Genomic DNA, 121,880 nt, shown 5'->3' with positions numbered 1-121,880 from the left:
ACCTTAACAATCACTAATCAATCTAAAATGTAATTGTTAGGAATAGACATAGAACAGAAACAGGGAGTACTGCACAGGGAGTCTGGAAGTTTGGAATCTTGGTGGCTTATGAGTTCTTTAAACGAATTGTTTTTACCTCAGTACGTTTGGTACCCTGCTAGGAATACAGTCCCTTTCTTATCTCATGGTTGCTTAACTTTGTGAGAGACAGACCTGCAACTCCCTGGGACTTTCCACTTATGAATTACCCATAAACCTCTGTTAGGCTGTTAGCTTGACTTTGTTCAGATTGACACAACTGGCTTTGGGTTACATTTTATTTAGGCCTAACATTACTATGCCCTAAACATAATTGCATGCTGCCACCACACAGTGGTGTTATGGCCCTAAATGTGCATTCCTATATAAAAAGACAAAGGCCTGGTCTACACTAGGACTTTAATTCGAATTTAGCAGCGTTAATTCGAACTAACCGCTCAACCGTCCACACCAGGAAGCCATTTAATTCGAACTAGAGGGCTCTTTAGTTCGAATTTGGTACTCCACCCCGACAGGTGGAGTAACGCTAAATTTGACATGGCTAGCTCGAATTAGGCTAGGTGTGGATGCAAATCGAACTTAGTAGCTCCGGGAGCTATCCCACAGTGCACCACTCTGTTGACGCTCTGGACAGCAGTCCGAGCTTCGATGCTCTGAGCAGCCACACAGGAAACGACCCGGGAAAATTTGAATTCCTTTTCCTTTCTGGACAGTTAGAATCTCATTTTGTGGTTGGACATCAGGGCGAGCTCAGCAGCACCGGCAGCAATGCAGAGCTCTCCAGCAGAGGAGTTCATGTAATCTCTGAATAGAAAGAGGGACCCGGCTTAGACTGACCGGGAACTCTTGGATCTGATCGGTGTGTGGGGCGAGGAGTCTGTGCTTTCGGAGCTGCGCTCCAACAAACGGAATGCAAAGACCTACGAGAAGGTCTCCAAAGCCATGATCCAGACAGAGGATACAGCCGTCATGCAACGCATCGCCGCGTGAAAACCAAGGACCCTAGACAAGGCTACCAAAAAATCAAAGCGGCAAACGGACGCTACGGAGCCTGCCACCAGTGCCCCACCAGTGACCATGGACTCTGATGATGGGACAGTGTCGACGGACAGTTCCTCGACGATGTTCACGGACGGGGAAGATGAGGAAGTGTTTGTGGAGGACGAGGCAGGCGAGAGCGCTTACAACGCTGGTTTCCCCGACAGCCGGGATCTATTCATCACCGTCACGGAGATCCCCTACCAACCCTCCCCGGCCATGAACCCGGATCCTGAATCAGGGGAAGGAGCAGTCGGTAAGTGCTTTAACCATGTTAACTTTTATTCTTAATATAACAGGAATCTGAAGTGTGTGAGAAGGAGGTCTCTCTATATATGGTGATAGATCAGAAATCCTCCTGGGAGATCTCCATGAAGCTCTACTTCCGTTAATCGATAAGCATCAGCAGGAGGTTCCTGGGGAGAGCTGCCTTATTGGGTGCTCCGTGATAGCACCCTTTTCCGCGCGAGGCTTTCATGCGGTATTCAGGGAGCATTGCCTCCCCGACCACGGCTGCATCGGTCCGTGGTTCGTGATCGATTTCACGCAGCATGCGCTCTCTATCTCCTTCAGTGCCCGTCCTCACGGTGATCTCGCTAGGAGACTCATGCATCTAGACGGCATAGCAGAGACTCAGCACGCTGCTGCGACACGAGCGTAACGGAAAGCCAAAGAATCAAATGGACGCTCATGGGCATAGCTCGGCAATTTACGCACCCCCCCCCACCGACCCCCAGAAGTGAAAGGGAAAACAATCCTCTCTTGACTCTTTTACATGTCACCGTATCTTTTCTGAATGCTGCAGATAGACGCGATGGTGCAGCACTCAACACCAACATCCTTGCTTCCCCCACGCTATGGATGGCTGATGGTACAAAATGACTGGTACCCGTCCTCATCATCAGCCTATTGCCACATGGGGCAGTGCAAAAGGACTGGTAACCATTCCGACTACTATCTGTCAGGTTCCCCAGTGTCAGGTGAATCTAATTTTTCCTGGTAGATGGTACAATATGGCTGGTAACCATCGTCATCATAGCAACAGGGGGCTGAGCTTCATCAGCCCCCACCCTTCATGTGTAAAGAAAAGATTCAATTGCCCCTGGACTAGCAGCAGGATGCTGGGCTCCTCTCCTCCACACTCCTTAATGTCCTATGTGGACTATCATAGCAACTGGAGGCTGCCTTCCACTCATTTCTCACTAACAAGTCACTGTGTCTTATTCCTGCATTCTTTATTACTTCATCACACAAGTTGGGGGACAATGCTATGGTAGCCCAGGAAGGCTGGGGAAGAATGGAATGAACAGGTGGGGTTGTTGCAGGAGCACCCCCTGTGAATAGCATACAGCTCATAATCTATGCAGGATCTGACACAGAGCAGCTGTGCTCTCTGGTTCTCTGATACAGTGGTTCTCTAGTACACTTGCCCATATTCTAGGTAGGACTGATTCTATTTTTAGATACCAAAAAGGAGGGATTGACTCAGGGAGTCATTCCCAATTTTTGCTTTTGCGCCCCTGGCTGCTCGGCCAGGGGCACTTATGACAGCACCAAATGGTGCAGTGCAAAAGGACAGGTAACCATGCCCATCTTATTACCATCTTATTACCAATTTATGGTATGGTAGATGGTACAATATGGCTGGTAACCATCTCTGCTGTCATGCAAAAGCAAAAGCATGCTGCTGTGTAGCGCTGCTGGACCGCCTCTGTCAGCGGCATCTAGTACACATACGGTGACATGCACAAAAGGCAAAACAGTGTCCATGGTTGCCACGCTATGGCGTATGCCAGGGCAATTCTGGGAAAACGGGCTTGAAATGATTGTCTGCCGTTGCTTTCCCGGAGGAAGGAATGACTGGCGACATTTACCCAGAATCCACCGCGAAAATTATTTGTGCCCCAGCAGGCACAGGGGTCTCAACCCAGAATTCACAGAGACAGCCTAGACTCAGTTAATTGTTCGCAAAAATGTATCTTTGCAAGGAATTCACTCCCTGTTTCCCATCTCACAGCTTCCACTGTCTCCAGACCTGCCACAGCATCCCCCTCGCAGAGGCTGGCAAAGATTAGGCGGAGAAAGAAAAAGACAAGGGACAAGATATTCGATGAACCTATGGGCTGCTACCTAGCCGAGGCGGACCAGCAGAGCCAGTGGAGGGAGACCGTCTCTCTGTACCAGTGCTCACACAGCGAACGGGAGGAGAGGTGGCGTGAGGAAGACAAGCAGGCGACTCAAACAATGTTTGGACTAGTGAGGGAGCAAACGGACACGCTCAGGCGCCTTGTGGATGTTCTGCAGGACCACAGGAGCACAGAGCCCCCCTGCAGTGTATCTGCAACCGCCCTCCCCCGCCACAAAGTCCCATACCCCCCTCACCCAAAATAACCAGAAGGAGGGGCGCCAGAGGCCGTGTAAACTGTCACTGCACCCCAGCAGAGTGCTCAAGTACCAAAAAGCTCTCATACCCTACATTTGCAGAAGTCGTTCCCTTCCGGACTCACACAAGTCCCAATCCCAGTTCCATCCCCTGAGTGTCTACTTAAGTAATAAAAATACTTTGCTGTTAATTACTGTTTCCGTCATGTTTTTTCAAAGAAGACTGTGTTTGAATGGGGGGCGTGGGGAAGGGGGTTGTTAATTGCATAGGACAGTCACCTTTCCCAGGGTACAGACACGAGGGCAGGATCAGCAGCGGGTCACACACACAGTGCAGTCAGTAGGCACCATGGTCGGTATGGGAGGTGGTTTCCAGGTTCTGTGTGGGCGGGGGGGATGTGACTTTGTAGTGGGGGAGGGCGGTTACAGATCTTATACAGCGGTCCTTGTCCTGGACCGCTGAGTCACGCAGCAAAGGAATCTGTATCCGTACTCCTCCGCCACAAGGTCACATATCCGCCCGCACACAGAATTACATAAAGAGGGATGGCAGGCTCCGTTGAAAGAAGCATTCCGGCACTGCGGACCGCTCTAGGAGCAGGAGCCTGTCATTCGTTGAGTTTAGAGGCGGTCTTTACATCACCGCACACCCTACCCAGCACAGTCTGCCTCCCAGTTTCAACCCTTGAACGCAAAGTCATGAATAAAGAAACCTTTCTTCAGTAACAATGGGACATGTATTTTATGTTTACACGTGTGTTGGAAGTGGGGGAAATGGGGTGAACGGGGTATGTAACCGAAGAGGAGAGTCAACAGTCAGTGGGTAAAGAAACAGGGGCAGGTTCAGCTTCTCTGTAAAGAAACTGAACAGTCACAGGTCACGCTGCTCGCTGGTATTTTAAGAGTTCCTTGTCGCTGTCCCAGGCGCCTGTATAGGGCTTTCATGAGCAAGTGCATTAGCGGGCAGGCTGGGTCCCCGAGGATGACTTTAGGAATCTGCTCATCCACAACAGTTATTTCGTGGTCCGGGAAGAAACTACCTTCCTGCAGGCGTCTGAGCAGCCCACAGTTCCTGAAAACACACGCATCATGAACCTTGCCCGGCCACCCGACGTTGATGTTTGCAAAACGTCCCCTATGGTCCCCCAGTGCTTGCAGCACCATTGAAAAGTAGCCCGATTTCTCATCAGCTGACTGTGGAAGAGGTGGACGATAAAGTGCGAGGAGGAGAAAACGGCGATGATCGCAGCGGGCTCCATGCTTGCAGTGCTGTGGCGTCCGCACTGTCACTGACCAGAAAAGTGCACGAACAGATTGCCCGCAGGCGCTTTCAAGGAGGGAGGGAGGGAGGTTGTGATTGACGGTTCAATGACGACACTTACCCAAAACCACCCTCGACACATTTCTCCCCCCAGCAGGCATTGGGGGCTCTACCCAGCATTCCAATGGGCAGCGGGGACTGCAGGAACTGTGGGATAGCTTCCCACAGTGCACCGCTTCCAAAGTCGACGCTGGCCCCGTGAATGTGGACTCAGAAATTCGAATTAGTGTATTTAGTATGGATACACAAATTCGACTTCATAAGGTCGAATCCACAAATTCGAACTAAGTTGATTCGAAATAGTCTTGTAGTGTAGACAAGGCCAAAGTCTGTTCTTAGAAGCTGACCAAAACAAAAAGACAGACCTGTGACCTGTGAAGTCATAAGAATGGTCATATTGGGTCAGACCAATAGTCCATCAAGCCCAGTATCCTGTCTTCTGACAGTGGCCAATGCCAGATGCTTCAGGGGGAATGAACAAAACAGGGCATTCATCAAGTGATCCATCCCCGTCATCCTCTTCCAGCTTTTGGAAGTCAGAGGCTAGGAACACCAAAAGCATGGGTTGCATCCCTGATCATCTTGGACCTATCCTCCATGAATTTATCTAATTTTTTTTATCCCCCACCTTCCCATTATAGTTTTGGTCTTCACAGCATCCCCTGACAATGAGTTCCTAATATTTACTGTGTGTTGTATGAAGAAGTACTTCCTTGTGTTTGTTTTAAACCTGTTGCTTATTAATTTCATTAGGTGACCCCTGGTTCATGTGTTATGTGAAGAAGTAAATAACACTTCTTCATTCACTTGCTCCACACCATTCATGATTTTATACACCTCTATCATATATGCCCCTTTAGTTGTCTCTTTTCCAAGCTGAAAAGTCCCAGTCTTATAAATTGTTCCACAAAGAGAAGCTGTTCCATACCCTTAATCATTTTTGTTGCCCTTCTCTATACCTTTTCCAATTCTAATATATCTTTTTTGAGATAGGGTGACCAGAACTGCACACTGTATTCAAGGTATGGGTGTACCAGGGAAGTCCAGGAGAGGGGACCTGGAACCCAGAAGGGACATTGACTGAATCCTGAAGAACACTGAAGAGTAGTGAGGAAACTGGGGCAGGGAATTGCGTACAGGTGTTGTGATGCGTTCCCCAGGGTGCAACCTGGAACTGGGGTAACACTGAGCCCTGTTTCCCACCAGTCTGGGCTCCCTCTCACAGTGTGATGCTGTGACAAGCTACAAACTTCTGGCAGGTACTGCCGTTTCCCATACACTCACAGGCAGGGACACACCCAGCTGAGTTAAATGAATGCTTCTGCCTGCCACTCATGAACCAACAACAGAGAGGCTCCAGACAATTCCCTCTGGCTCCCGAGCCTTGCACCTCAGAGCTGTACCGTTTTGCCCTGGTCAGAAGCCTGACCAGTATAAGTTTATTACCCAGTCCACCACTTCTATAAAGGAAAGTGGACGTGTACCAGCCCTGGCAACCTGAGCAGATTTCCCAAGCACTCCAACCAAAACACACTGTTTTAGGTAAAATAGAAAACAGACTTATTAACTACAGAAAGATAGATTTTAAGTGGTTATAAGTAATAAGCATACAGATCAAAGTTGGTTACCTAGACAGGATTTGAATCAAGCAGCGTCTCACCCTCATGGTATTCTTCCTTAATACAGAGGCTGGGGTTCTTCTTTTCAGTCTGGGACCACCTCCCCAGTTCAAAGTCTTTGTCCTCCAGATGTGTTTCCAGGTGTTGAGTTGTGGAGTGAGGCCAAGTGATGACATCACTTCTCCTCTTTTATAGTTGCTTCCAGCTTGCTGGAAAGATCCCTTGCTATGACATGGGTCAAGCAGTCTCCATTGTCTACGGGCTATCTCTGAGAAGTCTCCATTGTATACAGTTCCTGGGACAGTCCTTGTGAGTGTGTATTCCTTTTAATGGGCCATTAGCCTGTCTGGCTCCTCCACAGTTGCATCTGAAAAGTTGGGTGTTCCCAACTTCATAACATATTTCAGTAACACATACATAGCAAAACTTCATAACTCAACATACAATGAGAGCACATACCATCCAACAGGATATTAATGTTCAACAGAGCAAGACTTTTAAAATGATACCTCACAAGGCATACTTTGTACAAAACATATCATAATTATATGAGAGTGGTGAATATCGGGATTCCAGGGTGCTGCTTTCAGGGACAGAGTGCCACAGATATTTATTGTTTTGCTTGGATCTATATTTTTCTTGTGCTGTCTAAAGTGAAGAGTGATTGCTTTAGAAATCCCTCTGGAAAGTCTATGTCTATTTGCTTCAAGTGTCACGTGTCCTGGAAGGGATAAATTCTAAACCAGAGTGCCTATGATGTGGAGGTTTGGGGAGGGTGTGCTTAAGCAATTAAGTTGTCTTGTGAGAGTTCAGCACTGATCTTGGGGCCTATGGCAGCTGGACTATGGAGGTCCTACTTCTGAGAAGGGATGCTAGACAGTGAGTCTATGCCCAGTAAATGTGCCTAGAGACCAAAGAGACAGTGCCTTTGAGCCTACCCAGACCCAAAGGAGCTGAAAAACACAGAGACCAGTGTTTAGATTCAAGCACAGCCACCTCATGAGCATCCAGGAGAGGGAGCATGACCAAGCAGGTGACAATTTACAAAGACACAATTCACCTCCAGTTCTCCTGTTTTAGGAAGTGGAGTCATTTCTGTGTTGTTTCTATGCCACAGATAGCCAGAGAATGTTTCCAATTTCATTCATTGTCATATGGGATGTTGTTTCCCTGAGGAAGGAGATTCATGTTCACCTCAGCTGCCCCAGAACTTGCATGGGGCATAATAATAAGCAACAATTTCCCCTGCCAAACCCGCAACCGGTGTCCGGTGGCAGCGGCTGAGTCTCCTAGCTTAGTATACCCACTGCCCATAGTTCACCTCCTATCCACTTGTCTGCAGAATGGCTTTCTACCCTGCTATTTGCTTCTCTCCTTTCCTCCTGCCTATGCCTGTTTACAAATACAGTTCATTTGTTAACTTTTCTAGTCTGCCTAAAATAGGCAAGAGAAAGACATGGGAGAAAGGATGCTATCTGAAATCCTTGTGAATGCTAATTAGGCTTCAGCACAGACCTCGCTTCAGCATATTACCTAAAGGAATTTATCATTATGTCTCTCTGGACACAAGTTAAAGGGACTATAGGATCATAGAAATGTAGGACTGGAAGGGACCTCAGCAGGCCATCTATCCCAGTCCCCTGCCCTGAGGGAGGCCTAAGTATTAGCCTTGAATATGTCCATCTAATCCATACTTTCTAATCTATATCAAATATAAATTCCTGGCAGATGGTGCCCAATCTGTCACACTCATAATGTTCTTCAAAGGCATAATTATGGAATAAAAAAGGAACAATTATACTTGAGACATTTGTATCAATCTTTATAATTACAGGTAGCAGATGGCCTGTATGTTTGATTTTATAACCTGGGCAAAAAGTAATCAACTGGGCTTTTTTATTTACCAAAACAAAATCAGTAAAGATATATTGTCTCACTGTAATCTTCTGCCTGCAGTTTAGTAAATTTGTCAAATTACTGACAAGTATGTTGAAATTAGCGTTCAACCATGCAATATATTTTAGTTGAACACTATTGAATATGGAATAAACAGTAGTCTAAGAAATAGAATTAATATCATAATTAAAGAGACTAGCATGGCCTAAATGTTTTGGGATGATTTGCCACAGGATATAACATTTTTTCTACAGTGATATCTCAATTAAACACTGTGGAAGGCTAGTTATTTCTTTTACATTGGCACATTTTTCATTTTCCACCAGAGGGAGCTGTTGGATCAAGCAGATACTGAAAACCAAGAACTCCAGCACAAGAAATAAAATAGGTGGAGCTAAGTGGTGAGTATGAATAGAAATATGGGCAGTTTCCCATGCCACAGGGCTCCTACATGTCTAAAAAGCACAGATGGTTTGGAGGGTTTGGGTGCTGTAGTTAAGTTTAAGAAATGACAGCATTCAGCTACTGCTGTACTAAGTTTTGGAAACCTCTTTAAAACTTTCTGATAAAATGGGGCTTGCAAGAGAAGAGCCGTGCAAAAATACTATTATAGGGTCACTCATAGCTGCACTGTCCTAGGAGGAGACTGGGAAGAAATTGTGTGATGGAGAGACATATTCCTCCCTTGCTTCCCCACTTGCTCCTGTTGTTACTTTGCTACAGCTCTTTACGGGGTACAGCATACTATGCCTGCCCTCCTACTAGGGCCCAGTTAACTCTCCTGATTGAAGGACTCCACATCTATCCTGCCCATTTGCTTACAGTGGGGCGTAATGACCCCACAGACCCTATTCTCGCTCCCATGTAGCCTGCCGATGGTGTGGGGTTTTTATTAATCTAATTCCCCTGATTGGTTGCCAGGTGGCTTGTACATACTGAACCTAAGACTGGTCTGCACTTGTAACTTTGGCTGAGTTAGCTATGTCACTCAAGGGTGTGAAAAAATTCACACTCCTGAGTGACATAGTAACGCTGATCTAAGTGCCGGTGTAGACACTGCTAGGTCAATGGAAAAATTCTTCAGTTTACCTAGTTACTGCCTCTCAGGGGCAATGGAAAAACCTCTTCCATCACTGTAGGAATTGTCTGCAATAAAGTGCTACAATACCATAGCTGCAGAGCCATAGCTGTGCCACTGTAGCATCTATAGCAGGGTGGGCAATCTACGGCCCGGGGGGGGGCTACATCCATCCCTTCAGATGTTTTAATCCAGTCCTTGAGCTCCTGCCGGGGAGCTGGGTTGGGGGCTTGCCCTGCTCCTGGAAGCAGCAGCACGTTCCCCGTCCAGCTCCTATGCATAGGGGCAGCCAAGGGGCTCCGAACGCTGCCCCCGCCCCAAGCGCCACTCCTGCAGCTCCCATTGGCTGGGAACCGCGGCCAATGGGAGCTGCAGGGTCAGTGCCTGTGGACAAGGCAGCGTGCAGAGCTGCCTGGCCACCCCTCCACGTAGGAGCCGGAAGGGGGACATGCCGCTGCTTCCGGGAGCTGCTTGAGGTAAGTGCTGCCTAGAGCCTGCACCCCGATCCTCCTCCTGCACCCAAACCTCCTTCCCCAGCCCTAATCCCCTTCCCACCCTCTGAACCCCTCAGTCCCAGTCCAGAGCACCCTCCTGCACCCCCAACCCCTCATCCCAGAGCCCGTATCCCTAGCTTGAGCCCTCACCACCACCCCACATCCCTGCCCCAGCCTGCAGCCCACTCCCACCCTGAACTGCTCATTTCTGGCCCTATCCCAGAGCCCACACCCCCAGCCGGAGCCCTCACCTCCTTCCATACCCCAACCCCCAATATCATGAGCATTCATGGCCCACCATACAATTTGCATACCCAGATGCAGCCCTCGGGCCAAAAAGTTTTCCCACCCCGATCTATAGTCTTGACAAGCCTTCAGAGGCTTAGTTAATCACTATCAATATTTTTACCACTGGCTAAAGAGGGTCACTTTTTTTTAACCCCTTCTTTGGTAAGAAATTTCCAAAAATGTTTGGTTTTTCATCAAAAACTAAAAACTTTTGGTCTAAATTTTGCCACTAAAGGAAGGTACAAAAAGAGAGAGAAAGGGAACAAAACTAATATTTTTGAATGAAACATACATTTTGCCATGAAAATTATCATTTTGTTTGAAAAGGCATTTTCCATTGAACAATAAAAGTGTCAACAGAAAATTTTTGACCAGCTTTTGTATTTTCCAGTATCACTTCATTCTTTAGGCCTTGATCCTGCAACATTAAAGTCAATGAGAGCTTTGCCATTGGCTTCAGTGAGCATAGATTCAAGCCTTTAAAACATTAATTTGTGTCCGCCATGCTGTTGTCCATTAACTGTATGTTGTTGGGGGAATATATTTTCTAAACCTGTAACATGCATCACATTCCATGCTTCTGTCATTGTCACATTTTTGCTATTTTGTTTTTAACTACAGCAAAATATTGATTAATTGGCAGAAACCCAAAGCTTAAATTTGAAACTTCCTTAATTTTATGAGAGTTTTATGGGGATAAATTTAAAAGTCTTCCCTGCCACTACTGTACAAGCATACTAGGAAGCCCAAGATAAATAGGGTAATACACTCTTTTCACAAAGTTGTACTGCCAGATGTTGACGTTCCTGAAGCACACAAAAAAAAGAAAAGAAAAAAAAAAGGAGTACATCAGTGATAATGGGATACAAGGGTTTTTGACTCACATCATTATATTTCCCTCTGTGAGGAGAGGTGACTCTTTCAGTCAGATAGTTTCAATTTAAGCAAATGGGACTGGCAGGGAAGATGTCCATCCAGATAGGAAAGAGGAGAAAGGCGCTTTTGCTTCACTCAAATGACATAGTACGCACAGTATTTCCAATAGTCAGTATAGCATTTCTATACTGACTGCTGTGAGTACAACCTCAGATGACCAAGTTCCTCTACACTGTAAAGGTGGAATTTTCAGGAGTGTCTTTTCAGTAGGAGCACACATCCAAACTCAAAGGGACTTGTGCCCCTGAATCACTAATAGATTTTGAAAATTCTTCCCTAAACTCTGTACGGCAGGGACCACAACTTTCTCCATGTTCTGCACCTGTCCAAGCATTGTTGGCGTTCCAGTAATAATCACAGAATAAATTTCCAGGAGATTTGTAATACAGCAATTGCCTCAAACTGAAGGCTATAGCTTTTTCTAGCATTTAATGGACTTCTCAAGTGAAAGGCAATAAAAAATATGTGAACAGATGTTTTCACTCTTTTTTCCCCACTCCTGCATATATTACATAATTATATACTAAAGTGTTTTAATGGCTTATTGCAGGGTGTATTATACGAAGTAAAAGACAGAGAGAGCACGTTAGCACAAAGAATGAGCAAAGCCCTCACTTTTTAAAGGTCTTTGGAATTTAGCAGTTATTTGTTCCCTTTTCACCCATATTAAGCTTGAGAAATGAATAAGAAGTTATATATAGCAAATTTTGCCTCTTCCAGAAAACATCTTGCACTAAAAGGAGTTAGCCCCTCACCCATGAGCAAGCACCCAGCCTTATCAGCCTGGATTAGCACCTTACAATCGGGCTACAAAAAAAGGACCAAACTGTGATTCTAAGGGTCACTGCTTCCCCATTGCTCCAAGAGAGAAATAAACTACCAGCCCTTTCCCTGGTGCAGCGTACTCAACCTTCTGTGCCAGCTCAGCTGCACTGGCTGGCATCTTGCAGGGAGGGAAGCAAAGATGCTACTCACTTCCTACCCCACCCAGCTATACAGGAAAGGTAGCAGCAGACTGCTTCAATGTGGGTAGCCTGTACAGGAAAATAAGAGGCTCTTTTCTCCCCCTTCCTCCCCTACATGGGTATACAGCTGGGTTCATGGTTGCGCCCCTGATTACTTTGCTTCCCAAGAGATTGCCAAAGGATTTCTCCATTAGACAATTTTATTTATAACTCAGATCTTTCTTTGCCATCTTTCCACAGCAGGGACACAACATATTTCTGATTAGACTTGAAGAAATCTAGAACAATAATCACTCACTAAAGCAGCAGCTTGCACAGTAGGAAGGAATTTTAGAAGCAATAACAAATATTAGCTCATATGGTTCTTATTTATATACTTTAACTACAGTATTATCAATATCTGCAAAGCACCATTTTTCCCCCATCACAGCCTGATCTTCATCAAGTGTAATTCAATCAGAAAAGCATGCTTACTAGAACATTTAAAAAGCATGAATTTGGCTGATTTCTGTTTGTGGGATCCATGACTGATGGTGAGTAGAAGCCAGGCTGTGGGGAAACTGGGCTTTCTATGGAAGGTAATGCAAAGGATTGTCACCTGCAGTAGGGATTTAAGCATTTGTAAGCAGGGTCTGAATGAGGTTACCTCAGACTTCTAGTGACAAACTGGGGGAAAAGACTTCAGAAGCAGACCATATTTACATAGAAACACCTATTCTGCCTAGGTGTTCAGCAAACAATTGCTTTGTCAAAGTGATCAATTTTGGCTGGTTTTGGGTTACAATTCACTTTAATATTGAATGCAGGGATAATGAAACGTTGGTATCTTTCTTGTATGAGTACAGGCCAGCAGAACTGTACTTAGCCTGCCCTGATTTGGGGTGGGGGTGGAGTGTCACTCTAAACTGTACCTCACTTGGTAAGCAGGCAGTAGAGATGCCAAATCCTAGTGAAAGTCAGGAGATGTTTGTTTGGTCTAGCTAGTGGTGTGAAGTCTACTTTAAGAGTCTTGAAGGGAATTTGACTTTTTCCCCCCCAATCCAGGATTTAAAGCCACAGCTGTGTGAAATCAATTATTAAGAGTAGCATTAAGTGGTGGAACCTCAGAATGCACCATTGTAGAAGTGGTAGTTAGCAGTAATTATAGCAGCAGAGGTATCAGTGCTAGCTGAGTGATTGTAGTGAATGGCAGGTAGCAGCTAATGGTGGTAGTGGTAACAGTGGTAGTTATATAGGGCAGAGGCAGCAACAGACAAGAACAGAGATAACAGCAGCAGTAGCAGCAAGCCAGTTGTGGAGATGGCATAAGCAACACCAGAAGCATTGTTTGACTGTCTCTCTTTTTTAGGAATGGGAGGTGAACCCCACATAAACTCACCTCTGAACTCTAGGTCTTCACTAACCAAAGACAACCAACTGTGAGTGGGGTGCTGTGGAGGGAAAGGAGAGGGGCATGTTAAAGGAACTTTTGTTCATTGGACTTTCATACCACAAAGTGGGAAACTGAGGCAAGGGATATTGTGGGGTGGGTGTTTGCTTATGGTTACTTGCTTTTGACTAGTGATTGTGGTGTTTTCCCAAATTAATGATGGGTTCTCTTTCCCTTTTAATAAAAGTTTCCTTTGTTAAACACAAACTCAGTATTTGAGGGTAGGAAAATATTGCTTCTGAGAGGCGCCCCAGGTGGTGGTTAATTTTCCCAGATTAGTGAGTGGGGGCTTGAAATGGTTCGGTTTTGTATTGTTTAGAGGCAACTCTTATTGTACCTGAACTGGACTGAGCCTCACGCCAGCAGGCAGAAGGGTTATGCGTTGCAATGCTGAGAATTACACCAACTTTTAGGCACCTAGAAAATCATGACTGCAATCCACAAAGCAAGGCCACTAGTCTTAGGTCCCTGCCATATGGTTAGGGTTCCTATGGGAAGGGGTCCCCACCCTGGGGTTAGGGTTCCTAAGGGTAGGGCACTTGGAGCAAGGGTTAGGGTTCCTATGGGTAGGACTCCGCACCCTAGGGTTAGGGTTCCTGTGGGTAGGGGACTTGGGGCTAGAGTTAGGGTTTGTATGTGTTGAAGCCCCTGCTCTAGGGTTAGGGACCATGTGGGTAGGGGTTCCTGCTCTAGATTTAAAGCTCTTAGTGGTAGAGGACTTCAGGCTGTTGTTAGGGTTCCTATGCTTATGAGACTTGGAATTAGGGTTAGGGGTTCTGTGGGTAGGGGTCCCCCCTTAGGGTAAGTTTTCCTATGGTAGGGAACTTGGGGGCTAGGGTTTGGGTTCCTATGGGTTGGATTAGGGTTCTTATGGGTATGGGGATAGAGATAGAGTTCCTATGAGTAGGGGTCCCCCCTAGAGATAGGGTTCCTATGGGTAGGAGTCCCTGTCGAATGGTTAGAACTCCTATGGGTAGTGGTCCCAGCTCTAGGGTTAGAGTTCCTATGGGTAAGGGTCCCTGCACTAGGTATAGGATTCTTATGGGTAGGGGTTCCCACCCTAGGGCTAGGGTTCCTATGCGTAGGGGACTTTGGGCTAGGGTTGCTATGGGTAGGGGTTTCCGCTCTAGGGTTAGGGTTGCTATGAGTAGGGCATTTGGGGCTAGCGTAAGGGTTCCTATGTGTAGGGATTCCAGCCCTAAGTTTAGGGTTCCTATGGATAGGGGCCCCTGCACTAGGACTCCTACAGATAGGGGACTTGGGGCTAGGTTTAGGGTACCTGTAGATAGAGGTCTTTGGGCTTGGGTTAGGAGTCCTATGGATAGGGGTCCCTGCTCTAGATTTAGGATCTGTAGGGGTTTTGACTCTGGGCTGTTAGGGTTCCTATGCTTAGGGGACTTCAGTTTTGGGTTAGGAGTCCTATGGGTAGGGGTCCCAGAACTAGGGTGGGTATTCCTATGGGTAGTGGATTTGGGTCTAGGGTTACAGTTCTAATGGATAGGGGTCCTCCCTAGGATAAGGTTGTCTATAGGTAGGAGACTTGGGTATAGGGTTTGGGTTCCTATGGAGGGGGTCCCCACCGAATGGTTAGGGATCCTATGGGTAGCGGTCCCAGCGCTAGGGTTAGAATTACTATAGGTAGAGGTCCCTGCCCTAAGTATAGGGTTCCTATGGGTAGGGGTTCCTGCCCTCGAGTTAGGGTTCCTATGGCTACAGGACTTCGGGCTAGGGATAGCGTTCCTATGGGTAGGAGTCCCTGCCCTAGGAATAGGGATCCTGTGGATAGGGGTCCCTGATCTAGGTTTAGGATTCTAGGGGTCCTATAAGTAAGGGTCCCAGGAATAGGCTTAGTATTCCTAAGGTTAGGGGACTTGGTATAGGGTAGGGTTCCTGTGGAGAGGGGGCTTGGGGTTCCTGTTAGGGTTGCTATGGATAGGGGTCCCTGCCAAATGGTTAGGACTCCTATGTGTAGTGTTCCCAGCCCTAGGGTTAGAGTTACTATGGGTAGGGATCCATGATCTAGGGTAAGGGTTCCTAATGGTAGGGGAGTTGGGGTTATGTTTAGGATTCCTATGGTTATGGGGGGGGGGGTCTATTGAGTGGGAGGGATAGCTCAGTGGTTTGAGCTTTGGCCTGCTAAACCCAGGGTTGTGGGTTCAATTCTTGAGGGGGCCATTTAGGGACCTGGGGAAAAATCTGTCTGGGGATTGGTCCTGGGTTGGACTAGATGACCTCCTGAGGTCCCTTCCAACCCTGATAGTCTATGATTCTATGACGCAGGATTAGCTGGGCTAGGGTTAGGGTTCCCATGGGTAGCGGTCCAGCTTTACGGTTAGAGTTCCTGTGGCTAGGGGTCTCACCAGTAGGAACCCTAACGGTAGCTCCAAGTGCCCTACCCATAGGAACCCTAACCCTAGAGCAGGGAGCTCTACTGTCAGGAAACGTGACTCTATGGCTCGGAATTATACTTCCAGAGCTAAATGGGTCCCGGCCACAGTCATCACTCAAACAGGACCTGTTTCCTATACAGTCCGGACTGCAGAGAATCTTACCTGGCGGCGACATGTAGATCAGCTGTTGCCAGGTCATGCCAGTCTTCAGGACCCAGCTGCAGTTGAGGGGTCTGACTTCACCCCTCCTGGTGAGACACCGAATCATGAGTCACCTGTTCCTGACTGTTTTCCTCCATTACTGCCGGCAGCTGAGATACCCCTTTGCCCAGCACGAGCTGATACCACCTCCTCACCTATTCGTGCTGCGGACCCTGAGCCCCTAGTACTTTCGGGTGCAACAACACCAGAAGTTCGCCGTAATCCACCTAGAGACAGAAGGCCTCCTCATCGGCTGGATCTTTAGTTAGGGCGAACCCACGGTTATGGGGCAAAATAATCCCCAGGGTTTAGCCGGGAATGGAGGCAGTCTACCCTCCTTCTCTAGTTTAGTGTGTTTTATTTAGGGGATGTTCTTATTAGGGCGGGAGGAATATGTTGTGTATTTGGTTGTCATGGGTTTCGTTACTATGGCAACTGAGTTAGACTATTAAGGGATAGCTCAGCCGGTTTCAACCGGCTGAGTGAGCTCTCTGTTCCTGTAAATAAAATGGATGTTTTGGTTAGCTGTCTGCTCTCTGGCCTCAAGTGATTGCTTCCTACACCGGCTGCCCCTAGGACATAACAAGAGGGAAGTCTGGGTAGCTGAATCTGCAGAGTAGGACAGCTGTGTGGTTGATCTCTCAAGAATACAGGGGATGAAGTGCCATGTTTACAATGGCACCATGGCCCACACTTGGAAGGGGCCCATAATGACTACATGTGGCCTCACAAAAAGTTAATCCATCCCTGGCCACAGCCTGGCAATGAGTTGCGAGGTGTGCTGGGAGTTGTAGTTCTCATGCCAGGGCATTCTGCCTGGCCCCTTGGACGTGTGCCACCATCTGCACTACAAGTCCCCAAATGCCCTGCGCCTGCTGCAAGCTGCCCCAGTTGAAGTGGGTGGTGGTGGAGCGGACACGCCCCCCCCCCCCAAAAAAAGGAAATGGTGCAGGGAGAGGGTTTCTGCCACACGGTATCAGGCAAATACAAGAAAAATGTATTGAACAAAACATGAATCTGTTCAGTGTTTTCATTGTATCAAATGCTGTTGTCAGATCAGTCAACAGAGGATTACAGATGATCCTCAGCATGAGGGGATGCAAGGTCAGGTACTTTTTAATGGAGATCTCACTGACTCCTTTCACATTTCAAATGGAGTCAAACAAGGCTGTGTCCTTGCCCTTGTATTGTTCAACCTCTTCTTCACCCAAGTTCTCAACTATGCTACAAATGGGCTCAACAGAGGCATATACATCAGATACAGACACGACGGCTCAGTCTTCAATCTTACAAGGCTTAAAGAAAAAACAAAAGTAACAGAACTACTAATAAGAGAAGCACTCTTTCAGATGATTGTGCCCTCCTAGCACACACACAGGGAGATCTCCAGTGCATTGTAGATCGCTTCGCTGAAGCATCAAAATTGTTTGGCCTCACAATCAGCCTGGAGAAAACTGTGGTGTTGCACCAATCATCTTCACCGCTCCATGCCATATCCCCTAGCATATCCATTAGTGGAATCCAACTAAAGCAAGTTGACAGTTTTACCTCTCTCGGCAGCAACATCTCCAGTGATGGATCTCTCTTGACAAAGAGATCATGAACAGGATACAGAAAGCTTCTCAGTCATTAGGAAAAGCTATGTAGTAAAGTCCTGAAATCCCACAAGATAACCCTCTCAACAAAAATAAAACTTTATAATGCTTTTGTGCTCACATCTATCCTCTATGACTGTGTGACCTGGACACCTACAAATGGCATATCAAACAGCTAGAGGCCTTCCATATGCGGTCTCTGTGCACCATTATGGGGATCCGCTGGCAGGACAATTACCAACCTGGAGGTTCTCCAAAAGTAAAATGCCATAAGCATCAAGGCTATGCTGATAAAAGCCCAATTATGCTGGGTTGGACTCATCATTGGGATGCCTGAATATTGACTCAACAGAAAAATTTTCTATGGAGAATTGGCACAAGGACACCGGAATCAAGGCCGCCCCAGAAAGGCTTTCCAAGCCTTTGAAGAGGACAGAAATAACTGATTGTTAGTTGCAAGGGAAAAGCATCATACTATTGCTATAGCTACCAAGATGCTCACCAATGACTGTCTGCCCAATCTGCTCACGAGCATGCGTGTCACGCTTTGGACTTCAGTCACTCCAGAATCCACAAAAAGAGAGCATGAAAACGTGATTATTGAACTGACAGACTACACACACACACACACACACACACACACACTACTTTGGTGACTATTCAACTGTCTAATACAGCTCACAGTCAGGAAGTCTCTTTTTTCCTGATATTCAGCCTACTTTTTTTCCTGAATTTTCTCTCAGACTTTCATGTTTACATCCTTTAAATATGTAGACTGTTATCATACTCTACAAAGCCTTTCCTTATGGCTTAGCAAAGTTTTATATATACACTTGTTTTCCCGTCTTGGAACTCCCTCTAAAGTGTTGCTCTCAAGAAGAGAGGTCCATAGGTGCTGGAACTAGGGGCCCTGGGAGTGCTGCTCTATCCCCCCTGGCTTGAAGTGGTTTCTATAATATACAGAGTTTACAGTTTGGTTCAATGACTCTCAGCAACCCCAGAATCACCTCTGGCTTATTAGGAGAATTTTTATACAACCCCCTTTCAGGCAACCTAGATGAACCACTCCACACATCCTTCAAAGAAATAACAGCTGGGGAAGAAAGTGACACTGCTGGAATCCATGGAACCTCTGGGAGCACAGCTGATATCAGCAGTAAGAGTCAGAAGCCTCCCTCCAGCTCTAATAACACCAGGTGGTTATATTAAAAGCCACAAAGAGGCTAGATGAGATCCAGTTATCTCCTCTCTTGGGTATATGACTGTAAGAGCCCCATAGCCCTGTAGACTTCATGGCGATATTGGCAGGGAGCTCATTCGTAGAGACATTCCTTTGCCCTATTTTTCCCTTAGTAATCTCCAGAAATTCCCAGGACAATAGCTTGCTTGTTTTTTAAGTATTGGTTTTCCACACAGTTCCAACCTTTCTCCTGAGCAGGTCTGCTAACTTCAGAGCAGTGTCTATTCTGCTTCAGCCTGCCTGGCTTGGGAAGCCATGAATACTTTAGACAGACTGGCTAGAGCTCTCTGCCTCTTTGTTTTGTTTGGCATTAGCCAGAAGATAACCAATTTATTGGTATCAATGTTACTGTTGTCAGCATGGTTTATGATTGCATCAGATTGGCTCTCCCAGACTGCTCCTTGGATTAGGATGTGGTTTGTTAAAGTTTGGCATGTTTATAATGGAAAAGCTCACTAGTTTGAGGAGAGATTCTGTTACACAACACAATATAGCATGGTATCCAATTTATATGTTATACAAAACATCTTGAAGTGATGAACACCCTCACAATTTTAACTTTATTAATTATTAGTGGTTGGATTAAGAACTTGACTGATCATAACCACAGAGTTTACAAATATTTGCGGGTATGGATGGGGTTTACTTTTTAAAAATCTTCTGGAAGACTTGTATAGTTGCTGAAGTTATTCCTCCTACATGGGCTCATTGGTGCCAGTGGAGGTCTCTCACACACATTCAAAGGTAGCATTTAGCTCAGTTAGCATGATGGGCCAGATTCTCTGCTCCATACAGCTTTTTCTAAGCGCAGCAGAAAGGGGAGGCCTTATTCTCTGCCAGTCATGAGCGAAGGTTAGAGCAGTCTGGAAGCTCCTCCAGCCTGCACCTTCTGGCAATGGTCTCCACAAGACCATCAACCAGCTAGGGATAGCCAGAGTGCATCATGCGCTGGTTATTCCTCCTCCCTGCTTTGACATAGTGCCTTAGACATTCTAGATCGGGGTAGGCAAACTTTTTGGCCTGAGTGCCACATCGGGTTTCCAAAATTGTATGGAGGCCCGGTTAGGGGAGGCTGTGCCTCGCCAAACAGCCAGGCATGGCCTGGTCCCCGCCCCCTATCTGACCCCTCCCCCCCTGCTTCTCACCCACTGATGGCCTCCTTGGGACTCCTGCCCCATCCAACCCCCACTGTTCCCTGATGGGCCCCCCTGGTACTCCTGCTCCATCCACCCCTCTGTGTCTCCTGACTACCCCCCACCACCTCATCCAACCCCCCCTGCTCACTCCCTCTGGCTGTCCTGACCCCTATCCACACCCCCACTCCCTGAACACCACCCTGAATTCCCCTGCCCTGTATCCAACCCCCCCTGCTCCCTGCCCCCTTACCGCACTGCCTGGAGCACCAGTGGCTGGCAGTGCTACAGCCGCGCTGCCCAGAGCACCAGGACAGGCAGCCACGCTGCCCGGCTGGAGCCAGCGACGCCACCACGCAGCACAGAGCCCCAGGTCAGGCTCTGCAGCTGTGCTGCCCAGCAAGAGCTTGTAGCCTTGCCGTCCGGAGCATTGCGCTGGCAGTGCACTAAGCTGAGGCTGCAGAGGAGGGTGAAGAGTGGGGGAGGGGCCGGGGGCTAGTCTCCCGGATGAGAAGCTCAGGGGCCGGGCAGGACAGTCCCACAGGCCGGATGTGGCCCGCGGCCCATAGTGTGCCCATCTCTGCTCTAGATTCTACATAGTTTCTTTTTAACCCTCATTTCTCACAGAGGCTTCCTTGCAGAGGGATCCTTGATGAGGCAATTACTATATAATTTCCTTACAGTGCTTAATTTGTAATGGAAAAAGGTACCAGGTTTCAAGCTGGTTGGCTGGAGAGCAGTGACTGTTGGCCAGGTGCCCAGCTCTGAAGGCAGCACCACCGCCAGCAGCAGCACAGACGTAAGGGTGGAATGGTATGGTGTATTGCCACCCTCACGTCTGCACTGCTACTGGTAACAGCGCTGCCTTCAGAGCTGGGTGGCCAGAGAGTGGCAGCTGCTGGCCGGGAGCCCAGAGATGCTGGGGCTATGAACTACCAAGCCTGGAGGTGCTGGGGCTCATCCCTAGCAAGCCCCGACATAAATTAAGCACCATTTTCTTGTTAAAGTGGAGAGAGGGCTAACAAGGAAGAGAAGGGAGAGTGCGGAGAGTGTTTAAAGGTTGGGTATGAATTCTCATTGTATTCCACCTTGGTCTAGGCAGGTTTTCTCCCTATCCTTGTTTAATATTTCTACCTTTATTCTGAGTCTCTCTCTCTCTCTCTCTCTCTCTCTCTCTGTGAGGGAGGAAGATTTATATCCAAAGAAAATGGGAGATGTGAGTTTTGGTGTATGAGAAATAAAATTATTTTATTAGAAAGAATAATAGTTGAGCATTAGTTTTTTACTTTTTTCCTTTCTGGCTAACACTTAACCTACTTTAAATTGAAGCTAACTGAAGTCCCACTGAAGATGACATGACTGGTGGTGGTGGTGGTGTTCTACAATAACAATAGGAGCAATCCTATTCAACTTATTCATAAATGATCTGGAGAAAGGGGTAAACAGTGAGGTGGCAAAGTTTTGCATATGATACTAAACTACTCAAGATAGTTAAGACCAAAGCAGACTGTGAAGAACTTCAAAAAGCTCTCACAAAACTAAGTGATTAGGCAACAAAATGGCAAATGAAATTTAATGTGGATAAATCTAAAGTAATGCACATTAGAAATAATAACCCCAACTATACATACAATATGATGGGGGGGCTAATTTAGCTACAACTAATCAGGAAAGAGATCTTGGAGTCATTGTGGATAGTTCTCTGAAGATGTCCACGCAGTGTGCAGAGGTGGTCAAAAAAGCAAACAGGATGTTAGGAATAATTAAAAAAGGGATAGAGAATAAGATGGAGAATATTTTATTGTCCTTATATAAATCCATGGTACGCCCACATCTTGAATACTGCTTACAGATATGGTCTCATCTCAAAAGAGAGATACTGGCATTAGAAAAGGTTCAGAGAAGGGCAACTAAAATGATTATGGGTTTGGAACGGGTCCCATATGAGGAGAGATTAAAGAGGCTAGGATTTTTCAGCTTGGAAAAGAGGAGACTAAGGCGGGATATATAGAAGTATATATAAAATCATGAGTGGTGTGGAGAAAGTGAATAAGGAAAAGTTATTTACTTGTTTCCATAATATAAGAACTAGGTGTCACCAAATTAAATTAATGGGCAGCAGATTTAAAACAAATAAAAGGAAGTTCTTCACACAGCGCCCAGTCAACCTGTGGAACTCCTTGCCTGAGGAGGTTGTGAAGGCTAGGACTATAACAGGGTTTAAAAGAGAACTAGATAAATTCATGAAGGTTAAGTCCATTAATGGCTATTAGCCAGGATGGGTAAGGAATGGTGTCCCTAGCCTCTGTTTGTCAGAGGGTGGAGATGGATGGCAGGAGAGAGATCACTTGATCATTACCTGTTAGGTTCACTCCCTCTGGGGCACCTGGCATTGGCCACTGTCGGCAGACAGGATACTGGGCTGGATGGCCATACTGGGTCAGACCAAAGGTCCATTCTTATATACAAGGTCAATGTTTATATTTATGGCTGAGTGATGAGAGAAAGAATGGCTGGATTTGAGAACTTGAGCTTCCTATTTTACTTGTGTACTGATAAAGAAATAAATAAATCTGAACTGATAAAGTCAACAGCTTTATCAGTGGGTGGGATGGAATAGCTCAGTGGTTTGAGCATTAGCCTGCTAAACCCAGGGTTGTGAGTTCAATCCTTGAGGGGGCCACTTAGGGATCTGGGGCAAAAATTGGTCCTGCTAGTGAAGGCAGGGGGCTGGACTCGATGACCTTTCGAGGTCCCTTCCAGTTCTAGGAGATTGGTATATCTCCAATTATTACCTTTAGCTCTATTGTTTTTAACAACATCCACTCATCAAACCTCCCTAACTTATTTCAGAATTCAATTTTGGGTATTTTAGGGAACCTTCTATTTCTAATGGCTTAAGCATCACAACATTATAAAAATAATAAATTTGTGGGTTTTATTTGCCTTCAGGTTCTTGCACTTTAGGGCTAATTTTTTAAAGATTTTTCTCCACCATCATGAGGGCCACAAACATTTTATTTCACTGAAAGAAGAGATTCTCACATTCATGAGTTTAGGAACTGGGACTTGGAAGAAAAATACCAACATTGCAAGACTTGTGATAAAATCATGAGAATCAGCAACACTGCAGTACCAGTGAACCATTCCTATTTCATACTGTATTCATCTAGTTTTTTTTAAACCTTGTTTCTCCATGCAGATGCCTTATTTATATACTGAAAATGAGAGGGGAATGTCTAGCAAAAAGCAGTGCTCCTTGAAGCAAGTGTCTCTGTCCTGGTGAATGTGATCAGTATTTTCAAAATCTGGGCCTTTCTGACAAGAATCTTATCAAATGCAGGCAGCCAGTGATTTAAAACTAGCATCTAACTTTAAAAAAAAAAAAAGTTGGCAATTGTAAATTGGCAGAGCAAACCCACAGGACCATTAAATGTTACTCCCTGAGGTTTTATTCTCTAGACATAGAGGCCCATAGTTACTAACATATGGACATTTTCACAACAAATCGTTTTCCAAATAAGTCAGGCTGCTCCATCTCTTCTTCCCCCTTATCTTCTTTCATCCAGCTGCTTCCACTCCCGTCCCGCTCCTGACAGCGGCTGAACTCTTTGCCTTGTACATGCTCTTCTTCTGGCAGCAGCACCCTCCCAATCATCTCCCTCAGCAGAGGTCAGCTCCAGTTCTGTTCTCTGCTGTGAACAGAAGAGACGCAGCTGAAGAGGTCAAAGCTTGAGGCAGTTCCTGCCACAGGCACTGACTTTCCAAAGTGCCAGGTGGTGCTCGACCCTCCGGCTATGCCCGCCCCCCACTCCACCTCATCTCTTTCCACCTAGTTCTGCCCCCTCCCCCAAGCGTGCTGCATCCTCACTCCTCCTCCTTCCCCTCAGAGCCTCCTGCTTGCATGCCGTGAAACAGCTGATCACGGTGGGCGGGAGGTGCTGGAGGGGTGGGGAAAACTGATAGTGGGTTGCCAGTGGGTGACAGTACCCACCATTTTTTCTCCATGGGTGCTCCAGCCCTGGAGGTAGGTTAGCTGCAGAGGGCCGGCTGTCCACGTTGGAGGGCGGCTTTGGTCCAGCACCTTCGTTCTGCCTAGTTGCCCTGTTGTGGCCCATCTCAGGAGGGGTGCCTACCAATTCCCCCACAGGGAGCAAAAGGTTTCTATACACTGTCTTTGGCTGCCCTGGACCCTCTTCAAGTTTGATCTTGTAGACCGGCAGGTCTCCTAGCTTTTCCATCACCAAGTAAGGTATTGCCTTCCATCTGTCAGCTATCTTGTGTTTGCCAGCAATACCCAAATTTCACAGCATGACTCTGGTCCCCTGGCTGGAGCTCTTGCAGACGTACCCTAGCATCATATCGATGTTTGTTGTGGTCTGCGTTCTTCCGAGCTGCAGATGTAGCTAAGTGATAAGCATCCCGCAGCTTTTCTCTTAGTTGGGATACATATTGCTGATGAGTTTCATAACTATCTCCATCCTCTGATACACTAAAGCACAGGTCTGTGGGTAATCTTGGTTCTCACCCAAACATCAAGAGATATGGGGTGACTCCCATAGCGTCGTTCTTTGGCGTTGTAAGCGTGCACCAGAAATGCGACATGTTGGCTCCAGGTTGCCTTCTGCTCTGGCCGCAAAGTCCCTAACATATCTAATAGGGTTCGGTTGAACCTCTCTGGCTGAGGATCACCTTGCGGGTGATAAGGCGTTGTTCTAGACTTTTTAATCCCCGCTATTCTTAGCATCTCCTTCAGAAAGTGACTTTCAAAGTCCCGCCCCTGATCCGAGTGTATCCGGGCTGGGAATCCATAAACTGAGAAATATTTTTCCCACAGTAATCGAGTGCCAGTGGTGGCCTTCTGATCACATGTGGGATATGCCTGCGCATATTGCGTATAATGGTCGGTCACGACTAGAATGTTCCCAATATTCCGCCCTGGGCCACAGCCCACCCACTGGCCCAAGCTACCCTGCTCAAGCCCCTGCTGGCTTCAGGGAAGAGATGGAATGAGGATGGAAAAAGGAGCAGTGTGGGCAGGGCCACAGGGGAAGAGCAGAATGTGGGAGTGGGGTTTTGGGGAGGAGTTGGGTGGGGCTATGGCCTGGCTGTTTGGGGAAACTTAGCCTCCCCTGGCCTATTATACCTGCCACCCATGGCTGTCATGTTTAAAAGCGGTGCTGTTAAACATCAAAAGCACAAGAGGCAGGACTACTGTTTTCAACAGTGTAAATGAGCCTATGACCATATAGTAAAATATGTAATTTTTTTAAAAAAAGGAACATACTCTCGGTTTTTTATTGGTGGAAACTGACAATAGCACAAATTAAGGAAAGAAGGAGAACAACTCAACCATCAATTCACAGTACAATGTATTGGAGATCGCACTGAGAGAGAGAATGAAAGGGTAAAAATAATTTTAAAAATTAGAAGTAAATAAAAAGATGTCACGGTCTGTTCAAAAGCATCTGACAGTCCAGATTTAGCCTGTGATCTGCCTATTGACTATCTCTGCTCTAGCCTTTTGAAGACAATGGTTTAAAAAACAAAACAAAGAAACTTGCAAGGGGAGTGGATCTCAAAGGTTGGGCACCGGCTCAAGCCCAAACATCTACACTACTGTTGTTAGCTCTGCAGTCCAAGCCCCAGGAGCCCAACTGAATTGATCTGGGCTCCAAGATGCAATGCTGTGGGTTTTTTATTGCCATGTAGATATAGTTTCCTGTGTTCCCTTTAAGATTCTGATGGGCTGTCAGTCCCCAGCCTTGCTACATAAGCCCTGTTCACCTGCACATAGTGTAAGCCAGTGGTTTTCAAACTGCGGGTCGTAGCGGCTCCGGTCAGCACTGCCAGCTGAGCCATTAAAAGTCCCGTTGGCGGTGCTGCTCGGCCAATGCAGGTTAGTTCCTACCTGTTCTGACACTGTGCTGTGCCCCAGAAGCAGCCAGCAGCAGGTCTGGCTCCTAGGCAAGGGGGTCATGGGGCTCTGCACACTGCCCCCAGCCTGAGCACCAACTCTGCACTCACATTGGCTGGTTCCCAGCCAATGGGAGCGGGGGGGCGGGGCCTGGGGGCAAGAGCTGCTTTTGTGCCTCCGCCTAGGAGCCGGATCTCCTGCTGGCCGCTTCTGGGGTGCAGCACAGTTTGCAGTGCCACTGACTGGGAGTTGCCTGAGATAAGCCTGCACCCCAATCCCCTGCCCCAGCCCTGAGCCCCCTCCAAACCTGGAGCTCCTTCCTGCACCCAAACCCCTCAACCCTGGTCCCAGCCCAGAGCCTTGACCCCCTCCTGCACCCCAATCCCCTGCCCCAGCCCAGAGCCCCCTCCCATGCCCTGAACCCCTCATTCCCAGCCCCACCATGCAGCCCTCACCCCTGTACCCCAGCCCTGAGCGCCTCATCCCCAGCTCTGTTGGGTCACAGCCTTTAACAATTTTCTTCAACTGGGTCGCCAGAAAATGTTTTGAAAACCACTGGTGTAAGCAAGCAGTTAACTCCTAGCTTGTTTGAAAACAAGGAAGGCCTCTTCTAGAGCAATTCTCTTTTGGTAACATCTGAAGTTTAAAACAGATTGTCATGAATTAAAACTGGCATATTAATAATGAGTAAAAAGAACAAAGACTCTTTAGATTTAAAATTTCTGTGCTACTCTGACATTACACTGTAGGATAGTAATTAACTTTTTCCATACCAGGAACCCCCCAGGACTCTCTCCCCAACTAGCCAGAACCCCTCTCCCATTAAGCAATATGGTTAGCAAATAACTTGAACCTCCTGCCAGCTGTTTAGATCATAGAATATCAGGGTTGGAAGGGACCTCAGGAGGTCATCTAGTCTAACCCCCTGCTCAAAGCAGGACCAATCCCCAAACAGATTTTTGCCCCAGATTCCTAAATGGCCCCCTCAAGGATTGAACTCACAACCCTGGGTTTAAGCAAGCCAAAGCTCAAACCACTGAGCTTATCCCTCTCCCCCAATTTGAAACCCTTGGCTATATTTCAGCCACAGGTGTATACAACCGAGCTATTCTCAAATGTATGTAAAATGGAATAGAAATGAGGCAATTAAAATTTTTCCTCAGAATTTTACTTTCTGAGACAGATGTAGTACAAGATGTACATATTTTTCATTTGTTCTTTACCCTTCGTTTACACAACACCATTCTTTTCTATCTAGATTGGCTTTGCCCTTTCCCCAAGACAAAAGGGATTTTGTTGAATTTCATTAGCAATTGTTTTGCTCAGCTAGCTTTGGTGGTAATAAGTGTAAGTTAATATCTCTAGTAAGCGCTCCTTCATTTCAGCAGTTAACACCGTTGGCTGCTTGCCAGCCATCTCTGATATGACTGAGGCTGGATCATGCATCTTTGAATCTTGCATTTTAAAAAATCAATGACAACACAAACAGTCTTGTAAATGTTCTTCCCAGCTTAATACCGTCCTGGTTTAGTACAATTCCCCACCAAAACCCTCATTCTTCCACATGCCCCTGACAAAACATAGTCTACTTTCACTTTAAACACATGACAAAACTATTACGGCTAATTGCTGTTTGTCGACAAGATAACCACAGCGATGGTCTAATGACAAAATAATGGGGGGGGGGGGGAGAGAAACTAGTCACACCGCTCCTCTGCCCGGGGATACGCCTCTCGGCGAGCTCAGAGGGAGGCTCAGGCTGGCTCCTGTCACAAGGGAGCACCGAACTATTTGGGTGTTGACTGAAGCACGTTTCCGGGGCTCCCCAGGGAGAAGCGCACGCCGAGCAGAGCAGACCCGACCCGGCGGGCCACCGCTGCACGCGGCTGGTCTCTCTGAGCTCCCCCTCAGCCAGCTCACACCCCCAGCCCGGGGGAGCAAACCCCACCCAGGCGAGCGTCAGGCTGGGTGTGGTTGGTGTCCGCGCACATATGCACAGCTCGCCCGTGCTGGCTGGCTGCAGCGGGGCTCCGGCTCGGCCCCGGGGGAGCGCCCCCCCTTGGCAATGAGCGGCTTGGCCGCCTGCCTTCCCCAGCGCCCCGACTCTCGCATGGGCCCCTCCGCCAGCCGGGCGCCCAGCCCACGGGCTGTGCCGGCGGCAGCAGGCTCCGGCTGCCAGGGACCCGCCCGCCCAGTGAGCGGGGGATGATGCCCAAGGAGAAGCCGCTGTGGAAGGGCTCCGCGTTCCGCCTCTGCCTGCTCTCGGCCGCGGTCTTCCTGTGCCTGCAGCTGGGGCTGAGGCGCTCCTGCGCCCCGGCGGAAAAGGCGGGAGCAGATGCGGCCAGGGCTCTGCCCGCCCGGGGCACCGAGCAGCGCCTAGGGCCGGCCCGCAGCAGCCGCAAGGACAAAGCGGAGGCGCACCTGGCGCCGGGGGCGGGGCGGCCGGAGGCGGCGACCGCCAGCAGGAGGCGGGTGACCTACCTGAGAAGCAGCCGAAGAAGGAGCTCGGAGCCCGCCTGCTGCCCCCTGCAGTCCCTGGGCAGCAGCCGCAGGAAGGTAGGGCCCTGTGCGGCGGGGGCACTGGCGTGACACGGGCATCGCCATATCACAACAGGACACCCCCTCCCCATGCTGAAGGGCCATAAAATCCAACTAGTCTAAGGCTGGCGCCTGCAAATGGCTCTGCCCGCATGGGTGGTCGGTACCTGGGGGGCTTGGCTCTGATGCGGGGACCCTCTCCACCTCCCCAGTCTCTCTGCTGGTGCTGAGCCCAGTGGTGGCGCTCAGTAGGGTGACCATATTTCCCAAAGGGAAAATGAGACACCACATGGGGCTGGCCAGAGCCGGTTGTCTGAGTCTCCCCCACCCTGGCTGGGGTTGCTGGAACCCTGCCTGTCCTCTGTGCAAGGCTGGGGTCACTGGTTTCTGGAACCCTGCTTGCCCCCCACACGAGCCCTGCCTCCCCTTCCCCACAAGGGGCTGTCATCGCAGCTGGACCCCCCCCCGGCACGTTCCTTCGTACCACACCCCAAAAGCAGGCATTTGTCCCATATGCTCTTGCCAACTGATCAAGTTGCCAAGAGAAAATGGGACAAATGCCCACATTTGTCAAAAAAGTTGAGATGGCCGGGACAGGGCTTAAAAAAGGGACTATTCTGGCCAAAACAGGATGTATGGTCACCCTATCCCTAAGAGTACAGGCCACCCCAGGCAGCACCATGCACAGGATTGGGCACCGAGCTGGCGGGTGATGTGTGATAGTCCCACCAAAACGGTCCCCACGTGCTGATCTGCTTGCAGCCAAGGTGTGGGAGGGACCTTCCCGAGCTGGGCCTGATGGCCAGGGCCAACCAGGACACCAGGTCTGGATCTTCAAGCCCTCAGTGTTCAGGGCTTTGGAGATACAACCTCCAAGCCTTGGGCCAAATCCAAACTCTCTTGGGCTTTGGAGGGGAAGTTTGGCTCCATATCTGACCTCTGTAGCCATGATGCTGAAATAGCCATGCAGACATTCTGGCCCAGGCTCTGAAGTCTGGAGAGTGGAATGGGTTTCAGAGCCTGAGCGCGTCTATACAGCGACTTTTAACACCGTAGTAAGCTTGAATCTTTACACCTTGGCTCTGACACTTGCTTTGGGTTTTTTTGTTTGTTTGCTGTATAGACAGAGGTACCTTTTGAGGGAAGTGTAGAACTATCAGGATCTTTTCTTCATACTCTAGGGAAGAGGATGGAGAAATTGGATAATTCCCTCTTCCCTTCTGCCCACCACATCCAGGAAGGAAGGAAGTGGAAGCAGCACATTTTGCCACAACATAGTGACTATGAGATTTTCTGATGTGTTGTAATGTCGGCATCATGTTACATCAGTATGCGTGGTTGTCAGCTCTTACAATTTTATTGTCAAGTGTTGTGATATTTGGTGTGTCGTCTTAAATCCCCAGCTCCTGATTAGGGGAGATTCATAGCTCTTTTTCTCTCCCCACTCCCCTCCCAAAAAAAGAAAGTATATTTCTAGCCTTAGTGGTTGCAGGTAAAAACTTTAAAACCTAAGTGTACCTTTAAGAGCTCACAAGTTAGTAGACAAAAAGAGCTCCAATTTATAATTTTTAAGTCAGTCTCATTATTCTTGGGAGGCCTGACTCATGACTTTTGAATACTTGGGGTTGGCACTGTATGTGTTGGTGTTGAGTTGCGATGACACTTCACACCACAAGCACTTTGGGATACAGTGCTGTTATTTTGTGTTGCTGTAAATTCATTTGAAAGTGAAGTGACTGAAGTTCAAGGTCTATGTCTGCATTAAGGAACTGAACTGTTTCCAGTTGAATTGGTGCAATAGAATTGGTTTAAGCATAAATAGTTTGATATGTCCACTCTAGGAATATGGATGCATACTTTAAAATTTTGCAGTTTCCCCATGTATCAACACTAGTGCTGTTCTAAACCATTACAATTGCACTGCTCTCAGGGCTAACAATTTCTGGCATGTCTCCCAGATGTAGGGTCTTCTGGAAGATTTTTAAAGGCCCTTGCTGCATTGTGGCACAGTTGTGGGAGGACTATTTGAACTGATGGTGCTGTTACGTTCATTGTATTTGTCCACACTGTCACTGATCCACTGAAATGACCTCATGATTATCTACCTAAAGTACAACATGCTTCATTTATTGGGATGCTCTTCATCATGCTACTCCCTCTGCTGAGACTACTCTCAGGAAATCAAGTTAACCTAATGAGAGAGAATGGTAAAGACTGAGGCTCTGTCAGGGAAAATAGTAACAAAAAAATTACATAGGGCTTGTCCACATATGCACAAGTTGTACTGCTTTATCTATGCTGGCAAAATTGGGATGGTACAATCCCCGTAGTGTGGATACAGATATTCCATTATAAACATTTTTGCAGTGGCGTTGTAGCTGTGTTGGCGACCTAAGAAAGAGCTCTGAATCTCAAAAGCTTGTCCCTTCCACCAAGTGAAGCTGATCCAATAAAAGATATTACCTCACTCACTTTGTTTCTCATATACCGGCATAGTTTATTCCTATATGGGAAGGAGAATAAGCACTATTGGGATAAGGCATCTTTGTATTGGTATAACACACAAGCTATGTCTTCACTAGGAATGTAAAATCCTAGTGAAGGCAAGGCAGTTTGCAGTCTTTACATGAGTTAATAGGTTGAGTTAAAGACTATAGGGGAGCTTAGTCTTTAACTTGATCTGCTAACACATGTTGAAATTACAGATTACATTGTATTCACTTGGATTTTACATTGAGTTAGTTAACTTCAGATAGCTAGTTCAAACAAAGAACACATCTTTAGTCCCTAATTAAGACAAGGCCTAGGGATTTGTATCAGTATAACTATTTTGGTTAAAAAATCACAACCCTAACTGAAATAATTATACATATTATAGTTACATGTACAAAATTTATATGTAAACTAGGCCTTAATGGGTCACATGTAGCCATTGCCTATTAATTAAGTAGTACTTAGACAGATGTTAAATAGTTCTGAAACGTTTGTCATTTTAATAAGAAAAAATAAAGTAGGAACTAGCCTGCGTTAGCTGAGCAGCACCGCCAACAGGACTTTTAATGGCCCGGTCGGCGTTGCTGACCAGAGCCGCCACGACCCAGTGCCTTACCCAGTACTGGGTCACGACCCGCAGTTTGAAAACCACTGGCTTACACTATACGCAGGTGAATAGGGTGAACAAGCCCTGTTCACCTGCGTATAGTGTAGCAAGGCTGGGGACTGACGGCCCATCAGAATCTTAAAGGGAACACAGGAAACCATATATCTACACAGCAATAAAAAACCCACAGCATTTTATCTTGGAGCCCAGGTCAATTCACTTGGGCTCCCGGGGCTTGGACTGCAGAGCTAACTACAGGTGAATCATTTTTATTTTTCACCATGTTACATTTTATTTCATTTAAAGATTTTTCAGACTGTTTTAAAAAAGGAAAAGGTCTCTTAATTCATACTTCATGACTTCTACCTGATCCTTTGGAGAAAGAAAGTAGCCAAACTAGCACTGGCAGCCAGGCTTATGAGCATCCATAGTGCTCTGGGGAGGGAAGGGGAGGGGAGGGGAGGGCAAGGGAATAGTGCAGAGGAACTGGATCTCTATACAGATCTCCTAGGATCCACCAGGATGGATGGATTTCACTGTGGATCTTACCAGCCCATATGCCATGTGTCCTCTGCATGTCTACAACCCCCTTCTTATCCTTGGCAAGGTTAAGACCTTTAACTGTATAGTGTACTGTATAAATATTTATTTTGGAGTAGATTACAATATATGATCTACAAACAGTGCAGCAAACGATTACTGAATAGAATTTTTCCATAGGTGTTGGGGGATAGCCTACTCTGCTGCCAGCTATTAAACAATTTACATAGACTCATAGAAGATTAGTGCTGGAAGAGACCTCAGGAGGTCATCTAGTCCAATCTCCTGCTCAAAGCAGGACCAATCCCAACTAAATCATCCCAGCCAGGGCTTTGTCATGCCGGGCCTTAAAAACCTCTAAGGATGGAGATTTCACCACCTCCCTAGGTAACCCATTCCAGTGCTTCACCACTCTCTTAGTGAAATAGTGTTTCCTAATATCCAACCTAGACCTCCCTCACTGCAACTTGAGACCATTGCTCCTTGTTCTGTCACCTGCCACTACTGAGAACAGCCTAGCTCCATCCTTTTTGGAACCCCCCTTCAGGTAATTGAAGGCTGCTACCAAATTCCCTGTCACTCTTCTCTTCTGCAGACTAAATAAGTCCAGTTCCCTCAGCGTCTCCTTATAAGTCATGTGCCCCAGCCCCCTCATCATTTTTGTTGCCCTAGGCAGAAACACTGCAGAATAATTTACATGATCAGTACTTTTAAGGGTCATGTTCACAAACAGTTGTCTTCATATTTTTGAGCTTGATGATAATGTGAGTTTGTTCATAAACAGAACTACAGGGCATTTGTCTGGGATTTTACTTAGAAACAAATGAACAAAAAATGAGAAGGTTTAAGAAAATGAGAAGGTCTAAGATCCATCCATCCATCATGACTCCTATCTTTTCAATTCCAGGAAATAGATTGCGCAATTGCACACTTTTTGTGATCAGTGGCACAACAGTAAGATTGGGGAGAATGACACTAAAGACAGTGTGAAAGTTTATACCCTAAATAAATTTGGAAGGATTAATTTTTATCGGTAAATATTGATTTTACTGTACATACACAAACCATTGAAAAAATATTTCCATCTATGATAATTGAAATGTACAGATAGGCTAAAGAAGAAAAATGCTGCTTGAAAACTTATTAGAGTTTGAGTAAAGAATATTTACTTTGTGCATTTTGATAGTTTATGTTTTAACAGTTATAAAGCTTTAACTTTTTGAATCTCAATGTCTACTGTCATTAACTAATTATTGTCTGCCCTCCCATACTATCCCGCAAATGTGGAAATTTAAATAGATAAAAATAAAAAAGCTTAACTTTGATGATATACATCAAAATGATACAAAAATTAAAACTAAATTCTGCCAAGCCTAACCATAAAAGAGTACAAGTGTAAGTGCATTCCTCAGAGTGTAAGATGCATGTATGGATAATACCAACTGAAAGGAAGGCTGCCCTTTAGAAACGTAACCATGTGACAGATGTACCAAACTCCAGAGTTACCAGTGCAATTGCTCATGGAGTCTGCCAAGGGGCCAGATGTTGCTGTAATATCTTCCCAAACTTGGCATTTAGAGACTATAATTGTCATCCAAAGAATAGGAGGAGTGGTGTGATGTGTTGTGGTATGACAAAGAGTCTGGAACCCCATCACTGCATTTTTCCGCACAAAACTATTTGTGTTGATTAAAATAATATAAATAAAGTTCCTATGTTTAAAAACCTTGCCAAACAATGACAAATTAACATATGGTACAGATTAAAAAACAAAAAACACAGACTTTATTTTTATATGTACTGTATACACCTTTACTCTTCAGTGACTTTTGGCAAGACATACACACCCATACATTACTCACCGTCTTAGCTCCAGTTTTGCCTCCAAAAGTAGAGAGACTTAAAATTTTTAATTTTGTTTTGCATAATCACTCAATTTTTAGTTTCTTTTTTGTGTTTAATAAATAATCTTTCAAGTTTAAAATCAACACTTACGAGTGTTTGCCAAAAAATCAAGTAAACAGGGTTCTGTTTTTTTTTTTTTAAAAACAGACCTCTTTGTATCACTGTTTTTATGCTAGAAAGGGAGAGTCTAACATCTAACTCTTTTGACCCTTGTAATTAATACAACAGACCCTCAAGTGCTGAAGGAAATTGTCAGTGATGTTCTTCCCACTGAAGTGTTAAACTGAAGTCATGACCATTTGTGTTTGTGATGTTTCACTTCATATTCTTTATGAAAATATGATTATGATATGAATGACATAACTATGATGTACTTTATGCAAGATGGGTCTTGTAAGATATCATTGGAAAGGTTATAATTTACTGAATGTGATTATCCAATTTGTATGCCTGTATCATTTCTATATCTGAAGTTAGGAATATTGACTATGTATCTGTATTTCAACTATGCTACTTTGGGTGACACCCACTGCTAAATATCAGTCTCTCATTTACAGAACAACCTCTCTTTGATTAAAAGGAAAGGATTAATTTTACTTTCAGTCTTGATGTTAAAGGGTATTCATGTCTCCTGTTTGTAACAAATGGACACAAGGCGGAGGAAAGAGAGGATAGACAAGGCAGGAAAAATACTGCTTTTGTTGATGTCTTTGGAACATTGGATGTCTGGTTAGTCACAAATGGATTATTTGGCTGGTCGGTCAACTGTTGCTTGGACCCTGGTTCACTTTCTAGTCAGAGATATCATCTGGTTGGGTCTTTTATGCCTTAGACAGGGCAGTGTTGTGGCCATCTGTAGTGGGGTGGTTGCCCCGCTCCCGCCTTAAAGGGCTTAGAACAGCCCAGGAGAGGGCTGTGATTGGGGAAGCAGCCTCAGCTGGGGCCACGCCCCAAACAGAACACAGGTGGCCCTTATAAAAGGGCTGTGAGTCAGGCCTTTAGAGGGAGTGTACCTGGGTACCTAGGGTGGAGCAGGGCTGGGAAACTCTGGCCTGGAACACATCCCCCACCCCCCCCGGGCTTAATGTAAGGCCAAAAGGTACTGGGGTTGCAGAGGGCAGCCTATGGGTAGGCAGAAGCAGCAGGCCCAAACCCTCCTTGCCAGTGATGAATTGCAATCATGCTGCAGTCTGCCCCAGTGAGCAGGGCTAGATGGGGACTGACAGTAGCTAAAACTGAGGCAAGGTGGGGATAGGGGGAGTGGGAGTGGAAAGGGGCACCGGGGTCCAGGAGGGACACAGGGGCCTGGCAAGGTGAGATAGCGGCCTGCAGAGGGTGCTCCAAGGCTGTGAAAGAGCTAATTCCCAGGATGACAGCAGGAGGTGCTGCAGTGGTGAGTCCGCCCCCATTAGACCATCTCATCTCACTGTGCTAATGCAGTGCATTTGATTTCAGGGTTTGATGAAAAGCTCTGAGAGAGAATATAGGAGGAAACTTTCTGCCTCACTATTTGTAACATAACAGGGAAGGGGTGGCAAAACTGGATTTTTATGTGTCTCTGTGGTACAGACAATTAGTTTTCTGATGGGCTGAGGACAAGATGTAATGATGACTTTTCACAACTTACAATTGAAAAACTAAGCTCTTTGAACAAGAGCAAAGCCAGTTGGCCTTCTTCCTGGAAGAAAGTCTTTCGGTCTGGTGGTCTCCTTTTATCTTGCTGTCAGGAAGGAATCTTCCCCCAGGTTAGATTGGCAGAGACTATGGGGTTTTTTTGCCTTCTTCTGCAGCATGGGGCAATGATCACTTGCAGATTTAAACTAGTGTAATTAGTGGATTCTCTGTAACTTGAAGTCTTTAAACCATGGTTTGAGGACTTCAGTAATTCTGGCCTTGTCTACACTGCCACTTACAGTGCTGCAACTTTCTCGCTCAGGGGTGTGAAAAAAACCACACCTCTGAGCTATGCAAGTTTCAGCTCTGTAAAGTGACAGTGTGGCTAGTGCTACAGCGGAGGTGGTTTTTATTACAGCACTGGGAGAGCTCTTTAACGTCGGCTGTGTAAACATATCCACTGAGGATATGGGCCAATTGCAGGAGTGGGTGGGTGAGATTCTGTGGCCTGCAATGCAGGAGGTTAGACTAAATGATCATGATAGTCCCTTCTGACCTTAAAGTCTGTCAGGGTATACCCCTCCAGATCTGAACTCTGGGGTACAGATGTGGGGCCCTGCATGAAAGACCCCCAAGCTTATCTTCTACCAGCTTAGGTTAAAACTCTTACAAGGCACAGTCTTCTGCCTTGGACAGATATTGCTGCCATCACCAAGTGATTTGCACAAATATTCAGGGAAAGGTCACTTGGAATCCCTATCCCTGCAAAATATCCCCCAAAGCCTCTTTACCCCCTTTCCATGGGCGCCAACTTATATGGGCTCCTGGAGCTAAAGCCCCAGGAATATTCAAAATCAGGGGCTCTGCTCCACCAATATTTGGAGCTAGGTTTCGCCCCTTTAAATCCCAGCCGCGGCCGGGAATCAGAGGGCTCTGGGCTGCCCGCTGCTGCGGGGAGCCCAGAGCCTTTTAAATCCCAGCCGCGGCCGGGAATCAGAGGGCTCTGGGCTGCCCGCTGCGGCGGGGAGCCCAGAGCCCTTTAAATCTCAGCCGCGGCTGGGAATCGGAGGGCTCTGGGCTGCCCGCAGGGGCAGAGAGCCCAGAGCCCTTTAAATCCCAGCCGCGGCTGGGAATCGGAGGGCTCTGGGCTGCCCGCAGGGGCAGAGAGCCCAGAGCCCTTTGAATCCCAGCCGCGGCGGCTGGGATTTAAAGGGCTCAGGGCTCCCCGCGGCTGCCAGCAGCTCAGAGCCCTTTGAATCCCAGCCCCTGGCCGCTGATTGCCCCCTCCCCAGACCTCTGCCCCAACTGCCCCCCAGGACCTCCACCCCCTATCTAAGCACCACTGGTCCTTGTCCCCCGTTACCCACTCCCGAGACCCCTGCCCCTAACTGCCCCTTGGGACTCCAGCCCCTATCTAAGCCTCCCTTCTCCTTGTCCCCAACTGCCCCCTCCTGAGACCCCACCCAACTTCCCCCCAGGACCCCACCCCCTACCTGTCCCCTGATAAACCTCCTAGACTCCCATGCCTATCCAATTGCTGCCTGTCCCCTGACTGCCCCTCCGAACCTCTGCCCCATCCAATCCCCCCTGCTCCTTGTCCCTTGACTGGCCCCTGGAACCCCCTACCCCTTCTCCAACCTTGTAATCTTGTGGCACTGACGCGTTGTAGCTTCATTTTATATCGGCTTACAGGGCGGGAGTGGGGGGGGGCACCACCATTTTGGGCCCCACCAAAAATTATACAAACCTGCCGCCTATGCCCCTTTCCTACGGAGGCTTGAGAATAAAATATCAACCAGTTGCCTTAACAATGTGAGCACAGACCAACTCCTTGTCTAATGACTTTGGAATTAAAGGAATCTCTTTTTAATAATAATAATAAAAAAAGTAAATGTTATTAAAAAAGAAACATCTGAAAACTCAGGCTTTAGGGATTAAACACCAAAAATAACTTTCCTGGGGTTCAGCTTAAAGGTTACAAGCAAAACAAAAGCACCTGGGGTTAGCACAGAAGAATCCACAAAGCAAAATAACTAAAAAGGTTCCTAATCACAACTGTATTAACTTTTCCTATGCTACTTGCATATCTGGGGTTCCAAATAAGGGGTTTAGGTATGATGCTTATGATTTCCCATACCTGGCTTAAAGCTTACAGCTTGTTGCTGCCTTTCCCTCTCTCCAGCCCGAGAGTGGAAGAAAACCCCCTTACACCCAGCAGTTTTTCCAATTTGAAAGTGAATAACCTCCCTATTGGTTCCCTGGTCAGGTGCTAACTCAGGTAAAGCTTCTTCTAACCCTTTACAGTTAAGGCAATTAGGGTACAGCTGCTTAGGAGGATTCTATAGCTACTGACTGGCTGGGTGTCCATGAAAGGGAGCTTCCCCTGCCCCCCCCACCCCCTTTTATCACAAAGTCTATGAGACAAGATGAGATGAGCTGGGATGCAAAGTGGGATAGGAGTAAGAGCCAAATTAATTTATTTTTAGTCTTTTTAAGAAACCACAAAGAGGGAAAAATAGGTGACAGTTTTTTCTCCTCATTATTTTGTCTACCAATTAGGCCTGATATTTGTCACGCCAATTTTGGTTAATTAATTGTTTGGACTAATCCAGCTTCTTTGTATGGTTCTTTTGCACTTGTTTATAATATTGATTTATTGAAAAAAACCTCTTTTTATGGTTAATTTTTAAGTACTCAAAGTACAGGTTATTGTAACATTTTATGAACTTTCACTTGCTTTTTACTTTTGAGCTTACAGTTAGGGTAATTTTATAAGCTTAATAGTCACAATGGGTCTCCCATCCAAGTACTGATCTAACCCAGACTTGCTTTAATATGTAAGATGTGCACAGGGATTACATAGCAAAGTAGAATAGGTTTCAGGCCATTGGTATGTGGGAGGTAACTATGAGTGCCTTGGTTTTTGTTCAAATACTGTATTGTCAAACTAAAAGAGCAGGCTGAGGGAGATCATTGTGTTTGGAATAAAATAAGGTACTTTTATTAATGTTTCAACAGCAAACAATCAGATCCCAAGAGCACCAGCCAGATCTGATACCAAATTGATGCATCTATGTCTCTAAAAAATACAGAAGCACACTAATTCTTTTCAGAGTAACTATGCAAGAAAAATACTGGCCTTTCTCTATTTTAATGGGAAATAACATTTGTTTAATAGACCATAAAGAGTGAATGTAATATTGTTTGTTTGTGATAGTGATGTCACTTAAGTTACGAGGTAAATGATCTCCCAGTAACCCTGATTCTTGAATGTTTTCTATTAGCTGAAAAAGATTCTTCCTTCATACAGTTTTGGGAAGCAGCTGGGGAATATTATCTTTCAGAAAGTCATTAAGGCTTTGTGATTTTAATTATATCCAACAATATAGTATAAAGATTTATTCCAAATACATACTCCAGATTTCTTTTCAACATGCACAGGTTGTGAATAAATTGTCCTACATAGCCATGATGATGAAAATATTTTTATAAGAGATGTAAGCCATCATGCTTAAGGGCATAATCAAACATTGAATGTTGGGGTTAGATAGAAACTTTCCCCTATGGGTAAATTTAGTTATTCCATAATTTTTCATTATGGTGATTGTTTCAACTTCCTATTGAAGTGTCTGGTTCTGGACACTGTCAGAGACAGAGTGGGCTAAATGGACCACTAGTCTGATCCAAAATGCAGTTGTGTCTAGGTTAGGAGAGAAATACATAATGACCCATTTTTCGTTGCAGCACATAACCCAAGAAGCTGAGCTGGGCAGATGCATGGGGGTGGGGAGAGAACAATGCTCCCTTTCTCCCATCTGCAGAATGGTTCCACAGCCGGTGGCTGAACTAGCCGTGTGTGCCCTCTAGGCATTCCCCTCTGTAGGGGAGGACCAGAGGATTCCGGCTGCAGTGGATTTTTTTTGCTCTCACCTCTTTTGTTGTTGTTCCAAAGGCCACCGCAGAGTAGGTCTCTATGCAAGGGCTCTACGGAGAACAGTGCTCTACCATGTGGATTCCCTGCACAGCAGACCTGCACCACCTCTGCCACAGAGGCAAGATTTTCCTCATATGAATAGTGACCTGTATTAGTTTTCAATTGCCACTGGCCTGCTCTGTTATGAAAGTGACAGACGAATGTGGTAAGACTGTCTTTATTTTTTGGGCCCAGTTACATGGCCATATTTACAAGTTATATTTCTGAGAACACCTGGCACAAGTCAGCATCCACTGTGTGCAATGACCACACACCACCAGCAGGTTGCATTAGTAGCTTGCAAACAGCTTCACTGAGATCAGAATCCCACCTCTCCTGAATTTTACAGTCCTACTCAAAAACTCCCTTTGTATAACTTGCTAGAGGGGAGTAGGAGGAAAGAGTGGATTTTGGCCATGTTGAAACATCAGGCTTGTGCCAGCATAGCTCTGTTGGTCAGAGGTGTCATCCCTGGCTGACAGAGAGCTGTGCCAATAAAAGCTTATTTCATCGAATATCAGGGTTGGAAGGGACCTCAGGAGGTCATCTAGTCCAACCCCCTGCTCAAAGCAGGACCAATTCCCAACTAAATCATCCCAGCCAGGGCTTTGTCAAGCCTGACCTTAAAAACCTCTAAGAAAGGAGATTCCACCACCTCCCTAGGTAACCCATTCCAGTGCTTCACCACCCTCCTAGTGAAAAAGTTTTTCCTAATATCCAACCTAAACCTCCCCCACTGCAACTTGAGACCATTACTCCTTGTTCTGTCATCAGGTACCACTGAGAACAGCCGAGCTCCATCCTCTTTGGAATCCCCTTTCAGGTAATTGAAAGCAGCTATCAAATCCCCCCTCATTCTTCTCTTCTGCAGACTAAACAATCCCAGTTCCCTCAGCCTCTCCTCATAGGTCATGTGCTCCAGTCCCCTAATCATTTTTGTTGCCCTCCACTGGACTTTCCAATTTTTCCACATCCTTCTTGTAGTGTGGGGCCCAAAATTGGACACAGTACTCCAGACGAGGCCTCACCAATGTTGAATAGAGGGGAATGATCACGTCCCTCAATCTGATTTCACTCAGAGGGGCTGGAATAACCTTCACCAGCAAAAGGCCACTTTTGCCAATATAAGCTGCATCCATACTAGAAGTGCTTTGCTGGTGTAGTATACTGGTATAGCTGTACTGGCAAAGCATCTTATGAGGCTGTGTCTACACTGCAACTTCCAGCACTAAAACTTTAGTCATTCAGGGGGTATGAAAAAACACACTCCTGAGAGAGACAAGTTTTTGCACTGAAAAGCACCAGTATGCTCCCGGCGATAAAGCTACCACCCTCAGTAGGGGTGGGTTATTTTTATTGCTGGGAGAGCTCTTCCCCTGGCGATAAAGTGTGTTTACACTGCTCACGTCACAGCGCTGCCTCGGCCGTGCGTGCTGTAATGTGGGCAGTGTAGGCATAGTCTGCATGACACCCCAGGGGCTTAAAGCTCTCTGAGTTTTTGGTCCAGGGCCAGCTCCAGACCCCAGCACGCCAAGTGTGCGCTTGGGGCGGCGTGCCACCGGGAGGGCGGCAGGCGGCTCCGGCGGACCTCCCGCAGGCATGCCTGCGGAAGGTCCGCTGGTCCCACGGCGCCAGTGGACCTCCCGCAGACGTGCCTGCAGAGGGGCCACTGGTCCCGCGGCTCCGGTGGAGCATCCACAGGCATGCCTGTGGGAGGTCCACCGGAGCCGCTGGACCAGCGGACCCTCCGCAGGCATGTCTGCGAGAGGTCCACCGGCGCCGCGGGACCGGCGACCGCCAGAGCGCCCCTCGCGGTGTGCCGCCCTGCTTGGGGCGGCGGAAATCCTAGAGCCGCCCCTGTTTTGGTCTCATCCTTTATCTCTGCAGAGCTCCAGAGTGCTTGCTCTTTCTTAGCATCTTGTCACATGCAGAGGAGGATTTAACTTTCCAGCTTCTAAGGCTTTCGTGGAAGCTTGATCCATTTTTCACCATCAACATTTACTCACCCAACCATTTACATGTCAGCATTTATGTATATATTTAAAATAACATGAAACCCATGGCAGTCGATGAAGTCTGACAAATGTCATTGTCCAGAGGTTATGTTCAAATCTTGACATTTGGAGAGCCAGATTAAGTGACCTGTGCACAGGAGTGCTCTACTGGGATCTGGTGGTGGACAGAATCTTCCCACAGGCACCTCCACAGCAGTTACAGCAGCTTCAAAGTTACTTAGCCTCAGCATGAGATACCTCCCCTGAATACAGCAGGGTCTGGTTAATGGATCTGTGTAGTTATTAATCCACCAACTGTATCCTAGCTCCAAAATGCCCTTTTGTGCTACATGGAGCTGTGCCCTGTGGTATGTGGGACGTGTGGTCTCCTTGCATTCTAACCTCCCTGCACAGTGGAACCAAGCTGGCTCTGTTCCATGGACATTGTATGTTTACAGGTGGTGGAGGGGCAGAATTTGTTCTAAAGAAATAATGAACATTTTACATAAAATGAATGCAGAGTTTGAGAAGTGAGAGATTTCCACAAAATGGGTAAAGCTTTGTCAATGGTAGGCCAAGCTTCCCTACGCCACTTCGCCTCAACCTTGCTTACAGAGTGATCACTTTTATGAGTCAGGATAGTTCAGGCCTTATGCTTATTCAGGGCAAGTTCCAACTCCCACTGAAATCCAATATCCTCACTGGAAGTTGAATCAGTCCCCAAATCCTCTGACTGTTGAGTCTGCCACAAAAAGTTGAAGTTGTGACGGCATGGACAACAATTTCTTTTCACAAACACTGTCCAACAACCATCATATGGTAATGACTACCTGTCTCTAATGGCTTTGTTTGGATTCCAAGTGTTAACATATGGGTGAGAGAGTCTCAATGTCCCATTACTAATTTTTCAGACTATGTACCGTAGTCTCTTTCTTATACATTAGTCTTCATGCTGCTTGGAATTCCATCCATACTGCATAGTCATTACATTTTCCACACCAGTGTATGGTGACAGTGAATCATATAATCAGCTAGCAGTAAAACACTTGAATAGATATGCATCATGTTGCAGCCACTTATTATACATCTAGAATCCTCCCAATGAGTTAAAATCTGAAGTAAAACAGATAATGAAGTTTAGTAGAACAATTGAAAAAGAACAAGGTTTGATTTATAATTTTGAGACAGTGTTGTAGATTGTCTTAGAATCTATTAAATCATTCATTCTGACATTATTTATGGTAGTTTTTTTTATCTAGAATGTGATTGGATGACTTGCTGGCCTTTTTCTGAGTAAGATAACTTATTAGAATAATATAAGCCAGGTATATAAATGAGCTGAAGGCCCCGGGTTACAGATGAATACAATCTGTAATTTTGAATCCACCCTTATGGCAGTAATTCAGTCATATTTATATTGGAAACAGTTGAAATGTTTCCCGCTGCATTCACAGTACCTTACAGCATAATCAGTTGTAGGCTGCACTATCGTGGGGGACCTAGTTGCAAGGTTCCACTGGAAGTGCACTGCCATGGACTGTAGAGAGGAATAGGGAGCCTCAGTAGAAGTCTGTAGATGGATGACTCTGTTAGGTGGATCCCCTTAACTGTTCATTACTTTTGATTACTACTTACCGAAACAAAGGTAAAGGTGGGGGAGTAGCATTGTATGTCAATAATGAGGTGAAATGTAACGAAATAACTAGCAATGCAATGGATAATACGGAGTCTGTTTGGGCAATGGTGACATTGGGGAAGAAAACTACTAGAGCGTCCCCTGGGATAGTGATTGGGGTGTGCTATAGACTGCCGGGATCTAGCCTGGATATGGATAGAGAGCTCTTTAATGTTTTTAAGGAGGTAAATACTAGTAGGAACTGTATGATCATGGGAGACTTTAACTTCCTGGATATAGATTGGGAAACAAATGCTAGTAATAATAATAGGGCTCAGCTTTTCCTAGACGTGATAGCTGATGAATTCCTTCATCGAGTAGTTGCTGAACCGACGAGGGGGGATGCCATTTTAGATCTGATTTTGGTGAGTAACGAGGACCTTGTTGAGGAAATAGTTGTAGGGGACAACCTTGGCTCGAGTGATCATGAGCTAATTCGTTTCAAAATAAATGGAAGGATAAACAAAATTGCATCTGAGACTAAGGTTTACGATTTCAAAAGGGCTAACTTTACTAAATTAAGACGACTAGTTAGGGAAGTGGATTGGACTAACATATTTAGGGATCTAAAGGCGGAAGACGCCTGGGGTTACTTCAGGTTGAAGTTGCAGGAGCTGTCAGAGGCCTGTATCCCGAGAAAGGGAAAACAGTTCATAGGTAGCAGTTTTAGACCGAGCTGGATGAGCAAGCGTCTCAGAGGGGTGATTAAGAAAAAACAGAAAGCGTACAAGGACTGGAAAATGGGAGGGATCAGCAAAGAAACCTACCTTATTGAGGTCAGAGGGTGTAGGGAAGCAGTGAGAAAGGCAAAGAGCCGGGTGGAGATGGACCTAGCGAAGGAGATTAAAACCAATAGCAAAAGGTTTTTTAGCCATATAAATAGGAAGAAAACCAAGAAGGAAGAAGTGGGACCACTTAAAACTTTAAACAGAGTGGAGATTAGGGATAATCTTGGCATGGCACAATATCTAAATGAATATTTTGCCTCGGTCTTTAATGAGGCTAATGAAGGGCTAAGGAATAGTGGTAGAGGGACTGACGGGAATGAAGATATGGGGGTAGACATTACGGTATCTGAGGTAGAAGCCAAACTTGAACAGCTTAACGGAAGTAAATCAGGTGGCCCGGATAATCTTCATCCTAGAATATTAAGGGAATTGGCGAGTGAAATTGCAAGCCCGTTAGCGATGATTTTTAATACATCTCTAAACTCGGGGGTTGTACCGTTTGACTGGAGATTAGCTAATATAGTTCCTATATTCAAGAAGGGGGAAAAAAGTGACCCAGGTAACTACAGGCCTGTTAGTTTAACATCTGTAGTATGCAAAGTCATGGAAAAATTTTAAAGGAGAGAGTGGTTACGGACCTTGAGGCCGATGGCAACTGGGACAAATTATAGCATGGTTTTACGAAAGGTAGATCGTGCCAAACCTACCTGATCTCCTTCTTTGAGAAAGTAACAGATTTTTTAGACAAGGGAAATGCGGTGGATCTAATATATCTTGATTTCAGTAAGGCGTTTGATACGGTACCGCATGAGGAATTACTGGTTAAATTGGAAAAGATGGGGATCGAAATGAAAATCCAGAGGTGGATAAGGAGCTGGTTAAAGGGGAGACTGCAGAGGGTCGTATTGAAGGGTGATCTGTCGGGTTGGAGGGGGGTTACCAGTGGAGTTCCTCAAGGTTCGGTTTTGGGTCCGATTTTATTTAATCTATTTATCGCTGACCTCGGAACCAAAAGTAGGAGTGGGCTGATAAAGTTTGCGGATGACATCAAGTTGGGAGGTATTGCCAATTCGGAAAAGGATCGGGATATCCTCCAGGGAGATTTGGATGACCTTGTAAACTGGAGTATTAGTAACAGGATGAAATTCAATAATGAGAAGTGTAAGGTTATGCATTTAGGGATGACTAACAAGAATTTTAGTTATAAGCTGGGGACGCACCAGTTGGAAGTAACGGACGAGGAGAAGGACCTAGGAGTCCTGGTTGATCGTAGGATGACTATGAGTAGGCAATGTGATGTGGCCGTTAAAAAAGCTAATGCGGTCTTGGGATGCATTAGGCGAGGTATTTCTAGTAGAGATAAGGAGGTGCTAGTCCCGTTATATAAGGCGTTGGTGAGACCTCATTTGGAGTATTGTGTGCAGTTTTGGTCTCCCATGTTTAAGAAGGATGAATTCAAACTGGAATGGGTACAAAGAAGGGCCACTAGAATGATCTGAGGAATGGAAAGCCTGTCGTATGAAAGGAGACTTGAGGAGCTCGGTTTGTTTTCCTTAACCAAAAGAAGGATAAGAGGAGATATGATTACACTCTTTAAATATATCAGAGGGATAAATACCAGGGAAGGAGAGGAATTATTTCAGCTCAGTGCTAATGTGGACACAAGGACAAACGGATATAAATTGTCAGTCAGGAAATTTAGGCTTGAAATTAGACGAAGGTTTCTAACCGTCAGAGGAGTGCAATTCTGGAACAGCCTACCGAGGGAAACAGTGGGGGCGAAGGACCTCCATGACTTTAAGATTAAGCTGGATAAGTTTATGGAGGGGATGGTATGATAGGATAACGGGTTTAGTCAATAGGTCAATAACGTGCCACACTGGTAATTAGTACAAAGGGTCAATGTTGGGATATTGTTAGCCTTTTCCAGAGGGTCTGGCTGGAGAGTCTTGCCCACATGCTCGGGGTTCAGCTGATCGCCATATTTGGGGTCGGGAAGGAATTTTCCTCCAGGGTAGATTGGCAGTGGCCCTGGAGGTTTTTCGCCTTCCTCCAAAGCATGGGGCAGGGGTCGCTTGCTGGTGGATTATCTGCTACTTGAAGTCTTTAAATCATGATTTGGAGCATTCAACAGCAGAGTCAAGGGAGAGAATTAGTTCAGGAGTGGGTGGATCGGCTTATGTGGCCTGCATCTTGCAGGAGGTCAGACTAGATGATCATAATGGTCCCTTCTGATCTTGAATTCTATGATTCTATGATTTCTAGACTCAGAATACAGAGTAGGCACTCCTTTTTTACAGCCTATGTGCTCATTCATACATTTTATAAAATGGACTATTCCTATAATCTCCCACGTCAAATAATTAACACATAACCCAGCATCTGATAACCTATATACAAACGTACTGTGTCCCACCAGAGTCCCCGCAGTTCCTCACGGCCAGGGCTAGTTCTAGGGTGACGTGAGCAGGGCTCTTGCCCTGGGTGCTGATTGATAGCCAGGTGGTGCCTGACTACTGTGCCACTTGTCTTTTTCTTCTTCTTTGCTCTGATTGATTGGCTGACGATTTATGCTCCACTGATGATTGGTTGGCTGCCTTTCCCCCTTCCCCCTTTGCATGGCAGCTGGGAAGTGGGGTGTGTGGGCAGCAGCGCCAAAAACACTTTCTGCACAGGCCGGCAAAATGGCTAGTGCTGCTCCTTCTTGCAGCATGCTTTGAAGATTGATAGAATAGAACTGTTTTGGACTGGGGTGCAGTGAGTTCCAAATCTGAGTTCCAAATTGATACTGCCTTGCCAGGTGGACACTCTTTCTTATGAGTGGTGCTGATCTTAACTATAACATTAGGGCATGGAGAGAGAGGTGATCTTCCAGATAACTAGGTCTCGGGCCATTTAGGGTTTTTAGGTCAAATTCAACATCTTAAATTCTAGCTTGTACTTCAGATCCAAAAGCACTGGTGTCATGTACTCCTGGAAAGATTTGTCCCATAACACATGATATGCATTTACTGATAGATTTAAGATGTAGCCTCATGAAGAGGAAATTGCTGTAGTTCTGCTGGAGATAACAAAGGCATGGATGGCCCTTAGACTATGTCCTTACCTTTTTATTTTCTTGGGTAACTAACTCTGACCTTATATGCCTACTACTTATAATCACTTAAAATCTATCTTTCCGTAGTTAATAACAGAAGACAGTGTTTTACCTAAGACAGTGTGTTTTGGTTGAAATGTTTGGGAAATCTCAGCTCAGTGTACAAAGTTTTACTCCCGAGGGTATTCTGTGCCAAAAAATTAAATTATGCAACAAAAAAATAAAAATTCTGTGCACAATATTTTAAAATTCTGAAAAAATCTGCAAATTTTATTTGTCAAATAAATATGGAGGCTCCAGCATGGCACTGGAGAGCACTGGCCACGGGCTGCACAGAGGTGGGAGATCACTGTGCAGGGCTTTCTCCCCCCCCCTCCCCTGGGGACATGCACTCAGCGGTGAGGCTGCACCCAACCCTGACACAGTACAAGGACTGTACATGCACAAGTCTTGTGGCGATCTGGGGAGGTCCCGGACGATTGGAAAAAGGCATGTTGTTAGGGAAAGGCATGTTATTTAGAAAAGTCTCTGGTATTAGAACCAATGGTGATTGAAACTATTAAAGATATGCAGCAGTGCCATAACCTGCCTTTTCCTTATAACTTGGCAAAGTTGATAAGCTAAATAAGAATTTAAATTCAGTGCTCTCCCTCCTGGTTACCTGTTATGTGGCATCCTCTCTACTATACCATGAGAGATAGTGTTTGAAATGTTGAGGGAAGAAGAGGGAATTGCCTGTTAAGGTGGCATGTAATTTTAAAAATTACTTGTCACTTACAAGCTGTGATATTATCTAATTAAAATATGACCATATAGATCATTGTTGCAAGTATATAACAATGATTGCAACAAATCTCATAATAATAAAATATAAGGAGCTATACCTATCTCATAGAGCTGGAAGGGACCTTGAAAGGTCATTGAGTCCAATCCCCTGCCTTCACTAGCAGGACCAAGTACTGTCTCTAAGTTTTGTGTGTGTGTGTGTGCGCGCGCGCCCCAGATCCCTAAATGGGCCCCCTCAAGGACTGAACTCACAACCTGGGGTTTAGTAGGCCACTGTCAAACCACTGAGCTATCCCTCCCTCCAATCTTGTACCAAGGATGTCAAGTAAGGTGTCTGTGGAAAGGTTATGATTTTCTGAATATAATTATGCTGTTTGTATGCATCCTTTTTGTATTTAAAGTTATGAGTATTGGCTCTATACCTGGATATCAAATGTTTGCTCCTAGGGGTAATGCCCACACAGTATTTAGCCTGCACATCTTGAAGGGACTATTCAAGTTAAGTGGCCCATCAAAAGAACACTTGGCACATAATGGATGACCCTCATCTACACTGAATGGACTGTCCTGTGAATGTTCTGTCTGGGGTGTCAATAATGATTTCCTGCTATGTCTAAGTGGAGTCATGCATGGACATGTGACTCCAAGCACTATCTTGACACCTGTGATTTTTCCACTAGCTGTGTTGAGGGCTTTGTTTGAAACAATGGGTTTCCCTCCACATGGCAAAAGCTATAAAAGGCCCTGGAAATGCCTCCATTTTGCCTCTTTCCTCTGGACTATGGACTTATACTAAGGAGAACATTCTAACCAAGAGACTGAGGTCGTTCTAATGATTTGGAAGCAACCAGAGACTTAACTTAAACCAGCAATTTATTCCATCACTGCTAAAGCCTGAACCAAAAACTTTGTAATTACTGTATGTATTTGATTCCTTTAACCAATTTTAACTCTCACCTTTCTTTTTATGAATAAACCTTTAGATTTTTTTATACTAAAGGATTGGCAACAGTGTGGTTTTTTTTTGGGGGGGGCCAAGATCTGAGCTGTATATTGACTTGGGTGTATGGCTGGCCCCTTGGGATCAGAAGAACCCTTTGTTTGATGAAACTGGCTTAAAGAACCGCTCATCTTTAAGTCTAGTGTTTTTGGTGGTGGTACAAGGACTGGAATGCCTAAGAGAACTGCTTCTATTACTTGTTGTTAGCCAGTGTGGTGAAACAGAAGTTTATTTTGGTTGCTGGGTGCATCTGCCCTATTTCTCAGCAGCTTGTCCTGAATTTGGTATTCTCAGTTGTGACCCACAAAGGCACAGTTACATAAGCCTAAGAAAAGTAAGTGTATGCCTACACTGGAGCAAGATAGATGTAACCACATTAGGTCTGATCATGTTAACATGCTAAAAATAGCAGTGTAGCTGTGGCTGCATGGGTGGCGATACAGGTTAGTCATCCCAAATAAAATCCCATCCAAGATCCTAAATACATACTTGTGGTGGTTAGCTTGTCATGCTGCCTGTACAGCCATGGGCATGCTATTTTTAGCATGCTAGCCTTGTCACAGCTAGTGCAGATATGTCTACCTGAGCTGGAAATTACATTTCCAGCTCTAGCAAAGATATATTCTAAGGGTATGTCTACACTACGGGATTATTCCTATTTTACATAAACTGGTTTTGTAAAACAGATTGTATAAAGTCGAGTGCACGCGGCCACACTAAGCACATTAATTCGGCGGTGTGCGTCCATTTACCGAGGCTAGCATCGATTTCCGGAGTGTTGCACTGTGGGTAGCTATCCCATAGTTCCCGCAGTCTCCCCTGCCCATTGGAATTCTGGGTTGAGATCCCAATGCAAAAACAGTGTCGCGGGTGATTCTGGGTAAATGTCATCACTCAATCCTTCCTCCGGGAAAGCAACGGCAGACAATCATTTTGCGCCCTTTTTCCCTGGATTGCCCTGGCAGATGCCATAGCATGGCAGTCATGGAGCCCGTTTTGCCTTTTATCACTGTCACCGTATGTGTACTGGATGCTGCTGACAGACGCGGTACTGCAGTGCTACACAGCAGCATTCATTTGCCTTTGCAAGATAGCAGAGACGGTTACCAGTCATATTGCATCATCTGCCATTGTAAATTGGTGATGAGATGATGGTTATCAGTCGTTCTGTACCATCTGCTGCTATCATGGGTGCTCCTGGCTGGCCTCGCTGAGGTCGGCCGGGGGCGCATAGGCAAAAATGGGAATGACTCCCCGGGTCATTCCCTTCCTGTGTTTTGTCTAAAAATAGAGTCAGTCCTGCCTAGAATATGGGGCAAGTGTACTAGAGAACCGGAGAGCACAGCCGCTCCGTGTCAAAGCCCCAGAGAACCCACAGAAATGATGAGCTGCATGCCATTCTAGGGGGTGCCCCTGCAACAACCCCACCCGTTGCTTCCCTCCTCCCCCAACCCTCCTGGGCTACCATGGCAGTGTCCCCCCATTTGTATAATGAAGTAATAAAGAATGCAGGAATAAGAAATAGTGAGTTGAAATGAGGGGGAGGAAGCCTCCAGCTGCTATGATAGTCCAGGCAGTACAGAATCTTTTCTTTAGACATGACGGGGGGGTGGGGGGGGACTGATGGAGCTCAGCCCCCAGTTGCTATGATGAGGATGGTTACCAGCCGTTCTGCACCATCTGCTGGGAATGACCAGGAGTTGTTCCTATTTTTACCTAGGCGCCCCCGGCCGACCTCACCGAGGCCAGCTAGGAGCACTCACAGGATGATGACGAGGACGGATACCAGTCCTTTTGTACCGTACCGTCTGCCACTGGGGAGGGGAGAGGATGCTGCTGTTTAGCGCTGCAGCACCCCATCTACCATCAGCATGCAGTAGACATAGGGTGACATTGAAAAAAGGCGAGAAACGATTTTTTTCCCTTTTCTTTCGGGGGGTGGGGGAGGGTGTAAATTGACGACATACACCCTGAAACACCCGGGAAAATGTTTTTGACCCTTCAGGCATTTGGAGCCCAGCCAAGAATGCAAATGCTTTTTGGAGACTGCGGAGACTGTGGGATAGCTGGAGTCCTCATTCTCCCCCTCCCTCCCTCCATGAGCGTCCATTTGATTCTTTGGCTTTCCGTTACACTTCTCATGCAGCACTGTGCTGAGTCCCTGCTGTGGCCTCTGTCTATCATAGCCTGGAGATTTTTTTCAAAGGCTTTGTCATTTCGTCTTCTGTAACGGAGCTCTGATACAACAGATTTGTCTCCTCATACAGCGATCAGATACAGTATCTCCCGTACAGTCCATGCTGGAGCTCTTTTTGGATTTGGGACTGCATCGCCACCCGTGCTGATCAGAGCTCCACGCTGGGCAAACAGGAAATGAAATTCAAAAGTTCGCGGGGCTTTTCCTGTCTACCTGGCCAGTGCATCCAAGTTCAGATTGCTTTCCAGAGCGGTCACAATGGTGCACTGTGGGATACCGCCCGGAGGCCAATACCGTCGATTTGCGGCCACACTAACCCTAATCCGACATGGCAATATCGATTTCAGTGCTACTCCTCTCGTTGGGGAGGAGTACAGAAACTGGTTTAAAGAGCCCTTTATAGCGATATAAAGGGCCTCATTGTGTGGACGGGTGCAGAGTTAAATCGGTTTAACGCTGCTAAATTCGGTTTAAACGCGTAGTGTAGACCAGGCCTAAGAATCAGTTTGACATCCTGGCTGCCCCCTAAGGAGTTGATGGAGCTATGAGATGTACCCCTGAGACATACAATACAGCATAGAAAGTAATGGGTAATGAATGAATAAATTGATAGTGAACACAATAAAATGTGTTAATCTAAGTCAGGGGTTGGCAATCTTTCAGAAGTGGTGTGCCGAGTCTTCATTTATTCACTCTAATTTATGGTTTAACGTGCCGGTATTACATTTTAACGTTTTTAGAAGGTCTCTTTCTATAAGTCTATAATATAAAACTAAACTGTTGTTGTATGTAAAATAAATAAGGTTTTTAAAATGTTTAAGAAGCTTCATTTAAAATTAAATTAAAATGCAGAGCCCCCAGACTGGTGGCCAGGACCCAGGCAGTGTGAGTGCCACTGAAAAATCAGGTCGCATGCCGCCTTTGGCACGTGTGCCATAGGTTGCCTACACCTGATCTAAGTGATAGTGTGTTGTAACTTTTTACCTATCCCTCATCATTTCCTTGTGTCTCTTACATTTTCAAAGCAAGTAAACTTTGTTTCATCTTTAATAGCAATGTCATCCTCCTCCTTTCTCCTACATATTTGTGGAAAATTAAACAAGAAACAATTAAGTTTTGATTGGATGCTGCCAGAGTTTATGCTCTTCATTTTAATTAGATGTTATGACCTGATTGTGCAGTTTTTATTCATTCTGAAGTCCTTGGGGAATTTTGGGTGCTATGTCTTGTATAATTAACAATAAAACATTGGTAATTGCCTTTAGTCAAAGAAGATGTTACTGAAATGCAGTTGTATTATTTATATCTATACCAAATTGCATGCTTTGGAGCAAGTTTGAGTTCCTTCTTTACTAATTTGTAAAAAATAAATAAATAAAAATCTCATAATTGAAAAAAACCCCAAAACTAATAACTTTTAACCTGCCTGTAATTATTTGTCAGCACACTGAAGAAATGGGAGGGAAAAAAACCCATTGTTTTTCTACAAGATATGTTCTAGTTCAAACAGGAATTTATATGAGGAAGTCCTGTGGCCTGTGTTACATAGGAGGTCAGAGAAGTTGATCACAATGGTCCCTCCTGGTCCTATAATCTCTGAAGAGTTTATCATTGCCTGGCACGGCTAATTTCTTTATTTTGAAAGACTGAGCTTTCTGCTCTTGCCCAAGGAATGCTATTCTATTCTTTTATTTAAAAAACAGAAGAGGAAAGTATGTTAGTTTTGAGATATTTAGCGTGAGATGGCACAGGTTTCATCCTGCCAACATAGGTTCCCCATTGATTTCTTTATTAGCTAACTTTTACCTATTCAAAATAGCAATGAGCTTAAGAAAAGTTGAGGCTCAGCTTGGTATGTGCTGATCAAGTGAACTGAGTATGGTTCTGAGAGATAGCAGGGAATCATGGGGTTCAAATTATGATGCATTGTGAGCCTCTCTTGATCTGATTTTTCTAGGTGTTTTTTTTTTTAATATACTGTGCTTATCACCATGGCATCCAAGTGTCTGAGTAAATCACTCAGTCTCTGTTTCCCCATCTGTAATATAGATAATATTTGCTTACTTATCTCACAAATGTATCATGGGGCTTATACAGTTAGGGAGAAATACTGCCCCCTCTTCCAGTGTGCAGACCCTTAATGGAGCAGTGCCAGTGTCAGTATTGTCAATGCTTCTGATTTTTATCATGAGTCTTACTATGTTTGGTGTTTTTATTGAAGCCAAAGATCCTGTATTTATTTTTTAAAAGTTAAGTTTCTAGACCTCATGGCTATGGAGAAAAGCTTGAACATATCACTAAAATACACTCTAAAGGTTCAAAAACAGAAGGCAAATTAAAAGCACCCAAAATGTCCCTTCTCCCTCTCCCCCTCCCCCCCAAAAAAACCCCAACTCTCCTGATTTGGGAGAGAGGGTGTGACTTGTGAGGTGTAGGTGTGTGTTGCTGTTAGTTTGTGGTTTTTTTTTTTTTTTTTAAATACTTGGGATTGGCAACACTGCCATGCAGTTATGTTTTTTGTCGGGGAGGAGGGCAAGGCTGCAGGGAGCCTGCACAGAGGGCCAGCATTTTCTGTATGCCACAGGGCATGACTTCATGGGGGTTCCTTCCATACTGACTGCAAGAAATTTAGGGGTGTGCTCATGGATCCACAACTACATGTATCTACTAACCATTCCACCACTGCGAAGGGGCATATGAGTAGCAGCTGCCTGGGCTAACACAATTCTGCGAGCTAAGGGGGAGGGTTCGGTCCTGACTCTCGAGGGGGCTTCCATTGCATACCACCCAGTTAGTCAGGGTTTGCTGAAGAGAGGATTTGCCCCATAACATTTGTACATTGCTTTGAAGACCTAAAGCTCCATACAGGTGTTAAATACTGTTATTCACGTACAATTAGTATTTTAAAATTTGTTTTCAAGTATTCTTAATGTGCTGTACACTGTAAGCCTGATCCAAAGCCTGTAGAAGTCAGTGGGCAGACTCCCACTGAAATCCGTGGGCTTTCAATCAGGCACTATATATGTTATTCATTAGTAGAGTTCCTGATTTTTATGCAAAATTCAATTTACCTGATTACTTAACTATTTGTTGAACAGTATTTGGTGTGCAGTATGGTTTGAATAGCACAATGAAGTCCACCTAAGGAAATCTCCAATGTTTTTCTATCAAATGTTGGCTAGACAGATTAATCTATCACATATATATTCCCTGCCAAATAACTTCATTACAAAAATAAACAAATCAATTAAGATTGCAGATTGGTCTTGTTTCTGCACAGATACAGCCCAGATTTGGCAAACAGTGGCTAGCCATCTGTGTAGCTGCTTTGGTGCTGATCCCTACATGTAGACAAAAACATGCAGAGGTTTGGAATAACTAACCTAATGTAGTTTTACTCCTGCTTTAAGCATTTTTTTGAAAATCTTGGTCATTGCTTATTTTTACCTTCCGTTCCTGTTTAAAAGTCTCCTGAAACATTAATTATAGTTTGTTTTTCAAATTTATGCTGCTGAAATACCAGCTCCTCAATCTTTTACAATAGCAAAGAAAGCCTAACTCACCATCCCTGTACCTTTATGTACAAACAATCTCTCTCATTAACTATATATTTTCATGAGTTTGGTAACTCTGCCTCTGGAAACCTCAACAAGCTTCCAGTGGGGTGCATTTAAATTACTAGGTGGAAAACTTCAATTTAAATTGTCAAATTTAATCAATCCACCCCGATTGTTGGGATTTCTTGAGGCAGAGTTACAAATCTCATGAAAACATATCTTTTTAATGGGGCAGGTTGTTTTTATTCTGCTAACAGATAACTTCAGTTATTTTCTAAAGAGAGGTGTATTCTCATTTATTGATATAACAATTGTTTCCATGGCAGCAAGAGTCCTCAATATTCATAATTTGAGAACTGAGCCTATCAGAGCTCAGAGAGGGTAAAATCTGTAAAATAGAATGAGACCATGTATTTGGATGGTCCTGATGAGAGATATGATTGTGCTTCCTGGAATAAGAAGCCAAGTCACTATGTGCTCAGTAGCACAGGTATTGGGTCCCCACAGGATGAAACCCATAATACAATACTAGACCTTTTGTTCCATATTTTTGAGCTTGACCTCAAAAGTTAGATGTTTTTCCCCTGATCCTTTCTTTATATAAACAAGCTACCTTTTAATTCAAAATTTTTGATGGAGGCTTGTGGGTTCAGCATATTTATTTTTTATTTAATCATTTTAAGAGATCATAATCTTAGGCTTTATATTTTGTATTAAATTCAGATTTCATTTTAAACCAAAAGCTTTTTATAATTTAAATAATACAATTAAAACTTATTTTTTTAATTTAAAAAACAACAAACCATTGGCTTCCAGAGACAGCTGGATATACTTAGAAAGGTCTTATTTCAGAAGTCTGCAGAAATTTCCATATTGCCACATTTTAGCTTTCCTAACATCCCAGTTGATTCTCAGGGTTTTTAATTGTGGTGGTTTTATTTTCAAGCTCTTCATATTCAGTGAAGTACATTTGTGGCACTGTGTAAATATTAATAAATTAGCTGCAGTGCTCTCCATACTCATCAAAGACTACAAAATAAAATTAAAAATCTGGCAACTGTACATGGAATACATGCTTTCTGACCCAGAGGCATAAATGCAAACCCTGGATTTTTATTCATTAACAGCTCTCTTCTTTGTTTTGGATAGGCTTTCTTGGAGGCTGTCAAAACTCTTAAGTTTGTCATTGAAATATAGACTATTTGATTTTAAGCATCTCTGACTTCCAGCATGCTCTTTATGTTAAGTGCTTAACCGGAGGAAAACACTGAAAAATTTAGAGAGACTGGACTTGAATTTCAACATATGTGTGATACACCAGCTTAGTGTGTTGATCATGTCTCCTTCTAGGGATTGGTTTCAGTGATTATGGATGAAATCCTGGTGCCATTAAGTTAGTGGAATTTACTTTGTGTCAACACACTACTTTCTTTCTCATATGGTAGAGGCTTTGGATGTTGAAAATCTCAGATTTGATGACTGCAGTAGTCTGTGTGTATGCAGATGCATTTCATCATATGTTTTCTGGACACTCAGCTGAGGTAGCGAGAAACGAAGGAGGGGCAGAAAATAAGCACAGCCGTTAACAAAAAGAGAGTGGAAGTGGAACTTTCATCATTTTTGTAAACTTTCAGCAATTATTGTGCATGTACAGACCCACCATTTTGTTGTATATATTGACCAAGATAGTCTCTTTCAATTTCAGTTGCCATGTTGTAGTCTGCAGCGCTTCTAATTAGAATTAAACCACAAATTATTTTTTCAATTTGATTTATGACTCCATTTTCAGAAAGTCTTGTTGTGTTTTTGTTTTTTAAACAAAATCAGTTCACTTACAGTGCATGACAGTCTGGGGGAGCAAGTGCCTCTTAAGGGCTGCCAAGCAAGCCCCTCTGGCTCTGGGTGTTGCTCAGAGCTGTATTAATTGGCTCTGGAAGCAGTCACAGCCTGCCCTCTTGAGGCAGAAGGTTTGAGGCAATGCAGAACCTTGAAGGAGTTGGCTGTCTGGAGAACAAGGAGTAATAGGAGGGAGTTCTCTCTCAAACAAATCAAGACACACACACGTAAACCACCTTTTGGTTATTAATTTTTTTTTCTCTTACACAACACGTCAAAAACTTTTATTTAAGTATATAACAAACTCTTAATACCAGGGGAACTTTAATCCCTGCACCTCTTTCTGTATGTAAGCTTGAATATGGCAAATAGACCTATTACACAAGAGACCTTGATTTTTGTATATATTTTATCACTAGCTGATGTTGGCACAAGGTTTTGTTCTTCAGCCTGAAGTTTCATGATCAAGTTTTATGCTAACACACTATGTTTTTATAAGACTGTAGACCTCCTGTGGGATGGATTCTGTATGTGGTCTTTTCACTCTACTGCATGAAACTAATACCTCTAGAGAATGAAGCTATTATTCAAGGTTTTGATACAAAGAAGACAGCGTGCAGGTGCGCACTGCCATCAAAGGCTTTAGAAACATCCTGTCTCAGATTAACTCTTAGAAAGCTAAAAATGGGGAGACAGGATTTTCATTATTAGGTAAACTGATTCATTATGGGCCTGTTCCAGCAAGCAGAACTCCCACTTTAATCAATAGGAATGCTGTGCTCAGAGACCTTGTAGAATTGGTCCCCAAGTGTGTTATCCTGGGTCTTGCTGTGGCCAATGCCTAAGGATAAAATTTTGCCATGGTTATTTTTAGTAAGTCACTGGCAACAAACAGAAATTCACGGAAGCTCGTGACCTGTCTGTGACTTTTACTAAAAATAACGGGGGGCTGACTGCAGGGCGGGGGGGGGGGGATGACTGCTCCAGCCCCTGCCAGCCATGGTGGCAGCTGATAGCGGCAGCTGACAGCTCCAGGGCCCCTCCTGTGGCTCGGAGCCCTGGGGCCCCCTCTACCCAGGATGGCTCAGAGCCCTGGGGCTGGTGGCTCAGAGCCCCCACCACCTGTGGCAGCTCAGAGCTCTGGGGCCAGTAGCTGACAGCTCCAGGACCCCTGCTGCGGCTTGGAGCCCTGGTGTCCCCGCTGCCCAGGATGGCTCGGAGCCCTGGGGCCAGCATCTCCAAGCCCCCAACTGCCTGCGCCCACTCAGAGCTCCAGGGCCCCTGCCGCCTGCAGTGGTTGAGTTCCCAGGCTCCCACCCCCAGCGGCTGATAGCACCAGTCCTGCCATCTTGGGGCTGAAGCTGAAGAAAATGTCACGACGGTCTCTGAAAGTCACAGAATCTGTGACCTCCATGACTAAATCTTATCCTTACCAGTGCCTGATGTTTCAGACCATGGCAACACCTTCCCTCTCCCCATCACCCTCCCCACCTTCTGAGGATGCCCCTAGCCAGTTGTGCAATGCTGTACATGGGTAAAAACTTTATATGTAAAGACGTCAAGCCTAGAAAGCAAATAGTTCAGCTATATAAAGATGTGATACATGTAAAACCAGGCACTTTAGAAAGACTTAGCTATTTTAGTAGTTCACTCAAAGCATATATGGAGCTGTAAAAATCAATCCTATTTGCTTTTGAAGCATCTGTTTAAATGAAAGCTCACTGAAGCTGTAGATGTTCCAGTTCTGTAATGATGCTACTTCTTTGCAAGTAGTGGGTAAGTCTTTATGGATATACCTAATGCAAACTTGTAATACTGCTGATGATTAGTATGGGGAAAACTAACATGGCACACCTTACATGGATTAAAAGCTGCCTATCTGACAGATCTCAAAATGTAAATGGGGAATCATCAAATGGATGTATTTCTAGTGGGGTCCTGCAGGAATTGGTTCTTGGCCTGATTAGAGAGACAATCATAACTTAAAGTTTGCAGATGACACACAAATTAGGGGAGTGCTAAATAATGAAGAGGACAGGTCACTGATACAGAGCGATCTGGATTGATTGGAAGCAAACGTTACGTGTTTTAATGTGGTAAATGGAAATGTTACAGCTAGGAACAAACAATGTAGGCCATACTTACAAGATGGGGACAGTATCATGGGAAACAGTGACTCTGAAAAATTTGTGGAGTTTGTGGTTGATAATCAGCTGAATATGAGCTCCCAGTGTGACACTGTGGTTGAAAGGACGAATGTGATCCTTGGATAAATAAACAGTGGGATCTTGAGTAGGACTAGAGAGGTTAATTTTACCTCTGCATTTATCATAGAAGATTAGAGTTGGAAGAGACCTCAGGAGGTCATCTATTCCAACCCCCTGCTCAAAGCAGGACCAACACCAACTAAATCATCCCAGCCAGTGCTTTGTCAAGCTGGGCCTTAAAAACCTGTAAGGATCATAGGCGTGCACAGCACATTTCATTAGGGTGTGCACCCAGGGAATTTTATTTATCATAAAGGTTGGGGTGTGGGAGAGAGTGCGGGTCCTGGGAGGGGGTGTCGTGTGCAGGAAGGGGCTCAGGGCAAGGGATTGGGGCACAGGAGGGGTGTGGGGTATATGAGGGGGCTCAAGGAAAAGGGTTGGGGTGCAGAGTGCAGGAGGGGGTGCAGGGCAGGGGCTCAGCACAGGGGGTTGAGGTGCAGGAGGGGGCTCAGGGCAGGAAGTTGGAGTGCAGGAGGGGTGTGGGTGCAGCAGGGGGCTTGGGGCAGGGTGCAGCAGGGGGCTCAGGGCAGGAAGTTGGGGTGCAGGAGGGGTGTGGGTGCAGCAGGGGGCTTGGGGCAGGGTGCAGGAGGGGGCTCAGGGCGGGGGTTGGGGTGCAAGGTGCAGGCAGGGGGCTCAGGGCAGGGAGTTGGGGGGTGGGGTGCAGGAGGGGTTCAGGCTCTGGCCTGGTACTGCTTACTTGCAGTGAAGCGCTCTGCGACGCGCCGCTCATCACGTTCCTATGTGGCCCCTGGGGTGGGCACAGGGTTCCGTGTGCCTCCCTTGCCACGCCTCCAGGTACCTCCCCCGAAACTCCCATTGGCCGTGGTTCCCCATTCCCAGCTAATGGGAGCTGCGGGGGGCAGTGCCTGGAGCAATGCACGGAGCCCTCTGCCCCCACTCTCCCTTAGGAAGGTGGTGCAGTGCCGGCCACTACTGAGAGCGGCCTGGGGCCTGCAGCACCACGGCGGGGGCAAATCCTGCGGGCCAGATCCAAAGCCCTGAGGGGCTGGATCCGGCCCGCGGACATTAGGGTGTGCCTGGGCACACCCGGCACACCCCATGTGCACGCCTATGCTAAGGATGGAGATTCTGCCACCTCCCTAGGTAACCCATTCCAGTGCTTCACCACCCTCCTAGTGAAATAGTTTTTCCTAATATCCAACCTAGACCTCCCCCACTGCAACTTGAGACCAGTGCTCCTTGTTCTGTCATGTGCCACCACTGAGAACAGCCTAGCTCCATCCTCTTTGGAACCTCCTCTTCAGGTAGTTAAAGGCTTCTGTCAAATCCCTCTTCACTCTTCTCTTCTGCAGACTAAATAACCCCAGTTCCCTCAGCCTCTCCTCATAAGTCGTGCCCCAGACCCCTAATAATTTTCATTGCCCTCCGCTGGACTCTCTCCAATTTGTCCACATCCTTTCTGTAGTGTGGGCCCCAAAACTGGGCACAATACTCCAGATGGGGCCTCACCAGTGCTGAATGGAGGGGAATAATCACTTCCCTCGATCTGCTGGCAGTGCTCCTACTAATGCAGCCTAATATGCCGTTTGCCTTCTTGGCAACAAGGGCACAATGTTAACTCGTATCCAGCTTCTTGTCCATTGTAATCCCCAGGTCCTTTTCTGCAGAACTGCCGCTTAGCCAGTCAGTCCCTAGCCTGTAGCAGTACCTGGGATTCTTTCTTCCTAAGTGCAGGACTCTGCATTTGTCCTTGTTGAACCTCATCAGATTTCTTTTTGGCCCAATCCTCCAGTTTGTCTAGGCCACTCTGGACCTTATCCCTACCCTCCAGCGTCTCTACCTCTCCTCCTGGCTTAGTGTTATCCGTGAACTTGCTGAGGGTGCAATCCATCGCATCATCCAGATCATTAATGAAGATGTTGAACAAACCCGGCCCCAGGACCAAGTCCTGGGGCACTACGCTTGATACCGGCTGCCAACTAAACATCAAGCTATTGATCACTACCCATTGAGCCCAATGATCTAGCCAGCTTTCTATCCACTTTATATTCCATTCATCCAATCCATACTTCTTTAACTTGCTGGCAAGAATATTGTGTGAGATCGTATCAAAAGCTTTGCTAAAGTCAAGGTGTATCATATCCACCACTTTCTCCGTATCCACAGAGCCAATTATCTCATCATAAAAGGCAATCAGGTTGATCAGGCATGACTTGCCCTTGGTGAATCCATGTTGACGGTTCCTGATCACCTTCCTGTCCTCAAAGTGCTTCAAAATGGATTCCTTGAGGACCTGCTCCATGATTTTGCTGGGGACTGAAGTGAGGCTGACTGGTCTGTAGTTCCCTGGGTTCTCTTTCTTCCCTTTTTTAAATATGGGCACTATATTTGCCCTTTTCCAGTCATCCTGGGTCTCCCCCAATCACCACAAGTTTTCAAAGATAATGGCAAACGGCTCTTCAATCACATCAGCCAACTCCCTCGGCACCCTCAGATACATTGCATCTGGCCCCATGAACTTGTGCATGTCCAGCTTTTCTAAATAGTCCTTAACCTATTCTTTCACCACTGAGGGCTGCTCACCTCCTCCCCTTACTGTGCTGCCCAGTGCAGGAGTCTGGGAGCTGAGCTTGTCTGTGAAGACCGAGGCAAAAAAGCATTGAGTATTCCAGCTTTTTTCACATCATCTGTCACTAGGTTGCCTCCCCTAGTGTCCCACACTTTTCAGTAAGTGTCCCACACTTTTCCTGACCACCTTCTTGTTGCTAACATAGCACTGGTGCGACCACAGCTGGAATACTATGTCCAGTTCTGGTGCCCACAATTCAAGAAAGATGCTGATAAATTGGAGAGGATTCAGAGAATTGCTACGAGAATGATTAAAGAATTAGAAAACAGAGCCCCTTGAGTAAATCACTATAAGGCATATCTATGTAGTTTAATAAAGCGAAAGTTAAGTTGTGACCTGATTACAATCTATAAGTACCTACATAGGGAACAAATATTTAACAATGGGCTCTTAAATCTAGCAGAGAAAGGTATATTGCAATCAATTGCTGAAAGTTGAAGCTAGACAAATTCAGCCTGGAAATAATGTGTAAGTTTTAACTGTGAAAGTAATTAACCATTGCAACAATTTACCAGAGGTGATGGTGGATTCTCCATCATTGACAATTTTTAAATCAAGATCAGATCTTTTTTCTAAAAGATCTACTGTAGGAATTATTTTGGGGAAGTTCTATGGCCTGTGTTCTACAGGAGATCATATGAGATGATCACGTGTTCCCTTCTGGCCTTGGAATCTATGAATCAATGCCAGGAATACTTTGTCAAGACTGAGAGATGTTTATTCTTCTATTGTATTCTCTTATGTCTTCTATAGACATCTCCATTTGGGGGAGGGGGGGATTTGTGTTGCTTAATCCATGTATTCCCCTCCTGGATATAAAGCATTAAGTAATATTTATCCTCGTTGAAGATTTTTTTTAATCTTTTGCACCACCTTCCTTCTATAAAATCCAATTAAACGTTAATTGCATATCATAGTCATGTCAAGTGAGCACAGTAATTTCAGTGGTAGCATGGTGTATGTATGCGGTAGATACAGTATCATTAAACTGATAAAACTCAGTAAAACTGCACCTGAATGACAGCTGATTACAAGTAAGAGTCTTTCAAATCAGATAGGGTGAAACTAGAAATATTCTGAATAAATCAGAGGGGTAGGGTGAGGGTGGGGGAATAATTTGTTTCCATGGCTTACAAATATTTATAGATATTGATATTTCTAACACACAAGTGTTGCATTCTTCTTTGCTCCTGGCTCAAATGTAAAAAATTCTGATTACATACTTAGAGGATTATATACTTTCTCTCAGTTAAGATGCCTGTGCATAAGCTGATTGCGTCTTCCATTTGTTTCTTGGAAGCAGTAGGCATTTTGGCAGCAAATTGATTTTTTTTTGAAAGGTTTTGCTCATAAACATTGCTGATGATTAAGCATTATGTCATGAGACTGCTAAACAAAAAAATTATTTAAAAGCATAATTAAGCATTACATCATGAGGCTGTCAAACAAAAATTATTTAAAAGTTGAAAAAAAGCACTTATAAAGACCAAACACATGGGATCATGGAAAACTTCCTAACTAACTCCCTTTTAAAATTCAAATACCAAAAGCAAACACTTTTTGAAATGTAGCCAGGAAACGGATCATGAGTATGTCTCATAGTTTAAACTAAAATTTTATTGAAAGTTTCTGGATTTTGGGCAGTCCTTTACCCTGTAATTGAGGAAATTGCTAAAAAGAAAGTTCAGGTCTGAAGGTACATACACACATTTTATGCTTCATTAAGCATTATATATCTGATTCAAGTTCTACCCTCTTATTCTAGCATAGGAAAAGATGATTCCTTGGTGATTTTGGCTGCCTAGCGGTTTGAATTGCCTCACTACAACCTGGATTTGTTGCTCCATGAAGAGGTCTGTGATTTACAATTTTGTTTTTAAGCATAGGCTAGAAAACCTGCACCTGCCCTTTAACCTGGCCTTTGTATATGCTGAGTTAAACTTTATATTGTGGCTTCAGAATTTTAGCAGGACAAATGACACCATGTGTATGCTGCAGATTATCAGATTGTCACAGATGGCCGTTGTTGGAGAAAATGTGGAAGTAAATGGTCTCCAGGGGAAAATCATTGTGGGTCAGATTAGTACCAAAGAGAAGTTGGCCATATATCTGAAAGCCCACCCCACCCCGAGACCTTAAAATGAACTGTCATGTTATTTCAAGTAACCAAGAACGATGTTACAAGACTTTCTTTGTTTTAAGGTTACTCTATCTACTGAATCTCTACAGTGCATCCTGGGTCCTATTGCAGTGAGTCTTAGAAAATATCCTCAGGATAACATTTCTGTTACTATCCATTACAATTCTTGGGTTTCAAGAGTCAACTTGTAAAGGGACCATAGTAAAATGTATCCAAAGAGTTATTTTTATTATGGTAATTTCAAGGCAGTAGTTGTCTTGTGTATGTAAGTGAAGTGGGTATATGTAAAAACACAGACATCTCAGGTTGCCATTTCAATTTTTCACGTGCTATCACCTCTAGAATGTCTCTTTGCAGCAGCTGGCCCATTTGTTGGGAATGGAATCAGCAGATATCAATGTTATAGAAACCTAAACATGGTGCCTCAGTGGATCTATCCTTAATATGAAGAGAGAGCATGGTCTTATGGTTAAGGAGTTGGACTGGAATTCAGGAGATCTAGATTCATTTCCTGGCTCTGCAAACTTCCTGTGTTACATTGGGGAAGCTTTTTTGTTTGCTTTGGTTCACTATCTGTATAATGTAGATAATAATACTTCCTTTGTCTGACTTGTCTATTTGGTTTGTATGCTCTGTGGGGCAGGGACTGTCTTTCAGTATGTGTTTTGTGCAGTGACGTGATATGGAAAAAGCTGAAGTACTCAATGCGTTTCCCTCCCCCCTCCTCGGTCTTCACAGACAAGATCAACTCCTAGACTTCTGCATTGGGCAACATAGTATGGGGAGGAGGCAAACCACCCTAAGTGGTGAAAAAACAGGTTAAGGACTACACCTCTAACCCAATATGATGCTGTCCTCGGGAGCCAAAAAAATCTTACTGTGTTCTAGATGAAACTGTGTTATATTGAACTTGCTTTGATCTGCCGGAGTGTGCAGCCCTGCCCCCCTCCCCCCGGGAGCGCTGCTTTACCACATTATATCCGAATTCGTGTTATATCGGGTTGCGTTATATCAGGTTAGAGGTGTATTTAGAAAAGCTGGACATGCACAAGTCCATGGGTCCAGATCTAATGCATCCAAGGATGCTGAGGGACTTGGCTGATGTGATTGTAGAGCCATTGGCCATTATCTTTGAAAATTAGTGGCGATTGGGGGAGGTCCCGAACACTTCGAAAAAGGCAAATATAGTGCCCATATTTTAAAAAGGGAAGAAAGAGAATCCAGGGAACTACAGACCGGTCAGCCTCACCTCAGTCCCTGGAAAACTCATGGAACAGGTCCTCAAGGAATCCATTTTGAAGCACTTGGAGGAAAGGAAGGTGATCAGGAACAGTCAATATGGATTCACCAAGAGCAAGTCATGCCTGACCAACCTGATTGCCTTCTATGATGAGATAACTGTCTCTGTTAATATGAGGAAAGCGGTGGATGTGATATATCTTGACTTTAGCAAAGCTTTTGATATGGTCTCCCACAGTATTCTTGCAAGCAAGTTAAAGAGGTATGGATTGGATGAATGGACTATAAGGTGGATAGAAAGCTGGCTAGATTGTTGGGATCAATGACTCCATGTCTAGTTGGCAGCCGATATCAAGCGGAGTACTCCAGCAGTTGGTCCTGGGGCCAGTTTTGTTCAACATCTTTATTAATGATCTGGATGATGGGATGAATTGCGTCCTCAGCAAGTTTGCAGATGACACTAAACCGGGGGAAGCGGTAGATATGCTAGAGGGTAGGGATAAGGTCCAGAGTGACCTAGACAAATTGGAGGATTGGGCCAAAAGAAATCTGATGAGATTCAACAAGGACAAGTGCAGAGTCCTGCACTTAGGAAGAAAGAATCCCATGCATGCTACAGGCTGGGTTCTGACTAGCTAAGCAGCATTTCTGCAGAAAAGGACCTGGGGATTACAGTGGATGAGAAGCTGGATATGAGTCAGCAGTGTGCCCTTGTTGGCCTTCTTGGCAACAGCACATTGGGCTGTATTAGTAGGAGCATTGCCAGCAGATCGAGGGAAGTGATTATTCCCCTCTATTTGGCACTGGTGAGGCCACACCTGGAGTATTGTGTCCAGTTTTGGTCCCTCCCACTACAGAAAGGATATGGACAAATTGGAGAGAGTCCAGCAGACGGCAACAAAAATGATTAGGGGGCTGGAGCACATGACTTATGAGGAGAGGCTGAGGGAATTAGGATTGTTTAGTCTGCAGAAGAGAAGAATGAGAGGGGATTTGATAGCTGCTTTCAACTACCTGAAAGGGGGGTTCCAAAGAGGATGGAGCTAGGCTGTTCTTAGTGGTGGCAGATGACAGAACAAGAAGCAACGGTCTCAAGTTGCAGTGGGGGAGGTCTTGGTTGGATATTAGGAAACACTATTTCACTAGGAGGGTGGTGAAGCACTCGAATGGGTTACCTAGGGAGGTGGTGGAATCTCCATCCTTAGAGGTTTTTAAGGCCCGTCTTGTCAAAGCCCTGGCTGGGATGATTTAGTTGGTGTTGGTCCTGCTTTGAGCAGGGGGTTGGACTAGATGACCTCCTGAGGTCTGTTCCAACCCTAATAGTCTGATTGTATGAATGGGACACCAGTTTCAGTTGGTGCCTCATGAGGCTACCACAAACAGTTATTACAATAATGTCCTCCTTGGTGGACAACTGAAGCAGCTAGACTGTGTATTGGGCCTTGTCTACACTACAAGACTATTTCGAATCTACTTAAGTCAAATTTGTGGATTCGACCTTATGAAGTCGAATTTGAGTATCCACAGTAAATACACTAATTCGAATTTCTGAATCCACAGTAACGGGGCTGGCGTCGACTTTGGAAGCGGTGCACTGTGGGAAGCAGTCCCCGCTGCCCATTGGAATGCTGGGTAGAGCCCCCAATGCCTCCTGGGGGAAAAATGTGTCGAGGGTGCTTTTGGGTAACTGTTGTCATTGAACCGTCAATCACGCCCTCCCTCCCTGAAAGCTTCGGCGGGAAATCTGTTCGCGCCCTTCTCTTGTCAGTTACAGCGCGTACGCCACAGCACTGCGAGCATGGAGCCCGCTGCGATCATCGCTGCACTTATGGCCGTTGTCAACTCCTCGCACCTTATCGTCCACCTCTTCCACAGTCAGCTGCTGAGAAATCGGGCGAGGAGGCTCCGGCAGTGCGGTGAGGACAGGAATTCACAGAGTGGCGCAGACCTCTCACAAAGCAGGGTACGCCGCGCCATGGAGATCATGGTGGCAATGGGTCAAGTTCATGGTGTGGAACGGCGATTCTGGGCCCGGGAAACAAGCACGGACTGGTGGGACCGCATAGTGCTGCAGGTCTGGGATGAATCACAGTGGCTGCGAAACTTTAGGATGCGTAAGGGCACTTTCCTTGAACTCTGTGACTTGCTGTCCCCTGCCCTGAAGCGCCAGGACACCCGGATGCGAGCAGCCCTGAGTGTGCAGAAGCGAGTGGCCATAGCCCTCTGGAAACTTGCAACGCCAGACAGCTACTGGTCAGTAACGAACCACTTTGGCGTGGGCAAATCTACCGTTGGGGTTGCTGTGATTGAAGTAGCCCACGCAATCGTTGAGCAACTTCTCTCAAAGGTAGTGACTCTCGGAAACATCCAGGACATCATAGATGGCTTCTCCGCGATGGGATTCCCAAACTGCGGTGGGGCTATAGATGGGACTCACATCCCTATCCTGGTACCAGCCCACCAGGCCAGCGAGTACATTAACCGAAAGGGCTACTTTTCAATGGTGCTGCAAGCACTGGTAGACCATAGGGGACGTTTTACCAACATCTTCGTTGGGTGGGTGGGCAAGGTTCATGACGCGCGTGTGTTCAGGAACTCTGGTCTGTTTAAACGCCTCCAGGCAGGTACTTTCTTCCCGGACCACAAAATAACGGTTGGGGATGTGCAGATGCCTACAGTGATCCTCGGGGACCCAGCCTACCCGCTAATGCCCTGGCTCATGAAGGCACCTTGGACAGAGAGAAGGAACTCTTCAACTACCGGCTGAGCAAGTGCAGAATGGTGGTGGAGTGTGCTTTCGGACGTCTCAAGGGGAGATGGCGGAGCTTACTGACTCGCTCGGACATCAGCGAAAAGAATATCCCCGTAGTTATTGCTGCTTGCTGTGTGCTACACAATCTCTGTGAGAGCAAGGGCGAGACCTTTTTGTCCGGATGGGAGGTTGAGGCAAATCGCCTGGCTGCAGTTTACGCTCAGCCAGACACCCGTGCCGAGAGAATATCCCAGCGGGAAGCGCTGTGTATCCGGGAGGCTTTGAAAGCAAGTTTCCTCGGAGAGCAGGGTAACCTATGACTCTCCACTTGCTTTCAAGAGAAACTGACCCTGGGCCTGTGTCTGTATGTGTCGATTTCGATCTGCGGTTACATACCCCGTTCTCCAAGTTTCCCCCACTTCCAAAGCACGTTTTAAAGCAAATTAATTGTTACGCTCATTATTAATAAATCTTTGTTTTACTTTGCATTTCTGTTCAGGTGTTGAAACATGGACGCATACTGTGCTGGGCACGGTGTGCACTGATGTACAGACCGCTTGTTCCATAGAGGAATGACATCCTCCTGCTCCTACATAGGTCTCTGGGGTGGGGGACGGTTGCAAGTGGTTGTGCATGAAGGGGAGGGATTGCAGGAAGGGGTGGGTTTGCAGGAAGGGGCGAGTGGTGCCTTCTTTGGATAGGGGTTTGGATGACGGCAGTGGGCTGCGGGGTTGGGCGTAGGAAGGGGTGAGGGGTGTGGGGGAAGGGTGAGTATCTGTCCGTGGATGAGGGCTCTTGTTGGGGCTCAGGGCAGCGGAGAGGCTCGTTGCTACGGTGGAAGTGCATGGTAAGGGCAGCGTGCCTTAACATTAAGGGGGTGGCAGGGGCTAGGACCCTGGACAAGCATACACATCACAGAATGACCCGGGGCAGCATACACCACACAGAGTGACCCTGGTGCCTACTGACTGCAGTGTGTGTGTGCCCTGCAGTTGATCATGCCCCCAAGTCTGTACCCTGGTAATGTAGGCTATACCGTGCAATTATAAATCTCCCCCCCCCCCCATACACAAAAAAATCCTCTGACACGAAAGACGTGACCGAAACAGTGAATAACAGCAAACAGCTTTTAATAATCTAATACACAGTGGGGGGATGAAACTTGGATTTGGGACTGGGTGAGCCTGTAAGGGAAGCACTTCTAGGTTTGAGCATGTGTTAAAAAGTCTTAATGTAGGGTTAAAATACAATGTAGATGCTCAAGCCCAGGGTTCCCTAACATGGGTCAGATGACTCAAGTCCCACTAATTCTGGGCTTACATTTCAGTGTAGACCTATCTACCGGGGCTGTTACTCCCTCCCTTGCAGGGGTACAGACTGGGCCTTTGCTTCACCATCTCCCATCCCAGGGTGCCAGCCAGCATAGCCAAGCTGATCTGGAGGGGGCAATAATCTGCTATTAGTATAGACCCACTGGATCAATTTTGATCAGCTCCTGATGCAATGCAGCTTACTCAGAGCAGAATGTAATGTCGCAATCTAGTCCACTATGAGGAAAAAAAATCAGAAAACGTAGAATACCACAGGGATTCTTTAACATCCCACCATATGAAAGAGAATCTCATTTCAGACAGTTAATGCCAGAGTTTTATTTTCTCTGTCAACTAACAGTAAAGATAATTTTTGGGTGCAATGCAAGAATGAGTGCCCTGTAATTCCACTACGCTGTGGAGTACCTGCAGTCTTCTACGCTTCAGAAGAGCTGACTCAGCTGTTTGAGTGCCCCTGGTTTTGCCTGAAAACTATTGCCCGACTTCATTCTCATTTCAGCTTTCAAACATGTCAGATCTACAGCTTTCCTGTCAACACAAATGTCATGTAGCCAAATGAAATGTTTGAATCATTTTGAAAGATTCCATGCTTTTTCCCTCCCAAAGTGTCCACTTCAACCTGCTGATGTCAGAAAGTTAACATCACACTTTGAAATCAGAGTATCAGTGGTCTGTGCCACAAATGGGTTTCTTGATATTCTGGCGTCTGTGACATGCCGTGTGGGACACAAATTCTTGTTTAACAGCAAAAAGTGAAAGAGAGCCAAAAAAACATGGGAGGGGGGAAAATGTAAGACTCTCAAATGTTTAGTATCTCTTCACTGTTACAATATAAAAAAAAATGAAAAGCCAAGACCAAAACTCTCCTACCGATTACTTGGCTCATTCACTCACAGATTGTGTTTACTTAGAAAGCAAAAATATGAACTTTTGATAGGAGTTCAAGGCAAAAGCTCCATCTGGTCTGGAGTTCCTGTCTAATAATCTTTGTCTTTGAGTTTCATCTTTCTTTCCTTCTTCTGTTCTTGCTAGGGATGCCAACTGTCTAATCTCACAAACCCAAATGCTCTTGCCTTGCCCTGAAGCCATGCCCTGCTCACCCCATCCCCCCTTCCCCACCCTTACTCACTTTCACCAGGCTGTGGGAGGGGGTGCGGGCTCTGGGCTGGGGACAAGGGCTTTGGAGAGTGAGAGGGGGCTCTAGGCTGAGCCTGGGGCAGGACGGGGCATGGGGTGCAAGCTCTGGGAGGGAGTTTGGGTACTAGAGGGGACTCAAGGCTGGGGCAGGGGTTTGGGGTGTGGGCTCTGGGAGGGAGTTTGGGTGCAGGAGGAAGTTCAGGGCTGGGGCAGGGGCTTGGGTTGCTGGAGGGGGCATGGGGTGTGGGCTCTGGGAGTTTGGGTGCAGGAGGGGGTGTGGGGTGCAGGCTCCAGGAGGGGGCTCAGGGCTGGGGCAGGGGATTGGGGTGCAGGGGGCAGGCTCTGGGAGGGAGTTTGGGTGCAGGAAAGGGATCAGGGCTGGAGCAGAGGTGCAGTATGGGTGAAGAGTGTGGGCTCTGGCTGGGAGGCTCTTATGTCAGGTGGGTCCTGGTCAGCAGCGCAGCGGGGATATGGCAGGCTCCCTGCTTGCCCTGGTCCTGTGTTGCTCCCAGAAGGGGCTGATGTGTCTCTGCGGCCCCCTGAGGGGGCAGGGGTCTCTGTATGCTGCCTGTGCCATGAGTGCCGATACCGCAGCTCCCATTGGCTGGGAACTGTGGCCAATGGGAGCTACAGGGGCGGAGCCTGCCTTAGCCCCACTGCGCTGTCACCCGAAGTAAACGGGACCAGGGGGCTCCATGCGCTGCCCTCTCAGTGTGCCATTTCTGGAAGCCAACGGGAGCTGTGGAGTCAGCGCTGGGGGCAGGGGCAGCACGTGGAGACCCCCCAGCGGCCACAGAGATGTGCCGGCTGCTTCCGGGAGCAGCGTGGGGCCAGGGTAGGTAGGGAGCCTGCCTTAGCCCCACTGCACTGCTGGACTTCTAGTGGCCTAAAATCTCCTGCGTTGTCTTCAGTAGTCTCTGGGAGATAGGGCCTGATTCCAGGAGACCCGATGAAACAGAGAGCTTTGGCAACCCTAGTTCTTGCCCATCTGCTATGTCCCCTCATATCACTACAATGGTTCCTGTACCTGAGGAGAGAGAGCTGCAACTTCCTTTATAGCCTGTCAATGTTGCTGTGTCAGCTTGATGGAGGGCCCTTTCTTCCTCCTATGATTTCAGCTCTGACAGTGTTCAGTCTAGTCCAATTAGTTTTACTTCCTTTTACTTTATTGTTTTGAGACTTTCTTATTGAAATGAGACTCTGCTGGGATCACAATTTTTTTGTTTTTGTTTTGTTTGTTTACTTGATGCAAAACAGTGTTATGAAAAAACCATGGTTGTCTCCCTGGAGTTTTCAGTTAATCACTAATGACCAAGGGAAGCTAGACACAACCTAACTTATTATAGGACTAATGGACTGTCACAATCCAAATAAGAATCTTTTTGGTGGGGCTCAGTCATAGGCAATTTGTTTTAATTTTAATATCAGATTTCTCCATATACTTTGTGTGTGTGTGTTTGAGGGAAAGAGCTAGATCAGGGTTGAGCAAACTTTTTGGCCCGAGGGCCACATTGGGTTGCAAAACTCTATGGAGAGCTGGGTAGGGAAGGCTGTGCCTCTCCAAACAGCTTGGCCTCCACTCCCATCCACCCCCTCCCACTTCCCACCCCCTGACTTCTCCCCTCAACCCCCCCCCCATCCAACCCCCCCCTGCTCTTTGTCCCCTAACCACCCCCTCCCGGGACCCCCCACCCCTAACCACTCCCCGGGACCCCATCCCCATTCAACCCCCCTGCTCCTAGTCCCCTGACTGCCCCGATCCCTATCCACACACCTGCCCCCTGACAGGCCCCCCAGGACTCCATGTCTATCGAACCCCCCCTGTTCCACATCTCCTGACCCCTATCCACACCCAGGAGCAGCGCCAGGGTTTTTGGTGCCCTAGGCAGAATTTGGGGGGGGAGGGGGTGGCATTTTGCACACATCCCACAGGGTGCGCGGGAGCTTCCGATTCTGCTCCCATTGCGCCGCCGAAGAAGGACCCTCTGCCGAAATGCCGCAGGCAATAGCGGCAGTCATTACTGGAACGTCGGCGGTAGCTCAATTGCGAGCCGCTGTTTTCCGCGGCACGTCGGCGGAGGTCCTTCTTCGCCGGCGCGACAGGAGCAGAACCCAAAGCTCCCGCGCGCCCCGTGGGGAGCGCGCAAAATGCCGTCCCCTGCATCCTGGCGCCCAAGGCGATCGCCTAGGGTCGCCTAATGGAAGCACCGGCCCTGTTCACACCCCGTCCCCTGACAGGCCCCCTGGGACGCCCACGCTTATCCAACCCCCCTGTTCCTCGTCCCCTGACTGCCCCCCCCCGAACCTCCACCTCATCCAACTGCCCCCTTCTCCCTGTCCCCTGACTGCCCCCTGGAACTCCCTGCCCCTTATCCAATACCCCAGCCCCCTTACCATGCCATTCAGAGCAGCATGTTGGGAGCGTGCAGCCCCGCCACCCAGAGCACTGCCCGCATGGTGGCATGGCTGCGGGGGAGGGGGGACAGTAGGGGTGGGGCTGGAGGCTAGTCTCCCTGGCTGGGAGCTCAAGGGCCAGGCAGGACCATAGTTTGCCCACCTCTGAGCTATATGTTTAAAATTTCTAAAATGATAAAAGCATGCTGCATTTAGGGAAGGTATTGCTGCTAGGAGTGCAACACCCTGTTGGTATGCAAACACATTTCTGAAAGACCTTTCCTGTCCTACTTTCTGTGGGAAGTGTTGTTTGAAAAGCTGATAGGATCTCCAAGGTTTTGAGCTGATGGGTCCCTCACAGAGTATGAAAAGCATCCACTGAAATTAGTTCCCTGTGGAGATGAAAATGAGGAGTTATAATACTGTAGGCAACAATGCTGCCATTTTTCAGGAAAATAAAGAATTCTGATAACTCTTTTTAGGCTAACATGAAAGAATAAAGGACCTTTTCTTTTAAAAATGCAGAATACCATATTGAATTCTAAAGCTAGACTTTAAAAAAAGAAAAACTACTGATTGTCGAGGTTTATTGTTGATAATTACTGTTTGCAGTGTAAGATCCCCATATTACCAGAAACTGAAGCGGAATGGTATGTTCAACTACATTACATTTTATAGTGAACTATTGTAGGATTTTAGCCATTCACATTCTGATTTTCTACGTCAGTAACAAATTTTAGAAAACTTTTTTATATTTAAACTTAAATCTCATTTAATATATTATATTTTGTGCTTTTACTGAGAGATGCCGTACCTTCAAGAATTTTTTTTCTGTATTTACAGACTATACGATGGCACGTAGACCTGCAGCCTTGGGCAAGTCCAACTCCTTCCCTGAATTATGAGGCCTTGAGGTTCCTGAAGTATATCACTACGCCTCAGGTTGGTTTTCATTTCGATATCCAGTTTGAAAATAATTTGCAAAACACAATCAATTCTTCCCCCAAAAAAGATTCTTCAACAAGAGTTACAATGATTTCCACTTCTCATGGAGTTGAAGGTTGCATCTTGTTTAGACTATATATATTGTTTCTGAAGGTGTGCAACTTAAAATGATGATCAACTTAAATATGATTAAAAGAGAGTCTAGAAAGAGACTCCTTTCCTTTGAACATTTATTTATAAAATCCATCATTGCTACCTGTGCCTCTTCTCAAAGTACAGTACATCTGAAATTTCAGAAATAGACACACAGGGGTTGGGTAGTCCAAAAGTATCGCGGTGGGCACTGGAGGACCTTTAAATAATCATTTGGTAGCCGGGCGCATTTTCTTGAAAAATATGCATTCTAGGCACTCAACCAGTTTAGGAGAAGTGACAGGTCCCTATATACTAAACAGATTTCCCCAGTAATGTCAATAGAGATGCAATCTCTCTGTAGCAAAATATTCTTATAGTCACTCAAAAAATTGGAGAGAGGAGATGGAGAGAGGTTAATTTTCTGAGGTGCTGAACACTTAAAACTCCAGTTGCAGTCAAAGGGAGCTGCAGGTGCTGAGCACATCTGAAAATCAGGCCTGGATGTCTCGCTAAAGATGTAACTTTGTACAATGACATTTATATGTGTATTTCACCCAAGAAAGAATGGGAAGGGCTGCTCGATCAGATGCCCATAGTTTAGAACAGGATGGGTATTTTAATATCCTAATCTACCAACAGGCAGTCCCTGAACATCTGACTTGCAACTTGTCTATGCTGTGTCTTGCATCTAGGAATAACAAAGAACTTTAAAGATGTGTGTTTGTGTCACTCCCATAAGAAATTCTTTCTTTATACAGTGTTTCTGAGGATGACAGCAAAGAATCTGTCTTCGAACATACCTAGAAATATACCACTGTCCCTGTTTGTTGGTAATTGTGAGGGTAACACAGTCCCTGCTTATCTGCAGACCTATGGGTGCCCTAGCTGTAAGTTTAGAAGTACATGAATCATTTTTACAATGACATCTGTGCCCCTAAACACTCACTAGAATGAACTATACTGAGAAAGCAGGAATGAAGATGATTCAAATGAAGACAGTAAGATCTAAATGGAACCAAATTAATTATACTTCTTGTCAAGTAGAGATGCTTAGGCTGAAGCAGGCTTAGAGCACGGAAAACAGTCCTTATTCAGTGACTTTATAAATTGTGGCAGACTCTGCTAGTTGGGTCAAAACCTACAAGAGCATCAATTAGTAAAGAGTTTATAGTTTTTGACATAGCAATCAAGAGGTTCAGTTCCCAGAATGATGACTGACCTCCGGGGCAGGCAAAAGTGAAACCAAGAAATGAAAGAAACCCTCATTGCTGATCTAACAGATGCTACTGAATTAATAACTGACAGTGATAGCTCCATAAAAGGCATGAATGCCACAAGAAATGAAAGATATTTACAGAATTGGGCATCAGGTCTTGTTTTTCTTGTGGACTGAGCAAGTTTCAATGAAATGAAAGACCAGTGCTGCCAAATTGAGAAAATTATCATAATTCCTTGGACTCAGCAAGGAGTGGACCTGGGAAGGCACTTTAAATACTAAGATTAGATTATCATGAGAACCGTAATATGTTTCATTCATTATTATTTGTATTAAAGTAACACCTAGGGGCCTCAACCAAGATTGGAGCCCATTGTGCTAGACTCTGTATAAACACATTGTAAGAGTCAGTCCCTACCTGAAGAGCTTACAATCTAATTAGATAATACAGACCGGGGTGGTGGAGGAGAGGGGAAACGGGCCCAGAGAGGTGAAGTGAGTTGCTCAAGGTTATACAACAGGCCAGTGGCTGAACTGGGAATGCAACCCAGGGCTCCTGGCTCCCTGTCTAGTGTCCTCTCCTCTTGCCCACACTGCCAAGAGCTGTTAAAAGCTTTCCGAATTCTGAGCATTGTAATTGCTTGAGTATCATGAATCAATTAACTGATAGCATTCTGAAGTTTGTTTATTTTGCTGTGAATTGATTTCCTGTGGAGTACAGATTTTTTTATATATATTTTAAAATGAGCCCCATATATTATGTGCTTGTTATTGCAATGCCATTTATTTGCTGATTTTTATATGACTGAATGGAAGGGGCGGGGTGGGGGTTGGGGAGAAGAGAAGCCTAAATTCTTGTTTCTGACTTAGTGAATCTTGGGGACAGCATGAAGAAAAACTATTCAAGTTTTCATGACTTTACCATAGGTATTATGAGCTAAAGAGGGAAAAAATGCAGCATGCAGCCCTCCAAATGGTAATTTTCCAGATAATGGTATTTTAAAGATTAAGCCTCATTAAAAGTCAGTGTTTTGTTTATTTTTAAACAGAGATATGGATAGCAACTGCTAAAGCTCAGCCTGAATTGTAACTTCCATTTGAGCTCCATTATTTAGTTGCAGGGGTAGCCGTGTTAGTCTGGTTCTGTAGAAGCAGCAAAGAATCCTGTGGCACCTTATAGACTAACAGATGTTTTTGCAGCATGAGCTTTCATGGGTGAATACCCACTTCTTCGGATGCAAGTTGTTATTTAGTTGTTCTGGCTTATCAGTTCCAGATAGACCAGTGTCTGTGCTTTCTAGTGTTGGTTGAGATTGGGAATTGGATCTGTGAGCTGTCTGAGACTCTACCAGGACAAAACAGAAGACATCAACTTTGTTTGCCTGTAAATTGCCTAGCAAACCTATGGCACTGCATAAATAATAACAGCGAATCATAGACCTGTAGTCTAGATCAGTAGTTCTCAGCCAGGGGTCCAGGGTCCCCTGGGGGACCCTGAGCAGGTTTCAGGGGCGCCTCCAAGCAGGGCAGCATTAGACTTGCTGGGGCCCAGGGTAGAATGCTGAAGCTCCACTGCATGGGACTGAGGCCCAGGGCTCTGAGTCTCACCACCCAGGGCTGAAGCTGAAGCCTGAACAATGTAGCTTTGCAGGGGCCCCTGTGGCATGGGCCTCAGGCAATTGCCCGGCTTGCTACCTCCTAACGCAGACCCTGGCTTTTATATGCAGAAAACCAGTTGTTGTGGCACAGGAGTTTTTATAGCATGTGGGGGGGGGGAGGAGGGGAAGGGCACAGAAAGAAAAAGGTTGAGAACTTCTGGTCTAGATAATCAAGTGTTACGAGATTTTTTTCCAAAAAGATACAAAATGCAGAATTCAGTCCAATGTTTGAAAGGAAAAGTAAATTGACTTTTATGCTCAAGTGAATTGTTTTTAGGGAAATGGATTCAGTATATAATGCTGAAGCTCAGTTATTTGCCTTTAATATTTGTATTGGTGTTAGGAGGGATTTTTCTGATCCATGACATTCTTCACCCAACAAAAGAAACAAACAAGGAAAAAAGCAATCAATATAGCTCTGGATCTCATTGTAACTCAGATTATAATTAAACCATTTTAAATTTTCCTCCCCTCTACCTTTCCCCCACAAAGGAAACCAAGAGTAAATTAAAAAGATTAGTGTTCTGCACGTTAAAACAAAACTTCTTCTGATTTCAACAGATTTCATGTGAACATATGAATATGAACAGCCTGACAGATAACTCTAAAACCATAAAGAAGCCATGGTCAATCTGTCTTGATGACAGTTTCAGTTTAGTTCATCGAATCAAAAGCAAGCAATGCCGTCTCTATTCACTTGGGTAAGTACTCCTATTGGAGGAACAGTAAAGCATTTTAACATGAATGCATTTTAGCATGAAAAGGCCCGCCCTTAAAGCAAAATGTAACCGTATTATCTAACAAAAATTTGAGTTTTATTCAGTTGCCTTTAGTACTTGTTGACAAGTATTGGTCCCTATTGTGGAATGTGATTTTAGAAAAAAACTTTCTCTCTGTGAGGTCCTTCCCTTTTCTTTCTCATAGACTTTAAGGTCAGAAGGGACCATTATGATCAGCTAGTCCAGGGGTCGGCAACCTTTCAGAAGTGGTGTGCTGAGTCTTCATTTATTCACTCTTATGTTAGGTTTTGCGTGCCCGTGATACATTGTAACATTTTTAGAAGGTCTCTTTCTATAAGTCTATAATAGAAAACTAAACTATTGTATGTAAAGTAAATAAGGTTTTTAAAATGTTTAAGAAGCTTCATTTAAAATTAAATTAAAATGCAGAGCCCCCTGGACCAGTGGCCAGGACCTGGGCAGTGTGAGTGCCACTGAAAATCAGCTCGTGTGCCCCCTTCGGCACTTGTGCCATAGGTTGCCTACCCCTGGTCTAGTCTGACCTCCTGCACAGTGCAGGCCACAGAATCTCACCCACCCACTCCTGTAACAAACCCCTAACCTATGTCTGAGTTATTGAAGTCCTCAAATTGTGGTTTAAAGACCTCAAGGTGCTTCATATTCAACATAACAATGATGCACATGATGGAAAGTAAAGAACTAATAATTTAAGAGTGATGGTTCTATTAAAGGAAGATGGAAGTTAATGAGGTAAACTGAGAAGCAAAAGCTTCCTTCTCTAAGCAGGAATTTATTGTATAATTACCAGTTACTTCAAAGGAATTATTTGTAAAACATCTTTCACCCCTCCGCAGCCAAGAATCAGATTTTCCAGTGTGAGAGAGCATGATATGTGATCAGGAGTGACAGAGCACTTGCGCAGACGTGATAAATAATAAACATAATTGTGGCCTTCTTGTAAAGTGTTTTAGCCAGTTTAGTGTTCACAAAATGTTGAGATTGAAGTTCATGTAGTTCACCAAACAACTGTCATTTAATTAAACTTTGTTTACACTGTCCCACTCCTAGGCCAGTTTCAAAGCAGTGATATAGTGAGAGAATCCATCTCCCATTGCCCTGAGCCAACACAATTTATTTTTATGATTTTGGTAGTGTGGATTTAATAATGAGCAAAAAGAAATGAATCCATTTCCTTCAAGATTGGAATAACTGAGAGATGTGTTTGTATATCAGTGATTATGACAGGGACGAGAGTAAATTAGCTAGTTGAAAGCCCATCAAAGTCAAAGGGAGTCTTTCTATTGACTTCAGTAGGCTTTGGATCTGAGGAAGTAAGAGTCTGTGACCAAAAACAGTTGGGTGAGAGAGTTTTCTTATTGGGGAAGATTACAGGTGAGTTCTGAGTTTTTTACCCAGAGAGAGCTCCTCCTCCCTACTGTTTTCTTCTTCTTTTCTGAAGTATTTACACAGCATATTTCGAACAAACATTATATAATTTTAATACCCAAACAAAGTTTGAGTATGTCTTAGTTTTTCACCTTTACCATACAGATTCTTTTCTAGGATAGCCTCATAAGATGCGTGTATGTATAATCATACACCCAAGCAAAATACATCCCATAAAGCAGTTTTAAAAAAAAAAAGTACTTTGGGTTATGGAGAAGCAGTCTTTAATTCCCTCAGACTCTATTTATAGTCTTTCAGACTCGTTACCACTTAATTCTTCTGTTCTTTGGTTTATGACTGGCAGAAAAGTAATTTTGTTCTGAGTAAGACAAAAATCTCCTTTAAACGTTCCTCTCCTCTAATCCATTTTATAAAGAGCAAATGAAAAACAGCTGCTTCAAATGAACAGCATCTTCCATGGTGGGGGAGGATGTCACAAAAATGCAGAAGTTCAGTTTGAGTGTAAAAGGGACAACCCTGCATTAAATCTGTAATTTTTAACAATTGAAGAAAATATTCTGCATATGTGGGAGCTATGCCAAAAGGGGAGAAATGTTAAATGTCAGTGTGAGTGAGCCGTGCCTAAAACCTCTGGAGGCCCTTTGATATTAATTTTAACTATTTTGACTACAGTTCAATGACAATAGCATGTTTCACTTTACTGTCACTGGAGACAGAAACTGTTTTCTATCTACGGTTGGATGAAGGGGTCTCCTTTCTTTTTCCAATTCAAGCTCCTTATACAGAAGATCTGTCTTCTGAAGCATCTTTTGTTTACTTTGTTTCTCCTACTGCATTATCGCTTACCCTCACCCTCAGCACAGCCACATTTGAATGTTGCAGAAGGGTAAGCAGATCTGTTTTTTGAATGTCACCTTATTTTTTTCAGTTTGTGTTTGTTGTTGATGTCCCAAATGGCCTAAGACATTTCAATTTCCTGTCTTCCACATATACTTGTTCTGTTTTCCACTCTCTTGGTCTCATCCTGAAGTCCTTATACATGCAAAAATCCTTTTGAAGGCAGTGCAGTTATTGCCTGCATCTGATGTAGTGCATCTGGCTCTGAAAAAGACTGTCAGAGGTAAATGTCTTCCTCAATCAGGAGCTCATCAGCTCTAGTATTAGTCCCTAATTATGAATAATTTAAATTTTTGCTCATTGTCATCTTCACATCTATTATCTAACTTCTTATTCCTAAGTGACTGCACTGGCCTTCCTCCATCCATGATCCTGCTGAGCAATACCATATGTGAACCTTAACTAGATATTTCCCATTTATTCTGCTAACCTCAGAATATCGCATTAAACATTTGAAAGGAAGCCTCTGTTTTCTCTTCCTACACAATTACTCAGAAGTGGAATCCCATAAAACTGAATCCTCCTTACAAATAAGCAGAAGTAATTTTATAACCCTTGTTCCCTCTCTTTGACCATTGCACTTTCTGAAAGGAGAAGAGTGTTTTATAAGAATTCCATTATAACAGGTGAGCTTTCTTCCAAACCTGTTGACAGAAGACATTGTTCACATTTCAAATTATCAAATATAGTAGCATCTCTGCTGTAGTATTGGTTTAGTACTGTATTATAATGTACTGGGTAACGGCCAACATTTTAAAATTGGATAGTCACTGAAGTCAAGGGAGTGATCCCAGATTTACATTATATAAATGAGTATGTATCTAAAAGTATATGTGAACATGTTGCCATGTAGTGGTTGATTTCTACTCAGTTATTTTGATTAATTTAGTTCATGCAATCCCCCTAAAATATTTTTGATGTGTAAATAGGGTTATAACAATTTAAAGAAAAAAAATCTCTAAAAATACCTTAAAGATCACTTAGCATATTGCACTGAAGAAGATAGATATTTCTTTAAATTTCCTTTTGCTGTTAAGTTATTGGTGTTGATTCCTAATCTTCATCAGGAGATATAGTGTTCCATTTGTTTATTTTTAGTGATCCAGTCAGAATCAGGTCCCCATTGTGCTGTACATTCATACAGCAAGTTTACAATCTAAAAAGTAGTTCCTCTGCTTTGCTTCAAAAGCTGATATATACGAGTATCCTCTCTCCTTGAGTATCCATGAAAGTCTGGGATCATTCTACAGTTGGGTACAATTTCTTTTTGCAGTAATAATATCTTGTTTGTTTTTGTAGACTGAGCAGTGATGATAACCAGTTTGAGATCAGCATGGCCAACAGTGGATGTGAGGTGCATCGATTTGATCCTAGTATCAAATCAGCTCATATTCAGGAGGGACACCACCTCTGGAACCATCGCCTGTCCATTGACTGGAGAGATCCCAATCCGGCAATTGCTGCTCATAAACTACGCAGCCATACAAAAAAGCTTGGCACCATCTTGAATGAATTTGGACACCAGAAGGTGAGAATTAAAGTGCTGCAATTATAAGGCAAGGATAACGAGCAGAGAGAATTCCCAAAGCTTCCTCCTTGTTAGCCCGAGGGCTTGAGGCACTCTTTCATTTCTAAAATCCTCTTTCAGTAGATATCCCCTCTTTCTAAAAAGTTGTATTACATTCTGTCATGAAGGTGCTTTTCTATGGTGCTTTTTCAGTTCACTGGCAACAAACACCTTGATTTTAAATCACTAACCAGGCATTTAATAGTCTCTCCCTCTCTCTCCTTTTAGACTCTCTTAATAGAGGCTAACTGATGACTTTGGCTACTTGTTTTCTCAACCCTATCCATAATCTGAGTTTGAATGGTGAATCCTTAATACAGTACTGTTTATAAGATCACAAGAACATTTACAACTATAATTAGAACAGAAGAAATTGTAAAAGGATTGTATATGTTCACAAGGCCATTCATTTTTATTAGAGACATCAGTAACAAAAACATCCTGGTTTGAAATTGGCAGTAATCTGTTTTCTTGGGCTTGACTGATCTCCTTTTAGGGAATTGTAAAGATACTGGAGTTCTTCTGGTCTTCAGTGACTTTTGCCAAAGTACATTTCACAAAGTTCCTGATATGCAGACTCTATACTTTCAAATGAATATTGCCCTCAGAGAATGTACTGGCATGAATTAAAATGTTAATATGCCTTGATGCCTGCAGCTAGTTCTGCTTGTCTTTGTTTTTTAAGAAACGAACAGACCTAGCTGCGGAGGTGGTCTCCTGCAGGACTTTCAGAGCAAGCAGTAACATAACATGTAGGTTTGTCATTGTAAAGTATGAGGTACCCTTTTTCTTACTTTTTTTCCCATTAGTATTTTATTTTGGCTCAGCTATCCTGACAGAACCATTTTGAAGTTAAAAGTAAAAAGCAGAGCATTTTTTCTATCACTTAGTCAGATTGTTCCTATTTTAGACTTATGCTTTAGTAAAAGAGTATCTGAACAGAGAGATGACTTTTCTTTGATATTTGTGCTGCGAAGAATTATACATTCTATAATATATATCAAAGAAAAGCCCATGAAACTTGTTAGAATCTAAACCTATTGGAGAATAATCATCTGGTTAGTGTAGTAATTTAGAATGATAAGACCCTGAATGAATCAGAAGATTGGACTCTGTTACTTCTGTGTATATTGGGTGAAAGCCACCCTTGGATGGAGGGGCCATGAAAAGGCACCAGCACAGGAGAACCAGAGCAGTTCTTCTGTGCCAGTGGAGGGCAGCCAGGGAGCATAGCTGAGAATGTAGAGGAAGTATGGAAGCGTAGCTACTGAGTCTGTAGTTATGTGGATCCATTGGCCACATATACATATCACATAGGATTTGGTCAGGGGTGTGTGTGTGTGTCTCTGCATATATGGTGAGCAAAGTACCACTTTCCATACTCCGACCTCTATACAACTCCCCATATGAAGCCAGTGTGTGTATTTGAAGGTGGGAATTGAATTTTGTCCAGTGAGAATAAAACCATTGTATGCTTTTCAGTGTTCTACCATTTACTGAATATTTGAATGAGCCAATTCGATTTACATAACTTTTTCTGTATTATAGAGACAAGGTGTGTGAGGTAATATCTTTTATTGAACCAACTTCTATTGGTGAGAGATGAGTGAGTTGGTCCAATAAAATATATTACCTCACTCACCTTGTCTCTCTAATATCCTGGACCAACATGCAGGGACGGCTCTAGAAATTCCGCCGCCCCAAGCAGGGCGGCGCACCGCGCCGCTCGCGCCGCCCTTCCCCGGTCCCGCGGCCGGGGCAAAAGTGCCTGCGGACGGTCCCATGGTCCCGCGGCTCCGGTGGAGCATCCGCAGGCATGCCTGCGGGAGCTGCTTCCGAGCCGCGGGACCAGCGCACCTGCTGCAGTCATGCCTGCGGGAGCTCAAGCGGAGCCGCGGGAAGAGGGGACCCTCCGCAGTCATGCCTGCGGCAGGTCCGCTCCTCCCGGGGCTCCGGTGGACCTCCCGCAGGCATGATTGCGGAAGGTCCGCCGGAGCCAAATGCCGCCCTGCCAGAACAATGCCGCCCCACGCGCCTGCTTGGCGCGCTGGGGTCTGGAGCCGGCCCTGCCAACATGGCTACAACAGCTCTGTATTAGAAAGGCAGTCTAAGAAGATTAATGCTATCCTGCATCTCTGGATTGTATGGTGCATAAAGACTCAAACAAGCGGCTGTTCATTAAGAGTACCTCAAAGTAAATAGGCTGACTTTCAGTTTTTCATTTTCCTACTGAATGTGAATGGAATGTTTTCCTTGACTGTACAAATAAGCTAATGTGAAACATTTTCATAACATACTTTCCAAAACATTTTTCAATTAGCCATTTAAAATATTCTCCTCCTTTCATTCTTTTAACTTTAAAAATCCCTCCTCTTTCCTTAAGTTATTGTTGCCCCTGCTTCTAGTGAGGAATTTCAAGCAACTCCACTTGAGCTAAAGTCAAGTTTTGTCCACACATTAACCACTCTGGTGCTGTAAAACCATCTGCAATCTTCCCATTATAATGTGAGTGCCTCCTCTGTAATGTTTGGCCTCTGCTGGACTATCAAGGTGTACCAAATTATACATGAGGAACAGATGTGACATGGCCATGGGAAAAGACTTTGGAGTAAGTATTAGACAAACTAGGAAACATAAGAGGAAATGTGTGCAACATCTCTGTCCTTTCATGGGCAGTTTTGGTGTCCTAGTGTACTCTTGTTTCATTTCCTTTATGTAAATGTTACCTTGCCCATATGCATGAAGTGTGTGTTTCCTATTGAATTTTTCAGCAATCAGTGACTTGTGTGGAGATCTTTCATTATCCATAAATCCTTTCTGGCTAACTAAGGCCAAGGCATCTTGGGATTAGTGCAAAGTTAAAAAAATAATTAATAGATAATTTTATTGAGCTTCAGTTAAAAACATGTACTACATTGTTTGGGGAAAATTTTTATCCTTCTAGATCAGCCATAAACTTCACAGGGATTTAAAGTTTCTATGGTGACATTAGTCTCATCACATGCAAACATTTACTCCACCTATTGTCACTTGCCCATTTTTTATTTAAAACATGCTGCTTTTTTCTCTGCTAATAGGTAGGTATCAACAATTTGTGGCTACCTGGACAACTTACCCCCATTTCAAGAGGCAGGGAAGTTTATTAGGCAAATCTCTGTTTAGTCCAATTCAACTTTTTGAAATATCCATACATAGTCCATGCTACTCTTACCTGACTCTGGCAGGAGTTATCTGAGCACAAATATTGCAGGACTAGGACTCTCAGCATGTTAGCGATAGATGAACACAGAACTTCTGTTACTGACCGCAGACTTGGTAAATTCCAGTGTCTTTTTTAGACTGGGCTCAGAGAAGCAGCTCATTCTGTTGCTCAAGAGTTACCTGCTAATCCTAAATTCAGACTTTGAACCAGCTATCTACTGAAATAAACTAAATCATTCACTCAGCTCTGGTCTACACGACGGGGTTAGGTCGATTTTAAAATGACTGTGTCCACACAACCAACCCTGTTCTGTCGACTTAAAGGGCTCTTAAAAGCAACTTCTGTACTCCTCCCCGGTGAGGGGAGTAGCGCTAAAATCAACCATGCTGGATCGAATTTAGGATAGTGTGGACGCAAATCGACGGTATTGGCCTCCGGGAGCTATACCAGAGTGCTCCATTATGACCTCTCTGGACAGCACTTTGAACTGTGATGCACTAGCCAGGTACACAAGAAAAGCCCCAGGAACTTTTGAATTTCATTTCCTGTTTGGTCAACGAGGCAAACTCAGCAGCACAGGTGACCATGCAGTCCCCCAAGAATTGTAGAGCTTAGCATATTTCTACGCTCCCCGTATCATCTCTGTCCCTGAGGTTATTGCAGATTAGAAGGCAAAAAAACCCACACTTGTGATGACATGTTTTCTGAGCTCATGCAGTCCTCTTGCACTGATAGGGCACAGCTTAATGCATGTAGACATTTAGTGGCAGAGGCCAGGAAAGAATTAAGTGAGCGCAAAGAGCGGAGGTAGGACACGATGCTGAGGCTAATGGGGGAGCAAACGGATATGATGAAGCATCTGTTGGAGCTGCAGGAAAGCCAACAAGAGCACAGACCCCCGCTGCATCCACTATATAACTGCCTACTCTCCTCCCCATGTTCCATAGCCTCCTAACCCAGACACCCAAGAACATGGGGGGAGGCTCCGGGCACCCAGCCTCCAGAGGATGGCCCAAGCAACAGAAGGCTTTTATTCAAACAGTTTGATTTTTAGTGTGGATACAATAAACAATGTGGCCTTGTCCTTCCCTCCTCCCCCACCAGACCTGGGCTACCTTGACCATTATCTCTTTTTTTTTTTGATTAATAAAGAATGCATGATTTTAAAACAATAGTTACTTTATTTCTAAGGGGGGAGGGTGGTTGGCCTACAGGGAATTAAAATCAACAAAGGGGGCGGGTTTGCATCAAGGAGAAACACACACAACTGTCACACCAAAGCCTGGCCAGTTATGAAACTGGTTTTAAAAGCCTCGCTGATGCGCAGGACACCTTGCTGTGCTCTTCTAATTGCCCTGGTGTCTGGCTGCTCAAAATCAGATGCCAGGTGATTTGTCTCAACCGCCCACCCTGCCATAAATGTTTCCCCCTTATTCTCACAGATATTGCTGCTTCCTGTGTGCTTCATAATAACAGTGGGAATGTTGGTTGCGCTGATCTAGTCAACAGACAGCACCAGCAAGCTTTTAAATGTCCAAAGGCACATTCTACCACCATTCTGCAGTTGCTCAGCCTATAGTTGAACTGCTCCTTATTACTGTCCAGGCTTCATGAGCCATGGGAGTAAGGGGTAGGTATGACCACACAGTGCTTCCAGCTGGGAGAGCAGCCTGAGGCAGAAGCCTCCAGCTCACATGATATTCCAGGCAGGACTGAATTGCCATGAGACAAAACTTAAAGAAGAGAATGACCTGGAGTCTCTGGCTCCCATTCGGTGTTCTAAGAGGAAGATAGCTATGTTTGTCCAAGCATCCCTGACTGACCTCACCAAGGTCTGCCAGAAGCACCCCGGAGATGTACGATGGCTATCAGTCATACTGCACCATCTGCCACAAAGGCAAGGAGCTGCTGCTGTGTAGCAATGCAGTACCGTGTCTGCCAGCAGCACCCAGCAGACGTATGGTGACGGTGAGCTGAGCGGGCTCCATGCTTGCTGTGGTATGGCATCTGCACGGGTAACCCAGGAAAAAAGGCACGAAATGATTGTCTGCCCTTGCTTTCACAGTGCAGGGGGTGGTGGTGGCTGATGACGTGTATCCAAAACCACCCACGACAATGTTTTTTCCTTCATCAGGCATTGGGAGCTTAACCCAGAATTCCAATGGGCAGCAAAGACTGTGGTAATTGTGGGATAGCTACCCACAGTGCACCGCTCTAAGTCGATGCTAGACACGGTAGTGAGGATGCACTCCGGCGACTTAATGTACTTAGTGTGGACATAGGCAATTGACTGTATGAAATTGATGTCTATAAAATCAACCTAATTTCATAGTGTAGACATAGCCTCAGTCTTAGTACATATGTGTGTATTAGCTTTGTATACAGCTTTTCCCTCTTCTCCAAATGGTGAATTTTTTTTCTTTGTAACCCAGGAATGTGTGCAGTACAAAGAACATAGGAAATCTTAAGATAAATCCAAGCTCCCATGCCACTGTTGAAAATCCTAAAACCAACTATTACATATTTTTTGTGTTATAAAGATTGTGCTAAAAAGCAAAAATAAGACTCTTTGACAGAAGGGCTTGTAGCAGCAGAAGCGAATTAATTCATGCTGACTTTAAAGTATATGCATGAAAAATCATGCACGTTCTCACATGCAAACTGTTTATTCAGCAGTAGTTTTCCTTCCCCTGGAGCTCAGCAGTTCTGATCTATCAGGGTGTCCTATTATGCCCAGTCCAATGAGCCAGAGGTTGCATTCCTAGGAAAGATAGGTCAGCAGCCCAGAACCATGTAAACAATGACCTCTTGGAAAGTCAGATAAACAAGAAACTGAGACAGCAAATTGAATTTGCATTTAACAGCAAAGGACCACTGAGTATAATTTTAGATTGCAGTAAGGAGTTGCTTTTATCTGTATTACTATTAAAATAATGATTTAAAAAATATGTAAGATACAGTTGCGTCAGGCCTACAGTTTACTATTAAAAAATTATGAAAGTTTTATTTTAATATTTTAATTTATGCTGGGTTTTGTATTAGGAATTGTTCGTGTGACAAGCTGGCTAGCAGATGTCAATTCCATTTTATAGAACCGGGGTTGGCAACCTTTCAGAAGTGGTGTGGCGAGTCTTCATTTATTCACTCTAATTTAAGGTTTCGCGTGCCAGTAATACATTTTAACATTTTTAGAAGGTCTCTTTCTATAAGTCTATAATATATAACTAAACTATTGTTGTATGTAAAGTAAATAAGGTTTTTAAAATGTTTAAGAAGCTTCATTTAAAATTAAATCAAAATGCAGAGCCCCCCAGACCAGTGGCCAGGACCTGGGCAGTGTGAGTGCCACTGAAAATCAGCTCACGTACCGCCTTTGGCACCTGTGCCATAGGTTGCCTACCCCTGTTATAGAACTTGCTTAGATTTAAGGCTTATAGAAATCCCAAAATTTCCCTTTTAACTTATTATTTAATACCTGATACAACTTCAGAACATTATACCCTGCAGTAATGTTGATTAATAACCTCATATCCTCCTGGCCAAGTAATTTATCACCTGTCTTCATCTCCTAAAGCAGTTAATGTAAAGTCTATTTCATGCTGCACTTTTGAGAAAGCTGGTAAGAAAGATCAAAGATGACAGAAAATTAATTCCCCATATTGTTTTGGTACCATTTGTGTTGGTAGCAGCACCAATAAATATAAAAGCAAATATACAAGGCAAAAATTGCACAGTGACTTAGTTGCATATGGTGATCAGATTAAAAAAATTCAAAAATAATGCATAAAGGTTGGTGAAAGACTACTTTCAATTTTTAAAAGCAATAAAATGACACTTCCCTGCTTCCTGAGGGCTGTTATTGTTAATGTTGTGAGAGACAATGTGGTCTTATGGATTTCTAGCATAGCCTCTGACTTAGGCAAGTCATTTAATCTTGGTATCTCATTATCCTCTATTAAGCTTGACTTACCTACTGCACAGAGATGTTTGGAGCTAGTCGGTGTGTTCCAGATCTCCAAAGGGCCTTAGGCATTGTGATGCTGGGCGTTGCAATGCCTAACTTTAAGTCAGCTAGGAAACCACTGGAACAGTGATGAGCTCCACAAAGTCTTGAGTTAGGCACCCAAGCTTCCTGTAAGAGAGAGGGGCACCTAGGAATGGGATCTATAAAAGCCACCATACTAGGCAGGGAGCCTAATGGGAGATGCTGAGGAGAAGGATGTGTCCTAGGTCCCATCTGTCTTACAGAGTTAGGCACTTACATCTGGGATGCAAGGAGGCACCTATTTCTGCTTGTGATTCACAGCTGAGAATCTCTCCCCTGGGGTTATGCAGTTTAAGTGCCTAAATCATTTCTTGCGAGAATGAATTAGGTGCATGTCTTGCTGCACACAGAACAGCTAGAGTAGCAGGTGGCAGCAGTGATGACCTGATAACTTTTAGTCCCGTAACTAGACCACTCACCTACGATGTGGTTAATTTCCCACCCTCTTCCTAGGAGGGTTGAAAGGGTGTGAACTGGGGTCACCCACCTCTTGGGAGAGTGCCCTAACTACTGGGTGGCGGGATGTTCTGTTATGAACTCCCTCAGTCCATCCTGCAGAAGTTGTTCCACTGTGTATAAATACTTAGTCTTTGGAGCAGAGCGAGAGAGTGAGAATGATTCTGTAGTCTAGTGGGGTTAGGTCACTCACCTGGGAGGTGGGAGACCCAGGGTCTCGTCCCCTGGCTTCAAGGACTATTTAATTATTTAGCCCAAGTGGAATAGCATCAATAGGAGATAGTGAGGAAGCTCATATCAGAATATCCCATAGCCTAGTGGTTAGAACATTATCCTGAGAAATGTGGGGAAAGCCCTGTTCAAATCCTCTCTCCCCTAAGGCAGAGAGGGGAATTGAACCTGGATCTCTTGGGTGAGTGCTCTAATCATTTGGATAAAAGTTATAATGTGGGTGGTTGTACCTCCAGCTGGATTTTGAATGGGGCTCAGTCCAGTGATTGGGCTCCACAGGCAAGATAGGAGCTCCTCTGTTTTTCTTCCCCAGTTAGTAGATTGCACTGGGGCTTAGGCACCAGTACACCTAGCGTGAGGCAACAGTGTGCATGTCCAGAGGCAGAAACTTAGGTGTCTAGGCAGGGGCGGCTCCAGGCACCAGCATGCCGAGCGCATGCCTGGGGCAGCAAGCCACGGGGAGCGCTCTGCCGGTGGCTGCGAGGGCAGCAGGCAGGCTGCCTTCAGCGGCTTGCCTGCAGAGGGTCCGATGGTCCCGCGGCTTCGGCGTACCTCCCACAGGCGTGCCGCCAAATCCGCGGGACCAGGGACCTCTCACAGGCAAGCCGCCGAAGGCTGCCTGCCTGCTGTGCTTGGGGCTGCAAAATACCTAGAGCCACCCTTGTGTCTAGGGAACTTTTACCCTGAAAATTTAGGCGCAAGTGAGTTTAGATGCCTAGAGGGTTAGGTGGCTGCCAAGCTGGGGTTTTGTGGATTGCTGTGGAGCCTAAAACCAGAGATTTAGGTGCTTAAATCTGGAGTTTAGGGGCCTGAGTATCTTTTTGGATCTGGGTCCCTGTCTGTAGTGCTTTTAAAATATAATGTGAGTGTTAAGTATTAATGTTAGGAGTTTAGCCACAAGCTCACAAAACTATGGATGTTTAATGGGTGAGGATAATTTGCAGTGAGACACAATGCCACTTGTGCAGAATTTAAAAAGACATTTAAATGTGGTTTTGGTAAAGTAAATTTTCTGCACACCCTTATCACTGCTGATTTTCTAGGTATTAGTTTGTAAACACATGCTCTCATTTACCAGGAATTGCTCTGTCAGATTCTAGCCATGATGCCACCAGCTGCTGTTGGTCACATTAATAAATATTTGTATATTTATATGATAATAATCAACAGTGAATTATGGCTTTGTGGAAAGACTCTGGCAGCAGTAGAAGACTGAACATCAATGAGACCATCAGTTTAAACCCAAGTACTCTGCTAATCTACAATGATGGGAAAAGGAAATAGAGAAAAGATGCTCACTGGGTGATGAGTCATTGAATTATTATTTCATTCAAGCATTGGCTGCCAGTGGTGCTCAGTAAATTTTTGCCACATGCCCAGGTTAGTGGAAGCCAACATTTTTAAATGTAGACCGCACAGACTGAAGCTCTTGCCTGCAACTGTATCAGAGTTGTTCTTCTCACTTGCTGGCACATTGTACAGACATAAGCCTCATACCTGTCTTTTGTGGCTCTCCTACCATTCTTCTTTGAGTGCTGGTCTAATAGATTTTTCATCAGTGGGGATTCCCATCTTGGATCCTCTTTGCAACCCAGGGAAACAGGAAGTGCCTGGCCTATTGCTCACAAGATGCTCAGGGGTACGACTCCAGAAGGGTTGCCTTCCTAGTCCAGTGGTCAGACCAGTTGAAGCACACTTTCTGTCCCATCACCCTGCTACCTTGTATCCTTTGGAAGATCACTCTGGACAAGGAAACAATGATCTTAATAGGACCATGAGGGCAGCAATAGTTCTGGTTCAGCTTAGCTCTTCAGATGGCTCCTTGCCTGTGCATTCACCTACAGCCATTTCCAGATCTATTGTCACAGAATGGAGGGATGACCAACCATCCCAGCCTGGCATCCCTCCATCTGGCAGCCTGTTTTTTTTGTTGTTTTTTTTGGATGGGCAATGCACTTAGAGAGATCTTGCTCAAAGGAAGTTCAATCCATCCTTCACAATAGCAGAAAACCCTATACGAGAGAGTGCTATGCTGCCAAATGGAAGCAGTTCTTCCTGTGGTGCCAGAAGCATCATTTGCCTTTGTAGGAGTCTAGGATTCCTCTTATCCTGGATTATCTACTGTTCTTGAAGGCACCGGGCCTATCCATCAGTTCACAATGTGGGTATTTAGCAGCTATTAATGCCTTTCTTCCTCCAGTGAAAAACTGATCAGTTTTCACTCACCCCACAGCAGTAATGTTCTTAACAGGCATTGTCAGAATGTTCCAGCCAGTATCAAGACCTACGCCTGCTCAGGATATGAACATGGTGCTATTGGCGTTTATGAACCCACCATTAGTACTCTTGGACTGTGACGTTATTGATATAAATTGGGACCATATAGAACATGGGTTGCAACCAAGGTCCTGCAGTGGCACCAAATCTTAGATAAAGGGGGTCATCTAAGGTGTCTAAGACCAGATTATGGGTTGCTGGTTATAATTATGCTGTCTGTATGTCTGTATCATTTTGTAGTTGAAGTTATAAGTATTGGCTCTGTACTGTCTGTATTTTGTATTATGCTCTGCTTCTGGGAAATATCCCAGACGAGCTGGTGTTAGCTCTGCCTAGCTGGCTTGATGGCCCATTAAGGACCATCAGCTACACAATTGACCCATGGAGAGAAGGCAGACACGCCTTGTGACTCAGCAAAGTATGCAGAGACTTGTCCATGTGACTGCAGACTCCATTTTGCTGTAATTTTCCACAGTGAGGACAAAGAGATTCTTACACCTGGAAAAGTCTATATAAGGCTGATGCATCATCTCCATCTTGTCTTCAATCCTGCTTCTGACCTCTGGAGGGACTTTGCTACAAACTGAAGCTCTACACAAGGGACTGAATGACCCATCCCAGCGGGGATGTATTCCAGAGACTTAATTTGAACCTGCAGTTTACTCCATCACTGCTGCAAGCCTGAACTAAGAACTTTGCCATTACTGTATGTAATTGATTCCATTTAACCAATTCTACCTCTCATCTCTACCTTTTTCCCTTTGTAAATAAACCTTTAGATTTTAGATTCTAAAGGATTGGCAACAGCGTGATTTGTGGGTAAGATCTGATGTGTATATTGACCTGGGTCTGGGGCTTGGTCCTTTGGGATCGAGGGAACCTTTTTCTTTTATTGGGGTGTTGGTTTTCATAACCATTCATCCCCAGGACGAGTGCACTGGTGGTGATGCTGGGAGACTGGAGTGTCTAAGGAAATTGCTTGTGTGACTTGTGGTTAGCCAGTGGGGTGAGACCAAAGTCCTTTTTGTCTGGCTGGTTTGGTTTGCCTTAGAGGTGGAAAAACCCCAGCCTAGGGCTGTGACTGCCCAGTTTAAGCAATTGGTCCTGAATTGGCACTCTCAGTTGGGTCCCGCCAGAATCGCTCCGTCACATGGACTCCTGCTTCCTCTTACACTTATTGATGGAGGTGGGCTTCCTCACAGCTGTCACCTCGGCCAGGAGGGTGGGTGAGTTCAGGGCCCTTATGGCAGACTTGCCTTATACGATCTTTCACAGAGACAAAGTATCCCTGAGATGGCATCCCAAATTTATCCCCAAGGTTCCTTCTGACTGCAATAAAGTGGAAGTGTGAGGTTCTTGTGAGTGGTGAAGAGGTCCTAACGTGGGTGCTTCGCTTATGGAAGAGGCACCAGAGTATGGTGGTGTGCAGCTCCCACTTGTGGTTCAGATAGAGTGTCTTGCTGAGTGTGTCTGCCAGGGAGTTTTGAGTGCCTGGGAGGTATGTGGCCTGGAGCGTGACTTGATGTTTGATGCACCAGTTCCAAAGGTGAATGGACTCTGAACAGAGGTAGGGAGACTTGGCACTACCCTGTTCGTTGATGTAAAGCACTGTTGCAATGTTGTTGGAGAGTAATTAGATGTGGTTGGCCCATATGAGGGGAAGAAAGGCTTGGCAGGTGAGATGGACCATCCTCAGTTCCAGGATATTTATATGCAGCCTGGCTTCCTGAGACGTCCAGATGCCCTGTGCTGTGTGGCGGTCTAAGTGAGCTCCCCAAGCTATGAGGAAGGCATCCATTGTGAGCATGGCTTGTGGCACAGGAGGGTTGGAGGGAGTACCAACCAAGACCTAGGAAGGATCAGTCCATGATGTGAAGGACGTCAGTACATGCCAGGGGATCAGGATTTTGCTGTGCAGGCAGTCACAATGTGGTCTGTAGACAGGAGCCAGAGCTGGAGGCAATGCATGTGAAAACAAATCTGTTGTGTCATTGAGGTCAGGGCCAGCTCCAGGCACCAGCGAACCAAGCAAGTGCTTGGGGTGGCCAATGGAAATGGGGGCAGCACGTCCGGGTCTTCAGCAGCAATTTGGCGGTGGGTCCCTCAGTCCCTCTCCTCCTGTTTGAGCTGCCAAAGTGCCGCCTTCCCCTCCCACCCCCGCTTCGCCACTTGGGATGGCGAAAAAGCTGGAGCCGGCCCTGACTGAGGTACATGCTGTCATATGTCTGAGAAGAGAGAGACAGCAGCAGAATGGTGGTATGGGGTTGTGGCGCAGGCCTGCGATTTGGTTTGTGCTGGTGGTGAAGCAATCCGCTGGAAGAAAAGCCCGTGCTGTGTCGGAGTCTAGTCGTGCCCCAATTAAGTCGATTGTTGGGTAGGTATGAGCACTGACTTGTCCTCATTGATACAGATCCCAAGAGAGGTGAGAAGAGTGTAGACAGTGAGGATGGTGGAGAGGAGGCATTGGCAGGAGAGCACAACTAGGAGCCAGATATCCAGGTAGGGGAACACAATGATCCCTGGGGTTGGAGGATGTCCAGGAGCTGGTGTTGTGTGTCCTTGACCGCCTCCAACAGGATCCCCACATCTGCTGCCACCCATTGTAATAGTTGATATTGGTGGTGGTCCGGTGGGGATAGCAAGGCAGGAATGAGGGCCTCATCCGGGGATGAAGAGGCCTCTGTGGGAACCGGCAGTACCAGTTCCTCCTCTCCTTCTCAGTCCTCAGAAAGAGATGATGCTGGAGGGCAAATGGGAGATGTTGGTAAGAGGCCATCAGCGGTGCCTGTGGTCCTCAATAGGGATCCTACAGTGGCCAGTAGTAAGGATGTGTGTGCCTGGGTGGGCCTTGAGGATAACAGTATCATGATTCCGCAGCAGGTGTAGGCTCAGGGATATGGTGGTCTGCAGCACAAGTCCGGACTCTAGTGAGGGGGAGGCAAGAATGAGACTTGCGGCTCTGAGAAATCCTCAGACTCGGAGGATGGTTCCAGCAACGGGGTGAGGCACGGCAAGGGGCCATGCCGCTCTGGGGGCAACAATAGTGGTTCATCCTCTGGAGATGGCAGGATGGTGGTGTGTGCAGGGCCAGAGAGCAGTGGGGAGTGTGGGTATGGGAAAAAAAGCTCCTCCGCGGAGAGCAGTGGTTCCAGGCAGGCAGGAGTGTGCAGGGTTGCACGAGACAAACTCCAGGGTGCTGGTGATGGTGATGCAGGCAGCAGGAAATGCGCTGGTGAAGGAACCAGTGCAGTCACTGGGGCAGGCACCAGTGGATCCCGCTTCTGTTTTTCCTTACCCTTCACCCAGTGTAACTTGGGAGCTGGTCTGGCGGGCAAATTGATGCACAACTTCTGGTGTGGCTTGGGGAGGAAACACTGCCCTTTTGGGAAGTCCTGGATGGGGATCTGCTCTTATGCCTATGTCCATGCTTCTTTCCCTCATGGTGGGGCTTGGCTGACAGTCTCGGTACTGTCGGATCGGTGCCTGGGGAGCTCCGAGGAGTGCCGGTGATGGGTGTTGCACCACTGGTTCCACCAGTCCTGGATCTGAATGCCTCCTCTTCCTGAGGCAGGAATAACTTACAGATAGCTCAGCAGGTGGCAATGTAGGCCTCACTGAGGTGATACAGGCAGCGCTCGTGCTTGTTGCTCACTGAAAATGAGCAAGGAAAAGAGGCACAGTTCTTGAAGCCATGAACTCAGGGCATAGTCTCTGGAGGAGGGGTGTGTTTCCCTCAAATGTGGCAAAAAACGACACTATATAACACTACCAACGACTATATACAACTATAAAAAGAGAAAACAGGCAGGAAATCACTCAGAGCATGAAGGAACAGGGGTTCTGATTCCACCCAAGTGGCAGTCAGAGGGAACTTGAAAAGCATTGGCCCACATGGCCTATTATACCCTAGGCTGCGAGCATGAGAGGATGCATGTGCAGGTCAACAGACACTGCTTCAAAGACCTCCTGGCGCATGGCATGCATGCACATCCACATCTGGAATTGACATAGGGACCATCACTCAAAGAAGAATGTTTGGTTATCAGTTCCTGTCTGAATGTTCTCTTGAGATACTAACTGTACTCCAGCTAAATTTTGCACTGTGAACTACTGTAGCTCTTGCAAACCTGTTTCTCACATGTCTGATTTCCATGTTGGCTGTTGCTGAAATGGAGATCACCAGCAAAAACTACTTTTTGGCAAGCCACCTAGAAAATGTAAAGCTAATGTTTTTTTTAAAGTGACCACATTAAAGCAATAATCTCCAAATAGTGGAGTGTGTGTGGTTCAACAATAAGCATTTGTCTCCAGCTCTATAATTTGATTTATGCATTCATGCAAGACTTATTGCCCATGACACACATTCAGTTCCTCTGAGGTTATACTTGTGCATGCTGGGCCAAGTTCATCCTTGCTGTAACTCCACTGGCGTCTTGTAAATTACTCCAGGATGCATTTTGAGCACTGTTTCCATGCGTGAGCTTCCCATATGCTTATGCATCAACTAGCTGGTATTACTCCAGTTACTGCAAATTCAGTGGAAATCAAACTGGTGCAGATGTTTCCAATTGCAGTTTGGAAATATACATTCTATGGCCTTTTGCCATCAGTAAACTATGAAGTCTTGATGCATTTTTTTAAACAAATTAATGAATTTAACAGTCATGAAATCGAGGCAGCAACTGCACTAGCTAGAGTCAGATTGATGCTGTGCAAGCCCCACTTCCCCAATACAGTTCTGCCAAGCCATCACCATGCTGACCGGCAGCACCCCTAGAATCCTGCTCCTGAACGCCTCTTTAACAGAGACTGCAGCTTTGTACAGTGTTTTTTCATAGATTCATAGACTCTAGAACTGGAAGGGACCTCGAGAGGTCATTGAATCTAGTCCCCTGCCCTCATGGTAGGACCAAATACTGTCTAGACTATCCCTGATAGACATTTATCTAACCTACTCTTAAATATCTCCAGAGATGGAGAGTCCACAACCTCCCTAGGCAGTTTATTCCAATGTTTAACCACCCTGACAGTTAGGAACTTTTTCATAACGTCCAACCTAAACCTCCCTTGCTGCAGTTTAAGCCCATTGCTTCTTGTTCTGTCCTTAGAGGCTAAGATGAACAAGTTTTCTCCCACCTCCTTATGACACCCTTTTAGATACCTGAAAACTGCTATCATGTCCCCTGTGTCTTCTCTTTTCCAAACTAAACAAACCCATACATGGCATACCTGGCTCTAATGTGATACAGACGCTCCCCAACTTACACAATCGTTCCGTTCCGGAAAGCCTTGCGTAACCTGAATTTTACGTAAGTCAGAAACATATATTGTGCAAGCATAAAAAAAACCAAAACAAAAATATTGCATTTACCTTAATCCTATTGTTATCCTGGCACACTGAAGGCTGCATTTTGGTGGTGGATGACAGTGGGCTTAATTTGTAGATGAGGAAGGAGAGGAGGAGACAGGCATGATTTGAATGAAATAATAGGGTTAAATAACAGAAATTCAGTATCACTGAAATAACACGAAACTGAGAAGCTGTGAGAGCACAAAGCCTTCCCTTTGTAGGAGATGCTACTGCGGTATTCCTCCTCACACTGCACCACAGTACTTTGTGTTCCCATACGCTACGCAATATTTTCTGCAACTCGAAAATTTTATTTATGCTTTATGGAACTTTTTGCATTTTGCGTAAGGACGAATTTGCGTTAAATCATGTCTTGTGTAACCTGGGGAGTGCCTGTATCATCAAACCCATTTTTACTGCTGAGTGAACGGCTCATGAACTGAGCCACTGTTTACCTCCTCTCCCATTGTCCCTTCCAAATGTTTCTTTAAAGGAGTTTCGCTCAGCCTCTTTTGTCTTTCTCTGTTTTTTTTAAACTCCATCCTATTTGCCTGGTTGGATACTTATGGTGCTATCAACAGTAGTACACCTACCAGGAAACAAACTGAAAACATTGTTTAGTATGCAGCTATCTTGCATTCAGTCAGCATCTATGTTAATAGCTATAGTAATATAAGTCAGAAGTTTCACAGCCGAAACCTGTGTGCTCCCCAAGGACACAAAAATGCTAAATGTCTTTACAATGGGGAAAATGTGGGCACCAGTTTTAAAGGTGACTAGCAGAAGATTTTATTTTTTAATTTGGTTTATTCCCATTTTTGCTTCTGTATGTTATATCAAGTGTATGGTATATTAAAAAAGGGCTAAAATAATGGTTATTTTGTACAGTTTTTAGTGCATGTTTATCATCTTAAAAATATCGGGAATATAAAGTCTGGTCTTCCCTAGTTTTGCTGGAGAACCAGTGGGATGTATGTTATGAGCATTTAACACCAGTTAACTGAAGGGGAAAGGGTATTGAGGCTCTCTCTATTCAGTATGTTAGTACAATTAAAACAGATTTTCCAAATAAATAAATCTACCTCTCTACCCCAGTTGCTCTCCTTCTGGCCAGTGACTGACTGACTGACAAATTCTATATAAAGGTTCACTAATCCAGCGTGGGGAGGGAAAGAAGGGGAGATTCTGCAAACATGGCTGTACCCCTTTTAAAAAATTCATCACCAAGTTTTCCAAATTGTTGCCAAAGAGCCTCCAGCATATCCCCCTTTTATAGCTTGAAAATCTTTCCATTCAGATTTCAGAGTAGCAACCGTGTTAGTCTGTATCCACAAAAAGAACAGGAGTACTAGTGGCACCTTAGAGACTAACAAATTTATTTCAGCATGTAGCTCACGAAAGCTCATGCTGAAATAAATTTGTTAGTCTCTAAGGTGCCACTAGTACTCCTGTTTTTTTTCCATTCAGAGTTTGACTTGTCGGTCTGTACACTTAAATCACAGCAGTTGGAGCTCTTTCTGCTGTTACCATTTGAGTCTGTCAACTCAAAGTATCCAAATAATTTCACTCAAAGAAAAACTGGATCTAAAAATGTACAGATCAGACCGACAAACAGCCTCTCTCTCCCCCGATGCAATATTACAGTCTTCGTGGGAGAAGAGCAGAAGAGGGAAAGATTCTTCAAGAGATTCTTTGTTGTGCGCCTCAAATGTGCATTCTACATGCTGCTGTCCTTCTGCTGCCATTGCAAATGAACACTAGGACCACATAGGTAAAATAGGCAGCCTGGAAGCACATAAGCAAGTCAGCTAGAAAGTGGAATGAAATTAACAGTCTCACAATAGGAATTTTTTTTATGTACTGTATTGATCGGCCTAGCATATATGTGCACCAGATCCTTCATTGGATGAAATGAGAACTGCTGAGCTACATCATAGACCCCATTCAGCTAATAACTGAAGGAGATTCCCTTTAAAAGATGATGGAATATGTTTTAGGAGCAAGAGAATCCGAGTTCTCTCTGTAGTCACTGCAAAGTTCACACAGCCATGGTATGGTGCATAATTGAATGACAATTGATGTCCAAGAGGCTGCAGATTTTCTTTTGCATATATAGCAATTGTTATACTAATGTCCACACACCCCTCACATCCATTGGGTTAGTTTAATACCTTTAGGAGCATCTCACTTTCAGTGAATCACTTTTATAGAGATGATGACATTTGAAGAGCTGGCTTGCAGGAAGATGGAGCCTCCCAGGCTGCTGGAGATATAAGGCTTGGGGCTATTTCAGCAACTAGCAAAGAGTTCATTTCGAAGAGGAGAGGGAATTTGACTGAATTTGATAATATACCAAAGGATGTGTAGAGAGACCCTAGGTATGCAGTGATCTATTTTCCTCTGTATAATTTACATTGCATTCAGCATCCGGTTCCTATGGTTTACTGTTGGTTTAGCAAACATAAGAAGAGCTTTAAATAGTCTAGTGAAATGTTTATTTTTTTAAACTATTTGCTTTACTCTGAAAACATCCTACCCCAAATGGTCTTCTCTAAGGTGTTTTATTACTAATACATTTTCTAATGCATTTTTTTTTAAGTGTTGTAGCTGTGTTGGTCTCAGGATATTAGAGAGGCAAGGTTGGTGAAATAATAGCCTTTTATTAAACCTCACCCACCTTGTCTCTGTCAGCCATTTACTTCCATTTCTAATAAGAGAGAACGAGACATTTATTCTCTTCAGTTCTGTTAGCCTTCAACCCACTTTTATACCCTTGCATAATACTGCAGCAGCATAAACAAGATACAAATGTTTGTTCCCCTTTAATGAAGAGAACGTAGGATACAGTGAACGGCATTTATTTTCTTGAATAAACATCCGTTCCCAGAAGCATCCAGCAGAGTCTGCGAGATAACATCAAAAGAGCAAAAATGAGAGGATTTTTTTCCCTGCTCAGAGGTCAGACAATAGAATGTTCTCTCATTAGATTAAATTAGCGAGTAAAGGCTAAAGTCAAGGCCTAAATCCTAATACCCTCCCACCCAGTGGAATTCACAGGCCTGAGGTTGCAGGGTATGGGGAGAAGCAGGGGCCTAAGAAAGGAATTCAGACCCCAGCAAGCTGAACAGGGCCTCACCTAAGCTAGCCAGGAGCAAAATGCTGTGGAAGGGGCAGGGTTGAGGGTCCAGATTTGACAGGACATAGGAAGATGCCTCTCAGTTCGGGATCATGAGCCATGGGTATAATAGTCCAGGGAAGGTTAAGACTCCCTGGCACAGCCGCCGCCAAACTCTGCTGGACACCTGGGCCATAGTGGCCCTGCCTCTTTCCCTCCCTGCTCTGCCCCTTCCCTAAGGCTCGCCACCAGTCGGCTTCCTCTCCACTGCACCCCTCTCCCCGAAGGTTCCTGCTGTTCGCCATGTCCTGCCTCTCCCCTGGCTCTCCCGCAGGGGTGGAGGAGTGAGGCAGGATGTGACAAGCCAACAGTTGCGGGAGGGGCTGGTGGGGAAGTGAGGAGCTGAGTGGTGGGCACAGGGTTGCCAGGCATCCAGTTTTCGACCAGAACACCCAGTCGAAAAGGGACCGTGGAGGTGCTGGTCGGCACTGCCGACTGGGCCGTTAAAAGTCTGGGCAGCAGCAGTGCAGCCAGGGCCCAGGGCTAAGGCAGGCTCCCTGCCTGCCCTGGCTCCACGTGGCTCCCAGAAGTGGCCACCAAGTTCCTGCAGCCCCGAGGCGCATGCCTCCGCACCACCCTGAGTACCGGCTTCACAGCGCCCATTGCCCAGGAACTGCAACCAATGGGAGGTGTGGGGGCGGTGCCTGCAGTCACAAGGGAAGCATGCAGAGTCTCCCTAGCCACCCATGTGCCTGGTAGCCACTTTCTGGGAGCTGTGTACCCAGAACTCCCTCCTGCACCCAATTGCCCGTGCCAGCCCAGCATCCTCCCACACCCAAACACCCTCCCAAAGTTCACGCCCCAGCCTGAGCCCCCTCCTGCACCCAAAGCCCCTCATCCCCGGCCCGACCCCTGCACTCCCAGCCAGAGCTCTCATTCCCCCACACACGCCAACCTCCTGCCCCAGCTCTGAGCCTTGGCTGTGCTCATGGATCCACAAATACATGTATCTACTATCCATTCCACCACTGCGAAGGGGCATATGAGTAGCAGCTGCCTGGGCTAACAATTCTGCGAGCTAAGGGGGAGGGTTCGGTCCTGACTCTCGAAGGGGCTTCCATTGCATACCACCCAGTTAGTCAGGGTTTGCTGAAGAGAGGATTTGCCCCATAACATTTGTACATTGCTCTGAAGACCTAAAGCTCCATATAGGTGTTAAATACTGTTATTCACGTACAATTAGTATTTTAAAATTTGTTTTCAAGTAGCCTTAACATGCTGTACACTGCACCCCAAGCCCCTAGGCCCCAGCCCCCTCCTACACACCCCAAACCCCTCATCCGCAGCCTGGAGCCCTCTCCCATACCCCAAATCCCTCATCCCTGGCCCCACCCCAGTGCCTGCCCCTCAGGGGTGAAGAGGCGAGCAGCAAGCCAGCAGCAGGTAGAGAGTGTCTCGCAGTGCAGTGTGTGTGTGGTGGGGGGAGGGTCTGGTCGGGGAGTGAAGAGATGAGCGGCAGGCCAGGGGGGTGAGGAGGCAAGTGGTGGGCCGGTAGGGGTCTCGTGGCAGGCCGGGGGGTGGGGTGAGGAGACGCGGGAGACCAGGGGGTGAGGAGAGATGTGGCGAGCCAACGGCAGGCAAGGGGAGGTCTTGCAGGGAGCAGGGGGTGAGGAGGCAAGCAGGGGGTCAGAGGATGAGGTGGGACATGGATAGCAGCAGCGAGGTGGCCCGGGGGCAGGGCCTGATGCAAAGCAGGGATGGAGTGTGGGCGGGGCCGAGGGCAGGAGAAGGAGCTAGCCTCCCCCGGGGAAGCTTTACCTGCTGCCTATGCTTGGGATTCTCAGCTGAGGGACCCTTGCTTTGCACCTCAGTGACAGAAAAGACAGAGTGAGACCTTATTCAAGCCAAAAGCCCAGTGATTAGGGTAATCTCTTCGGATATGGGAAAGCTGTTTTCAGATCCTTGCTCTGCCTGATTTGATGCAGGGATTTGAACCCAGGCATCCCGCAGTCCAGGTGAGTGCTAACCACCAGCCTAATGGGTACTGGGTGGTGGGGTTTTCTCCATCTCTCTTGTTGAAGACGTGCTACTTGGTAACTATATATTGGGCCACAGAGCATGCCCAACCAAGAGGTTGATCCTATAGCCTGCTGGCTAGGGTACTCACCTGGGATGTGGGAGAGAGAGGTTCAAGTCTCTTCAAATTTGGCTGAGTAGGGGTTTTCCCATAGCCTAGGTCAGGGGTCAGCAACCTGTGGCACTCAAGATAATTTTTGAGTGGCACTCTCACTGCCCAGGTCCTGTCTGCTAGCCTGGGTCCCAGTCCTGGGAGCTCTGCTCCTGGCCTCGGCCCAGGGCCCTGCAGTCGCCCCCAGCTGTGGCCCTCTGGCCCCAGCCTTGGGCAGTGAGTGGTGCAGATGGGCAAGAGGGGGCACAGCTCAGCACCCCCACCTTAAAAATTGTTCCAGCGCCACTGTCCTGGGATATTTTTAAGTCCCGATTTGCTGCTTTCATCACTATCACATCACGTGGAACAGCGCATTGCGTTTGACATTGTGCGTGCCATCTGCTGTGATTTTTTTTCCCCCACTGTAAGTTGAGGGGTACATTTGACAAAATGTCAGCTCCTAAGAAAGCAAAGTTAGATGTCTGTTTATTTCAGCCTTTTTGGACAGACACATTTGGATTTATTCAAAAGAAGGACCATGCTGTTTGTGCTTTCTGTTGTGAAAGTGTTTTGTCACACAGCAAGTGTTCAACATTTTCAAATGAAGCACGAGAAAACCTTTCAGACAAGACTGAATTGATCAAAAAGGCAGTATCAGGATATGAGAAGCAAAGCAGTGTTTTTAAATGCTTAAGTGTAAGTAAAAATCAAGCTACAGAAGGAAGTTACAAGATTGCACAGTGCATTGCGAAAACGGAAAGCTGTTTACAGATGGGGAATATATAAAATAAGTTTTTCCTCAGCAGTTTGGAGGTTTTGTTCAATGATTTGCCAAATAAAGATGCATATCTAGAATAAAAGAACTGCCTGTCTCTGCCAGAACAGTTGAGAGACACGTAAGCGAAATGGCAGAAAACATTAACAAAAAGCAGACAACTGCATTAAAAGGCACAGCAGTGTTTAGCGTTGCAGTTGAGGAGAGCATGGATATAAACGGTGTTCCATGTTTGGCAGTTGTTGCAAGATATTGCGCTGCCGATGAAATCCAAGAGGAACTTTGTTGCCTAAAACCCCTGCATGGCACAACGAAGGGGGAAGATGATATGAAAATTTTGTAAACCATTTTGAAGAACGAGGCGTTGACATCAGAAAAATATTTTGTGTGACAACAGATGGTGCTCCTGCCATGGTCGGAAAACAGAAGGGATTTGTAAAGTTACTTGAAGATCAAATTGGCCGCCCGACAGTCAAATTTCACTGTATTATCCATCAAGAAAACTTGTGTACTAAAATTTCTAATTCAGAGCTTAATAATGTGATGAATACAATGGTGCAAATTGTGAATGTCCTTGTTGCTTTGACTCTCAGACAGTTTCAAGCACTGCTAGAAGAGATGGACAGTGCTTATAACGACATCCCACTTCACAGCAATATTCGGTGGCTAAGTCGTGGCAAGGTTTTGGTGTGCTTTGTAAACTGTTTTGATGCAATCAAAGCCTTTTTGTCCGAAAAGCGACAAAACTACCCCAAACTGGATGATGACAAATGGCTGTGTAAGCTCATGTTTTTAACTGACATCATTGCTCACCTAAATGAGCTCAACCTCCGTCTCCAGGGTGCAGGGCAAACGGTTCTGGATCTTTATGAAACCTGGAATGCATTTGTTGAAAAATTAGCAGTTTTTTCTTGGGATATTAGAACTTTGACTTTCCGCTACTTCCAACACATAAAAGAGCTATCGACACGTTGCACTCTTAGTGTCGATGAGATTGGAATGTACATGCAAGAACTGGAATCAGAATTTTCTGACAGATTTTAAGATTTCCAGCAATTTGGTCCAATGCTTTCTTTTCTCAGTAAACCTGAAAAGTTTGATGAAAGCAACTTGGATTTGTCTGTATTTCAGTGGATGGGTGTTGAAGATTTCAAAATGCAGCTCATTCAGTTAAAAAGCTCAGAATTATGGGCATCAAAGTTTGTGGATCTGCAGAGTGCACTTAAAGCTACCGCGAGAGATCATGGGGCCTCTATTCTGACCTGCTGGGTGTCCCTGCCAGTGAAATTTAACCGTTTGAAGAAAATTGCATTTGCAATCCTTTCAGGATTTGGATCCACATACCTGTGTGAACAGGTATTTTCACACATGAAATCTGTCCTCTGTCCCTCTCGGAGCCAGTTAACAACTGATCACTCAAAAGCGTGTATGCAGCTTAAAGTATCCAAATGTGCGCCAGACATTGGAAAACTCAGCAAGGAAAAGGAAGGGCAAGGATCACACTAAACTGATAAGATCTGCATTTTTATTTAATTTTAAATGAAGCTTCTTAAACATTTTAAAAACCTGATTTACTTTACATACAATAGTTTAATTATATATTATAGAGAGAGACCTTCTAAAAAACGTTAAAATGTATTACTGGCACACAAAACCTTAAATTAGAGTGAATAAATGAGGACTTGGCACACCAAAGGTTGCTGACCCCTGGCCTAGGTAGATACCTTAATCCCTGGGCTATTCAGAGGCTCACTTTCTTTCCTTCACTCCCCAGTATATAATGTAGGATTTAGGCTTCTAAAGCTCTTTCTCAAGAGAATTCTTCCACCCCCTTTAAGCAACAGTTTGAAGGACCAGCAAGGCCCTGAAGAGGTGATGATATTTTGATCCTTTTCTATTTTACAGAGAAGAGCTTTGCAGGTTGGAAAAAACCAACAGAGTACAAATGGTGTCTTCTGTTTCAGAGCAGAGGTTTGCTAGTATTGGTTAATGAAACTGGCTGCAAGTAAAAAAAAAAGTCACTGGTTGAATATTATGTAAAACATCAAATGAGCCAATCCAACATTTGCACACCTTGCTTCCTCTGGGGTAGCTTAATTTTAGGAATTACTCTAATTTAGTTATAAATGAATGGTCCATTAGTTCAGAATAGTCTCCAAAGCAGTGACGAGGGCCAAAAGCTTTAATTACCATGCTTTCCATGCAAGAAAGAGGCTAAAATGAGAACAGGATTTCATGTGAGTTTAATAGAATCAGCAATGGTGAACAGGAAGGTGCTCAGAGCAGGAGATGTGATACATTAGATGCCAAGATGCCAAGCAAAAAAGAGAACACTGAGTCAAATGAGCTTAGCTTTAGAAGCCAATGGGATTGGTCGTATTCAGTTTAGCAGGATTTGGGCAGATTTTTGGGTGAGCAGGAAACACCCCAGTAATTTTAACCAAGTCATTTCCTGTAAAGACACTAATGCAATTTAACCGGACTGATTTATTACACCCCAGGGGCTTTGTTTTATCTTTGTGTCTCAGCCCTGCTTTGCGGAAGCTGTCTTGACCCAACACATCGTGTTCAAAATTTTAAGTCAAAGCCATTTTATGTATTTTTTATTACACCATGTTGAACACAAAATGTTATTCCTTGGGCCCTTGAGAATGGATGTAATGTACAAGTCACTGCCAGCAGTAGCAAACCCACAGCCTCTCTCTGCACAAATAAAGCCAATAAATCTGTAATTCCCCACCTCAGCTCCCACAAAATCATTTTCACTCGCCACATAAATAGACACCTTCTGCTTCTCAACCTTTTCCAAATGCCTGCCCAGATAGACCAGCTTTGCAACATCCACTAAACACCACCACATTTGGGCTACTTTGGACCAAAAGAAAGAGAATTTCAAAGTCAGGGGTATCTCCTGGAGAACACTGTGGCAGCATGTAGAATGATTTGTACCATAGCACATAGGAGCCTGTCATGGACCAGGAGCAGAGTGTCCTAGATGCTAGAGAAACACAGAACAAGATGACAGTACGTAAAGCTTCTCCAGCAGGAGCTCCTCTATTGAGCCCAACTGTAGTAGTGTGGCACATGGGGAGAAGTGGTCACACCCTAGCAGCCAATACAGATTCCAGAGCACAGGTACTTTATGCTCACAGAGAAATACACACTGCTTAGCAAGCGAGCTGCCATTTTCTGCACCACCTGCAGTTTTCAAGCTGATTTAAGGTGTAGTCTAGGGGTGCGCAAACTTTTTGGCCTGCATTGGATTTCGGAAATTGTATGGAGGGGCCGGTGAGGGGAGGCTGTGCCTCCCCCAAACAGCCAGGCATGGCCCCCGCCCCCTATCCAACCCCCACTGCTTCTCGTCCCCTGACAGTCCCCCCCAGACTCCTGCCCCATCCAACCCCCCCGCCCCCTGACTGCCCCTGGAACTTCCATCCCTGACTGCCCCCCGCTGCCCCATTCAACCCCTCCTCTCATTCCTGACTGCCTCCTGGGACTCCTGCCCCATCCAACCATCCCTTCTCCCTGTCCCCTGACTGCCCCCCTGCCACCCCATCCACCCCCCCTCCTTCCTGACTGCCCCCTGGGGACTTCTGCCCCTGACAGCCGCCATTCAACCCCCGTTTCCCACCCTCTGACCGCCCCACCCCCATCCACACTCCTGCCCCCTGACCACCCCCCTGAATGCCCCTGCTCTCTATCCACCCCCCCCCCCACACTCCCTGTCCCCTTACCGAGCTGCCTGGAGCACTGGTGGATGGCAGCGCTACAGCCGCACTGCCCAGATCACCGGGACAGGCCATGGCTCTGCAGCTGTGCTGCCCCAGGAACTCGCAGCCCTGCTGCCCATAGCATTGCGCTGGCACTGCAGTGAGCTGAGGCTGCAAGGGAGGTGCCGGGGGCTAGCCTCCCAGGCCAGGAGCTCAGGGGCCCGAGCAGGAGGGTCTCATGGGCTGGATGTGGCCCACGGGCCGTAGTTTGCCCACCTCTGGTATAGTCCCATGCAGAACACTTTGCAGGATTCTAATTGTGAGGTAAAAAAGGCATGGATGATGGTAGTGAGGCCTACATTTGACTGAAAGGGTGACAGCCTCCTGCCCAGCTTTGGATGGAGAAACTCTGGTCTGGCCCCTGCAGCAGTATGATTAGCCAACAGCAGCTGGGAGGTTAAGAAGATTATTTTGTCTTCTGGTAATTCAAAGTGATGTCTGAAAAGTTTCTTACCAGCTTAAAGAATACCTCCTTTTGCCCACCCTTCCCATTCAGTTAAACTTGGATGACTGAATAGGGTTTTTTTTTCCCTTCTATGAAAGCTTGAGAAAGAAATTACTGTCAGATTAAGATCATGCAGGAGAAATTTTAGCCTAAGGGAAAACTTTTGGAGAAATTAGCGAAGTACCATCACAGCCTTATGCATGACCCGTCCATTGTGCGTGCATGCATGTGTGCGAGCGAGAGAGGTTTTATGCTACCATAGTTTTCCCATGTTAATTTTCCTTAAGTGACATAACTAGATATAGTATTCATAGGGATCGTAAATGCTTAGTTATAATTGATGTTATTAATGGATCCTTCCTCTCCTATTCTGTAGCCTTTTCTGTAAGGCTAGTCCCTACGGGGGACATTAATGCATTGGACAAGCTGTTACTCCCATTATTGATGGTTGAGTAGCAGGGACAGTTAAGTAAGTTTTTTGTCTCCACTTTGCTGCACTTTCAATGTGTGCAGTAAAAAACCAACACCCAGTCAGTACCTCAAAAACGACCACAGACCGTCAACAACAAGAAAACAATATTGGCTTGCACCACGCAGTTACCACAGAACCATGTCTCAGCAATGTCTAGTGGATGAATCTAGACTAAAAGTGGTTGGAGTAGGATGATCACATTCTAGAGCATGGAGGCCATATACGTACCTGGATATAGAACATGTTTATCCTGTTACTTCATGAACCAAGGATGAATTATTTGGCTATGAAGCTATCTATACAGTGCCATCATCTGGGAGACAAAAAGGAACTTTAGTTTTGATCCACATTGAGTAAGAAACACAGGCCAGAATAGGGGCACTTTATCTTTTCTCCCAAGCCCTGCACCCTCGCCATCCTGGTCAGGGTAACCAGTAGCATGCATGAAACAGCACAGTTGATGCTCTTCCTCTTCTCACTGTTCAGAGATGACATCCATTCTCCTTGGATTGAAGAGATATCAGGACCGGGTCCTGCACTGCTTCATCTGCACTTTGCTCCAAGGATGTTCCACTGTTCTATCTGCCATCAGTTACAACCCTGGGTAGGAGAGAGACAAGGGCACAGGGCAAGGAAATAAAAGGGAACTACACAATAGGCTGTTTGTGAAGAGGGCAGAAATCAAGTTGAAAGGGGATGAATAGAAGGAAGAGGAAAGAGGGAAACATACTGAAAGACTGCAGAAAAGAGGACAGCAAGCCATAGAAGAAAGAAAGAAAAAAAAATTAAAAGACACATGCCAGCTTATTCCCAAGAAAGTTGCTGCCAAAATGTGGATTTCATTCATATAGCACTGTCTAAATTCTTATCTACTGAGGGCATCGTAAACTAAGGGAGGGGTAACAAAAGACAGACAACAGAGAATAGAGCTTGTCTCATCATGCTTTTGATATGAAAATTATAATTTGTTAATCATGGCTTTGGAGGGCAGGCACAGATCCTCCAAGTACCACTGTGTCAAAGCTGCTAAAATGTAGCAAGCAGGAGTAAAGATCCAAATTCAAGCCTGGCTCACCTGGCTGACAGGGGGATTGCTCACTGTCCCTTTGCAGCCTCCCACACCAGCCACAGAATTTCCTGCTGTGTCCTGGCCCCAAGACTCCAGGCCAGGGACTGGCACTGGTCCATGGACTGGACATTGAGAAAAACTGCTTTAGAGCACAGAGGAGATGCACTCTGTGCCCCCCAGAAGCTTACAATCTAACCCTGAGACCATTTTGTTCAAGGCTATTATTTACTTCCTGTTATTTAATTTCTAAGCATCAATTTTTAATACTTGAATCAACTGTGGCAGGTTTCACTTAAAAAAGGAAGCCTCTTAGCGGTTTCAGGGACCACACAGTATCTTGTCAGAGATCACAACTTCAGTGCAGCTAAAGCGCCCTCTCAAAAGCAACATTGTATGGAGGAAAACTCCAAAGAATGACATAGCCAAGGCCTGACAGCATGAATGTGCTGTACTTCCACCATTAAGCAGGGGCTTCTGTGCATGAAATAGTGTGCTTAGTGAAGAACAGGGGCAGCTCTTTGATGTCATTACGAATCTGAGATGGAGTTAAAAATCTTTCCTCTGCAGCTCCCCATACTTTGTTTTCAAGTGGCTTTTTTGTAATCCAGCACTTGAATAAAGTCTCTTCAGTCTTTAATTTTTTCCAGTGTCAGTGTTTTTCTTCAGCAAGTCAATATGTGGCAGCTTTGGCATTGTCTGTATAATTCAATACGGAAAGGAAATAGCTTGAAAACAGAGATCTAAGCCTCTACAGTCCATCCAGCCACAAAGTCACAGAAGCTATCAGTTATACAGATCAAAATTATCTCCCATAGCATGGAGGGCTAGATTTCCCACATAGAGCTGAGGCATATGAACAGAGCTCTAACAGCAGGCATCAGGACAAATACTAACATTTGCAGATCTTATTTTGTGGGTTAACCCCTCAAAGGACTCAAATCTCAAAATCAGAAATTCTCTGCTAGGTGGCACCATGCTGGAATCATTGTATATAGACATCCGGCTCCTCAGAGAAGAAATCGGTCAGAAGGTGGGTTTTCCAGTAGGTTTTTCAAAATATAGCTTTAATCCTAGGAGATGGTCCATAGAGAGTCTTATTTCCATTAGTAATCTGTGTACTTTTATTCAAACTTCTCTCTGTCTCACATGCTCACACAATTTCAAAAGAAAATTAGACCAAGGATCTACCAAGCTCGGCCTCCCACCTGGGAATCCTTGCTCCAAATCAGGCAGAGCAGGCATTTGAATTTGTGGCTCCCCGCTCCTTGTGAATGCCCTAATCCCCAGACTATTGGGTATTCTGGGGTCATGCTTGCTTGTTTTTTGGTGAGATTTCTCATCTAGATTTAGTCTGCCAGAGCACACATCTGACTGCTTAGGTGCCAAACTGCAGGAGTGGGTATGTGGCCTCTTTCCTCTGTATTTCACTCCTGGCTAGATTAAGCAGCTCCCTGCTCAATTTACTGGCTTCTGAGAATCCCTTTCTCAGCTGCCTAACTCTCACCATGCATTGTATTAAAAGCCTGGATGCCAAACTTGGTGACAGGATGGCTAAGGGTTAGGTATTGCATTGCTCAGTGGTACAGTATCTAAATACCTTCATGTATTTAGTCCTTGGTACATAACAGCAAGTAGGGCAATCAGAGCTGCTCATGAGCAGGTGGTAAATGAACAGATATACGTATATGTTTCTGAGCAATGAAAAGCACTGAATGTTAAACTAAGAAATTCTGGCTTGGGTATATATCACATCCCTGCTAGCATCATATTTCTTTTCTGATCCTTCCAGTGTGTTTTTAATAGAAGTCATTATTGTGGCTTGGCAACCAACTTTTCTGCTGGGTAAAATGAGTTAATAGCCACATTTCAAGTCAGTTTTATGAAAGCAGAACAGAATGTGCAGGCTGCCTGCTGTTCAGCCAGTGCAGCTACAGGGCTATTAATTTTTTTTAGAAAATAGCTGTAAATATATTATGACAGAGTGACCTCAAACTATATCACTATGGGGCAAGAATAGTGGGGAAATGAGAGAATGAAGCCTTGCAGCAATTTTTCTGAAAAGTTTTCTAAATAGATAACGTCTCCATTTTTTAAAATTACAGCAGTCCCATGAAGATAAAGTCAGTGGTGTCTAAAGCAGTGCAACGTAGTCCTGTAATGAGCATACTTGTTTAGACTGTAAATTAGTTACAAAAATACAGCAAGATGCAATTTTTTATATATTTTGGAAAAGCAGCAGCCATTTGAATTTATAAAGAGGAACTACTGTGTTCATCCCTTAACTACTTTTCAACTTAAATGTCATAATGAGTTAAGGAAATAGTTTATATTTATAGTGCTTGTCGACACAATGGAGTCTAAAATGCTTCACAAGTAAACTGATATATAAACTATGATAGACAAAAAGCTACATTAAAGGTAGCAAACTCAAGCACTGAAAGTTAGGAAGTGCCAGAGTTGAGGATACCTGTGCACCCTTAATTTGGCACCCTTGTGCTTATGCATTATGATATAGTCTTTAATTACATGATTGCATACTATTTTTTCCACATGACTCTCTGCCTCGTTCAGAGCACAGGATGGACAATACTGACTTAATGAGCAGCTATTCTATATTTTATTTTCTCCTCATTGTTCAGTGTGTGGCTGTAAGCTTTATTTACTGTACACTATTCCAGCTCTGCTCTGGAGACATATTTATTAGTTTCTTCTTGGACTTTTCTATGGTGCTTAGCACTAAAGTATCTGAGTGCTTCACAAACATTTTATTAATTTATTTTCATAACACTGCTGTGAGGTGAAGGAGTATTATATCCCAATTTTGCAAATTGGAAACAGATACAGAGATTAAGGTCAAAAGTATCCACTGATTTTGGGTGCTGAATTTGATACACCTAGGACCTGATTATTTTTATAAGTAACATTATATACCACTTCATATGTTCAAAGCACAGTTCCCACTCCCCATAGTTTCAGCTGCAAGTCAGACCCCAGTGCCTCAAGTCAAGCACCTTGAAAATGAGGATTATACAATTAATGACCACCTGTGGAAAGTTTGGTGTAAGTATCCTGCCTAACTTCATATAGGAAATTCTGTGGCAGAGACAGGGGTAGAATCTAGTTCTTCAGAGTAGCATTCAACTGTCTCTAGTTTGCTTTCCCAGCAAGTTCTAGTCATGCCTGTCTGAACTCCCTGTCCTAGGCCCAGTCTCCCCCCTGCTCCTACTCCCAGGTAGGTAGAAAAAAGCAGCACTGCCTTTCAAAACAAGCCTAGCCCCTTTCAGAGGGAGGGGAGTGGGGGCAGTGCTTACTTTGTAATGAAAGAGGTGCTGGGACTCAGCCCTGGCAAGACCCAGCACAAATTTAGCACTGTTACCCAATTTAAGTTCAGTGCTGTGGTGGAGTCCTACACTTACAAAAAGGATTATGGGATCTTAATAGCAACAAGTGGTCAAGGTCCTGGTTTTAAGCCTCATCCACTAGAAGGCATGCCACCAATAGCACTCTGGGACTTTAGTTCAGAACTGATTGAAAGGGAATAGCACCACCAAATGAATCACAAACACTGCTTCCTACAGCACTTCAATGTTCCTTGGAGATCTCCCCTCCAAGTACTCGGACCAACTGGGCATGGCTTGTGAGTTCTGAGTGGATCACAGCAAAACACATGTCAAAACAGGATTCCATCTACCATAGCCAAAGAGCTGCATACTAAGCACTCCTCAAATGGTCAGATTGTGTGCATTGCATACACGAGTCTGTACACTCTTGTTCTGTCATAACCCTTTGTATGTATGTGTGTGTATGTTTGCATAACAGAAATTTACATAAAAGTTAAATCACAAAAATTGAGACAATATTATCTGACTGACATTAAGCCCACAAACAGGAAAATACATACGCAGATGAAACACTACATTTCACTCATCTTATTTTCCCCTATAGCAAGCATTACAGTAGCACTGTCATGCCTCATGAGCTGCAATATCCAGGCAAAAACAGGAGGTGAAAGGACAGTCTGAAAACGATACTAGAAAATATTTTCCATAACTTAATTCCTTGTTTATAACAACCCCTTGAAGGCTTGAAACAAATATGTTTCCCTGCTAAACTATTTTTATCCATCACATGCACTTACTGCCTTATTATTGTAAGGTTGCTTATTAGCACTGGGGTGCTGGCATCACTAATTTTAAAATTGACTGAAACACCTAGTCTAAAAACTAAACCAACCAATTGTATGGGATACATAACAGGTAAGAAGAAAGAAGTAAAGTGTCATGCTTAATTGCATGGGCGCTTTTTGTTTCAAGTCCTCATGGGTGAAATCCTGCCCCTATTGCAGCCAATGGCAAAACTCTGATGGACAGCATCTGCAATAGGGCTAGGAATCCACCCATGTGCTTGGCGTTATTTGAACATACAAAGTATGCCTGGGGTTTTATAAAAGATTTCAATGGAAGGGAGATATACTACCCAGAAATACCTTCCTGTGCAGATTTACAAAATAAACTTAGCAGCTAAGACACAGCCTCCTCTGCTGCACATTAAAAGCCGTTATGAGTTTTCTGCTGGAAGTTAATTCCTAGTTTAACTGATGCTCTAGTTTAACAGCTCTGGACACACTATTATTTATGTTAAGAAAGTTAATACTTTAAAGAAAATCATCCAAATATCACAGCAACTGAGTTGGCAAAAGAAAGGAAAGAAAAAAATGGACGTTTGTGAGGAGCATGTTTTTCTTCCTTAGCCAAGACTTTTTTTTTTGGAAAGACAAATCCATAGCTGTTTGTTTCAGTGAAGACATTTAACTTCCAACAAAAATGATAAAAAACCCCACTCAAATTCTCCTTTGCCCAAACTGAAAAAATAGCTTTAAAGTTACTCCTGAAAAGCAATTTAGATGCTTTCAGTGATGCTAGGAAGCCTACAGTAAAAATACACTAGTAATTAACATTTCAATAAGAATCTAGACAACATAATCTTCAGAGACCATATCTACTTTATCATGCACCAAAGAGATGTTTTACTGTGGTGTTGATAGGTCTCTCAAGGGTTTGGTCCAGCAATGTTCAAACTGTAATCTGTAAACATATTGCACATTCAGGAATATGGGAACAGTCTTTAGGATGAAGACAAAATTCCTGCCATAATGGAACAAGTAACAGTAGCAACACAACACTAGTGGATTATTGTAGTCATCAACTTCTACACTGTGTGATTTTACTTTCATTCCTATCATTAATAGTAATGATTCTGATGAATATTGAATTTGCAAATTGCAAGTGTATTAACTTGCTTAACTCAATTGTCTCCATTAATAAGTAGAATATATACGAAAAGGCAGTTGAAAAATCCAGTATTTAAGGCAGCAACACCAAGGTATTGTACCTGAAATAATTTGGGAGCCTCTTGATACTTCCTGTTCCAGTGTCTTTTTGTCAAGCTGTATATTTTTGGCCTCATTCAGCAGAGCTCATTGTCTGACAGTCTTTGGTAAGCGATAAGGTGAGGAGAGGCAGCAATCAAAAGTCCGGCATGTAAAGCAATATTTCCTTTCCCTCGGTTTGCACACACTCACATTCTCCTTTAGACACTGAAGGCCACTGAAGTTATTTACAACCCTGGCACTGCTCTCCAGATTTTAGAAAGTCACTAGGAATTTATTTGCTGACTGAAAGATGGGGAAGGAGTGAGCTTCACCAAGAGGCTGCCACCCTTCTGTCTCCTAGCATGTGTGAGTGAATTTAATGCTTACGAAAACTAGGGACAAACAACACTTCCTTCAGCCAAGGCACAGCACCAGCTGTAAGAGCTCCCTCACAACCATTTTGCCAGCGTGGCTCACTCCTGACCTGCAGACTCCCTGCTAGGGCCTCTCTTGAGCAGACTTCAGTTATGCTAGAGAAGGAAAGCTCTTTCTGCCAGTAAGAGTATAGCTAATTGAATACTAAATATGTGAATCCCATAATCCCCGGCAAAAGCCAGTATGTGTGTTGCAATGTGGGGGTTGGGAAGGCATTCTGAACAACAGGTTACCGTGCAAGCTCGACTCTCGCCAACAGCAGTTGGCCCAATAAAAGCTATTACCTCAACAACCTTGTCTTTCTAATATCCTAGGACCAACACAGCTAGAACAACACTGCATAGACTAGCCATGATCATTTTTAGGTTTGGGGAACAGTCCCATAAAACCACCATACTCCTGGGGGAATTCTGCACCACTGCACATGCGTAGAATTCGTGTCCCCTGCAGATTTCTTTGCTTCCCCCCAGAAAAATGACTTTCTGACAGGGAAGCCACAAAAGCGGTCATGTGACCATCCTCAGCAGTATGTTTTGGGTGCCCAGGGCAGCCGGCAGAGAGGTAAATCACTGTGGGGCAGAGGGCGAGACTGAGGAAGACCTAGCTGTTGGCTCCTATCCTGTGCCGGGCTCAGCTTCTTGTCTTGTCTGGGTTGGGGAGGATGGGACTTCCTCTTCCCCTGCACAGCATCCAGAGCCGGGTCAGACTCACCCCCAGGTTTCTCCCCAGGCTGCAGGAAGCTCTGCAAACTCCCCTCCTCCCTGCGCTCATCGCTCCTCAGCTGCAGGGGAAGGGATCACTGTACAGGGAGCTGCTCCGGCATCTGCCCAATCCCTGTGCATCCAGACCCCTTCATACCCAGACCTTCCTGCCAACCCTCACTCCCACTCACCTGCCAGGCCCTTGCACCTGGACTACCCCGACAACTTGTCTGGATTCCCACTCCACCCAGACCCAACCAGCTGCACTTGGAGCCCCGCCCCACTTATCCCCACCCCGCTGAGCCCCACTCCCCTAGCATCTGGACCCCCCCCACTAAAACATCCAGAGCCCCCAATGAGCTTTATTCACACCCAACCCTCACACCACTGAGCTCCAACCACCTTCACCTGGATCCCCCTGCAGAGTCCCATTACCGTTGCAGTCAGAACCGCCGCCAACAAACCGCTGTGCATCTAGATCCTCCCTGCACTCAGCTTGCGCCCCACAGAACCCTCTCAATGCACACCTGGATCCTCCCACACTAAGACCTGGTCTACACTGGGGGGGGGGGAATTGATCTAAGATACGCAACTTCAGCTATGAAAATAACGTAGCTGAAGTCGACACATCTTAGATTGACTTACCTTCCGTCCTCACAGCACGGGAAGGATGTCCACAGCTCCCCCGTCAACTCCGCTTCCGCCTCTTGTCCTGGTGGAGTTCCAGAGTCGACGGCAGAGCATTCGGGGATTGATTTATTGCATCTAGACGAGATGCGATAAATTGAACCCTGATAGATCAATCGCTACCCGCCAATCCAGCGTGTAGTGTGGACGTACCCTAAGCTCCTCCACACTTGGAGCCTGCCGGGCTGAGCTTGCCTGCCCACACCTGGTGCATCTGGCACAGAGGGGCAGAGCTGTAGGGTGTTTCTGGGGCAGGCCTGGTCCTTGCACTGTCTCAGGGTTTGGTGCAGCCTCACCACTGAGTCTGTGTCCTGGGGCAAGGGGTGTGTGGAGCTGCAGAGTGATCTCCCACCTCTGTGCAGGCAGTGGCCAGAGTTGACCTTACCATGAGGCAAACTGAGGCAGCCACCTCAGGTGCCAGGCTGTGGGGGGGCACCACTAGGTCCCACAGTGTAGAAAATTGTGTCTGCTGCTGGTGCATATGTATTCTCTCTGCTCTAGATGCACAGAGATGGTGGAGTGCTGTGCTGGAGGAAGGAGGGCACAAGAGACATAACAGGCAGGCAGGAGAAAAGGTGAGCGGGAATAACAGAAAGCAGCAGGAACTGCAGAGAGAGAGAGGAAGAGACTTATGTACCTCTCTAGCACCCCCAGGAGCCTGGACTGATTAACACTAGCTTCTCAGGGAGCTTTCTGTTTTCTGCTGCTTCCCTGAACCCACTTGAGGAGAACAGGCAGTCAACTGAAGTAGTAGGAACCAGTTAGGCCCTTAAGACGCTGATATCTTCCCTCACTCAGGCCCTGCTACCAGCCTGATTATTTGTCCCCTTCAATTGAGTATTGAGAGCCACTATAACTGGCACAGAAGAGCAGTCATGAGTGAAAGAAGAAAACGCCCCTCTGGGGCAGCATTCAGAAAAAGAAAGCAAGCAAAGGAAGCTTTTCCATCTAAGCAGGAAGAAGCTCTCCCGAAATACATAGACAAATGCTCACGGTGAGCCTTCTGGCCCCAGTGAGGATGTGAGTGTTGAGGAGATGCCTGATCTTCCAATTAGTCAGAGTGCAGGTGACCTGGCAGCTACGGCAGCATCCATATCTCCATCTCAAATGGATATAACCATGCACATTCCTGAAGAAAAGTGCAGATCAGAGAAAAGTGTGGTGGAGGTGGAAGAAACAGCTGCTGCTGAGTTTAGTTCCTTAAGTCTAGTTGATCCAGCACTGTGGACCCACTTGAGCAGTAGCCTGAGGGACTTCCCTGTACTGCATGGGCCACAGTAAGTGAAAAACTTCATGTTCCCCAAAGAGAATAAAAATAGAAGTTTCCATCCAACACATTACTGGCATGAAATCCCCAATGGTGACAAAGTGACGAGGCCATGGCTTATGTATTAAAAACCCAGAATGCTGCATACTGTTTTTGTTGCAAACTCTTCCAGTCTAATGTTCAAGCCACATTGGGTTCTACAGGAAAAAAAGGACTCGAAAAATCTGGCTAGAAATCTGGCATGCCATGAGAAGGCAGCAAATTACCAGAGAGCATTCCATAGGTGGAAAGAGCTTGAGATGAGACTAAGGTTAAAGGCCACCATAGATGATCAGCAACAAGAGAAGGTTGCATCAGAGTCTCTTTACTGGCAAAATGTTCTGAAAAGGCTCATTGCCATTGTGAGAATGCTTGCTACCCAAAACCTAGCACTGCGTGGCACTTCAGATCAGCTGTATGTGCCAAACAATGGAAACTTCCTTAAAATTGTGGAGCTGATGGCTGAGTTTGATGCTGTACTCCAGGAGCATCTAAGAAGAGTCACCACCCACAAAATGTACATACACCACTATCTTGGAAAAACAATTCCAAATGAGATCAAAGAGTTACTGGCAACAAAAGTCAAACAGAAGATTGTGGCAGATCTGAAGTCAGCAAGATATTACTCTAAGAACAGGAGTACTTGTGGCACCTTAGAGATTAACAAATTTATTTGAGCATAAGCTTTCGTGGCCTACAGCCCACTTCATCGGATGCAAGATATTACTCTGTTAATCTGTACTGCACACCTGACATCAGCCATATGGAACAAATGACTTTAATGATGCATTTTGTAACAGAATCTAGTGAAAATGTCCCTGCAATGGTGACTGTCAGAGCATTTTCTAGAATTTATTGACATTGATGATTTAGTTGGGAATTGGTCCTGCTTCGAGCATGGGGTTGGACTAGATGACCTCCTGAGGTCCCTTCTAACCCTGATATTCTATGATACTACAGGAGCTGGTATAACAAATGTGCTTCTTAAAAAGCTGGAAGATACGGGAATTGCGGTAGCTGACATGAGAGTTCAGGGCTACAATAATGGTGCCAACATGAGAGGAAAGAACAGAGGAGTGCAGACATCGATCCGAGAGTTAAACCCTCGAGCTTTTTTTGTCTTATGCAGTTCTCATTCACTGAACTTGGTGGTCAGTGAGGCAGCATCAGCTTCTAGTGAGGCTTCTGAATTTTTTAATGTAATTCAAAGCATCTATGTATTTTTCTCTGCATCAACTCAGCAATGGCAAATTTTGAAACAACATCTGGGAACATCCTCTCTTACACTGAAATCACTGAGTGCCACAGGGTGGGAAAGTTGAGTGGTGGTGATAAGCCTAACACACCAAATTGGGAAGATAGATGATGCCATAGTTGCCATTATGGAGGATAATGCTATGACAGGAACTGTTTGTGGGAGAACAGTGGCAGAGGGAAATGGAATCACCAGAAACAACTTCAAATTTCTGTGTAGCTTAGTGTAGTGGCATGACATACTGTTTGAAATAAATCTTGTAAGCAAGAGACTCCAAGGTGTTGATCTTGATATATCTGGAGCAATGGAACAACTGGACAAAGCAAAGTTGTACCTACAGTTTTACTGGTCAGATGAAGGATTTCAAAACATTCTGAAGAGTGCACAGAAGTTGGTAGAGGAACTTCACACTGAAGCTATTTTCCCACCCATTCAAGAATACAAGAGTCACCGAAGAAGACATTTTGATTATGAGGCATGGGATGATCCCATAAGAGACCCAAACAACAATTCAAAGTTAAATTCTTTAACCAGGTGCTAGATTGTGCAATACAGTCAGTTGAAGAACATTTCATGTGGCTCAGGGAACATAGCAGTATATTTGGGATGTTGTATGATATTCCAAAATTCCTCACCTACACCAGCAATGCAGGGCACTAGAGACAGTGTTGACACATGATGACATGCGCAATATTGATGCAAGTGATTTAGGTGACAAACTGAAAGCCCTTTTAAGATACATTTCAGCAGGATCAACTCCAAAGGCTGTTCTGGAATATATGTGCACAAATAAGATGACCACCCTCTTTCCAAATGCTTTTGTTGCTCTGCGCATATTTCTAACACTTCCTGTAACAGTTGCCAGTGGAGAATGCAGCTTCTCCAAGCTGAAGTTAATAAAAACAAATCTACACTCCACAGTGACACAGGAGAAGCTGGTCAGCCTTGCAACCATCTCAATAGAGCATGAGCTGGCCCAGACCGTAGACCTTCAGGAAGCAGGTCAAATATTTGCAACCAAGAAGGCATGGAAAGCACCACTTTGATTATTCAAACAGATAAAAATGCCAGTGTTTACTATGCAGACAAGAAAAGTTAACTTTCAAACGACTGAACAGCAAATGTAAGTGTTGTTCAATAATTTTTTTAACAAGGCATTTTAAGTTGTTAGTTCTCCTTTATTGGGGTAGGTAGCAGAGGAGTAGAACAGGAAGGTGGCAGAATTGAGACCTTTCAAAGTTCTGGCCCAAGCGAGGGGGCATGGAGGCGTCATTTGAGCTCCCCGCCTCAGGTGCCAAAATGTTGTGGGCCGGCCCTGGCAGTGGCCTGTGCTCCGCAATGCCATGCTGAAGCCTACACATTTATTCGATAAATAAAATTTGCAGAATTTTTAAATATTGTGTGCAGAATTGTTTGGCACAGAATGCCCTCGGGAATAAGACCAATAACAATGTCTCTGTTACCCTCTGCTGCCCTTGTCTGTTGTATGCAGTTGTTTTGTCCTCATATACTTAGATTGGAAGGTCTTTGGAGTGGGAGGGGGGAAGAGAGAGAGACTGTGTGTGTGTGTCCTAACATAATAGTATTGATTGGGGCCCCCAGTGTTATTGCTGTACAAACATACATAACTTGTTACAGGGGCTCACTGGATTTTGTAATACTAAAGAAATTAATGGACAAATAGCACTTCCTTCAGCCAAGATTAAAGAAAAGAATGATCTGAGTATCTTTGCATATCAATGGGTGTTCCTCACCCCTCTAACTTTGAGACACTCACAGGATTTGTAAAGGAATAATAAAAATATAGAGGTTTAATGACCACATTAGTACCCTCATTAGAAGCCTCAGACTACAAAGCATTTAAAACAGGGGGTTGGGGAGGAGAAGTTATGAACAAGCAATTATGAAACTTCAAAAACTGGTTCAATTATCCCCAGGAGGTGCTGGGATTGCTAAATAAAAACAGCCATACTCAAGAGTAATTAAGTAAAATTGAATGAAATTGAAAAGCCTGGCACTTCAGATGGTTATCAAAAGCAATTGCAAAGTCTGTCTTTTTCATAAAGTAATTAGTTTTTTGTTTCAGATTGATGTCCTCAAGGCAGATATGGAAAGTGCGGAGTGGAAAATTTTGGAAAACCTGATTCTGGAAGACATTGTTGAACAGATAGGACAATTGGTCTTTGAAGTCCACATTCATTGGCCTGGTTTTGAGGTCAGTGGCAATGACAGCACGGTGGTCCGATACTGGTACAGTCTTCTCAAAGAATTAGAACTAAAGGATTTCAGGCTTTTTCACACTTACAAAGACTTATTGAAACCACAGATGTTTCTGAAGAAGGAAGCCTTCAATGCAAGTAGCTGTTACACATTAAGCTGGGTGAACACAAGATGGAAGTAGCATAAAGGAATTGATGACATGTAATCATCCCACTCAACAGCATTAGTGAAAAGGACATTGGAGCAGCTGACAAAAGTTACTGAACTTGCAAACCGAGGCCCTGCTATCAAAATGAACTGTTTTTCTGTTTCTCAGCAGTATTGCAAAAGCTGGATGTTATCATGCTTTGCTTCTGAGTACTAGAAAGAGATCTGGTGTTGAAATTGTTTTGTACAGTGCATCTTCCATGGTTACATTGATAGACTTTATTAGAAACAGATGTGAGACTTTCTAAGTGTTTGTCTAAAGCGGTTAACAGTTCTCCACACATGGCTGTGGATTGACCCCAGCCTCCCTAAAAGTCAGCAAAGACAGTTTGCCTACTCTGTCCCTGAAAATTCACTGGGAGCGGCTATAGTACAGTGTACACCAAGAGACGCTGCTGAAAAAAATCATTGATCCAAATAAGTTACTTTCTCATAAATGATTATGCTTAGACTAGCACCTTTTAGTACTTTAAAAACAAACACTCCCATGATAATTATGGCAGATTGTTGTCTTCCAATCAACAATTACTTAAACGGGACAGTCAGTGGGAAATCTAGTCAATTTAAAAAAAAGGTGTTATGTATTTTCAGATACTACACCTGCTCCTCAATGTATATCCATGCCAGCTCCTACTCCACATGCATTCTTCACTCAAATCAGTCCCCCTTCCAATGGCTAACGAGCTGAAATCACTCAACTGGCCCATCCAGGTCTCCCTCAGAAGCCCAACTGGCAGGCTCAGTAGGCCCAAGCAATATATTTTAAACTTCCCAGAAAAGTCATTTTCCTGTCACTTTACCAGAAACATAATAAAGGCATGCATGGTTTATGTGAACATTTTGAAAAAACTTTAGCCCATCCAATACCACCCATCTGAGGGGGGTTAGGAGAGAATTTATGTAATGTATTCCCATTCAACTTTGTATTAAATAAAATGCACCCAGTCTCCCTTGCTTTGGTACTTCCCCTTCCTTTTCTGTTCTTTAACTTCCTTTACTTTCCCATTTGCCCAGAGTCTTGATGTTTCTCCTCTCCCACTCATTTTTCTGTCTGTCCGCAATTAATTTTACTATGTTTAATAAGATTTTCCTCAATCATTCTTTTCCTGGTTTGTTCCTTTAATTCTTTCTCTCTCCCCTTACAAGCCTAGTATGTCCCTCATTCCTTTGGGCACACACGTCTTCACAAACTCCCTGCTGCGCTGCTACACCACACACACTGGCATGCTATACAGACCTACCTTCCAAGGCTTGGAAAACAGATGAAGTGTATGTACCATTTTCCTAACACTTGTATACCATACTAAATGGGTGCCCTGCTACACAATTTCCCCAGATCCATTAACTAGTCCCACACAAATACATCAGTCAGTTCTTCCCCCCCCCCCCCCTTCCTGGCTCCTCTTAC

At 45.1% G+C, this 121,880-nt stretch overlaps 1 protein-coding gene across 1 annotated transcript; it reads left to right on the top strand.

The window, feature by feature from the left end:
* Positions 1–27,673: 27,673 nt before the first annotated feature.
* On the top strand, positions 27,674–121,419 carry METTL24 (methyltransferase like 24). Its single transcript, XM_045011788.1, has 5 exons — positions 27,674–28,517; positions 73,195–73,293; positions 76,867–77,006; positions 80,649–80,877; positions 120,132–121,419. Exons 1-5 carry the CDS (start codon positions 28,167–28,169, stop codon positions 120,444–120,446), a joined length of 1,134 nt encoding a protein of 377 aa, XP_044867723.1. The 5' UTR covers positions 27,674–28,166; the 3' UTR covers positions 120,447–121,419.
* Positions 121,420–121,880: the final 461 nt, after the last annotated feature.

Source organism: Mauremys mutica, chromosome 3, assembly GCF_020497125.1.
Source record: "Mauremys mutica isolate MM-2020 ecotype Southern chromosome 3, ASM2049712v1, whole genome shotgun sequence".
Taxonomy (NCBI): Eukaryota; Metazoa; Chordata; order Testudines; family Geoemydidae; genus Mauremys; species Mauremys mutica.
The sequence above is the reverse complement of the archived record's forward strand: the minus strand, read 5'-3'. Positions and strand labels throughout refer to the sequence as shown.

What these genes read in the sequence shown, in the direction of transcription:
- METTL24 (XM_045011788.1), top strand. Translation starts at nt 28,167, where the DNA reads ATGATGCCCAAGGAGAAGCCGCTGTGGAAGGGCTCCGCGTTCCGCCTC. An exon ending in AGTATATCACTACGCCTCAG is followed by an intron (nt 73,294 to 76,866) that starts GTTGGTTTTCAT and finishes TGATTTCAACAG; the next exon opens with ATTTCATGTGAACATATGAA. An exon ending in ATGAATTTGGACACCAGAAG is followed by an intron (nt 80,878 to 120,131) that starts GTGAGAATTAAA and finishes TTTTTGTTTCAG; the next exon opens with ATTGATGTCCTCAAGGCAGA.